This window comes from Homalodisca vitripennis, chromosome 1, assembly GCF_021130785.1.
Source record: "Homalodisca vitripennis isolate AUS2020 chromosome 1, UT_GWSS_2.1, whole genome shotgun sequence".
NCBI lineage: Eukaryota > Metazoa > Arthropoda > Insecta > Hemiptera > Cicadellidae > Homalodisca > Homalodisca vitripennis.
The window spans coordinates 54,909,768-55,031,663 of NC_060207.1; the positions used below are offsets into that span (position 1 = coordinate 54,909,768).

At 33.4% G+C, this 121,896-nt stretch overlaps 3 protein-coding genes across 5 annotated transcripts; 2 read left to right on the plus strand and 1 right to left on the minus strand.

Moving 5' to 3' along the window:
- Positions 1-605: 605 nt before the first annotated feature.
- Positions 606-33,136, plus strand: LOC124361594 (deformed epidermal autoregulatory factor 1). Of its 3 annotated transcripts, none has more exons than XM_046815623.1 (10): positions 606-1,033; positions 5,083-5,193; positions 9,174-9,305; positions 12,247-12,392; positions 12,737-12,836; positions 21,028-21,181; positions 21,321-21,526; positions 24,331-24,494; positions 27,364-27,451; positions 29,321-33,136. In XM_046815623.1, the coding sequence occupies exons 1-10, from the start codon at positions 803-805 to the stop codon at positions 29,507-29,509; spliced, it is 1,521 nt and encodes a 506-aa protein (XP_046671579.1). In that variant the 5' UTR covers positions 606-802; the 3' UTR covers positions 29,510-33,136. The 3 variants fall into 3 exon arrangements, with proteins under 3 accessions (XP_046671579.1, XP_046671580.1, XP_046671581.1); XM_046815624.1 differs by having other exon boundaries at positions 607-1,033; positions 12,737-12,842; positions 21,043-21,181; XM_046815625.1 differs by having other exon boundaries at positions 607-1,033; positions 21,043-21,181.
- An 11,643-nt stretch (positions 33,137-44,779) lies between these two features.
- LOC124361631 lies at positions 44,780-49,926 on the minus strand. Its single transcript, XM_046815626.1, has 3 exons — positions 49,720-49,926; positions 46,536-46,647; positions 44,780-45,015 (listed from the first exon to the last, which is right to left on the minus strand). Exons 1-3 carry the CDS (start codon positions 49,776-49,778, stop codon positions 44,854-44,856), a joined length of 333 nt encoding a protein of 110 aa, XP_046671582.1. The 5' UTR covers positions 49,779-49,926; the 3' UTR covers positions 44,780-44,853.
- A 19,682-nt stretch (positions 49,927-69,608) lies between these two features.
- On the plus strand, positions 69,609-119,067 carry LOC124361647 (adiponectin receptor protein-like). The gene is given in 9 exon segments (XM_046815627.1): positions 69,609-69,931; positions 90,110-90,263; positions 90,782-90,886; positions 103,461-103,676; positions 103,678-103,735; positions 109,625-109,805; positions 112,088-112,275; positions 114,352-114,545; positions 117,859-119,067. Coding segments are annotated over 9 exon segments (1,230 nt in total). The 5' UTR covers positions 69,609-69,929; the 3' UTR covers positions 117,991-119,067.
- Positions 119,068-121,896: the final 2,829 nt, after the last annotated feature.

The window sequence follows — 121,896 nt, forward strand, 5'->3', positions numbered from 1 at the left end:
AACTAGATAAAGAGATTGAAAGTCGCTAATTTTAAGTTTATGTTTGGCACAAAAGAAAAAGTTTTGGACATAAATAAGTTTTTTTTATTTATAATTTCTTATGAAACTTTTCGATTCTCCTTGAGGCGTTCAGAATACTTTATTCAAAATATACAAGAAATGTTTGCGTTGATGAAAAGTTACTGCCAGATATGATGAAAGCAGTGCAGTTGTATGTCCAATAATTATTGTTGCTGGCCATATTCCTTTTACTTTTGTTTCATTAAATAACAACGCATTTCCAGAAGACAACCCATTCGGAAATAGGTGCCTTCTTTTTCTGAAGAAAGCAGCAATTTCTCTTACTAAGCCACATCTTATTTTTGCAATAATCTAGTGTTACCCTAGGCAGTAACAATAGCCTGGATGAAGCGGCAAAACATTAATCTGATTCATGATATTATATTGTATTCATCTAATATTTATTAACTAAATATTATGTCTGTTGCATTACCAGTTTAGAATGATTTGACACATTAGTTAGAATATTATTGATTACTGATAGAGAATTTTTAAAATTGACATGGAGGGGTGCTGCGCCAAGCGGCGACGAGATAAGGCTGTAGCTGTAGACTAGACAAGAACCGAGAGGAGCAGCCATTATTGGAAGATTACTACTGTTATTCTATTGAACGTGGGTGAGAGTAAAATTATTTGCTTGACGCCAGTTAGTCTTTTTTATGTAATACTAAATGTTGTGTTTTAGTATTAAAAACGTTTACATATGCATGAAATTATACTTCGCGCCTTTTTGTTAAAATAAATGGATGATCAAACTTCGGAACAAGTCGTAATACCGGACATGGCCGAACCATTGACGAACGAATCCGAGAGTAATGGAAATTTATCTTCGGACGAACATAAAACAGTTTCGGTAGCGGCTGTTGAGTCTGTTTCAGTGTCTTCTGCTGTCCCGGTTTCTTTACCTGTTGGATCATTAATAAATGTTTCAGCTGGCACAACATTTAACGTCATCACTCCAGACCAACTTCAGGTAAGAATTGCCTTCAGTTTAATCGATTTTCCAGTTGCTACCAATTCCACGCCTATTAATACTGAGGTAGATAATATATGTTGTATGGCTCCTGATTAGCCTAGTACATCTTTTAGATTGAAAATTTATTATTTTGTTTTTTAATTGGTTGTTTTTATCAGTTTATTATAAAATATCTCCCATCTCGATAGCCTTAGAATTATAGGCTTAATATAAACAAGTTGGATGGGCCAATTATTTCTGATTATTTTTCAAAGTCCTCACTCAATTGGTTATCCCTGCAAACAATTCATTAATATATTAACTTATGTGTTGAATATTCTCACTGGATATAAAACTTACGACTAAATTAGTGGTATGTCTAGGCTTAGCATTCTGAGATAGGTTGTTAGGTATTACCAGTAGTTTAAGTACTAGCCTACACTCATCTGGTTGTTTTATCAAATGGATTGATTGTTTAATCCGAATGAAGTATTCTATATTACACTTTATTTAACTTAACATATGATTTCAACTTATTAATATATAGAATCATTTGGTAATAGCAATCGAATAAGAAGTGTAGGCCACTTTTTAAAGTACTACGGGTAGGGTCCAATAAGCGGACCCGGTTTTTTATATCGAAATTGGCAAACGATATTACTTAATCATAACCATCGATATAATCAATCGATACTGATGAATTATTTTTAACAACTTAAATAATCTATATGAACAGCTGTAAACACTTTCAAATAATACAATTAAGGTAGTATTTTAAATTTCACGTAACATTGTGTATTAAAATGGCCGTCAATCTTAGGAAGCTTCACCAAATTGCTTTAAAAGACGATAAAATATGTTTTTTTATGGCTTCAGGATGTTGGGTTAGTACCTAAGAATCCATTATGTGATATTGTAACAAATGTAACTGTCAGAGGAGCTAACATGGTCGTCTTCAGATGCAAAAAAAGAAGGTAATGGTGGACACAACTTTAGTAAAAACGTTTTCGTTCTGTTTCATTTAGTTAAAGTTATGAGTTTCCCTGATTTTGGTTATGTTCATTTATTATTTGTTATCATTAAATTCACATTTTAATTTAAACATATGATTGTTATTACTTTTATATCGATTGATAGTCTATGATTCGATATGCGAATATTAGGTATCGATGATTATATTCTTCGATATAAAAAACCGGGTCCGCTTATTGGACCGTACCCAGTACTACTTCCAGTATACATGCGATTGCGCCTTTTTCACTTCTGTATAGTAAAACAACAGTGCAATACGTGCTTACATTTCATTATAAGACCTGAGATTGACTCCCTTCCCACATACTGGTAGCTACTCTCAACATATGAAAAATAATACAACTCATCGCTTATTTCCAATAGAAGGGTAGGGTACGATAAGCGGACCTGGTTTTTTATATCAAAATTGGCAAACGATGTTACTTAATCATAACCATCGATATAATCAATCGATACTGATTAATTGTTTTGAATTATTAATTTAAATAGTCTATAATAGTCAATAGCTGTAAACACTTTAAAATAATAGGCTACACGTAAATTAATATTTCAATTTTACATAAGTAATTTTAATTATAAAAAATGGCAGTTAATTTTAGAAAACTACACGACATTGCTTTGAAAGATGATAAGACATAAATAAAATATATATTGTTTTTGTGGCTTCAACCTGTTGGACTCGTACCAAAAACCCCATTATGTGAAATTTGTGGGAACGAAACAACTGTAACTGTGAGAGGAGCAAATATGGCCGTCTTCAGTTTTCCTAATTTTTGTTATAATAATTTGTTTGATCACTGTAAATATTAAATTCATATTTTAATTTAAAACATATGATTGTAATTGAGGACTACAGATACTTTTATATCGGTTAATAGTCTAGGATTTGAGATGTGAATATTAGGTATCAAAGACTACATTCTTCGATATAAAAAACCGGGTCTGCTTATCGTACCCTACCCCAATAGAATTCAGTGAGTATAATTTGAAAATAAAAATATTAAGTTTTGTAACGAATGTTACTAGCCTATTCAATGTTGTTAACAACTAGGCTTATAAATAGACAACTTGGGCATTGTATTTGCTTATGTAATGTGTTTATATTGGGTGGGTTAGTAACTTAATCTAATTTATCAACCATAAATCAATATTTAGGCTGTTTTTAATTTTTATTTTTATTTCTCTAAAAATAGGCTTTGAACAGTTTGATTTAAGTTAATACTAAAAAACTAATAGTTGAAACATAACCTATTATTAGAGGGTTTTAGTGTTTAACTCAGTCTGGGAGGCTTTCATGAATAGGCTACAATGCTAGTTGTAACATTTCTTAACTAAAACTTAGCCTGGGTAGACTTTAATAAGCGGCCTACTCTCGTTATTCGATTTCTCTTATCGAATGGTTTGATTGTTTTTATCTGAAGGATAATAGGATATTACAGTTTATTTAACTTAGCATATGATTTCAACTTATTAGTTATAGTAATTTTAATGTAAACAATAACGAACAAGAAGTAACTTATATTTTGAGACTTTGGAAAATGGCGATGAATAGGAGGAAAATATGTCAGATATTTCTCACAAGTGACAAGATTTGTTTACGTAGTTTCAACATGTGGTTTTGGCTGCTGTTAACAAAATGGGCAGAATTCTCTCCTTCAGTACACAAAAGCGGTTACTTATTGATATCAAGCTGGGCAAATTATAAATATTGTAAGGTTTCTTTGATATCTATGTCTAGACCATGGTTGGTTTTGTTGTTTTGTAATGTTATTATAAAATTTATGTATTTAAAAGTGCAATGTATTATTATTGTGTATGATTTTCACATATACCGAAGTTGGATAATATATCGAATTGTTCAATAACAGCAATCGAATAACGAGTTTAGGCCGCTTATAAAAGTCTTCCCCTTAGCCTACATTTCACCTCATTTCTACATTCATAAAGAATTTTGTAGAATTAGTCCAACTCCTCATGTACACTTGCCACATGAGTTATCAATTTTCAATGCCACAGTATTCATCAATTATACAACGAATTTTGAAAAAGGTTTCTTTTTACCAATACAAGAGAAATGTTTATATATAAACATACTTCTGAAAATAATTTATTTCCGAATTAAGTTATAAGTATAATAAAAAGAAGAAACTTGTGATGCATAGTAAAGCCCCAGCACATTTTAGTCTCATGGTTTGTGGTGTACTACTTGTATCTAACCTACCTTGACATACTAATGTAGGTAGAGTTCAATATCCTTAAATGTTCTCGTTATTTGACTGTGGTGGGCGCAAGTAGATACTATTCCACTGCTCTTGAGGGAACATGTCTTGTTCCGCAGTCAATTTTTTTCTAGATTGTACTTATCAGTTTTTTTTTAGTAACATGCATTTTATAACATGCATCTCATGTGATACTTAATAGTAGCAGTTCAATAATATGTGCCAAATCATTTCAGCTGTAACTTTTTGGGTAAATTGTAAAAAAATATTGTAGGACTCTTCTCAGCAAATAGAGCTTTTGTTCTGTCAGCTTTACCAATGTCATATAAATTGCCTATTAAAAACCTAAAAATTCATAATAGATTGGGCCGAAACCCCTCACAATACTGTTAACATTTAGAAAACAAACAGAATTGAATTGGAAGGATATTTACTAAATTTGATTATATCAAGTCGCTGACTGTACAATTACAGACAGTTAACCATTGTAAGAATGTTGAACATATGATAAAATAGAATTTTGTGAAAAAGCAGAGATGGTGGTTTCTCAATGTTTAGCCTGAGTTATATTCAGTTTTGAGAGATATATGAGGGTTACAAATGTTGAGATATTCTTCATAGTTTTCTTAATGATTGTGTAAAACAATTTAATTTTTGACTCCATAAACTTCAAACCTCATTTTAAGAAAATTTAAACAGATTTTTCACTTTAATTTGTAATTTCTTCCAACAAATTTAGAAAAATTCTCTTTCATATTTTTTTCTCAGCCTAATTTTAAAATGACAATTTATACATTATTACTTTTATATTCACAGCTTTCTGGATCAACTCACTTCAAGCCTCTTCTGTGTGTTGACAATGCTTGCCTCTGTGACGGTCGACAAGACAAGGATTCAGATTCTCTGCGATCTTGGGTTAGGACAGAGGTACATACCATAGGCATAGATTCATAATAACTTCCACAACAATATTAACTATAATGTTCTTTTATTGTTAGTTCAGAAATATATTGTGGATCAAGTAATGATAGTGGAAGAAATATTGTCAGATATTCAGTCTTGCAAAAGAAGTCAAACTCAAAAATGTATAAAAAAGCCTGAAACAAAATTGCAAAAACCTTCTATATCTATAATATAGGCTAAAACATTTTAATACTGTTTCCAATACTAATTTGTTCTTTGAAGCAAATAAACCAAATTCTATATGTTGTGTGTGTTACACCCGTGTAACATTCGTTTTTAACCAGATTATTTCATGTTTTGAGGACATGTTCCCTCTAGTTCGCTATTCACACTATCAATGCATGGCAGGGTATTGGCTGGAACTAAAATCATCATTCGTTCCGAGTAAGAGAGCCAGTGCGGCGGATGTGTCACAGGCATTAGAACTCTATTCTATAAACTAGCTTTTCTATTCTTTTGGCACATCACAGTGATGGATCTTGATTAGTTGGGGTCCTCAGGTCTTTCAACACCTACTGAACTTTCATATTCACCTGTATCAAGTGCAGATGAGAATTCACAACACTTGTAGCAAGAGTGATAGTGAATCAGACTAGGATGATGACGGGGAGGTAATTGTGAATCCGACTTTAAACAACTCCACAACCGGTCTTCGGGATATTACCTTTACAAAAGGTCTTTTGTGCCCAATTCCAGAACAAAAACCAATTTATCTCTTCAGTTTACTCCTCGATAAAGTGTTGGAGAATATTGTTAAATTTACCAATAAAAAGGTTGAAACAGAGTTTCTGGAAAGGGGTTCCAATGAAAATGCAAGAATTAATTCCTGAAAAGATGCTACTGTTAATGGGCAAGTTTTTTTTAGACTCCTTGCTTTACACAGGCACAATAAAACTAAACAGAATCAATGACTATTGGAAGACACAATGGCTCTTTTCACTACCCTCATTCAAACAACACATGAGCAGGGACAGATTCCTCGTAATCTTACGTTGTTTGTCCCTATCAAATGACTCACACATTGATGATGAAAAAATTATGGCTATTTAAAGTCAGAAATGTTGTAGGATATTTCAACATAAAGATGAATTCTGTCTATTATCCCGGGAAGGAGTTGTCTCTAGACGAGGACATGATCTTTTGGCAGGGCAGTCTTCAATTCCAGCAAGACACAAGTACAGCATTAAACTATATAGTTTAGCTGAGCCTGAGGGTCTAGTATTAATGTATAAATGATCCTACTTTGGGTAAAGGTCATGCTAGTAAATTTGTCTTAGATCTCATACAGGGTAAACTTTTAGCATCAGTGCTCCTTGCTATTGTACTGGAACATTGAGAGTAAATCGCAAGGACAATCCGTCAGATGTAGTTAATGGCAAACTAAAAAAGGATGAAACCATCGCCTGCTACAGTAATGGAGTTATGATTGGAGCATGGAAGGGAAAAAAAGGTGTTGTACATTTCAATATAATTTCAAAATAATATGGCTATTCATATAAACAAACATGGTGTAGAAAGAATATAACCTCTACCCATCATACAGTACAATGGTCACATGAAGATGATTGATCGATCAGATCAACTTCTGACCTGTCGTTACAGGAATGTTACAGGATGTTACAGGAAGACTGTCAGATGATATATGAATGAATACACACTAGCTATGATCATGTACAATAGTAACATATGTGAGCCGGGAGAAGGAAGGTGTCATTGTATGATTTCCGCTTGGCTGTGTTGGAGAAACTTCTTTCTCGGCTAGAGAACCCTGAGTGGACACCTGATTGCATCGGGCAGGGGAGACATGACATTGTGATTTGTGAGGAACGAGACAGCAAAGGTAGAATGAAACGTAAAAGGTGTAGAGTGTGCCACTCCAGAAAAAATTGTGAAAATGACCCCATACCATTGCCGTCTAAGGTAGAATGAAACGTAAAAGGTGTAGAGTGTGTCACTCTAGAAAAATTGTGAAAATGACCCCATACCATTGCCGTCTGTGCCCTACTAATTGTTTTGAATATTACTATGACAACCTGTAATGAGAAAATCAGTGGAAGGTGTATATCTGTAAATACAATAATATAGGCTAGTTTTATTGTGTAGAATATTTATAAAATGCATAACGGTATAAAAAGCATTGTGTATGTGACACAGGTATAATGTAAAAGTGATATTTTGGTGAGAATGTAACACATGTGTTACATAATAGTGAAATTTAGGTACAAATGTGACATGGATGTAACATTGAGGTATGAATTGAAATGAAAATAAAAATAATCTTTATTCATACGTTGCATATTCATATACAAAGAATGGTGTCAATGTTAGAAATTGTAAATCTAATAAAACATTCTAATAAAAGTTAAGCATAGTAGTGTTTTTACATTTAAAATGTACAAGTTATACAACAAATTTCACCTGGTTCAGATGTAATATAAAAATATAAGGCAAAAAGAAATACATTGATGAGTATTATTGATGATATATTATGATTATTAAAATTTAACATTCTTTTTAAATTAAAATAAGCTGTTACTTACCTAAAATTTAAATAATAAAGTTGCTACAATAAATAAAAGGTGCAACACTTAAAATTATTATAAAATTGGTTATATTATGATAATTAAAATTTAACATTCTTTTAAAATTAAAATAAGATAAGTTACTTACCTACAATTTAAATAAAAACATTACATGCAATAAATAAATGATAAAACACTTAAAATTATAAAAATATAAATAAGTGTATTTGTATCTGTGTGCTTGTGTTATATCAGTGTATCATACAAAATTATGTCAAATCTGGTGGGATGAAGACATTGATTCCAACTTTACTAGTACCCTCATTTTCAGTCTTTTCACAACCACTGGTATGTAAAACGTCAATAAAATTGTTTAGCACCTAGGAACCCAACCATGTCGTAGGGCAGCAGTGAATGTTTCAATAATGTTGCACTTGACCATATCTTATTTTAAAGACTTATTATAAACAAAATATAAGATCTTAAAATGAAATAACATATATTTTTAAGATCAATTAATTATTGGCCACTTGCCATTAAGAATCATCCAAAATCTGACTTCTGGCAGTCCCAGAGTAACAATAATTGTTAATTTATTTATATTAAATGATTGTATGATTTTATAACATTTATTGAAAAACAAAATTATATCAGGATTTAAGCATATGAGAGCTAAAAAAGATTTCTTGAATTTTTTTTACTTTAAAAATATAAAACAATGTTTTTCTAGAAACTAGTTTTTAAAATACACATTTTTAAGTAAACATAATTTTTTATTTTAGATTTAGTGGTAAATCAGTGAGTTGTGACAAAAATTTCTATACAATATTTGATTCCCTAAAATCTGACAAACAGCAATCAATTCTGTTTATAATTCAAATTTAACATTCTCATGTTTTTCATCTCCTAGAGACCTTTAAGATGATATGCAACTTGAGGCATGTTTATGTTTCACATTTTCACCAACTCCTAGTAAACTGTTAAAGATGAAAATTCACTGATGAAATACAAAACTCTACTGTTTAGGTTTTATAAATAAACTTTCAAAGCAAATATACAGCATGTAAAATTTCACTTTAATAAGTTAAACATTCTAATAAAAGTTAGTTAGCATAGTAGTGTTTTTACATTTAAAATGTACAAGTTATACAACAAATTTCACCTGGTTCAGATGTAATATAAAAATATAAGGCAAAAAGAAATACATTGATGAGTATTCATGTATGTACAAACAGTTGATACATGAAACAACATGTTGCAAACATGAAAATATTTATTGTAATGCATTCATAAACAACAGACTGACCATTGACGTTTTTGTATTTAATTACCATGAATAATATTACATTGAGAGAAGCCTCTACCAATCTATTTCATTTTTATTTTTCTTCTTACGTGACAAATATTTGTTTCTTTTGACAGAACGGAACACTAAAGGCCACTCACATAGTGATACAGGATGGTTCTGCTGATGAGTCCTCAACTGCCTCCCACAACTGTACCTCCTCATGGACTGAGTATGCTGGGATGCCAGTGCTACCTGTCCGCTGCAAGGTAGGCTTATTGTACAATATCTATTTTAATATTTTGTGAATTAATTCCTAATAGATTTATTATTCTTTATATATGATAACATATTACGTAGGCAAGTAATAGATAAGGAAGTTGTACATATTTCTGTCCTACAAAAAAACCCCGGGCCAACACTTTGGTTACCAATAATATCACAAAAAGTATGTGGGGTCCAGTAACTTTGGTTGTCTACCTTTCACATCCAGTGAGGATACTCAAAAGCCCAGAATCTCATGTTGTATTTGTTCACTTGTTCATTTGTATACAGTTTAATTAGACTTCTTTTTACTTCCATAAAAAAATCTATTAATGCTTGTTTTACAGTCATAATTATGTTTTTCTTTTATATCTTCAATAACTTATTTGTTATTTGTTTTGCTCAATTAGATACTTAAAATATATTTAACTAGACAAAATAATCACATCATGTCTTGGAGATAAACAAGGTAGGACTAAGGTTACATAGGGTGCAAAATCTCAAGACTATAGCTTATTACGTTTTCAAGATGTCCTCCGGTCATATAGATAAATATGCATCATACAGAAAAGAAACTTTTAAATATCCAGGTATACAAAAACAAAAGTGTGTCAATCTACTAAGTCCAAATTTCATGGTTGGACATACATCATCATTCACAGACTTATTCTTGTAATTGTAGACATGAAGTTTCGTGAAAAATTTAGAGCCTATAGATGATCTTTATCGAGATATTCCTCATCCAGAATTTGCTGCTTCGCTTTAGAGTAGTGGGCTGGCACCTCATCATGCATAAACAATATTTCTTAGATAGTTTGTTCAGTAATATTCAGCAATAACATAGGCAAGTAATAGATAAGGAAGTTGTACATATTTATGTCCTCCAAAAAAAAACCTGGCCAACATGTTGGTTACCAATAATATCACAAAAAGTAATGGTCCAGTATTCACTTCTCCATTACTCTGGAAGGTTGCTTTGTTGCACCATAAAACCTTGAAAAAAATTCATCTTCGTGCATTTTATGACAGGCCCACAAACAAAAGTTTATTTTTAGAAGGTGGTCATCTCCATGCAGATCTTGATGTAGTGAAATCCAGTATGGATGCATTTTATTCTCCCTAAGGATCCTGACTACTGATCATTTGCTAATGCCTGCAACAGTAGCAACTCTTCTGGATGAGTCACGTGGATTGAGCTGAATCGCAACCAAAATGTCTGTTACTTTATCATTCCTTACAGGCCTAGTGAACTGTTTCCTTTTGTTGTGATCTGGTTGTACTTTTCGAATTTCATGGACATGACTAGCAAGTCTGTGGAACAAATTTTTGTGAATGTTCACAGTACTGGTAACGTTGAGTGTATGGAGCAAAAGAAAAGCAGCTGTGTAGTTCTGTAAACATTCACCTAACACCATCAATATCGAGAAAGCTTCCTCGTTGGTAAATTGGCATATTTGATAGACAGTAAACGTCTTCACTGAAACACCACAAAACTGACTGACTAACTAAAAGAAATAAAATCCTTTGAAGAAATAAACATGATCATCTTTTATGATTTTTCCCAAACTTATTAAAAAAGGTTCAGTAGTTTTTGGAGGTATGCTTGTCCATACTAGTAGAAAGTAACTGAATATATAAACACATGTTTAGATTAATTAAAAACAGTTTAAAACATAGCTGGCATTGCTGTTTGGTTTGTTATCAAACAAATCCATTATAGGTCACTAATAAATAAATCGTAATTAATGTTTAAAATTTGATAGAAATTCACACTTTTAGTGTGCAGTACCTCACATTTATGGAAAGTGTTTTAAAAATAAGTGGTAGACATTTTTGAATACTTTAAGGCAAAGGTAGAGAAATATAACAAACTGTGTACTAAATACAATATAACATCGTGAAAATTTATATTTTTGGTCCCATTTCTTAACCATACCAAACTTTAAAATACAACAAATTTTAGTTTTTAAAAGAGATTGATAGGTGTCATGCTTCTTTTAGGGTTTATGAGTTTGAAATATATGTAAACTGTTTAAAAAAAAATTATAAATGTGCTGAAAAGTGACAACTGTAACATATTTTTAAAGAGTACATCTTTGGTAAACTGGGATAAAAAGTTTGATTTGCTCAAATTTTTAACAAGGTAACTTTAATGTAATAAAACACTATGGAACCATACAATTTTGACATTTTGGACCACCCTGTATACAAGAAGTGAAATAAATTAAAACCTTTTTCAAAATGACCAGTGACTAAGAGATCTTAAAAATGAGATACAGCTCAACCTACTTTTACATTGGAAAAATCTTTCAAAAATAACCCCTACCCCCCAAAAAGTGCCATTTTGGATATTTTCTCGAATGATTTGGGGTAAAAAATGGGGGTTTTCATCTAAGTGAAGAAGGTAGGCTTCTCGGTTCAGCCACTATACATCGTACACGGGTGGTCTGCCCCATCCTGTATAACTAGCTGATTACCTATCTATGCTTTGCTATAGGACCAAAACTTAACTCTAAGATTATTAAAAAACTTACTTTTATAAATATTAAACTTTTTTATACCATGCTTGTTTTAATTTTTCGTAAACAGGGATATATACAGGTAGTCACAAAGAAACTGAACATTTTTATATCAAATATGTTAAGTTATCATTAGTGTAACTTGATTTATAAATTTTAGTAAAGTATTACTGAGTTCCCTATATTACTTTAGGGTTGGGAACATAAATACTTAAACTTAAAATATTTTATGACAGAACAGTTTTTGCATGGTACTGACAAGATTATAAATTACATTATTAAATCAGACTATCACTGGTAATATAATCCAGCTATTTAGAGGATGGATTCTGAGGATAATTTGAGGGTGTGTTTTGAAAAAGGTTTTCATATGTCATCTGACGTTCTTTAAAGGACTCTTAGGTTATGAAGGGATTTAATGTTGCAGACAACAAATGCTGAACTACACAAGAACCGGTTTGGATCAGGAGGCAGAGGCCGTTGTATCAAATTGCTTGACAATTGGTACACTCCTAGCGAGTTTGAGGCATTCTGCGGCCGTGCCTCCAGCAAGGACTGGAAGAGAAGTATCAGGTACATAACTTTAGTTTTCACTGTAGAGTTTTCTTTTACCTTTCTTTCTTTGTATTAAAAAATAATTACTTATGATGTAAATCATTTAAAAATTGGATTTTTACTAGGGTTATTAAGAATTTATATTACACCATACAAATTTAAAAATTAACTGTATTTTTAATTGGTTTATTTATTTTTTATTTGGTTCTAAAATAGATTCTCTCTAATAGTGTGAAGTGCTCAGTGCAGAGAAAACTCCTTACAACAATTATACTGAGTAAGCTTACGTTAAGTTTAGTATTTTTGGTATGAGATCTAACTTTAATGTTCATTAAGTGTACAATATTTGAATCGATGTTCAGGTTTGGTGGGCGAAGCCTGCAGGCACTGATCGACGAAGGTATTCTTACCCCCCATGCCACCAGCTGTACGTGCTCGGCCTGCTGCGATGACGACTCTGCTGTAAGTGTATGTTTCTTGCACAATTTTTTATTAGTATAAGCTACAATTAGTATACATTAGTTATTTTGCCCTCAACAAGCTAAATAATCAATTTGATGAGTAAAAGTTGAGTCTTAAAAAGGCTATTTTTTGCTAATCAAAAGAGCATGCTGGGAAGCTGCCACCCGTGCATTTGAGTCTCCGTTTTTAAGATGGGGTTAAGTTAAAACTGCATTGTAAATAGGAACTCACCTCAAATCCCTAAATGCTTTTCTGCATAAATTTAGTTTTAGTGTCTTAGTGCTAATTAATTGTTAAAAATACAATTATTTGTTAAAAGTAATTGTTTATATTTTATATTCAATATACATTTTTCCATAAAAATTGTGTATAAATATCACCACAAAAGTCACTTGTGGCTCTTAAAAATATGCCATGCCACAGTGGCAGAGGTAGCTGAGTAACTTACATGCACATGTTTAAAATTTTGTTCATGAAATTGAATTTTTTAACAGTGTTTACCCTCTAACTGGCAACTGCCTTATTTACAGGAGTTTGGTCATCCCCGTACTGGTACTGGTATAAGCAGTTGCTTTGGAAATCGTTATTTTTTTCTTTATTTTCTATATTCTGTTCACACTTGAGTATTAATCGACCTATCAATTGAAGACATGTTTTATTATTCAATAAATAAAACTTTATTCCTCTTTATATTGTTAGAAAGAATGTCTTGTGTGACCAACTATTTCGACTGTGGCCAGCTGACTTAGCCAACTGTTTTATTAGTTACGTCTGGTGTCGTGTTTTGTTGATGTCTGGATAGTTGATTTATTTTTAGTTCATGCTTTTTTTTAATTATTATTAATATGGCTGGTGAAGACGGATTTAATTTTAGGAACATATCCAGTGATTTGGTAGAACTATTCAAAGCTGAATTGGAACCAGCTTTTTTTATCGGGCTTTTTTTATTCAAGATTTAATCTGTTGTGAATAACAAAAATATAGTAAAAATAATGTGAGTATCACTATTCTCTGAGTTTTTCTGAAAACAATAATATATAAGGTTAAACAATCATTGTAGGTTGAATTTCCAGTGTTGTAAAGAATTTGTACGAAAAGGCTAAAAATACAATGTTAGTACATTCAACACAAAAATTGCTAAAAAGAGTAAAATTTTATTGAGTAAAAGGGCTAAAGCTATATAAAAATTTATTGATAAGTATAAACTTATTATAAAAATTATTGAGCTTCTTTTGCATATTTTGGAATTTGTATAAACCTTTCACACATATATGATAAGATAGGGAAACTGATAAAAATTTCAAAGAATACATAGCAATACATTTTTAAACACAAAATTTATTTGAAAGTTAGAAAATAATAATAAAAATAATTTATCATGAAAACATTAATGTATAATAATTTGTATATTTGAGAGAAATTAAGTTTTGAGAGCTATGTAACAGTTTAATGAAAAGCTAACAAAAAGCTAAAAAGAGAGAGCAAGTATAGGAGCAGACACCACCAGTTGCAGGGATAAGTAACATCTAGAACAGACTAAAATGGTTTTGATTCATCACTAGTGCCATTTAGAGAACATAAGATGATATGTTTTACACTAATCTCCATATCTTTTAGCATGGGTGTCATATAAGTGTCTGTTGCAAGATACTGAAATCAAATTTTTATTGACATTAATCTTACTTAATTTTACATAAACTCTTGATTGTATATAATCAGCTTAATTTCATATACGAGGCATGTTTTCTTCAGTAAGTACCGTTTTGAAATTCCAGTGCAGCGGTCAGTGTTCTGGACTTGCATACTATCTACCTTCATCTGCTAGCAAACTACAAACACAGTCACAACAAAAATGGATCTTTACATCAATTAATGCATATTAAAAATGCCCCATCATTTGAAAATTCTGCTGACTGTGAAGTATGTGTAAGGGAAAAGGACAGTTCGTCCCCGCGCTTAGTCCTAAAAGGACCTTTGCACCTCCCTTACTTTAATTTTGTGTCCTCAAATTCCAAGGCTTTTGCAAAAACCGATCAGATTTGAGGACTCCTGTCCTCTGATGTCCTTGGGGCTGAGGAGATATGCTCCCAGGAATCTTTTCCGAGTGTCTAAGATGGCAGGACAATCTAACCAAATATGCTCTGCTGATTCCTCCTCTTCTCCACAGAGTTTACATTCGTCAGTCTGGCTAAGGCCCACCCTCATGAGATGTTTCCTTAGGGGGCCATGTCCTGTCAACATCCCTAATGTCAGTCTTATATCCTCCTTATAAGAGAGCTGTCCACCCTTTAACGTAAGGAGAGATAAAAATTTTGTATAGTCTTAATACTGAGGCTCTACTCAAATTAACGTTTCTTATCCTCTTTTCCCAATCTTTGACCAGAGCTTTGCTGTTGGAGAAGGATATCCCGCAACCTGGCTATTATAGTTTCGTAAATCCAACATTTCATTTTGGGTTTCAATTGCCATGTAAATCCAAATAGTCTCTTACAGGCCCCAAGGGCCATTGTCGCTTTGGATATTCTGTTTTCAATATGTGAGTTCCAAGTGAGCTTCTCATCCAGGATTATACCCAGGTATTTCACTTCTTTTGTTTGGTTTATACTGATTTCTTCCAGGTTGTATAAGCTGAAACTTTCTTGTCCTGGTAAAGGTTATCATATTTGTTTTAGATGGGTTGATCCGTAGACCTTCCCCATAACACCAGTTGCTTATGAGGTTTAGTTCTTCTTGAATTAGGTATTCCAGGGTGCCTTTGATTTTTCCTTTGACCATAAGCAATAGGTCGTCCGCATAACATAGTAGCCTTGTTCCCCTCTTCTCTGCTTTCCCCTCTCCTCTACCACCATCGCCCACAGGAGAGGAGACAGAACTCCTCCCTGGGGGCAGCCTTTCTGGGCCGTGATTGCGGCAGATTCATCTCCGTACTTTGCCTTTACTTGTCTTCTTTTTAGGAGGGCTACTATTCATTTGACTACATCTGAGGGAATTCCAAAATGTTCCATAGCAGTCTCCATGGATTGATATGCAACTCGGTTGAAAGCTCCTTCAATGTCCATAAAAACGCTGACTAGGGCTTCCTTTTCGTTGAAGGTGTTCTCCATTGCTTCCACTAAGCTGTGGAGAGCGGTCGTAGTTGATTTACCTTCTATATAAGCATGTTGAGTGGGACTAAGTTGGTGGACTGGTAAAATTTCATCCCTAATGTGTCTGTTTATTATTTTTTCCATAGTTTTCACCATGAAGGAGGTTAAGCTTATGGGTCTGTACGAGTTGGGTTGAGTTGGATCCCTGTCTTTTTTCCACACGAACACCACCAGTGCTGTCCTCCAGTTTTTTTGTATATATCCTAAGGCGTAACTGCTTCTGAACAGAATGATAAGGGTATTTAATAAGATGTCCAGCCCCTCTTGAAGAAGGGCTGGAAAAACTCCATCTGCCCTAGGAGATTTAAATGGCTTGAATGATCTTATTGCCCATTTAATTCTTTCGTGTGTGAGTAGTCTTTTAGACCGCTGTCTAGCTTTCGCAATTTCTCGACTGAATCTCCCCTCGACTAGAGAATAAATATCCTCATTTTGAGTCAAGAAAACACCGAAAAGTGCGTCTCCAGAAGCAGTTCTAAGGTCTCCTTCCTATTCCCTGTGAGGTCACCGCCTTTACTAAGGACCCCATAGGGTTAGTGTGATCAGTTTGGAGAGTTTTTTTAAGCCTGGCAGCCTCTGGTAGGCTGTTTATGTTTTAGCAAAAATTCCTCCAGGTTCTTCTTTTTTCTTTCTCAGTTCTCTGTCATATTCGTTTTGGGCTTGTAGATAGGAGATCCAATCGTCTGTCCTTTTTGCCCATTTTAGTAATTTCCTAGTTTTAATTCTTAGTGTCTCTAACCTACCAGTCCACCACGGCACGTCTTTCTTCAGCCTGTTTTGTCTGGGAGGGCAGTTTTCTCGTAGGCCTTTGATATAGCTTGTTCTACTAATTGTGCAGACCTTTCTAAGTCAAATTCATTTTTCTGGAAGGGTTCTATTTCTTCCAACTCTTCGGCTAGAGACACTCTGTATTCCCTCCTGTTAGTAGATTTAAGAACCCTGTGGGTCATGTTTTTCCCCCCTATCTCCTCTATGTCAAACCTAATAGGGCAGTGGTCCAGTAGTGAGGCCTCCTCTGAGACGTACCATTTTACAATGTTTATGTTTTTGAGACCTGTGGATAGGGTTATGTCTAGGACTTCTTGTCTAGTTCTGGTAATAAAGGTAGGACTGGACCCTCTATTTTCCAAAACTAAATCATTACAGAACATAAACTGTAGAAGTTCCTCATCTCTTGGGTTTATGTTTGTGCTTCCCCAGTAGGTTCCTGGATGTGCCAATGGCGCAGTGTAGTGGGTACGGCGGTTATCGCAAGATAACTAGATCAAGTAACGTCAAGCGTTGGTCACCTGCTTGGATAGGTGACCACTGAGCGATCCTGTCCTTGCAAGCAGCCCCGCCATTGGTGGTGGTTCGGAAGTCACCTTTAAGCCGTTGGTCCCCAGGTTAAGTGTTAGAGAGGCCTTCTTAACCCTAACTTCGCCTGGTAAAATAAGACATTCTTTACTTTTTTTTTAGGTATGGTGAGCATTGCAGTCACAGCCAAAAATGAGGGCTGAACCTCTATCTCTGCAGCTCTGCAATAGTCTTTCTATTTCTTTTGGTGGGCAACTTATTAACGGGTTGGGGAAGTAGGCTAAGTCTATGGTAACCTCTTTCACCCCTTGCTGTGATGCCACTTTCACAGTAGCCACCTTCACAAGATCTCTTGTTGTCAGATCTGTAATAGGAAAGGCTGTTATATTTTTTGAAATTAGAATACATGTTCTGGTATTTTCAATTGATCGATCATATATTACCAACTTGAGTCGTCAATCCTCTGATGCAACCTCTGTTGATCCAAGGTGGATAACTCGTGTTAGTTTAACCATAGGTTGTCCTTTCAACTCGTATGGCAGTACAGATGGCCGCTCTAATTTCATTAACAGTTCGGCAGCTATATTAGTTGTTTGTCTCCCCAGATCAGAATTATATTTAAATTTCCTCTGCGTTATTTATAGTAATTTAAAATGTTTAAAGAAAGAAATGTAAAATAATTAAAAATTTATTTGTAATGAATCTTTCTAATACAAAGATAAACATACGTTAGGGAAATTTAACTCTTATACGTATATTGTTGACAAATATATTGAAATACAATTTTATAAAGTAGCCCTTTGCAGTTATGATATACTCAGACATGATTACATTTTTCTTAGTATTTAAATTTTTTTTACAGAATAAAACTTTTTTGGAATAAAAAATACATACCTACATGTAGTCAAGAATAGTTGGCACATGTCTTGCAGTAAAATTTTCTAGGTTTCTGTCCATTTATTTATTTTAACGGTACAACACCAATTTAAAAAATATTACTAGTATATCTGAATGAAACCAACAATAGATAATAAGTATACAATAAAAGGAAACAAAAAACAAACAAATCAATGTCAAGGTATTTTAACAGATATGAACTAATTGTAAAACAGAGACTACTTAGCTCATGCACCATGTATCACTTCGTCTCTCATGAAACCAATAGCATCTGTCTGGAAAGAAGAATTCCCGAAGGAATTGACGGAGGAAGAAACCGCTTTGCCAGTCCTCAGGAGTCTGGATATGCGGATATATTGTGGTTTTGAGTATAATTAGTTGGCTGGAAACGCCTACTAAAAACTGACTTTGAGCGAGTCCCTCTCGGCACAGTGAAAGTCACAGCTCCCAGCAGGTCAGGACAGTCTATATCGCCGTTGACCAGCCCTCGCAGAAAGTCCGCCGCAAAAAGAGTGGTTGGATGTTGAACAGTCCTCCACGGTGTGGATTGGGGTCTCCATGTACTGATACCCAAGCCTTGTTCCCAGAGCTCTGATGAAGCGGACTTGCACTCTGTTGAGCATTTCAATGTGAAAGGCTTGATGAGGTGACCAAACAAGACAGCAGTACTCCAGCAAAGGACTGTCTGTACATGTTTGGTCCATTCTATCACTTCAGTGTATAGGCCCAGTACATGTCATTTGTCTTGTTTGCACAGTTAATTTTTCGAGAAGAATTATAGGCAAGTTTAAAATGTACTGCTTTACTTAAAAATTAATTTAAAATAAAGCTGCTCAATAAGTTTCAGCACTCACCATTCATTATAAAACAAAGGAAATATTAAAAAATAACTGCTATATTTAGTGGCCAGTGGTGCTGGCCTTATGAACTATGGACGCATTTTATCTTGTGAAAAAAATCTCAGCTGGACATAACGAGCTGAGATAACATTATGGCAAAAATTCATCCGCCCTTCCGACAAAATGGTGGCAGCCTTCAATTAAGCAAAATTATAAATATTGGCAGATGAATTGTCTGTTTAAATCTTGGGAGTCGAAACTAATTCTAAAAAGTTTTTCTGACTATTGTAGAATCCAGGAGATGACATCTGCCTTTACCTCATCATCGGAAGTGTAATCATTGCCCTTGAGGCTCTCTTGAATAGAAATTCATATCACAAGATTGGAGAAGTAAGAAAAATGTGGAATCAAAGACTCATCAGTAGTGTGAAAATTGTGCCGACAAGCACTGTCATGTCGTCAACGAGAAAATATTACTAGCGCATATATATAAAAAATAGACCTTGTCATAAATGGCCTTTAAAGGACAATTAATTTCAGCAGGAGTAACTTTTTCACCAATTAAAAAATTGATAACACACTTCCTCTGGACTTCTAAAAGATTAGTGTGTACCACCGTATGGTGCAGGGCGTCGTGAATAAGTTAATTAAATCTCCTGCTGTGAAATGCGATCATTCAAATGCAAGAACAGGAAACCAGTTGATAACATCACGAAATCTGTTAAATTTATGTTGATAATTTAGAGATGGAATGTTTAGAAAGTGGTGGAGTGTTTACAATAATGTAATGAAGGTTGCACAAATGAAGGTGTGAGACATGGACTTTTCTTATTATGTGTATGAAATGGTAACCTAACACTAACACTCTGTAAGGCTGAGAACTTGGACATTCAGTATACAAGCCCTTCATTGATATTATTTCTTTATCTGTATTATTTTTTGTCTCTTTGTGCATTAACCCTATAAATGCTGGTGATATTCACCTGCAGTGCTACGGTTTTAGGAGTTTTACAAGCTTATGTTAAAAGTAAATAATACTTACTTACTGCCGTGGCTCCTGGTACCCAAGGTGGTACTTTGCCTCGCCAACACACTGCCTCCAGATCTCTCTATCCATTGCCTCTTCCTCCCTTCTTCCCAGTTTTCTTATGTCTCTTCTGATCTGGTCTCGCCATCTCAACTTGGGCCTTCCTGGTGGTCTTCTGCCCTCCGGATTGTTTACAAGGACGTTCTTGACTAAGGAGTTGTCCTCCTTCCTTAGTAAATGGCCAGCCCATCTCATTCTCATCTCAAAAGTAAATAATAAGTACATAAATATTAACAGAGTGCAACATATATATTGTTTTCTGCTAAAACCACTCAAAAAATGAAAATAACAGTTACAATTACTTACCATAGCTGTATGCTAATAAAAAGTTAATATATTTGTTGTAAACAAATTTTTTACCTTAACACAGCATAGTACTGTACTAAACTCTCAAATAAAAATCCAAAATGTACAAAATAGTGTCAAATTTACTACAAATGAAAAAATATATCCAATTTGCAAATTTAATTTTTAGAAAAAAAAAACGCAGGACCAAAATATGTGTTCTTTTTGCCCACCAAAAAGCCATAAAAATCTGGTAGATTCAAATTATTACTTCATCAGATGAGTTTTATAGTAACTAAATAGAGTCCTTGTTGGTATTTTACATATTGCTGACCTGTATTATAATTTAAAAAGCTAAAAATATTAAGTTATCGACAACAGCAAAATAACTCATGTAAAGAGTAACTCACATAATAAATAACGATTCCAGCTGCAAAGCTAAAATCATTTGTAGTGACAGTATTTAGGTAAAAACACAGATGGCATGTGTATAAGTTAATAGTGCTGTTTTCTTAGTTTATTACCCTATAATTGTGGTGAAATGTTGTCTTTATTTTTCTTTGGTCAGTTGTTGGCTATGCACTGAATGAATTTGCAATGCTGTTTTTCTGTGTAATGTAGATAGGATTATTCCTATCAAGATGATGATGTTGCAGACCGGGCCAGTGAGACTGTTTACACCTTACAAGAGACGGAAACGGAAGGACACTTTGGATGGTGAAGGAGGGCTGCCGAGAAAACTCAAGCCTCACGCTGGAGACAGTAATGGAGAGGAGAGCTGCGATTCAACTGGAGGTATTACTTTGTCGTATGTTTCAGTAGAAATGTAATGTAAGTGACAATTAATTCTCGTAAGAGATAAATGAATCTGTGCTCTTTTGATTAGAGACTGGTAGTATTATCTGTAGGATTTTACTAAACAACTGTTTTTCAGAGATCCTGGGCATCAAGGAGTCGTGGAACTCGGCACAGTTTGTGACGGAGGCTATGGTGAGTGAAGTGGACGGCAGTCCTCCAGCCTCGACTGTGGCTACCAGCTCTGTGACTGCTGCCACAGCCACTACCTCACCCAGTAACACCACACACACCGAGTTCGTCCCCACTTCCTCAGTTGCTGATCTTTTTAAAAAACTAGATGAGGTGCGGTTAATATAAAACATTTATTTTGTAAAAAGTATTATTGCTTCATGATCTATATAGTCAATGCCTAGAGCTAAATTAACATTAGTATTAAAAAGTCTTGAGATTCTTGAATCTTAGGAACTTGTTCAACAATGTTTGAAAATAGATTTGATTTTTTGGTCTCAAGGATCAATTTTGAGATACAATTCTGGTTAAAAAAAAATTAAATGTATTACAAGAAAATTCACTGGATTTCAATTTTTACTTCTATTTGCTTCAGTTTTTGACTATGTTCTGTATTTTTATGTTAAAGTAGTTGCAAAGCTGATTACTTGTCAGCAGTACAGTATCTTGTTTTGCACATTAGATTTATGATTTTTTGTAAATGCAATCAATTTTAACTGTGATCTAAAAATAAATATAAAAAAACCAAAGATATACATATAATTGTTGTTAATTTTTTTAAATTTTACCTCCCTTTTCTAAGAATGTATCACAAAAGATTAAAGAGGATTTAATATTTTTTTTTATTTTAATTGATCTCACCCTTTTGGGATGCAGTCCCTAAAATTTATAATGTGCAAAAAAATTGGCTTTATTGACCTAGTATTATTTTCAAATTTCAATTTTCCTCTTTTTTGCAACTGTTCCAACGTAAGCAGTGGGAGGGGCCCAAATCACACTTTACAGGGTGGGTGAAAAGTCCATACCCTCTACTTGTTAAATGAAAAAGAGTTGGAGAGTCGATCCTCTGGCTCTAAGTCGTGGGAGCAACCACTTGTTAGCATTCTCAGATAAGTTTCCTGAGTTACAGACCCATAAACAAAAAAGGGCCAAACCAATGTTTACCTATCACAACTTTCTAAATCATCACATGTAGTGAATTGACCTCAATTTCCTCTTAAAAGTGTGGATTTTCTTTTGCCCAAAAATAGATGTTTCGATTATGGGTGCTTCAGTAAACTGTACATTCATTAGAGAACGAGATGTTACATTTATTTGTTTCTGTACGAAAGTGCTGGAGCATCAATCGACATGCTTTGACATGTTTCTCCAAATCACTTAATTCATTAAATGATACCCGACAGTAGCATTTTATTTTTATGCCCTTTCGAACATGATCTCTCTTTGTCAACCTTGGAATGTTCAACTCAGCTGAACATGATTTCATTAGAGATAGCTGCGCTGAATTGACTCCACAGCAGCACAAGTCGATATGAGTGCTTGGCCTCCCGCCACGTGACCCTAGCAAGAACACTTCCTGTTTTTCGATTTTATGACAGTCTCCCAAAATGCACAAAAAGTCATTCATTAGTTCATTCTTAGTTTTTCTACTTCATAAACTCAAACACACGCCACTAGATACTCCTGAATAGTTACCACAGTTGTATTTACTATTGTTCACTCTAAGACTTGACAGACTGTGCAGCTTGACCTTGGCTGTAACTGTCGACGTCCCCCCACCCCACCTTTAATCGGCCTAACATTTCTGCCCTTCACCAATATTAAGGCCGGTATCGACAGTGCGAGGCTGCTCGCTGCGAATGCCTCGTCGCGAATGCTCGGCTTTGCCTCGGACTGTGGATACCGGGGTTGCTCGCTATGAGGCGTTCGCGTTGCACAATGTGAGGCGAGCCGTGTGCTTGTCGGTTTTAGAGCAGTGCTCAAAGGTGCCTCGCTCCGAGCTGCGCGTCAAGTGGATACATGCGCTGTCTGCCTCGCACCGTACAAGACACAATTCTGCACTGCAAACCAACAAACCTGCACAACGAAACTGTCATCATGGATAATAATGAAATGATCAGACAATTAGGCTCTAGCAATGTAATAAAATGTTCAAAATCTTGTTTGGACATTCGCAAGAAATTTGGCACGTCTTCTTCGAACCTCACGTCTTCTAGGAGTCTGTTCCCATATTCGAACCGATTTCGATAAATCTTTTGACCCACCTTCGGGGTTTACATCGCTTTTCCTGTTGTTTTTTTCCTAATAATCGTCGCCATCACAATAAAATCAGCGGCAGCAACCTGCGCATTTCTAGAAAAAATAAACATATTGTCCTGACTGTCTTCACTACGAATGCGGGTGGTTCGCGTGCTCGCAGTGAGCATTCGTGGTTACAAACTAGCTGCTAGCTGAAGAGCTCACCCTGAGGCAGATGGCACGAGGCATTCGCAGCGAGCAGCCTCGCACTGTCGATACCGGCCTTTACTCTCAACCACCACTTGATACTTACAAAACTTGTGATTCGCTGGAAAATGCTTACATCAGTGAGTATGGAGTTTTCGCCCAGTCTGTATTTATGTATAGTATATTTATTATTACACTGAAAATATGGATGTTTTTAGACACTTATAGTGTAACATTGTGCTTAGTTAATACTGCGATACTGATATTTAATATAATCAGACGAGGTGCTATAGACATAAAGTTCAGTCACAATATGTAACATGGGAAACAGCCAGCTCTCATGTGGCCTGCAAGTTGTTTCTTTTTTTTAATTTCCAGTCTTTTGATATCAGATTCTTTTGTTACAACCTTTCTTACAACTTGCAACTATAATAACATGTTTTCTGATCACAGTCAGTGTGTTAAAAAGATGCTTTTATATCGGTATATAAGAGCAGATTACCTTTTACAGTGTACTCATAAAAAATTTAATTTATAAATTTGTTTACCCAAAAACGTTGTTTTTTAACACCAAAGTTTTTGTTAGATATATATGTTTGTTGCTAATTTTGTCAACAATATCATGTGATCGGAGTGTAAATTTCAGTTTTTAGAGAGAGCCTCTCTGTAATATGTGTCTGTGTCACCCCTAGATTGCCACACGGCTGGTGAAGACATCATATACACTGAGAAGAACCCTGGAGGAGACCAAGGATCAGTGGAGGGTAGAGAAGGAACAATTGAAGGAGCAAGCCAAGAGAGATAAGGAGCAGGCAGTGTTGGCAGCTCGAGTGGAGGCACAAGTAGCATGTTCCAGGTAGTACAACCATGTCAAATCAAATCAAATCAAATCATTTTTATTGCGAAGACAATATTTTACAATTGCATAGCGTCAATTTATTATATTCTAAAATTTTACACATACAAACCTCAACATTCTCATTTAGACATACAGTATTATAATTAACTTCTTTTATTTCTTGCCAATGTAACCCACTTTATAACCAGGGAGTTGTCATTCCAATTAAGGTGTTTCCCAGTCAAATTCCAAAAACTCAGTAAGTATTATAAAATGCTTCTCACACCAAAATGTGTTTAAGGTGAGTTAAAAATGTCTTCAGAGTTGGGGCATTTTTTTATTGAGTTTGTCAGTCTGTTGAGAAAATTAATACCTGCCTACGAGGGCAAGTGTTCATAAACTACATTCTGTGTCATCCCGTACGGTAGTTATCTATACCTCATGTCTCGTGCATGTGTATGTCTTGGCCTCTGGATAAGGCGTATTTGAACATACAAAACAAAGTTGTTTCCAAAATGTAGAGACAGGGCAGAGTCAACAGCTGCAATTCCTTGAAAGCTAGCCTGCAAGACTCTAAAATTAATTTTTGCGATGATTCGAATAACTTTTTTTTGGCGTATGAAAGCTCTCTGATACTGATAGTTCGCACAAGTCCCCCAGAGTACCAAACCATAGGACAGATCAAGCTGTAATATAATCAGTACCTGACTCTGGCAGTATTTTGCTAAAGACCTCAGAACAAATATTCCTGAGGAAAATTTGGCGCAAACGTGATCACTGTGCTCATTCCAAGTCAACCCTCGATCAAGGTGTATTTCTAGGATTTTTGAAGAGCAGACTTCTTCCAGTGTGGAGTCAGATAAAAAAACTGCAGGCCGACACTGGTTTTCTCAGCATACAAAAAAAATTCAAAACATTGGACTTTGATGGATTTGCTGTGAGATTGAGGCTGTTGAAGTATTGGACACAGTTTTTAGTGTTAACAAAAGCCTGTTGTTCCAAAACTTGGCTTGATATTTTGCTGAAAGAGAGTTGTATCATCAGTATACTGCACAAGTTTTCTGTACAGAAGTGATGATCCTATGTCCTTGACATAAAGCAGGAAAAGCACCGGACTAATTATGGATGCCTGAAGGGCACCCTAATTCAGTTTTACTGGTTTGGACAATTGATTTGAAATTTGGCCAACTTGGGATCTGTGGTTTAAAAATGAGCTAATTCATTCAAGGTGTACGCCGTGAAACTCAAGTTTGTCGAGCAGTGTCTTGTGGTCAACGTAGTCAAATGCTTTGGACAGGTTTAGAAACATATTCATCGTGTGGTTCCTATTTTCTAGCCCCTCTGCAATCATAACAACAAGACTAACCACTGTGTTGGTTGTCGATTTCCCCTTTTTGAAACCGAACTGTTCATTTGAGAGCTGATTGTGTCTGTCCAGAAAGTAAAGCATTCTTATAAGAAAATGCTTTTCTCTTTTTCAAAGATTTTGCTCAATACGGGCAAAATCAAGACAGGCTGGTAATTGTTGATAGACGATGGGTCATCTTTTTTAAAGTTGGAATGACTTTTGCAATATTCAGGAGAGAGGGGAAAACTTCTGTTTGGAATGAAGTATTTATTAATTGAGTTAATGTACTCAATAAGTGCTTAAAGCAACTTTTTATAAGCCATGTTGACATAAAATTTAAATCGTTTGATTTTTTGGCAGGGAGCTGTTGAATAATTGGTTTAATCTCATCCTCACCAACACCATAGATGCTGCATGCAACACCATAAAATTTCAGTTTAAAACATTTGATTCATTATACTATAATAATATTTCCCAGGGACTGTATTGCTACAGTAAAATTTATGCACTTTTTCTGCAGTATACCAATTAGGTTTATTAATATTTTTGTATATTTTTGTAATAAAATAATCCTTCCTGCTCAGTCGGAAGAAGTAAAAGTTAAAACACAGGGACACTTTTTTTTGCTTCAAATTGAGTTTTCCAATCAATTTTGCTCAGAAAATATATGATATTCAATTGATATCTCATTTTCTGATTTTTGTGGACTTGTACCCTTTTGCGTGGCACCTCCTCAATTAAATTATTTAGTTATTAGTTATTTAATCAAACTATTTTTATAAGATTATAAAATATAACATAATTTGAACCTAACATGTTATTGTGCTAATCAGTTACAACAATACCAGTAACAGTTATTGTTAGACGACAGTTAAATAATTTATATATTTTTCTAAACAGCTGGTTCCAACACTGTGCAGTGAAATGGTTTACCAACCATCTGAATAGTAGAGTAAAAATATCCTTTAACCATTACTAAAAATGGGTCTTTGTATTAAAAATTGTGACTCGAACCTCTTATTTGCTTGTCTAGAAAAATGTTTCATTATAATTTTAAAAAGTAGACAAAATTTCATGTAAAAAATCGTTTCATTATTAGTTCTTATAAGAGCTTTGACAGTTTGAAAAATGTTGACAAAAAACTGTTTTTTGAGTGCAGTGAGTGATCGATACGACCAATAATTAACTTAACTGTATTAATTTGTTGGTCTCGTTATTACACACAACTTTGTCCATTTAATATTTTCTGTATCTCTTATAGTTTCCAAGATCCAGTCAGTATGCATAAAATTTGGAATACCCGGTATAACGCTGGTTATGGAAACAATAACTGTCCCAAACAAGTTAAAAATTGGTACAAAACTTGACCTATTGAATGCCTTGACTAAGTTTGTTTGTCACCTTGGTATGAAAATTCTGCTCATGAAAGCCATCAATCTTTTTAAAAACTCACAACTACGTTATTTATGAACCTTGAGAAAACTATATTGAAGGGGATCAAAGAAAGAAACATGATTAAAATTTGTGATTTTTTTGTAGAGCTGTATTTGACTCGACTGTCCATGTAGTAGACCCTGTCAACACATTGGGACTGCAACCAACTTCTGACTCTAATGATTCCAAAAAGGTAAATAAATGTTTATTTTTGTGTGTGTTATTCTCTGTTTGTTTTCAAAGTAATTTATTTTAGATGAGTAACTCTATTGTGGAGGTCTAAAATATGTTTTGTTGGCTCCAAGACTTTGATTTTTCAAGCACTTTTTTAGAAAGTGCTAAAATGATTGCTATATCTTAGAAAGAGAACTCAGTGTAATATTCAAGCATATTAAAAGATTTCTTTCTTTCGCTTTTAAATGAGTCATTACTATTAATTACAGGGTAGCTATCCAACCGGGAAAACCAGATATAACCTAGGAATTTCCCTGTAGAACCAGGAAAACTCAACAATACATTTTCTGTCTTTGAGCATATATATTTTTCAAAGCTCTAAAGTTTTCCTCGTTTTTAATTGGTTTACAATTTTGAAATTCACCATAATCTTTATGGCTCCTAAGATCAATATTTTGTATACCTCACAAAGTAATAGTATCTATTATTAGAGATATTCTTTTCATATTATTTTCGGTTGAATTATTTTTGTCTATTCAGATTTATCAATTGGTTTTATTTGGCTGACCATTACTTTTAAAGTTAGCCACACTTACCCATGAATCGTCATGATAATGTGAGTTTGCATTTTTTTCAAACTTCTAATGCTTTCTTCCAGTTACAAAGACCTTCATCAACAAGTTGGTCAGTATGTTGAGCATTACTCTTACCCACTTCTTTTTTTGGTAAAAGCATACAAGATACGCAATATGCAGAGACTTCAATTCCTGAATACAAAAGCCAAGAATATTTCTTCAGCCCAAAAAAAGCTACGCAGCTGGTGATACGCTGCACGGCCTTGACGTTTTTGTTGCTAGGTTATTATGTAGGCTAGTTGTTTATAATTGATTGTTATGATGTGAAATGAGCGATCCTCGTTGTTCAAATTATATATCTGAACTATTGGATGATGAAAATATTAGTTTTGGTGATGAAAGTAACACATCTGCAAATAAAGTGCATGCTGATATTTCTCAGTCAGATAGTCTGGATGAGTAAAAAGCAGTGGAATGTGAGTTTGGTTGTGAAAATTGATAGTGACAGTGAAAACAATTCATTATTATCTATATTCCTCTTGTCTGAAGAATTCATCAAACACCACTATTGATATGCACACTGCCAAAAAAGTAGTACATAATATGCATTTTTACCAAAATAATTTTGTGTTGTAAGTAAGTGTACATTGTTCACTACAAAACTGTGTATATTTTGTACATTTATATCTTACCATCTCAAGTCATGTGAAAGTTATATAGAAACATAGAAAACAAAAAATTTACATAACACATTTTTCAATTTATGTACAAATAAAAAAAACAATACTCTAGTAAGTGCATATTTGTATTTTTTTCACCTGGTTTCTAACAAAAAAGTTATATATAACACTTACAATAGCATTAAGCACATATTTTTTAAAATATCTGTATAATATGCTGTGCAAAGGCAAAAACAAGTGTATCATACTGAGAGTTTCTTATTATCAGTTGGAGGGTTAGAAATGTAGCATAAACATTTCATAGCACACTGAATCAGAGACCATGTGCAACACTATTGAAGGGTTAACATTTAAATTTGAATTCAAGACGAAATAACTTATACATTAAAAAAATGTAAAAGATTTTTGAATTCCTATTTAGCCTGGAAAGAGTTAAATTAGAATTGAACATGACCTGTATTACATTTAGAGTTTTACTCCGTCCTTATGGACCAAATCTTTTGAAAGAAGAATCACCAGTTGCATGAAAAATTAGTTTTTAAAGTGTAATGTGGATGTACAGGATCGCCATTGTATAAGTTAGACTATAAAAGTAGAAGAACCCAGCTTATACAAGTGTACACTGTGTTTCAGTGTGCCAATTGTAACAGAGATGCGTTTGCCGAGTGTTCTCTCTGCCGCCGCACGCCTTACTGCTCGACGTTCTGTCAGCGTAAGGATTGGGCCAGCCACCAGGTAGAGTGTGTGCAGACCGCCAGCGACCAGGGTTCTATCATGCTTATCGTAGAGAGCACAGACCAGGTCTTGCCGCAACCAGAGTAGACTGTTGTTATTAGTAATTTATTTATTCCTATTTCAGTTGGGCAGGAAAATTGTGAAAATTGTTAAGTGAGGACGGCCAACTAAACCAAATTCCAAGTACCTGATACATTTCTAGCCATGGACAAGTGGAATAAGAGATTCATTTTCCGTTCTCTGATAACTTTGGTTAGTTGTGGAACATTTTAAGTTGACAATGTGACATAATGAATCAATCACAAAGACTGTTGCAATGCTACAAGCTGCTTATGACACATTAAAAATCAGCAGAGCAGAATCGTCTAAAGATTAATTCAGTATTATTTAGCTCCATACTTGGGGTTGCTACATTTTCATCATTAGATTAATTGATTACTATGTTGCATTACTAATGTTGATAACATTCCATTTCCACTCCATTTATTTTTACTTCTTCCTGTTAATTCGCAAAACAAATTATTCAATAATTTTAGAGTACACAAAAAAGACTAGATGCATTGGCTACAAAATAAAGTAAATTTGAATTATTTTGTATTTGGTTTTGGTTAATATTCAGTGTTTATCATTAAGTTATGGGAGTGTGGTTGCAATACATATAAATTCATCATTATATTATGTAGTGTAGTCACTTGTTCCAAAAGGGTTTCACATAGCAAATCTTGATTGTTCAAAGCTGAAAGTATTCTTGAAGTTTAAAATAAAAATAAAAATTTGTAAACAAATTTTTAATCCTGCCCAGCTATAATTCTTATAATTAGACATCTAGTGGTGTATCTATAAAATAATTGAAGTGGTGCTCGCATAATATATTTTTGTGAACTTGTTTTGATTATAGAGAGTTTATAACTTTTTTATTTATCTTCTAACTTACTGGTTTGAAATAATAACCCTATAATATTTCATAAAGAATTCATTTTTTTATTATTAATGATGTGATGTTTAAGAGTATGACATTTTTATTTATTGCGAAAATTAACTTTTGTTCAACTTTGTAGATGCGTAATTTGAAAGAATAACAAACAGGATTTTGGAAATTTTCCATTATACATTACAAAAATATATAACACTACGTTCTCCACCCTCTTCCTCAGTTGTCACAAAGTTAAGGATACACTAAATTTGTTTAAACAATCCAAGTGTGACAATGAACGTTTATATTTTTGAGTTAGATGGAGGTGAGTTAATCACCATACTTTAATTTTTTTTATAATCAAACACTTGATGGTAAATCGACAGCTGATGAATGAGTTTAGCTAAGCTTCCTAAGCTATATTTTGTCTGGTAGTGTTCGACTACAACATATTATGACATCATTAAATAAGTATGTTGTAATCAGAATGTTAAAAAATTATCAAAGTTAACAGAAAAGTTATGTTTAATGTTCATAATTTTTATTTAAATTCCAATGACACATTTAGTTAAAACCTTAAAATACCTAAGGGCATGATAAGATACACAAGGTTTTACTCTATAAAAGTGGTAAGGTTTACGTCAAGTTCTAAAAAAATTCCATTGACACTCTGATACTAAAAAACTCATGTGTATTCTTAGCCTTATAGTATAGACATAGAATAGTGTAGTATTATTGAAACTACTATTTTGGGATTAAACAAAATTAACCCATTGACTGACTACCAATTAAAACTCCAATATTTTTACCCTCAGTACCAAATTAATTTTTCATTTTGCAATAAAAATCTTATGTGCGTGTTTAGGGTCAATTAAAAATATGAAACAACCATATAACATGATGAAATTATATATATTATTATCTTATATTTTAAATATTTAGTTGCTTAGCAATGATTATATTTATATCAGATCTACTTCTAAAAATAAAATTATGTGGATAATAAGCTTGCCTTGGCCGTTCTCAAGTTAGAAGGTTAGGTCATTTTACATATTAAAATTTCTTTGTCGCTACTTTCACTAAAGATTTCCTCATCAAAGTTGTGTATGTACTTTCATTGAGTATGTTCTCCACAAAATTACTAAAACTCTCAGAAAAAAAACTATATCATTTACTGTGACGTCATTTGAGACAGAAACTAATTAAAACAAATTATCAACGGATAAACAAAAAAAATGTTATGATATAATAGTATAAACAAATGCTGAAATAATCGCTATCGGAATATTTTTCGACTCAAAAACTAACTGTAATGTGCATTGCCAATATACGTCATTGGTAGCCAATGGGGGTTAAACGTCTGTAGTACTTTCAGTAAAAATCTAATTTGCTCTCAAGATGAAATTAATACTTATTTCTCTCTATGTGCATTGCCAATATACGTCATTGGTAGCCAATGGGGGTTAAACGTCTGTAGTACTTTCAGTAAAAATCTAATTTGCTCTCAAGATGAAATTAATACTTATTTCTCTCTAGATTAATGAATATTTTAAGAAATTCATTTGTATTTTAATGTATAATATGTAAATAGTTATTATACAATTGCTAATAATGGTTTATTTATAAGTATTCAATTCTATTTAAAACTTGTTACTAAATTTATTTAGACCTATCTATCTCTTTATTAATAGTAAACTGTATACACTCTGTCCTGCATATAGGTCTAGACTACTGTTAATATTATTTTAAGAAGTATTAAAAGAAACCTGTTTTATATAGACAAATTAGGAGAATTAACAATTTTGTGATTGCAACAAATTGAATGTAAGATAAAACAAGCTTCTTCTTATTTTATTCCTCTTCTTCACTATTTGGTGGACCTTAAACTTTTACAAGTAAAATGTTTTGTAATAATAATCATAATTAATCTTCAATCATCAGTTCAATGATTTACAATTGGAAATAAATATCCTCTCATCTCTCAATTCACCCTTTAACTTACTCATTATTTAGCTTATTAGTGAATAACTGAAAAATGTAACCAGATTTCCAAATAAACAAGGATTTTCAAAAATTACATTCTTTTTATACATATACACACAAATACAAATATACTTCAAAGAATTTAATACAAAATTATTTAAATTGATTAATTAGTTGTTATATTTGTCAATCAAATTATGACTAGTTTAAATCAAAACAAGTATATGTATGAAAAGAAATATGTAATTACTGAAATATCTGATCTGATACCATATTTTACCATTATCTTAATAGTATTTAAGTTACAGCTGTTCAAATCTTGGCATTCTTTTTCAGAGTGCTCTATACGTATAGCCTAGCTTAAAAACTGTATGATATAAATAAAAGTTTTGTTTTATATGTTGCCTATTAGTCAATATTACATATCACAAATGAAAAAATTTCATTTTTAAGACATTGATCAAATAAAAAAATCCCACCATTAATAGAATAAAGAGTAGGATTTTCTAAATTTTTTTAAGTATGTAGTCACATGGAGTCTGTTACGGTTTAACCATTTCATTTGTCTTGATGATGCATTCATTGGTACTTAAATTGCTAAAGGTCCACTGTAATGAGGAATAAAGAATTAATTCTCTACAACACATCACTTTGCACTATTGTTATGTCTATAATATATTTTTTCATAATACTTTGTCTGTTTTATACAAGTATTCCCAGGTTGTATTATTATTATTTAATATAGAGTTACCATAAACTCCCTGTGTTATTTCCCACCCTACTGTAATTGTGTACAATAAACTTTGTGTTTAATATGATTTGGTTTACACTACTAATTTACCCCCATCCCACACCTCAGCATCAGTAAGAAAACACTAATCATTAATTAACCATTTTACTGTATACATAATATTGTAGTCTAGGTTTCCAAATAGAACAAGTTCTACTTATAGACTAATTAAAGAGGTTTAAATTGGACATATGTTGGAACCAACTCACAGAGAGCTGGATTTTCCCTCTTGTGAGAGGTGTAGTTTCCCAAAAGTCTCCAATTCTCTCTGTTGTGCTTTCCTCCTACCACAAGAATTTGAACATCAATATACAGGACTCAACTGTAACACCTAAAGTAGTAAAGAAAACTCTAATAAACATTTTTATTTTGTTTGTCTAAAATATGTCTACAAACTCCTAGTTTTGTGGTAATTTGCAGTGATAAAACAAATTGTAGTTTCAGTGGTAATTTTTTAAACAAAAACCCTCTGCAAATATTAATGGAGATGAATGTTGAAATTATGCTTCAAATATAAGTTGTAACACCGCACCATCCACTGAGCAAATAGCTTATTCAACATCATGTGATTGAAACAAATATGGAAAAGTGAATTTTAACTTGTTGCTAGGCTATTAAGATGTCTAGTCATAGTCATCAATCTTTACATGTTCGTTAAGAACAGTAATTGCAATATGCATATACAATATTAGTAAAAACATTGTTGACATATATATTCTTCTGTAACACTAAAGAGCTTTTGTTTTAGTTTTATCATTATAAACAAAAAATTGTTACATAAAATCAAGGTTTATGAAATATTTTAACAAGCTTTTAAAATGATTTTCTAGAGATCCTAGGGCTAAAACAAATGATAAACGCTGAATAAAAACATATAAATGTTCATGACAGCTGTTAAACCAAGGCAAAGAATTCTGCCATGTCACATGCAGGGCAGTCTGCAAGCCAGTCTCATAGGTTCTTCTTCAGCTTATTGCCATTAAAACAGCTAAGTGACTCTGGAAGAGTATTGTAGCGTTTGTGTCCAATGCAGGATGGTTTATTTTCATACAATGCTGTGCAATGAAGGGGTAGGATGTATTGTGATGTCTGGTATTGTGAATATGTACACTGCTTACTGTAAGAAGCTCCATCTCATCGGATATGCAGAACAACAGCTAGTATATAGAGTGCAATGACCATTAGTATCCTGAGAGGTTTAAATGACTACAGCTGTCCATTGGAACAATATCTGTCAGCACTTCTACGGCTCTCTTTTGAAGGACAAGATTTCACTGCAGACTACCTTTAGTCGTACCTCCCCAAACTACTAGGCCATATCTAAGATGTGACTCCACAAGTGAGTAATAGACTGTCTTTGTTGGATTTAGAACGCCAATCCATTTAATTCTTCTCAAAACGTACTTTTGGATATGCATTGTTTATGTGGTCAGTCACAATAAAATTAGTGTTTATTGAAACATCCAGAAATTTTCATGATTTGTCTAGTAATGCCAAAACATTTTTGTTTTTAACTAAGTAATTTTGTAAGCAGTAATGAACAGTTTTGTTTTGTTTTTTTTTTGCTAGGCTGGTGCTATTGTGTAGTATTTGGGGATATTCATCGTTAAATAGAACAGTACTTTAATCTCAATACATAAGAGATTCAATTTCCAATATTCAGGGAAACCTGGGAAGTCATTTGTGTCAAGAATGAATTGGACCCAAGAACTGAACCAACCATGCCTCTTGTTACTGGCAGTGGATTTAATCTATGAGTTAGGAAAGTTCTGTTTGCTGTTTTCTATTTCTACAGTTTGTAAGCAGTTCTATAAGTAGCTTTTTACCCATTTGATTACTTTTCCAAGAGATGCTAGTTTCTTCACTATTGATTTATGGCCAAGGCAGTCAAAGGCCTTGTTGTAGTCCAACAGTAAGGCTAATATATAGTTTTGGTATTCCAAATGGCCAATCACATATTCCACAAGGCGTTTTATTGTACTAATTGTAGACCTTTGGTGAATCCATGTTGGTTACTTAAAAGAAGCTAGTTATTGGATGATGTGTCTTGTAAGAGCTACTTTTTCAGATACTTAGAGAAGGTTAATGGCAATGATATTGGGCGATAGTTCTCAATTTTGACTGTGCTACTGTGTGTTTTTGTCCTTTGAGTAGATTTTCATAAATTTTAAATCTGTAGTAAAGATACCAAAATCAAAGGATTTGTTGATATTGTTTGTCAGTGGTGAGCCTAACTGTTGTGCACAATGTTTTCAACTCCTGCTGGAACTTCATCAAGGACAGCTGATAATTTTGTATAAGAGTTGTATAGTTTTTACCACTTGTAACGTAGTAGGGTTAAAAATGAACAATTTAGTTATTTCATCTGAATTTGAATTACAGTACATGGAAAGAATTTTATTTTGTTTTAGATGTTTGTTTTTCAGCAATTTCTGTAAGAACGTTATTGGAATAGTTAGCAATCTTCTTAGGGTCTTGTAGAAATTCTCCTTGAATTTAAATCTGAAGTGGGCATTTGCTGTTATCTTTCTGTGTTAATTATATTCCACAGTGCTATCTGTTTGTTTTCCGCAGAGACTTTAAACTGGAATGTTCTGCTTCGTTTTAGGTCTCTTAATCTGAGGTCATAGATTTGTTTTCTTGCTACCCATGTTGATTTTATATTGCTCTGATTATGTGAATTTATATTCACTGAATGCATCTTTTAATTTATTTGACTCTTGATTGTAAATAACTTGGTTTTTGTGAACATGGGCTTTTGTTCTCAGGAGGGCAGGCATGATTTAGAGCAGTAGCACACACACGTATATATCTGTAAAATAAATATTTTATAACCAAAGTGTTTAAGGTTGATTATTATATAGAAAGCATAAATATATTACTTATGAATATATATACTCGAAATCTAGTATTGTCTGTTCCTTGAAAGCTTCTGTAAACATCATTGAGCTCAGAGAAAGTATCAGCCAAGTAAGCCAGCCTACAAAGACATAGTTTATCATTGAAATGATCTCGAAGCTCAAAATTTTTATCTGATAAGAAAATTAATATCTCATGTCATATTTCAAAAACTCAAGCCAAAACTTTAACTCTTGGCAGCCATCTGATTTCTGTGTGAAGCAGAAGTTATTTATGAAGAGTGTCCATTTCTTCACATAAACTGTGAAAAAGATGTGAATATAAAGTTCTACTCTTAATAAAGTTCACCGTCTTTACAAAGTAATGCAGGACAGTTTTCAACTCTGCTGGATATCTTTTTGTCACAAGATTTTTTTCTATGAAGGTGTGTGTTGCAAGGGGAGCCTCCTTTTTTATTTTGGCAACCACTCCACTTTGTGCTCTTGCTCCATCTGTGCAAATAAATATCAATTATACATATATATATATATATATATATATATATATATATATATATATATATACATTTTCTGCAGTAAATTTCATGTTTCCATGAAGTGGGTTAATTTTTACAAATATATCCTCACCAGGTGTGTGAGCTGGTAAAGGCTAACAGAACAGTGTGTCCTCTCCAATTTTACTTTCATCTTCATATATAATGTATATAAAAGCTGAGACATGTTAATTCTATAGTTTCATCTGTTTGAATTGCAAAGTACTTGCTTTTGTTCACTTTATTCACTAAAGTTTCTTTTACATTTAACGCCTTGTATGATATTCTTCTTGTAACCCTACTAAGGAAATCACATCAAGGTATTTCCCTTCCCTATCTCCAGTAACTATGGAGACGTCTTTAGCTGCTGGTAAAAGTAAAGTCTCTCCAATAGTACAGGGCTTCAGCTCTCCAAGCAATCCTGAGGCTCACCTTGAATGAAGGCCCAGTAGCTCTGGTGCACTTATCTGTTTTTGTCCAATAACTAATAGTAAACACTTTATAATTAATAACAAATAACTGTACTTTATTTAAAAGCAAAACACACAAACAACAACCGGTCATCACAGATGTATCATTTGTAGGTTAAGGTTAACAAAATACAGTTGACAGTGACATACTAAGCACAACTGCGTAATCCATTTGTAGTGTTGACACTTTAGTTTTTAATATTTCCTTTCACAATTAAATTTCTCTTTTTCACCACACTCCAAAATGGCTTGTCTACAACAGTGCTTGTACCACCAGCCATAACTTAGCGTACCACAGTTTGGGAACCACTGGTCTAGAGTTCTACTTACAATCAGATTAAAAGCATTATAAACTTTAGCATTGTTGGTACTGTGCACTTTAATCCAGTTTTTATCAGCAAGTATAGATTTAAGTAAGTAATAAAGGTTTTAGAAGTTCAAACATCTTTGTAGTTTATTCTTTTATGAGGTATTTTGTGGATCAATGTCTATCTTACAAACTTGTCCTTATGGTCTGATAGCCCCTCTTCAATAATGCTGAACTATATTTTCAGGAATATTTGTACGTATTCAGTCTATTGACATTTCTGATGTTAGTAATACAAGTAGCTGGCAGGGTTAATTACTTTATACAATGTGAGAGCAGCAGTTTTTCCAAGAGTTTTGCATGTATTTGGAGAGAGTTTATATCTCCAATTATAATTTATATAATCTAAGATGTATGAGATTGAGTATAATACCATTTTGAATTAACTTACAGGGGAACAGTATATGCCCAATAGGTGTAGGAAATTATTTCTTTCGTTAATTTTAACTAATGCTGCTTCACAAGTGAGCTCAGAACAAAACCCTAAATTATGCCTCTGCATTCATTTGTAATGTCTCTTGTATAAATGGCAACACCTCGCTCAGTTTATGGTAGTCTCTACTAAATAAGTAAGCTAGAAGAGTACGAGTATATCCATCAAGTTTTGTATTCTCTACAGCATTATGGTCAAGACCATGTATAATAAGTACTAAAAACATAAGTTTTAATGTGTTTGTAACATGATTTAGTCTGTCTATTTTTTTTATACCACATATGTTTTGGTGTACAGTTTGATTATTTTTGGTATCATTGTGCAGAGTAATTAGGTTGTTTTTGGTCTTGATTTGTGTTGTGTGGGGTCTAAAAAATTACATAATTTCCTTCATTTATGGGTTCCTGTAAATTCATGTTTGTATTGTTGGTGGTCCTTTCCTGTATATTTTTGCTCATTTCTTTACCAAGCTTTATGTAAAGTCTTGAAGGTTCCTCTTCTTTATATACAGTATAAAGAAGAGGAACATATCCACATATGTTCTTTTCCGTAGCATATCCACTAGCAGTAAGGTGGGGAGTTAAATATGCTCTTCTTTTTATGTCAGTGACCATATTTTTTCAGTTATACCTTTTCTGATTGTTTACAAGTTAAAGACTACAAGTTTTTTATTTTGTTGAATTATCAGGTTTTCTAAGTTATTTAAAGACTTTTTTGAGCTCTCCCTTAACTTTGCTAATAATCATTCTTTGATGATAGTGTTTCGATAGAGGATATGCAATACTAAGGGTGCACTGGTAAAAATGGTACAGTTTCTGATAGTTCAGCTGTTTTTAGCATATTAGGGTTATGTGTTTCAGTTCCTGTTCTGTTTATGTAAGGTATCTGTTTCTGATCACTAACCATCAGAAGTTTTTTAGCCTTTTTTTACTAAATGCAAACAGTATTTTACCAGTATAGACCGGACCATCAATGCCTCAACCACAATCATGTCTGATAGCTTCCCCCAATTTTGAAATGACTTGTGGACTTTATCAGAAAAGAATGTATGGTATGGCAGATATTCTTAGGGTCATATAAGGCAGGATAACTTCCTTAGACAATAGGTAAAATGTATAGCTCCCTTTTTGGTTGGGTAGAGTAAAAAGCCACAATCTTTAAAATGGTTCTAGATGAACGATGCCTTTCCACATCCAGGAACACCCTGTACAAGGGTGATCTTAGTGTCACTTGGATTAAAACGTTCAATGTCTACATCTTTTACACTGGAATAGAGTTGTAAGCCATTCATGATTTGTGTTTCATCAGATACTAAAATGGGGTGATTCATTAGGGTCATGTTGTGGGCTAATGCATATTTATGAATTCGACAAAGCAAGCTCCATCAAAGCCACAGTGATACTGTTTAGTAGTTTCCAATGATAAATTCTCCAGGCTGAATGTTAATTACTGCATAGTTTTCCTTTGATTTCATTATTATGATATTTTTGGGGGGGATATCTGGTTTGGCTTACTAAGGTTGAGCTCTCGATAATATTTAGTTACACGGCAATATTCCTTCTTTGGCTCGCCATAGCTTAATTTGCTCAGACATTGGTGCTTGCTTGAAATTGCAAACTATTTTACTGGACTATATAGTGGGGAACTTGGTTTAGACTTGTTCTCCTGCATTTATTATAGATGCATTACTCGTAAATTGTAGTATAGTATGTACATCTCTCTCTGTTGCACTATTGTTTTGAAGTGACTTCAAAATATTTTCTAGATTTACAGAGAAAGGAGTTGCAAATTTGATGCAGTCATTTGCTAGTTCAAAATTTTAAAAAGGCACTCTCTCCAGTTTTTTTAAAGAAAAATTATAACAATATGAGACTTTTCTATTTCATCCTTGGTAGTGATGAATTTGTTACAAGACAATTCATCCATTTTAATTCTTGCTAATTTTTCACTATATTTTCCTGAAAGAATACATTTTTCTTTATCCTTGTCACAGAGATTTATGCTGCAAGCATTAATCCAGCACAAACACCATCAGATGATACAATAAATGCTTTTTTTACTACTGTAAAATTTTTAGGTATCTATATCGATAGTACTTTGACTTGGAATCCCCATATTGAGTACATATCCAAAAGGTTGTCTAGGGTAATTTTTCTACTCAGGCGATTATTGTCGTGTGTGCCTGAAAACTATGTACAATCAGCTTATTATGCATTTTTTCAATCAGTTTTAAGATATGGTTTAATAATCTGGGGAAACAGCAGTAAGATTGAAGACATTCTAATTCTGCAAAAGAAAGCTGTGCGAGTGATAGCGAGGGCCCATTCTCTGGACCACTGCAAGCCTCTGTTCATTGAACTTAAATTACAAACTGTGATAAATCTCTACATCTTTGATTTAGTTACCTATTTACTCAAAAATTTTCAAACTCTCACTCTAAGAAGTAAAATACACAGCTACTATACTAGAAATAGAACTAATATTGCCATAGATCATGTTAGATTAGCCAAATCTCAAAACAGCCACATTATAATTTCTCAAAAAATCTTCAACAAAGTAAAACATTTGGCAGATAAGTATCCCACAAAAATATTTCAAAACAAACTGTACCACTGGCTTTTGAACAATCCTTTCTATACCCTATCAGAGTTTTTTAACTACAAGGATATTAAATTTTAGTTTGTTAATAATGTATACAGGATCCACTGTACAGCTCGCTAAATCTGTTATACTACAATTGAAAACATATATTTGTAAACAACAATGAGATTTCAGTAAATTGTCCAATTTTAATCTAGAAACTGTCCTTTTTTTTATTCAGTACTGTAAATTTCATCTGTAGAATCTTATATTGTAACCTGTTATCCTAAGATTTCAAATTGTTGTGCTAGTATTGTAGTAATTCACGTGCAATCAGTTAAAATATTTTTTAATTTAATATCTGTTAAACTTTTATAAATTCTTTTGTTGTTCAATTATTTTAAAATCTCCTTTTGTTAAACTATTATCTTTCATTATGATATTGATATTCAAAGAATAATTTTAAACTGTTATGATATTTTAAAAACTGAATAGTTTGGTTTTATTGCTTGTTTCTGACCATGTCATCTAGACAATATTACTGACTTTGTCAATGCATGTCATATGTAAAAAGGCAAATAAAGATTGATTGAAGTCAAGTTAATATTGAGTAGTTAATACAGATGTCTCGTTGGGAGAAAATGAGAATACTTTTAAGTTTTGTATTGTCCAATGAACTTAAATGTGACAAGCTTCCACTACTTGAGTTGACTGCCATGTTTCTTATGATTTTTTCATAACCTATCTTGTTTCTGTTACTTCAGAATCACTGAGATAGGCCTTGGATACTGACTTGATGTATACCCCATCATAGTCTTCTGTCCTTAGTACATCATTTGAAATCCCCACTTTTTATACCTAACTTTACATTTTGAGAGAGTTGTAGGTCTGATGATGGGAGAGGTTGATCTTTAGATGTTTCTTGATTGGTCTTTGAGTGTTGATAATTTTTAACAGAGCTGTACAACTTCAGAAAAAGATTATTGTCAGTTTTGATAGTCCTTTTTATTGAGTTTTATGTTACCAGAGCTGAGCTGGAAGTAGTGTATATCTTTGTTCACATCACATTGCACTGCTTTATGTTCTCTGCATAACCAGCGTAAGTTAGATTTGGTAAGGTGTATAAGTGTTATTTTAATACTCTTTGTAACAACAGTTGCTTTAGGATATAAAGTTTTTTACTGATACAATATTGTTGTATAAAGTACCTATGACATCATCAGGAGACTGTACTGTCATCAGAATGTATATACCAAAATGAATGAAAAGAACATAAGTAGGCTAAGTTACATTCAATACTTTAAAAACACTATGAGTAATGTTCCTCTCCCAAGGTACTGTGGATTCATAGTAGGGTAATTACAGGTGTTTAATCGCAAAATCTCCAAAGACTATGTTTGGGGTAGCAGAGATTGGTAAGTTACTACCAGCTAGTGTGGTTCCCATGTTCCATGTTCTTGTAGTATGTGATGCTTCTCTCTTTCAAGGATTTATTTTCAGTTAGTAGCATTTTGCTTTCAGCCTTTAATTCTTTGAAATCATTTATTAGTGAGGAAATTGTTGCTTCTGCAGTCCTATATTTTTTAGTTTTGGAATTTACTGATTTGTTTGTTTTGTAAGTCTAGGCTATTTATCAAAATTGTCTACCTCAGTCTTGTTTCTCCCTCACCTCCATTTTAACAAATGTGCAGACATTTAGAAAATGAATTGTAACTCTTTTATTGTATTGGCTGAAATATCCCTACAAAGGAGATAATATTTTTTTAAGACCTCATAGAGTTTTTGGTAATCACAGTGCTGAAACAAAATAACTAGTTTTACTGGATTATGAATTCACCTTCTGACGTTCCTTAATTTTGGAATGTTATTACATACTTTGTCAACACACTGACATCCACGCGTTAGCATTTTGTTTTAGATTAAAATAAAAACACACAGTACATGACACACTTTGATTACACTTAAATAAACATTTACGAAAACCACAAATTGCTATTACGCGATCGCCACGTGTTCTTTGACCGTTTCCTTATTTGTTCATTTGTAATATCATATATAGTTATAACACTATGATAGTGTGATGTTAGAGATGTCACGTAGATCGTACAAACTTCTTTTTGTCCATGATTTGTAGGATATGGCACAACTTCATCAAAAAACAGCAGTTAAATATAAACCCAGAAGCTGAATCCTATCTTAAAAACTAATCAAAAACACATGTAAAAAATGTAGAAAATATTGTTCTTTCTTAAATGTGATCAAATAGTAACCTCTAAATAAAGCTTGTTATTTTAGGTTTTTGAGACTGACAACAAAGTCATGTCTAAAAATATTTAAATCTGGCTAAAATGTGACTTATCATATAGTTAACATTTCAGATTTCATATACGAGTACAATGTTAGCTCAGGAACAAATTGGAACTGTCAGATTAACATTGGACAACAAAGGAAATGAAAAAGAAATACAGTTTTATGGTCAATGCCAACTAAAATCCTGATAATCTTTCATTATTAGTTTCATGCTAGCATTTAACATAGTCATTTTTTAAAATCAAATTTCAGAGGACAACAGAATTTTGGACATTTTCCACAGTTACATGTTAGAAGACTAGAACACTATGTTTCAAGGATTGTAATAGATCTCTTCTTCGGATGTCAAACACCTTATTTCATACATAGACTGTGAAAAAAAGAAAAGGTCTATGGTGAATACCAGAAAAACCTGCTGCTCTATATTATTTCTATTATTTTTAGTTTAATGCAAGATGGGGTGTGGAAATCATTGCTTCTGCAATCTGGATTAATGTATTCATATATGTGCAATGGACAATGTGCCATACAACAATGTACCTTGAAAGTGTATACAATAGGTCTACTATGAAAGTGAAGTAAAACTAATTATTATATAATTTTATTTAAAAAAGAAATAGAATATGAAGAAATTAATATTGAAGTGATGTGTGATGCAGAGAGGCCACCAGTTGATGATGTGGGTTAGTGACAAGCCTACTCTGCCTTGACTAGAAAACTCTGACATTCTGATAAGTTTTTTGACAAATATTAGTCAATTGGCTAGAGTGGAATACTCTATATTACCATATTCACAGAAGGTATAATACCAGACATATTCATATAGTAAAAGAACATTATATTTTCATAATCCCAAGAAATGGTGAACAAATTTGTCTCAGTGGTGGTGTGATTTTTGTATTTCAGACTGTCTTATTTTATTATCATATGTATAATATAAAATAATTATATTATATACCATTTATTCAAGAATGTTCAAAGAACATATCCCTAACAAATAATAGGCATTTTGAATTTAGTCACCGCATGCTTTCAAACATTTAAAAAATAACAAAAATCATTCAAACTTTTTGATTTGTACAGAAGTTGTACTGTATTTTTGATAAGAAGAAAACCAAATATACAAAAGAGAGGGCATTTAATTTTGAATAAAACCAAAGAGAGTAAAAGGATTTAAGGTTTTTTTATTTATGGTAAAATTAAATAAAAGCCAGTACAAATTGTCAAAATTGCAACTTACCGCAAAATTAAACCTACAATGTTCACTTAGTTAGATTATTCAGTCTTGTAATGAATTTTTCAGCTAATTTCATTTTAAGCTTATAATAGTACAAAATAAATGTACTAAAAAAACAGTCCTCGAATATCACTAGACTAATCGTAAAAGTTATGATTCATTGTCATAATAAACTATAAAAGCTAACCAAAACACACAATCACAACACAAAAAAAACAGTCCTCGAATATCACTAGACTGATCGTGAAAGTTATGATTCATTGTCATAATAAACTATAAAAGCTAACCAAAACACACATTCACAACACATAAAAAACAGTCCTCGAATATCACTAGACTGATCGTGAAAGTTATGATTCATTTGTCATAATAAACTATAAAAGCTAACCAAAACACACATTCACAACACATAAAAAACAGTCCTCGAATATCACTAGACTGATCGTGAAAGTTATGATTCATTGTCATAATAAACTATAAAAGCTAACCAAAACACACATTCACAACACCAAAACATACAATTACTACTCGTTATACTTGTAAATATGAAACAACAATATCTGATTGGTAAAATAAAAACAGATGTGTAAACGAGTTGATTCGTCGCAATTGGTGCAGTATATGAGAATATAAGATTAAAAAATGTATAGATGTGTAACAGAACATGAAAATGGTTATAAAGTTTATTTTTTTAAGTAAATTGAACATTTCTCTTTGTATTTGTATCAATACTGATACATTTTCATTGTATTTAAAAAATGTAGGCTGTATTGAGAGACTTGATAATGGGTGCTGCCATTATCAATATGCTGCGAATACAAATAAAACGCCCGATATCGGATTATTACCAGTTGCAGGGTTGAGAGAGGTAAAAAAAAAACTATTTAATACGAACAGAGCTTTTAAATATAAAGCATATTACTAACAATTCACTTTTAGTTTAGACACTACAAAATATTATTTGATCACATCCCAATCCTCCGCAATCCTCAGGAGTTTCAGTTGATCAACAAGTTTCGTTGACTTGGAAGAGAATTTTTCATCTCTCAGCGTGACTTTTTTGACAAGTGGTTTAACTTGCTCTTTTTTCAATTCCTTTGTGAGTACCTGAGACTGTTCCTGAAAAAAAGTGCAATCACATGTTAATGAGAACTTCATATTTTCCCAAAGGTGGCAGGCACCTTTTACAGATCTTTTGAAAAATCACTGCTCATCTTTCAAACTAGGCATTTGAGAAACACCAGTCTTTAAAAATAAATGTAGTTACAAACAATAAAATATTTTAAATAAATGTCCTAGTAATTGACTAATTATTTCAGATTTATGAGACTGGAACCAATGTCAGTAAGGATGTATTAAGACTTGTAGTATCAACTAATGCAGTGACAAGAACTCCACTTCAATAAATCTCAGAAATATAAGAAAGAATAAGTCCTCCATTATATAGCCCATTCTCACGCAATGTAAATATTGTTTCACTAAATCTAAAATATAAAAAAATCTTTTAAAAAATTAACCAAAAATTTCAATTTATAAATTTTTACTACTTATTAGAATTTGGTTTCTATTGAATTAATTTTTTTAAGCAACAAACATTTTTACAAAAAAAATAAAAACTGCAAAGTAAAGGGCCAAAATATACTTTCAAAAATGTATTTATTTGGACGTATATTTGTTGAAAAGTACAACATTTACAATATCTTTTATCTTCATTATGTTTCAGCGATAAAATTAAAACAGATATTTGATTACCTAGAGTTTCACACACATTTCAACTATTCATAAAACCTTAAAATTTTTCAAGTCACTACTCTGTAAAATCTACATAACATTTATTTATGACGTTAAACAATATTAAATCTAACAGGTGCAAATAGTATTGACAACAGCACAATAACAATTGACAAATCAACATGGCAACCAGCTGTTGTGTACCAGCTAATTCAATTCAATGATTTTGCTCATTCTCACGCAATACTGTGCTGTGCTGTATTCATATGATTTTTACAAATTTCAGACCTTGATGAAGCAAAAATATTAATGAAATTTGCAAGGCATTAAACATTTTTGGGTTTTATAAAACATTACATTTTCAAGTAATTATAGAATGAATAATTATTTACTTTCAGTTTTTGAGATAATGATTCTAAAAGCCAACAATACACTATTTCTAATAAAAACTATAATTTGTGGAATGTAAACTCTCAATAGGAAATTTTGGCAAACAATATTGAAGTAATTTTTGTATGTAAGAAAATTAAGCAACAAAAAAAAAAAAAAAAAAATATATATATATATATATATATATATATATATACAGGTATATACATAAATGCAAATATCCAAATTTATAACTTTCTCATGAAGTAACTATACAATGTTTTAAGATAAAACTATGAAAATTTTTTACAATTAATGTAAATTTTTATCTAAATAAAGTAATGTGTAGAGTTAATGTGAGATTTTATATTTCAACATAGTTAATGTGCCAAACATGGCTTAAAGACAGTTGCATGATTAAACTGTTAACTAAAGTTGGTTCATCACAATATGGTAAATATTTGATATTTAATGTTTCTATGTAACATTTGTATGTAATTAACTGATGCTATTAATTATTGGTTTATTTTTATAATTACCAATGTCAAATAAGGGTATCGAAGATATAACATATTTTCCTCTTCTATTTTAAAATCATTGCGCAAGTCGTTCAATGCTAATGGAGTGACTCTCTTGACCATCCGCACTTTTCTGTTAACATAATCATACAGAACATATAAAAATAACATTATCAATTTATAAACATTGGCATACCATAGTTAAAAAATGTGTTTTAACTCTCATGATACTCCTTGAAGTAAAATTTTCTATGAGATAGGAACTGGTATTTTAAAAAAAGCAAGGAAGGATAACTCTTTCCCTAGTTAGTCAATAATTCTGCACATAGGCAACAAAAAAGTAAAACAAATGTTTCTGTCTGAAACAAAAGAATACATGTTCCTTAACCCTTTTGATCTCATCATCATATCATATGGACATAAAAAGACTATGTAAACGATCAATATCAGATTATACAATATCTGCATAAAATCTAAGCAGCGTATAAATATACAGACATTTAAAAATAATTGTTTTCAAATATAAAAATTAATGGAAACTTTCATTTACTTACAGAATCATACAGAATTGAAATTCTAATACAGTTGTGAACTGAACTTTATAGCCAACATTTTTTTAGTAATTATACACAAAGTATAATCAGTGCCATAGCAACTTGCCAAGTAAATTAGCTGAAAATGTCAAATTATCAGTTACTGTAATGTGAGTATTAAATTGTTAAAGTTTAACTTTTTTACTTGCAATTTTTAGTTTATTTGTTGTATTATTCCCTACTACATGTTTTTTTTTCTTTCATATCAGTGATTTTTTTTTAAATGGTCGCAGCAATGTTTATGACGATAGTCTTAGCGGTCAACCTAACCTATGATTGAAATTTGATGTTGAAAATCAATATAGTAGGTTCCAAAAATCCTTAAGGAAGATCACAAAAAACAAAGACCTGTTGTATCGTTAACTTTCCTTGATGAATACGACAAACATGGTAACGAACTTCTCGATCGTATCATTACTAGTGATGAAACATGGGTGAAGAATGTCAATTGTGAAACAAAAATGCAGTCTTTGGAATAGGGCGACACACATTCTCCAAAAAACCAAGAAAACATCTCCAAACCCTATCAGCGAGAGAGATTATGGCAACTGTTTTTTGAGATGCTAAGGGTGTGATTCTGGTTGGTTTCCTTGGACGAAGATCAACAATCAACGCAGAGAGGTACTGTGAAATATTGCAGAAGCTACGGTGAGCGATACAAAACAAGTGTAGGTTAAAATTGAGCAAAAATATTTTTTTTCCAAGCAATGCACGTCCCCATACAGCCAATCGTATATGACAAGTCTTGGATGATTTTGATTGGAAAGTGTTTCATCATCCGCCTTATAGCCAGATCTGGCACCAAGCAACTACCACCTCTTTCCAGCGATGAAGACCTGGCTCGCAACGCAGCGCTTCAACAGTGACGCTGAACTTCATGCTGGCATTAATCTGTGGTTAAGATCTCAGGAGGCAGATTTCTACAAAGCTGGAATAGAAAAACTTGTACCACGTTTTGATAAATGCCTCAATTTGAACAGGGATTACGTTGAAAAGAAGTCTAAGAGTGTAGCTTTTAAATGTATGTAATAAAATGTTTCTATTTCAGTTAGTTAACTTTTGTTAAAAACGTCTGTTACTTTCTGGATAGCCCTCGTATTTCTTCTTTCTTGACAAGGAAACGGATTATACCTCTAATATTCATTTTTCAAAATATGTACATATCCTAAATCGTAAGGACTTGGTTTGAAGTAGGTCGTTGTAAACTTGATGTACTAACCTCTGTTGGTTAGTACCTCATACTCTATTGGTTTTATCAACCTTAAACATGTTTCTTTTACAAACTTTGTCACATGATTTAGAAATGCATGGACACCTGAAGTGTTGTGTCCCCAAATAGTCACTAGTATGCAAATGGAACGATTGCATACCTGACTGTTTTCATTTTTATAACAGAACTAGATGCACAGTTACTTTGTTATTGACCCAGTGGAATTTATTTTAAAGTTGTCCTGAAACCTTTGAATTTCATGCTATGCCGTAAAAGTAAAGTTTTCTAAGCAAAGTCACCAAAGACCATGCATTCGTTTTCATAAAGTTTTACTTTCTTCCCTCATACACTTGAGTTTGAATTTTGGAGACACAGTTGTAACTTTAATGATTCAAAGTACTACTTTTACATTTTGATGGTAAAAGTAAACACATACAAAATGTATACCAGAAGAACCAGAAATGTTGCAATGCCTCATTGATGAGGACCACAGAGCTTTTTGATTTTTTGGGAAGGAGGTTAAAATGCTTTTTGCACACAATGAGAGGCTCAATAGTGCCGGACTCCTGCAGGCTAATTGTCCCACAGACTACTGGTTACAACACCCCCCTCCCCCCATCACTATGGACACTAGCCTGGAACTATTACTTTACACATTATTTTAGGCTAGGCCTGTGAAGTTATGCCACAAGGGCTTTCCTCGTCAGGGGAATTGGAGAGTTGAGGTCGACCTTTTACGCCTTAGTACAGACTGGACATAGTGCTTCACACAGTTCCAAGTATCCTTTCCCTGGAGCATAGCTCCAACGATGTTCTCGGGAGTGACAGTGAAGCCAATCCACACATGCACATACCACCTCGCATTCAAAAAATGTATAATGCACACCGAGTCTAATGTCAGGACAGAACATTATGTGAAATTTGTGGGAAAGAAACAACTGTAACTGTGAGAGGAGCAAATATGGTCGTCTTCAGTTTTCCTAATTTTGCTTATAATAATTTGTTTCATCACTGTAATAATATTTATTTATTTATTTGTATCAACGGTTACACCATTTCCATTCAATGACAAATTATAGACTCAAAAATACTTGACTACTTACTTATTAATTATATTATATAAAAGAGAACTTATCAAGATAGTCTAAATAAGTGACAGACACATTGATAAGAATATAAAAAACAACTAAAATCCATAACAATAACGAGTAAATTAAATAATAACAAAAAGCAACTAACAATTGGAAATATTAAATCCATATTTTAATTTAAAACTATAGATACTTTTATATCGATTGATAGTCTAGGATTTGAGATGCATCAAGATCAAAACCGGGTCCGCTTATCGTACCCTACCCTTAGCTATCTAACCTCTCTATTGTAGGTTGGTTTGAAAACTTACCCTTTGAAACGAGCACCTGGAATCTTAAACCCCCTAAGTAAAAAGCTGGACAACCTCATGATCTATTGTGTATTAATATTAATGAAACCCCATGGAAAATATCAATATAAGTTACAAAAACATTCACCACCTCAAAACTCAATGAAAATCTTGGACACTACTCAACCCAAGTAGCCTCAAAGTACACACAAACACATTATTTTCATTTTTGTTTGTTTTTTTTTCTTTGCCTAAAAGGCGGTCTGGTTTAAATAACCATGAGACCTCGATGTACACTATTGTCCATTTGTTCATCATAGTTTTGATTGTTGTAATACATACACCTAATCATCATCCATTCACATATATACACACATCACAGATATTATTTACAAAAAAAATATAACAGCACAAAGGTAAAAAATGGATTTTGTCTTCTCTGCCAGGGGCCAATCAAGCAGTATCCTCCTAACCCGAAAGGGTGGGCCACAGATAGAAGAACCCTGGGATTGGTTTCACATATATGTTTTAAAAAGTGTTAGTATTGTTTATATTTTGTATAGTCTTTTATTGATAGAAAATAAAAATTTATTTATTTCTATATAAATTTGGTGGCCTCCATGCTCATAATTTCTCTTAACCTGTAGAAAAATTTTGACTGAGTGTTTTGTTCTTTTTTAACCATTTCTCTCTTTCACAATAATATTTCGGACATTTCATTAAAATGTGTTCTAGCGTTTCATCTGAACCTAATGTACAATTTAGGCATAGTGGAGTGAAATAACATTTAATTCTATGTAAGCAGGTGTTTATATTCGCATGGCCTAACCTAATTCTAACTATATTTACAATTTCATTTCTAGTATAGTTTGTTGCCTTAAACCATGGTTCCCTTGAAAAGGCTTTTTTGACACTTATGTACCATTGTGCTTTGTTACTTGTATTAAGACTATTTGTCATTGTCCTTATATTCCTTGTATTCTGATACGATTTGAAATCTGCCATGGTTGTGTAAAATTCTCTAACATTATTTACATTGTCAGTTGAGGACTTGGCTAATTTATCAACAACTACATTACCTCTTATTCCCATATGTCCTAGGACCCACTGTATACTGTACGTTTTCGTGTTATTGTCTAGTATTTCTTTAATTATGTTTAATATTATGTCATTATCTTTTACCATGCCAAACTTTGTATTTTCAATAGCTTTGATAACGGATTGGCAGTCAGAGCATATAACTACCTCAGTGTTTTTCAATGAATGGGTGTGCTGTACAGCTTTAGATAGCGTATAATTCAGCTGTGTAGCTTGAAGTAATATTGTTAAGTTTAAAATTTAGTCTGGTGTCAGTACATGGAATATAAATCGCAGCTCCTGTGCCATTATCTGTTTTAGACCCATATGTATAAATAATAAATTTTTCTTTGTAGGTTATGTTTACCATTTCTTGCCATTCATTTTGTAATAAGACATTATTAACGTTTTTATCTACTTTTCTATTATTTACTAGAATATTGCAGTTTACATTAAAGTTAATTAGCTCTAAGGGTAGTATTAATTCATGTGCAGCTGTAAATTTGACATAATGGTTTTCAATTGTGTTGATGTGCTGTGCTTTGTTAATTAATTGTTAAAATGTACAATGGTTTTTTTTCTTTTTTCTCCAGTAAGGGTGATTATCTATTATCATATGGAGATAACTTAAGTTTTCATATCCTGGATGGTTGGGGTGAGTCATAATGTTATAAACAATTCTCTCTGCAAGTGTTATTCTTCTTATGTTTAAGGGAATTACCGCACATTCCGCTTGGAGTCCTATAACTGGAGACGTCCTAAAAGCTCTTGTGGCTATTCTTAGAGCTTGGTTTTGTACTACTTCTAGTTTATTGAGTATGTTCCTTGGGGCATGGCCATATAAAAAAATATAAAAAAACAATAGTCAAGCTTAGCTCTAATTAGGCCTTTGTATATCGCAAGTATGAAGTGGGGATTTGCTCCATTTCTGTTACATGCTAACATCTTTAAAATATTAATATCTTTCAGACATTGTGTATGCAATTGTTCAATGTGCGGTTTAAATGATAATTTACTATCTAAGGTAACACCTAGAATTTTTACCTTATCGGCTACTGTGATCATTTCTACTGTGAGGTTATGTGAAACCTTTCAAATTCGATTATCATATAAATCTTTATACTTATGTGATGAACTTATGTGATGGTTGATTGTTGAAGATGGCGGAGGATGATGTGGATGAAATTTGTCCGTGCTGTGATAAGTTAGTAAAATGAAGGTGATAAAGGGCTTCAATGTGAAGCTTTCTGTAATAAATGGCATCATAGCCATTGCGTTGAAATTTCCAATGATGAATATGCTAATATTGAGCAATTAGGCTCTAAAGTAAAGTGGTATTGTGAACCTTGTAGTCAGAAGTTGCAACGAATGTTAGCTAAAGGTAGGCCTATCTGAATGTGATGATTTTATTGGACTAAATAATTCAGTAAAGAAGTTAATTGAGTTGACTCAAAATGTTACAAAAGGATAATATTGATGTAACTGAGAAACTCATTAAAAATGGAAAATGAAAATGTGAGGTTAAGTAATGACTTGGCAGTCTTCAAAAAATCAAGTAAAAGCTGAGCATTCGAAGTTGAATTTAGAAAATAAGTTAGTAAGCTCAGGTGAGCAAATTATTACTAAGGTCTTACCCGTTAATGTGACTACTAATAGCTCTCTAGTACAACAGGCAAGAAGGCCTATTCCAGATAACCAAAGTAACTCACCTAATGGTCAACTAGATCATGTTAAAGATAAGCCTAAGCCTCCCAGTCATAGTGAACGAGTATTTACTAATTCTAATAAGGAATGGACTCAAGTGAACTATAGTAGAGGTAAGCCTAGGCAAAGAGGATCATGGCTTAGGCGAGGTCAATCTAATTCAAGATCTTATTACAATGATCAGGTAAGGGAATCCAATCCTAACAACAATCATAGAACTAGGTCTAGTTTAGACAATAAGTTAACTGATGTTGATTCTAATTCTAGTCCACAACCTGTATCTGAAAGACCTAAGTATAGTGAAGTTGTCAGAACAACTAAAAGTATTGCATGGTACTAAGGAAGTAAATGTTGATGCTGGGTTAAAACCTGCCAAAAAGATGTTTTGGATGTTTCTGTCTGGACTTGACCCTGGGGTTTGTAGAACATGAAGTAGTAGCCTATCTCAAGAACATAGGCCTAGATGAATCTGGTCAATATAAATGTGAAAAGTTGAATACTAGATATAACTCATACAGTTCTTTTAAAATTGGAGTGCCTTTGGAGATGGGGGAAGAATTAATGCATCCAAATTTGTGGCCCAAGGGATGTATTGTAGCTAAGTATAGGGCACCCCCGATACAAGAAGCAAGAAAATGGTGTAGATAATGATCATTTTTTAAAACATAAGCAGGCAAGTCACGACAGGCCTCTTAGTGAAAACACCAGATGACTCAGTGCAGTGCAGTTTACTAACAGCACATTGGAATGTGCAGGGAATTATAGGGAAAACTGATGAACTTATAAGCTTATGTGTAACTCACAATATTGATATTATTGGGATATGCGAGCACTGGGTCGTCAACTATAATCTTTAGTGATATTAACCTTCCTGGCTACAAACTTGCCAGTGTATTTCAAAGGGCCTTGCGGCTCAAGAGGAGGAACAGCTATTTTTACCAAAGCAACAATAGAAGTTGATGACCTAGCCTATCTTGTGGAACTGTCGATTCCGTCAATATGTGAAGTGGCCGCAATATTTGTAAAACATGTAAATTTATTCTTCATTGAGATATATCGTGTTCCTGATGATAATAATTTTAACCATTTTGTTGAATGTTTATTTAATATTTTGTGTACTGTAGTTGATAAAAATAAAGTGAATGCGTCAATAATGTTAGGTTTTGATGCCAATGTGGATTTTATGGTCGATAGTGTTAAGCGATGTATTTTTGTCAATTTGCTGATGAGCTTTAATTTAAATTATACAGTGTGTGAAATAACTAGGCCTAATGTATTAAATTTTGGTAATGGGTCTTGTATCGATAATATAGCAACTTCTGTGCACTTTGACAGAATAAATTCAGCTTGGGTGGAAACCAATGTTGGTATCTGATCATAATGCTGTGGTTGTGAAAGCTGATGTTACTTTAATAATAAATGGATCTCTAAATAAAAACTGATTATTGTTATGTAGATAAAAAAAAAATTGTAAAGGGCCTATTAATGACATTAATGTATTGTATTTCACTAGTCTGTTGAGCAAAGTGAATTGGCTGTGTTTGTATAGTCTTAGTTCTATAAATGAGAAGTTTGAATATTTTTTTGAAAAGTTTTTTGGAAATTGTTAACTTAGCTATCCCTATTAAAGTAGTAAGTAATAAATCATGGAATAAATGTAAGCCTCAGTGGTATAGCAATGAACTTTTAAGTCTGAAGGAGCGTTGTATTGCGTCTTACAATAACTTTAAAATGTTTGGTCTGGTATCTGATAAAAATACATATCTGGGTCTTAAAAAAAGTTACAAAGACAAAGTTAGGTTAGCTAAGCTTGCCTACAACTGTGAAAGAGTGATGGAGGCTAATAGTAAACCTAAAGTTATTTGGTCTATTATTAAGGAAAATCTAAATAATAATGATTTACCACCTGTAAATAAGGAGTTCTCAAAATTGTCCTCTGAGAATTTTAATATTTCTTTTGTAAATAATGTGATATCTCTTGTTAATAATGTTCCTAAGTCCAATAATGATGTGCAATATTATTTAGATAAAATAAGTAGGCCTCCTGCCACCTCTATGTTTAATGTTAAAAATGTCTTAGTAGAACAGGTTTACAGTGCAATTTTTTACTTTGAGTAATAGTAAAAGCTTAGATGTTTATGGTCTTAATTCAGATGTTTTAAAAATTAGCTGCACCATATATTGTGGAAGTTTTAGCCTACCTGTTTAATTTATGTATTGACAACAGTGTTTTTCCTCAGTGTTTAAAGTATACCAAAGTTGTGCCTTTGTACAAAAAAGGAAAAAAAATCTGATTATGATAATTACCGTCCTGTCTCCATTATTACTATTGTATCAAAAGTTTTTGAGGTGATGTTAAATAGACAAGTAGTTGATTATTTTGAGAGTAATTGTTTATTTCTTGATAATCAATATGGTTTTAGGACCAACAAAAGTACAATTTCTGCCATCACTGATTTTATGAAAAAATGTATTTATTAGTCTAGATGATAAAAATAGTGTCTTAGGCAGATTTTACGATATGTCAAAGGCTTTTGACACTATTTCACATTGTGTACTGGTAGATAAGCTAGAATATTACGGTTTTGATGTAAGAGCAGTTAAACTTTTTTAGATCCTATTTATCTGATAGGCTTCAAACTGTGTATTGTAATGGCAAATTTTCTTCTTATCTACCTGTGATGACAGGTGTACCGCAAGGTTCAATTCTAGGGCCCACAATGTTTATAATCTATGTTAATGACCTATCCGCTGCAATTATAAACAATCTTGTAACTACTTTTATGTACGCCGATGATTTGGCCCTTCAGATCTCTTGTTGTAACCATAATCTAGTCAATAGTCTTTCCGATGAATGTAATTTAGTCATTGAAGATTGGACTTCAGCTAACATACTTTGTTTGAATAGAGATAAAACTCAAAATCTGAATTTTAGTTTAAGTAACTGTCAAAATGTGCAAAATGTAAAGTTTTTAGGTGTTATTGTCCAGTCTAATTTAAAATGGGAATGCTCCATGTTTGATTCTTTGTGTAGTAAAGTTTCTAAAGGTATTTTTATGCTTAGGAGGTTAAAACTTATTGTGAATCTACAAGTATTATTATTAGTTTATTTTTCTCATATTCAGAGCCACTTGTCTTATGCTACAGTTGTGTGGGGGAAATGATAGTCACGCCAACAAGTTATTGATTTTACAAAAAGAGGGCAATAAGGGTTATATGTAACGTTCGTGTGAAAACACATTGTAAAACCTTTATTTAGAAAATTAAGAATACTTACTGTACCTTCTTTATTTATACTGCAGTGTTTAATGTATGTAAAAATGTATTCCCATAGTCTGCTTACAAATAGTCATGTTCATGAGCATAACACAAGATACAATAGCCATTTCAGAATTAGTCAATGTAATTTCCAAAGAACAATCAATAGCCCTTTTTGAAAATAGGAATCAAGTTGTTTAATTTACTACCTGAGCGCTTGAAAAGTTTATCTGTTTCATGTTTTAAAAGAGAGATTAAATCCTTTTTATTAGATATTAGTATTTACTCTGTAAATGAAATTCATTGATCACTGTAAGCCCTTAAAATAGTCCTGAATTAATTGTACATGAATATCTTACTTAAGTAAAAGCTTTGCAATGTATTGTATTGTGACGATGTCATACATTTCTGTATAATGTGTTGTGGCAATAAAGCATTTTGATTTTGATTTGATTTGATTTGATTTGTCTGTTTACGTAAAAATTGATTCCGAAGTTTAAAGATCTTTTCCGTGTAAATATTGCAACTATACTTTTACTGGGATTAACTTCCAGATTTAACTTTTGAAGTTCCTTACTTAAATTATCCAGTGAATCTTGCATGGTAGGTTGTATTTCGACACAGTCCTTGCTGGATATATAAAGTGCAAGATCGTCCTCATATTGTAATGATTGTACTTGTCTGGGCAGACATTGATTAATATCAGCTATATATATATATATATATATATATATATATATATATATATATATATATATATATATATATATATGGCAAAAAGTAAAGGACTCATTACACTGCCTTGCGGTATTCCTTTACATGAGCTACTATTATTTGGTGGTGAGGAAATACTATAGTAAGTTCCCTATCAATGAGCCATTTGTGACAATGCATAATAAACTTAGCTGGTATGCCTTTGATATACATTTTAGTCCATAATGTAGGCAGATAAACATTATCATATGCACTAGTAATGTCTAAAGATGTTAAAATAGTAGTTTCATTGTATGTCAGAGCAGTTTGTAAATTAGATATTAGTTTAATCATGTAATCGGCACAACCCAATTTATTCCTAAATGCATATTGGGTTTCAGGGATGATTTTAAGACTGTCAACAAGTCATATCAGTCTATTTTTAACCATTATGTTCATTATCTTAATAAAACATGATATCAAAGATATAGGTCTGTATGAGTCCTCTTTTTCCTTATCCCTCCCCGGTTTTAAAATTGCTACAACTCTAATTTGTTTCCAGCTTTCCGGCATTCTAATCTCATTGTTCCAAATGCCATTGTAAATATTTAGTAAAAAATTTATGGCTTTAGGTGGCAATTTTTTAATCATTGAATATGTTATGCCACCTAGGCCTGGGGATGTATCTGATTTTCTTGATTTTATGGCTTTATAAAGTTCTGTCATGTTAAAATTAGTTTCTAAATCATGTTTACCATAATTCAATATTGTTGGTGCTTTCAATTCCGTGTAATGGGGTACATAATCAGAAATTATATCTGCATGAATTTATTTGTAAGGTCATAGTCATCGGACATATTAGATTTATTTTCAGTGTTATAAGGGTTTTTTTAGCTTTTTAATAATGTTCCATGCATAAGATGTTGAGGCCTTGCCCCCTATTTTTTGACATAAGTTCTACCAACCTTCTTTTTTTGCAGAATTTATAACTTCTTTGGCTCTATATGCCGCTTGTTGATATATGTGGTAGTTAGTAGGGGTCATATTTAATTTAAAAGTTTTAAAAGCTAAACGTCTATGAGCTATTGCTTTAGAACATTGTTCCGTCCACCAGGGTTTTGGCTGGAACCCTGCCCTGCCTGACTGAAGTTTGGTTTTTGGGATGGCTGTTTCTGTTGATTGACGTATTATTTTTACCAAGAAATCATATTGCATTTCTATAGGTATGTTATCTAATTTTTCTAAATTATGTTCAACAGTTTTGGTATAAATCTCCCAATTTGCTTTTTTCATATTAAGACCTGGATTAATATTTATCATGTGAGTTGTATCAAGGAATTCGAACTGCATAAGAATTGGGTAGTGGTCACTGCCCATTGGATCATTTGAAATATTCCAGTTTAAAAGGTGCGCATAAAGGTTTGGTGTGGAAAATGTTAAATCAATCACAGATTGTCTGCGATATATATTTGGAATAGTTGTATATGAATTATTATTCAACAAAATATATTTGGAGTGTGAATACGCTTTAAAAATATCATTTCCGCGAGAGTTTGCCTCTTGGCAAAACCAGTATGGGTGGTGTGCATTCATATCACCACATATTAATGCATATCCCTCATCATTACAAAATAGTTTGCTGTTCCAGAAATTGGAGTTAACTTTACCATCTGTGCAGTAAATGTTATGTATATAAATTGATTTATTGCAACTTTTAATTTTAATAGCCATGTATTGCATATAATTATTGTTAAAATCTGCTATATATTCAAAGGATAATGTTTTGTGTATTATGATGGCCACTCCACCATAGCCATCATACTCGTATCTATCCACCTTAATAATATCATAGTTATTATCTGTTAGTTTGATATTATCATGAAGCCATGTTTCTTGGATTATACCTATACTTATATTATTTTTACTAAAATAATGTGTTATCTCTGACCATTTGGGCCTTAAAGATCTACAATTCCACTGGAAAATATTTAGCTTAGGTGACATTTTGTTTTTTTATTAGGTATTATATTATTACTGTTTGTATCAGAAGTCATATTACCGTTATTTTGGATGCTAATGTTTTTACTGTTAGAATCAGCGCATATGAATGTTGCAAGAAAGTCATCCATTTGTTTTTTGGATGTGACATTGGTATTTTTAAGTTTGTTTCTTATTTAATTTACTTTAGCATTTAAGAGTGTTTTATAATGTTCCCTGTCAGCTTGTGTTACTACTGGTGGGTTATTTTTAGGCTCTGGATTAATTGTCCTAGTTTCTGACTGGTGTATATTCGATCGATTAGGCCTTGTACCAGTTTGGGTAGGTTGAACTGTTTTAATATGTTTGGTGTAACTATGTGAACTGGGTTTTCTGTAAGTTGAGAAAGTTTGTGGGCTAGTTATGGAAGACGGTTCAGTGACTGAGCTAAGTGGAGAAAATCTATTAGATATGGAAGTCAGGTTACTACGTAGTGTGGTTTCAGGTAAATCTGGGTACTCTGTGAGATTGGTCGAGTCGAAAGATCTAGCTGCTTCAGCAAATGTTTGGGGTCTTCTTAGTGTGCCCTTAATTCTCTTATATGTTATAGGGTAAAAGAGGCTAGCTGTAAAGTAGTCCTCTTTCATTAGGCTCATTCTTTCCTTGATATGTTTTTGTCGCGTGTATTCAGGGCATACCTTTGAATTACTACTGTGTGTGCCAAAACAATGGACATACTTGCGCGGAATTTCACAGCTTGTGGAGTGGTATTGTTCACCACAGTCTCTACATAGTCTGTTATTGCGACAAGGGGAATTAGCTACATGACCATAGGCAAAACACCGGTAGCATTGCTTGACAGGAATTATGTAAGGTTCTACTTTTACTCTAACGTAGTTAAGTGTAATATACTCTGGCAGGATATCAAAATCAAAGGTGATATTGACAAAGTGAGTAGGCTGAAGCTCTTGATTGACGCGTCGTTTTATGCGTATAACTTCAAGAATTGTAGTAAACATTCAGATTCAGTAAGGATCTCAGTTTCACTGATACCCTAATGGAAGGGACAAATACATTAAATTGAGTAAGCTGTTGTGATTGTATCAAGTTATTAGCGGATTGAAATGTTTTGCAAAAAACTGAAATGTTACGCCCAGATTTTTTTATGTAGTCAATGTCTTTGTGGTGTGTTTTTATTATCTTCCCTACTTGGAAAGGATTTAATTTACTTTTGTTCTTGTCCTGGACAATTACTTCAAAAGGCCCTTTATTTTCCTGTTTATATAGTCTTAGTTGATTTGGTTTTTTATGGTTAGGTGGGAGGGATTCTGTGTTTTGTGAAGTTGGGTCACTACTGCTTGATATTTCTATTTCAGAATGTAATTGTTCAAATTTACGTTTAGCATTTGTTTGGGTTTCCATTTCCATGTCATTAGTTAGGGACAAGATTGATTCCACTGCTTTTTGTATTTCATCATTCGTGATCATTGCGAGCACGTTGTCGGCCAGACCCGACGAAATGCCAGACCAGCCAAAGCAAGTTAGTGTTAGTAGTTAAATTATCAGAGTACAAAAGGTTATTTAACAGTTTAGGACACAAACAAAATTAACTACGATATCAAATATAGTAACCAAGGATTAGCAATAACAATTACATATTATAGCCACCCAAACCAGTTAGTCAGGACGAAATTTTACCTATGATGATCTTAAGACACTATAGAAAACTTCAACTGCTTATCACTGCCGAAGTAAGAATGTCAAATAGTTTTACACTACGCAAATGAAAGTTATCGTTCTGAAAAACTCAATGTTGCAAAATGTCCTGCTGCATATCAGTTCGTAAGTTTCGTTGACATCTTGACGGTTGTAATATCCAATAATATGATATCAAATCCTATTACAAATAAAAGTTTTGAAAGCCAAAAGCATAACCTCAATGACCACAGATGTGGAATTAATCTCTAAAGTTGTGTAATGTGGTTTAAAGAGCCAGTGAATCATTTTGTTATTTATGTTTTTTTTTTCTGATTTGCCAATGAACACGAAGTGACAGGTTACAGTAAAGAAAAGACGTTTTACAGATTATAGTGTTTGCCTAAGCATTAATATGTATCAAATAATCTAATAACACAAATTTCACAACAAGGAACAATCTCTAAATGTCTGGATAAGAGTCTTAAAATACTAAACAGACAAAATCTAAAATTGGGTTCAAAACATTATTACAATAGACTTGTGTGGTGTACATATCTGAATCTAATATAAATAGTCAGCTATCTAAAATATATTTGTAAAGATAGGAATGTTGATTATCGATCTGGCCGTTGGCGGTTATATGTATGTGACGTAATATGAGACCATACTGTTTGAATAAATCCTATTGGCTACTGAGGTCACGCCACTTCTCCCCGCCAACGTTCCTTACTGTTCCAGCAGCGAGTGTTCTGCCCAGTCCAGTTTTACCCACGGTCCATGAAACCCGCGTCCTCCCGACCAAGATGTAGTACAATAGTTTTCCTGAAATTGGTGTAATTTTATTACCCAGTATTATTACCACCGCCACGAACATCACAAATGGCGACGAGGATTTGTGGAAATTAGTGCGAAATTCCGAGTGTACATCGCCGCTGGACATCAACAGTGAACACCACGTGCGCGAACAACACGAGGACAGTTTTGATCGAGTGAACAATCACAAAATGGCAAGTGAACATCACGAAGATTAACAGTACGAATTTTCTTTAGTTTCAAACCAATTAGTGTGGGAGGAAGTGTAGTGTGCAACCAAATTATTTTAGCTACGAGTTGATGTGGCAAGTACAATTAGACGAACTACCGTTTCCTGTAACTAATATAATGGCGCAAATAGGCGTTATCGGGGAATATGACGGTCAGTTGAAACCTGGGCGTCATACATCGAACGTTTTGAGCTGTTTGTGGACTGTAATAGCATTGACGCGGGTAAAAGGTCAGTACGCTTTTAACTGTGATAGGAGAGTAAAAACGTATAGTTTGTTGAGAGACCTGTGCACTCCTAATAAACCGTCGGAAAAGACATTAATGAACTGGTGCAACTTGTGCAAAAACATTTATTCCCGACTCCTAGCTTCAATCGCGGAGCGATATCGTTTTAGTAAGCGAGTACAGTTGGAAGGCGAGTCGGTTGCCGAGTATATTGCAAATTTGAAAAAAATGACAACCCATTGTGACTTTGGCGCGTCGCTAAATGATTACTTGAGAGACAGACTGGTGAGAGTGGCATCAGAAGTGAAAGTGCCAAACAAAAACTTTTATCGAAAGCCTCGTTAACGTTCGAGCAAGCGACCAAAATAGTGCTTCAATGGAGCAAGCAGAAAAATCGGCGGCAGCTCTATCAGTCGGGAAGACCCGAGCGGATCCATCAGTTGAGCAGCGTGGTGGCCCAGGAGGGGGAGATTCGGAAATGGCGCACCGCATTCCCAGACGCATTCCCAGACAGCACGGAGCGACAACGCTGGAGCGGCCTGGAAGGGAGCAGGGGGAACAGCCAAGGTCAGCGGCGGCACGTCACCAGGGCCTTCTGGATGGCAGCGGCGATCTCCGCCAGGTGGCAGTGGCAGTGCGCAATGTTTATGTTTGTGGCCTCACAGGGCATTTCCGTTCACAGTGCAGGTTATTAGGTGTGAAGTGTCATTTTCTGTGGTAAACAAAACCACATAGCAAAAAGTGTGTCGTTCTAAGTTAGCTGGTCGGCAAGGTACAAATGTAAATAGAGATAAGACTAATTTTAGAGATAGTAAAAGCACTGGGAATTCCAAAAATTATCGCAAACATAACTACCTAGAAGGTGTTGATGACAGTAATCAGGTGTCAGGGGGACACTGAGCAATTTTGTGGAGGATGTAGCCAATTTATTTAGAATGAATGAAAAGGTGACTGACAGGGTCAAGGTAGACCCAATTCAGCTTGATTTAATTGTTAATGGTAAAAGCTTAACGTTTGAGGTTGATACAGGGGCTTCTGTGAGTGTTTGCAGTGAGGAATATTACAATTCTCATTTCCAGATGTGTAAATTAGAACCTAGTAAGTTGACACTCAGCTCTTATACCGATCAACCTATCACACCTGTAGGCCAAGATCAAAGTGAAGTTAATTATAACAAAGTAAACAAAGTAATGGACTTGTATGTCATCAAGTCCCGGTGCTCATCCACTTATAGGTAGGGAATGGTTTAAGTGCTCTAGGGGTTGAAATTTCGTTTAAAAATAATGACAGGTTATTTGAGATAAGTAAAACCGATGCCGATAGTTGTCTTGAACTTAAGAACAAGGTTGTTCAAAGAATATTTCCTAAGGTATTCAGTGACGAGATAGGTTGTTTTAAAGGCGAGCCTGTAAAGTTAACAGTAAAAGAAAACACGGTTCCTAAATATTTCAAACCTAGGCCAATACCTTTTTCCCTGAAAGCCAAGGTTGAAAACGAACTAGCTAGGCTAGTAGATGAGAAAGTGTTAATACCTGTAAGTAGCTCAGATTGGGGTACGCCCATAGTTTCCTGTATTAAAGAAATGTGGTTCAGTCAGGATTTGCGGTGACTTTAAAGTAACCTTGAACCCTTGTTTAGAAGTAGAAAAATTTCCGTTACCAAGAATAGATGAGTTGTTCGCAAACCTGCAAAAGGGCGAGAAGTTTAGTAAGATCGATTTGTGTCAAGCATATACCCAATTAGAGTTAGATCCAGAGTCTCAGAAACTGTGTACCATAAGTACACACAAAGGTTTATTTTGTTATTCCCGTGTTCCTTTTTGGCATAACGTCAGCAAGTGCTATTTTTCAAAAGAAAATAGAGCAGACTCTCCAGGGTATAGATCAAATTGCAGTATTTTTTAGATGATATTCTAATAACCGCTGAAAATGATAAGGCTCATTATGAGAAGTTAAGAGAAGTGTGTAAGAGGTTAAATGAGAAAGGCTTAACTGTCAAAAAGAGTAAATGTACTTTCTTTGCTTAATCAAGTAGAGTATTTGGGGTTTGTCATTGACAAACACGGTTTGCACACCGATCCCAAGAAAGTTAGAAGCAATCAAGAACGCACCTATCCCAAAGAATGTCACAGAAATTAAATCGCTAATTGGGCTAATTAACTATTATTCTAAATTTCTTCCAAATTTATCAAGCATTTTAAGGCCCATTGTACAATTTTATTAAAGAAAGACGTTCCATTTGATTTCAACAGGCAATGTTTTCAGGCATTTGATAGAGTAAAAGAACTGCTAAGTAGTGAGACTATCTTAGCGCACTATGACGGCAAAACTTCCGTTGAAGCTGGCGGTAGACGCGAGTTCTTTTGGACTAGGTGCGGTCCTGAGTGTTGTCACACCAGAGGGTATTGAAAAACCATTAGCATACCAGTCTAGAACGCTAACTAATGCTGAAAAGAACTACTCCCAGATCGATCGAGAGGCTCTAGCAATTGTCTGGGGCGTGAAGAAATTTAACCAATATCTGTATGGTAGGGAATTTACTTTATGTACGGACCACAAACCGCTTCTATCAATATTTGGTCCTCATAAGGGTTTGTCAGTGTTTAGCGCCAGCAGATTGCAGCGCTATAGTTTATTTTTGTCAGGGTACAAGTTCAATATAGAATATATAAAATCAGCTGATCACGGTTAATGCCGACGCGTTCAGCAGGTTACCACTGACAATGAAAGAGCCGGAAGTGAGCGGCGACGACCACTGGAAGGGCAGTTATTTGCATTGTCTTTTGGAAAGCTCTGTGCCTTTAAACTTTTGAAAATGTACAAACAGAAACGCTAAAAGATCCAATTTTATGCAAAGTTATTGGTTATGTAAGGCACGGGTGGCCCAATAGCATCCCTGGGGATGACAAGGAGTTGTTGCCATATTTTGCAAGGAGGGAGGGAAGAGTTGTCTATAGTAAATAATATATTGGTTTGGGGTTACAAAGTAGTCGTGCCTAGCAAAATGAGAAAATATGTGCTGGACGAGCTTCACTCATCCCACACGGGTATAGTCAAAAATGAAATCGATAGCTCGTAGTTATGTTTGGTGGCCTAATATTGATGATCAAATTGTGTCCTTGGCAAATAATTGTTCTTCCTGTTTAATGGAGAGAAATAACCCTAGCAAGTGTCAGCTGCATACGTGGCATTATCCCTCAAGTCCATGGCAAAGGCTTCACATGGATTATTTAGGTCCGATTAATGGAAAAATGTATCTACTAATTGTTGATGCGCACAGCAAGTGGGCTGGAAGTGTTTCCTGTAGCTTCCACTTCAGCCAATGTAGCCATAAATCATTTAAGAGATTTGTTCAGTAGGTTTGGTCTGCCAGAGACTGTCCACAGTGACAATGGTCCACCATTTTCCCTCATTCGAATTTCATAATTTTATGTCAAACAATGGTATCAGACATACTTTGAGTCCTCCATACCATCCCATGAGTAACGGTTTTGGCAGAGAACTCTGTGAAATATGCTAAGAATAAGATCAAATGTGCTTTACGTGATAAGAAAGATGTAAATATAGCTTTTAAGTAGAATATTGTTTGATTATCGAAATGCTGTTCATGCTTACCACCAATGAGACCCCAGCAAAGTTGATTGTTTAATAGGCAATTAAGAACTAGGTTAGATTTATTAAGGCCTAACCTGTCAATGACAGTTAGTAAAAGACAAGACAAGCAAAAGGAGTATTTCTCTGGAACTAAAATTAGACTATTTTATCCTGGTCAAAATGTAATTGTTAGGGACTATCGCACCCGTGACAATATGGGTGAGTGCCACGGTAATTAAGCAGATCAGCAATGTTATATACGAAGTTGAATTGACGTCTGGCATTGTGGTTCAGACGGCATATTGATCAGATTGTAGTCGTGCAGGGAGAGCCAGCTGATGTAAACAAACAGGTTAGAATCAGCTGACGCTTTCGATGACAGTTCCTCTTCCCCCCCGGTCATGACGCCGGTGGGGCGAGCGAGAACCAATAGCAGTGAGTCCCCACTCTCCGCCGAGCGGTCGTGTGGCTCGCTCCCCTCCCCTCTCAGTGTCGTGCCGTTCTAACGGTAAACAAACAGCTGATCGTGGCAACACGTCACCGGCTGCGACGGCAGCTGTCATGCCCGCGCCAGCTGTTCCCAAACAACAACAATGATAGACGCTATCCTGTGCGGATTAGAAATCCCGTGGATAGGCTGAACTTGTAAATTATATTGTTTTGTTCTATTTTAGTTTGTTTCATTATATTGTTTTATTTGTCTTAGTTGTGATAACCAAAAGCGTTCATACCATTTTACTTTAATTGTAGTTTAAGGAAAATTTATTGATGTTACTGTATTAATGTTGTTTAATTGAATTTCAACAATGTTTTTTTTGTTAAACTATGTAGTGTGTTATTTTGCAGTGTGTTTTTCAACTTTGGAAGGGAGGAAATGTGGTGTACATATCTGAATCTAATATAAATAGTCAGCTATCTAAAATAATATTTGTAAAGATAGGAATGTTGATTATCGATCTGGCCGTTGGCGGTTATATGTATGTGAACGTAATATGAGACCATACTGTTTGAATAAATCCTATTGGCTACTGAGGTCACGCCAACTTCTCCCCGCCAACGTTCCTTACCGTTCCAGCAAGCGAGTGTTCTGCCCAGTCCAGTTTTACCCACGGTCCATGAAACCCGCGTCCTCCCGACCAAGATGTAGTACAATAGTTTTCCTGAATTGGGTGTAATTTTTAATTACCCAGTATTATTACCACCGGCCACGAACATCACAACTTGTAAGCTGAAAATGACCTTTCCACGTGCGCACGTACATCAATACCAATAATTAACGGTAATCGGAGTTTGTACGAATTTGGCCTTTGAATGAAAGGTGTCAAGCGACAAAGAAAAACTAAAATAATTTGAGTATAATATACTTGTCTTCCTTAATTCAAAAATACAATGTAATGCTTCATGTAAACAGAGCTTATCTGTCAACGCACAATTGCTTGCTAAATTGTAAGATATCTATTACCTAATAAATTAATAATAAAAATGAAGCGTTTTACTAAAATTTTAATATATAACACGCATAATGATAATAAAAGTTAAATGCATTCAAAATGTTAATAAATGGTACTCATATTTAAAATGAAATAGTAAACAAATCAATAATTTAATCATTTTAATTTTAAATTAAAACTCCCCTTATTAGTAAGATTAACAAACTATTACCCGTGGTATTTACATACAAAAAACTGGTAATTTATTAACCATACGAAAATCTCACATACACAATATAAGGTAGAAGAGCACCACACAACGCGTCGTGTAACAGGCTTAATCGTGATAGCATACGAAATTTCAAGTCATAGGTCATTTCATTGTTTAAATGTTCAGCAGACAGACTGAATATCAAAGAAACTAAATTGTTAAACTTTCCTTCCGGCAGAAAAAAAGAAAATATTTCAGTTTACCAAGTGATAGGTTTTAATAACTGTTGGCCAAATCCTACGTTTGGGCATTCACAATTGCAAAACTCACTCTTGTCTATGTAGAAGTTACATTTTATTCCAAATTTAGTCTAAAGAAGAAATTGTTCTTGTAATATCTAAATAATACAAATTTATACATCAAATTATGGTGTTGTATCTATAGAGATAGTTAGGCTATATGTGTTACTACGTATCATGTTAAAATCGTTTCAGTGTTAAAATCATGAGTTTGTAGTATTAACTCAATTCGTTTACAAATTACCATCATGGCTACATGAATCACTGATTTGAGAAACCACATTATTATCCAAAAAGTACAATTATTTTGGGAAACTAATTAAAACTAATTTGTACTTAAACTAAATATGTTATTGTGATTTATAACATTCTAACTTTTAGTCAGACACATTTTTAAGCATATACAAGCATATTAAGTTATATGATATATTGTCTATTATGTGTTATGTAAATAAAATTTTAAAAATGGATACGTCGTTTCTCTAACACTTATTTTTTGGAAAACGAAGTAGCACAATATTTTAAGAAATTATTTATTTTAATGATATTAGTAGGCATTAAATAAAACTTGGAATTAATAAAAAAATGCTTCAATATTAAAGAGATTTTGTGTTTTAATGTATCGTTTTAAACTTCTATGATGTTCTCATCTTCATCTACGGATTCACACGTTGGCCATTCAAAAACCTATTCTCAAAAGTCTTTAACGTCTCCATCGTGTGGAAGCACATTAGCTAACTTCTTGAGACCTTGTTTCTTTACATTCCTAATGGGTATTTTACCTTGAGGGTAAGCCATGTCCCTAGGTGGTAGTGATGGCATGGTGACAGTGGTTGACAGATTAAACTAGTATTCCTGTATGCCGTCAATAAATTCTCGAGCTACAACATGGACTATTTAAGTTGTGGCGAACGAGTAATGGTGAAACTTACTGACATAAAACTGTATCTTTTGTTCTTTTCTTATATTTCTATCAACAGAGTCTTCAGATAGGACAATTTTGTTGTAAAGGTTTCTCCACCAGTTCTTAAAATGTAGTAGATCTTCTTTTTGCGGTTCGGTTATCGTAAACTCATGTTTGTCGCTAGAAGTGATTATCTGTTCTAAATAGTCATGAAGGGTGTAAGATTGGTCAATACTTTTAACTTTCCTTTTTATCATTCTGAAATCACGGTCACGTGGTAGGTAAGAGTGACCTCTTACAGGAATTTGATCAAATCTAATCGTGTCAACCATATCCAGCAACAGTCTGATGACAGTGTTGTTTTTAACCTGACCTCCACATCCATCAGAAAAGACATAACAAATTCTTTACCTTATCCGGGAGTGATTTAATATGTTCGTAAAAGAAAGTTGCAACATTATTGGGTTCTTTCTTTGTAATGCCTTTGTAATACAAATTAATATTTGAATGGTAAGTTTTTAAAATTGTGAACTGACAGTAAGTTTACTGTCAATTGTCTGAGACAGAACACTGCTTGGACGGGAATGTTAGGCAAATGTAAATTTTGCATAATATGCAAAATTTACATATTATTATTACAAAATTATATTATAATCTAATCAGATTCCAGCTGAATCCGGTCGTTTTACATATCTCAGTAACTTCTTCAGGCCTACCAAAAGCATAGCCATACTGTCTGTAGGTTTTGTAGAAAAAGCTGTATTTTACTTCATCATTTGGTTCAGGGTATTTACTTGCAAACATTTTGTACATAAGTTTCAAATTAAGTTTTTCACTTAAAAATTTAGAAGAGTGGTTAGTTTACTTTGTTTCCTTGACTGGGAAACATTCAATATGCTTACAAATATTCTTGACAAGTACCTCTGGCTTAGTGTCACCAAGACAGTTTCCCCCCTTAAACCAGGGTGATTTATGATTATGTGGGTGAATTCCCCTAAAATAAGAAGGTATACAAGCGTTTGACTCGTTTTCGGTTACACAATAAATGCTTTTTTACAAACAGAAAATGATCATGAGCTACAGTTTACACGGTAAGTATAAGAAAATTACTTATGTTTTGGATTGGCATCAATAACTATCTCGTGTACGGTTATAAGGTTTTGCAAGTATATGTACTGCTCATTTTTAGTATTGTATCTATAAAAATTTGGATTACATTCATTTCTCATTTCTTCACCCACTCTTTGAAAACAATACATCTGGCAAACGCAATCTTCTCCTTTCTTATTTAGCACTATATCTTTACCTTTCCAGTTCGCATACGCCTTCACTCGTGCTTTTTTGACAATTTCAGCATGGTACATTTGAGATTTTAATCCTTTTCTTCTTTTCAATGGGATAACAGGTTCATCTGACATTTGAACGAAAATAACTCAAACATTGTAAACGAACGACTTTACATTAGTAGCACATGCCAAATATATCATCAAATCAGTTACATCGACCAACAGAGTTCACGTATCACAGCTTTCTTATTTATCCATTCAAAATAAAAAAAAAACTTTGATAAGGCTTAATATCTGCATAGACAGATGTCAGTTGTATTTTTGAATAAATTATAGTAATGCAAGCACTAAATTATTACTTGTGAAACAATTTTTATTCTTTTGATTTAATTTGTTTGTCTTTGCTTTGAAGTCTTTAAAAGTGAAAGCAGTTGTCGGTGTATTTAAACAGCTGTTAACACGTTAAACCATATGAGCATACTGTAAGCTTGTTTTTGTTCTTATACAATTTTGTGTTATCTCTGTTGTCTGTTCTGCTGTCTAAAGTCGAAGTGCAAGAGAAGAGTGTATCGTTGCTTGTATAATTTATTAAAAATCAAGAAGAAATTCTCGTTGTCCTTTAGAAATTTTTGTGTTTAATTTGTAAAGGTTTAATTTACTGTGACATACAAACGATTAATAAATACTGATTTTTGATTTAGGCTGTTGTATCTGTAATCCAAATACTGTCCATTGGAGTATTTAGCTTTTAATTTTGTTTTTGTTTAACAACCAGTAATCTTTATAATAACACTAGGAAGTGTTTCTGGTTAACTGAGTACTTATCTGATGAATGTAAGTATAGTTCATATGTTCATAGATTTATGTTTTAAAGTAAGATTTAGTCTAATTATACTTTTTGATTATAGTATAGCCTAGAATATCTTTTCAGCCATATAACATTCTAATAGTATAATTGTAGGTTAATAATACTGAAAATGTAAAAGCTGTTTGTAATCCAATCAAGTAATTTACTGGCTATTTAATTTTTACTAAGCATGATTCCTGTAAACAAGTTCGGGATAAAGCCTACATTTTGAGATTTTTAATAAGATTTCTTCCTCATGTGGTGCTTGCATAATGCAGATCTCAAGATGTAATCCCAAACCTTTGTAATGAAATCAAGCAAAGTAGAAATTAAATTGCCAGTAAAATTATTGGGTAATTTTTGCGTCTGCAGTATAATAAGTGTCCAACACTTGAATGATTGATAATAATGAGTCATTGATAATCATGAGTAAAGAATCCTCGATATAACTAACTACTTAAACTAAATTACATTATATCCTAGGTATTTCAAATTCCAGTCCAAAAAAATAATATGCTATGGTGAATAAAAAAGACAGCCAATTCCAATTTTGTAACCTCCTTTTTCGTCTAGATATGTATATACCATCATATCGAATGAATCTAGGGTAGGGTACGATAAGCGGACCCCCCGGTTTTTTATATCGAAATTAGCAAACGATATTACTTAACCATAAAAATCGATATAATCCATCGATACTGATTAATTATTTTGAACAGTTAACTTAAATAATCTATATCAACAGCTGTAAACACTTTCAAATAATACACGTAAGGTAATATTCCAATTTTACATAAGTAACATTTTATCACTAAAAATGGCAGTCAATTTTAGACAAATGCACGACATTGCTTTGAAAAATGATAAGACATATTTTACGTGGTTTCAGCATGTTGGACTCATACCGAAAACCCCATTATGAGAAAATTGTGTGAAAGAAACAACTGTAACTGTGAGAGGAGCAAATATGGTTGTCTTCAGTTTTCCTAATTTTTATTATAATAATTTGTTTTATCACTATAAATATCAAATTAATATTTTAATATAAAACATATGATTGTTATTGAGGACTATAATTTTATATCGATTGATGGTCTAGGATTTGAGATACGAATATTAGGTATCGATGATTACATTTTTCGATATAAAAAACCGGGTCCGCTTATCGTACCCTACCCTGAATCTATTCCACACATATGTTTGTTGTAATCTCCAACCATTGCAGATTTTTTGTCTGTAGTTACTCTAACGTATGCTTTCTTTTTGTATGTTCCACTTCATTTCCTTTAGTTTGAAAAAACAAGAATGACTGGTTTTTTTGTGACTTCTTTTGTCTGTACGCTAATGTTAAAATTTAATGTTACACAGTAAACCATTTGTCTGATCTGTAACTGAACTTTGATAGCATCGGGAAGCTCTTTTTTGTTGTATATTGATTGTACAAATAGGGAAAGTTTCATTTTTATAAAGCATTCTTACCAAAGGAAAGAAATTATAAATAAAAATGTTGTAGCTCTTTTTTGGACAGTTGCACATTGTAGGAAAGACCAAATTGTTTAATTTCTTCTCTCTTTTCCTGGTCACTTTTCCCTTTTAATAAAACAGGCCTAAGCAGTAGTTTGAAACTGGACTCAGAGTTCGATCGGCTAACGGTGGTGTCGTTTGTTGGGTAGATACTGCATAAGAGCTGTTTGGAACTAAGTTCCTATCATTGATTCGTCTACAGACAGCTGTTGGTATCCTACATATAATCTTTGAAAGAGTGAACTACAGTGGTCTATTAATTATAGGCTGGAATTTTTGTGTAGCATCATAATCAGGTTTGTTATATTTTTGAAACTTAATATTGGCAATAACATGAAAGAATTGTAAGATAGCATGAAATCTATTACGTGTAAACATATTTCAAAAACCATGGTCTAAATAGGATTTGTTTTATATCCAGTAAGAAGCTATTGTTGGTTTTTTGATAAGACCCATGTTGAGAATAACAGCAATGAATGTTTTTATGTTGTGAATAGGTGACAGGAAGCCACCCTTGCAAGCGACTATGAGCTAATATATTTTCTCCTTTGATAGCGATGTTTGATTACCATTCAGTGACCAACATGGAAATAAGAGTGTGCATAAAAAATAAATTAAATTAGTCTAGATGCAATAGGAGATGCTGTCATGGGAGGGGTGTGTTAAAGGCCAAGAATCTCATGATACAAAAAATCATAAATAAAATTGGTGTCACCTTCATTGATTGTCTGTTAAATTTTTATTAGTTTCATCATTGTCTGATTCGGACGTGCTGTCACTAGACGTTAAAAATAATAATAGGATTTGAGATACGAATATTAGGTATCGATGATTACATTTTTCGATATAAAAAACCGGGTCCGCTTATCGTACCCTACCCTGAATCTATTCCACACATATGTTTGTTGTAATCTCCAACCATTGCAGATTTTTTGTCTGTAGTTACTCTAACGTATGCTTTCTTTTTGTATGTTCCACTTCATTTCCTTTAGTTTGAAAAAACAAGAATGACTGGTTTTTTTGTGACTTCTTTTGTCTGTACGCTAATGTTAAAATTTAATGTTACACAGTAAACCATTTGTCTGATCTGTAACTGAACTTTGATAGCATCGGGAAGCTCTTTTTTGTTGTATATTGATTGTACAAATAGGGAAAGTTTCATTTTTATAAAGCATTCTTACCAAAGGAAAGAAATTATAAATAAAAATGTTGTAGCTCTTTTTTGGACAGTTGCACATTGTAGGAAAGACCAAATTGTTTAATTTCTTCTCTCTTTTCCTGGTCACTTTTCCCTTTTAATAAAAACAGGCCTAAGCAGTAGTTTGAAACTGGACTCAGAGTTCGATCGGCTAACGGTGGTGTCGTTTGTTGGGTAGATACTGCATAAGAGCTGTTTGGAACTAAGTTCCTATCATTGATTCGTCTACAGACAGCTGTTGGTATCCTACATATAATCTTTGAAAGAGTGAACTACAGTGGTCTATTAATTATAGGCTGGAATTTTTGTGTAGCATCATAGTCAGGTTTGTTATATTTTTGAAACTTAATATTGGCAATAACATGAAAGAATTGTAAGATAGCATGAAATCTATTACGTGTAAACATATTTCAAAACCATGGTCTAAATAGGATTTGTTTTATATCCAGTAAGAAGCTATTGTTGGTTTTTTGATAAGACCCATGTTGAGAATAACAGCAAATGAATGTTTTTATGTTGTGAATAGGTGACAGGAAGCCACCCTTGCAAGCGACTATGAGCTAATATATTTTCTCCTTTGATAGCGATGTTTGATTACCATTCAGTGACCAACATGGAAATAAGAGTGTGCATAAAAAATAAATTAAATTAGTCTAGATGCAATAGGAGATGCTGTCATGGGAGGGGTGTGTTAAAGGCCAAGAATCTCATGATACAAAAAATCATAAATAAAATTGGTGTCACCTTCATTGATTGTCTGTTAAATTTTATTAGTTTCATCATTGTCTGATTCGGACGTGCTGTCACTAGACGTTAAAAATAATAATATCAATTTCAAGTAAGCAGTTAAAAGATCATAACCTCAAAACACGAGGTTAACTTAAGAATGTGACAGATCAGACACGCAGCGAGTTTGTTTACACGCCAAATCACCAGATGCCGGCTGACCATTGCCAGCTGTTGTTGCAACTCTTCTTTTGTGTTTTGTTTGTACCGTAACAAATATATTTTTACAAAATACTACACGAAATACGTGTTGTATTTATATTGTGAAATAAAATATGTTTTTAAACAATAGGGGATGTAAAACAAATGAATTAAATTTACGGTAACAATCGGCGGTGACCCGTCGCCTGACACTTTCTGCATAGTTAGAGGGTGACGACGGATCGGCGGCCTGGCATTGACCGCACAGTTACAGTACCGCGATCTTTCGTCGCTGAGGTATCCAAAGGATTAAAAGATAAGACATGTTCTTCGTGGCTTTAAGATGTTAGACTAGTACTGAAAATCCCTTTATGTGAAATTTGTGGGAAAGAAACAAATGCAATTGTGAGAGGAGCTAATATGGTCATGTTCATATGTAAATAAGAAGGTAATGGTGGACATAATTTCAGAAAAATGTAATGAAGAACAGGTTCTTCACAGGTTGGAGTATGCAACATTGTGAGTTTGATGTACTTTTTTCCAGAAATCAGACAAACTATGATTATTTTAATTCTTGAGTGCAGTTTGGATTTACACAGACCATCAAGAAGTACGATATCTGATTGGCTGTCTTTTGTAGGAAGGTTTGTTTTGTATGGATTGATGAACAAGCTTGGAGGTCCTGGAGTGGTGGTGGAAATAGATGAATACAAAATAGGAAAACAAAAATATAACAAAGGGAGATTGGTAGAAGAAACATGGATATTAGGTTTAATTGAAACCATACCAGGACAAAAACGTGGTGGTAGACATAGAATTGAGGTTTGCCCTCTTTCCTCTTGTGTTAAGCCTTGAACAACCAGAGTTACAGACATATGGAAAGTGTATTTTGGATTGAGTGAATGTGTTTTTGTCCATTTTACCGTCAATCATAGAAAAAACTTTTTAGACCTAGCAACTGGTACCAACATTCAGACAGTTGAAAGCTTGTGGAGGGCCGTAAAATGCAGTTTGAAAAATGGCATATCAGCCAAACTGTTCGCAAATGTCTGTGAATATTTATGCAGAAGAGAGGTACAGTTTTCTGAAGAGAATTGTTGAACCATTTCTTAAAAGCAGTTGAAAATTGCGTCCCAGGAGAAACCATATAGATAGTTCAATAAGTTTCCATTTCCTATTCTAAATATTGTTATGTAATTATTTCTTTTTCTATTTCAAATGTTTGTTATCTTTTCTTAATTATTTATGAGTTTTCCTATTTTTGGTTCTAATTTATTATGTGTTTGATCATTCTGGTTCATTTATAAAAAACTACCATGTATTTATGATAGTATCACTGTAAATATTAATTCATATTTTAATTTCAAACATATGATTGTTATGGAGGACTATAGATACTTTAATATTAATTGATGGCCTAGTATTTGATATACGAATATTAGGTATCGATAATTATATTAATCGATATAAAAAACCGGGTCTGTTTACTGTATTACCCATAGAAATATTACATTATGGAATGTTACTATGTGAAATGAGTAGGTTTGGGTTAGCTTATCATAAATATGTTTTTTTTTTTCCCCCCCTTGGGGCGGCCTACTGCCATGCACTTAAGCCTCAAGGGCTTTTTGCGCACCCCGGAAAGACACCATGAGGCATACCAGTCTACAATTTCAGCAGTTTCACAAACTGCAGAAAACAACCGATCAAGTCCTCCTGGGAAAATTCACCACCCCTGTCCAAACTACCAAAGATGGCATACCGCTCACTAGTAGTACCTAAGTTAAACATAACCTTTACAAGTGCTCATATGATCTGTGCTTGAATTTGTTGGGTACTATCATGAGGGATGTTTTTCTTATTTTGCCAGCAGTGCAGGGTGGCTCTATCAAAGCCCACACTAATGTCCAGGGATATTTCTAATTGGTATTTTCCCTACCTCAAATCATGTCCTAGATTGTACCATGTAATCTGATGTCGTAGAAGTTGGCCGTTTTGGGACATGATCTGAATAGGGAAAATACCGATCAGAAATGCCCTTGACCATTAGTATGGGCTTCGGTGGCGCCCTACTAGCAAAATTAGAAAAACATCCTCAAGATAGTACTCAATTCAAGCGAAGATCGGGTAAGCACTTGTAAAGGTTATCTTTAACTTCATATATTTATAATATGTACGTATATATAGCCTCTTAACAAATAATAGATAAGGACTTTGTAGTACCCAATAATTTGGTGAATAGTGAAAATTCGAGTTAACCTGTTAATAATTTTATTAGTTTAACAGTCTGTGTAACATTGTAGTGAGTTAGTTAAATTTGTATATTAACATGTTACCACGGGTAACAGCCTACTGGAACGTAATATCTCAACACGTTTTTTGGCAATAGGTTATTAACAAACAACAGTATTTCCCGTTTCTAGCGGCCATTACTCAAATACCATATACATGACTGTTTGAATTCGTTTGGAACAATAATGTCGAATTGAATTAGGTCTACCACCTGCATTTGAAGGTAATTTAAAGAGTTTTTCATTACTTTTTTCTGTTTGTAATCATTTTAGCCACAGTTTCTATCTTCATATGAAATTATTAATTGTTTTTCGTTTTCTATTGCGTAACTACTGTGGTCATCTCTCTGTTGCTTTTTCTGGATGCAGTTAGTTTTGGTTGCATAGTCATTTAAAGAAATAAGACTCTTTTTCTTTAGTGATGTTAGTGAATGATGTTTTTTTTGTATATTCAATGTAAGTTAAAAATTAGTGTTGTGAGTGCCCTTTAAAGTATACTACCATTATTGTGTCAGAATGGACAGAAAAGACAGCGTGTTAGAATCCAGTTCACCTTCCTCTTATTGCAGTCTCTGGTGGAAGGTGAACTGCACCCAACTACTCACAGGGTAACTGGAACTAAACTCAACTTTCTTTCAAATTAAATCAACCTCTCCTACCATAGCTACGTTATGTGACATTGTGTTGTTTTAATTTTCTTCGTAGTGGGAATTTCAATTTTTTGTGTACCTACTTCTATAGAGTTGGCCATCATTGACTATTGCCCTGTTACTTAGAATAATATGGTTAGGTTAGTTAGTAACATTTTTAGCTCTCAGTCATTAGTGATCAGCTGTTTGAAATTATATATATTTTACTGATCAGTGCTGTCTCAGGGGATGTTTTTCATTCATCACAATTAATGTGGAGCAGTACCCTTATTGCCGAAGCCTGTGCTGATGGCTGGATTAATTACTGCAGCCTATTAAACTATTGAAGTTTCATTTATACGATTTTTTTAATTTTCAGCTCTACGAAACTTAATTTTTGTTGTTGTTTTAAAATTAAGCATTTTCGTTATGTAAAAACAATAAATATTTATATTTTTGTATATTTTACTAGCACAAAACTAAGTTAGGTAGGTGTATGTAATATTTAATAGTGAGTATGATAGTTACTAAGTTTACAATGAAAGGTATGGTTTGCATGTATATGCAATCAGTTTCTGAATTTTGCCACATGGGAGGTTGAACTTACTAGAGTTAGGTCATATCACTGTCAAAGTCAGAGGTTAGTTCTGAAGTGATGTGTCTATAATGTGATTGATAACCATTCACCGATTACTACTGATAAACCTGTGTAAAAGTCCATGGTCGTATCTGGCATGCATTATAATTGTGATTACTGTTAACACATGATGTGCTGATTTCAAGTCTAGATTGAAAAACAATGTCAATTGAACTTAAGTTTCAAAATTCAGAAAAATAACAATGTTTTCAATTATAAAGGCTTGATTTTATTGTGCATAAATTGCTAGGACGGTCAGACTAGATTAAAGTGTAATGTATCACTCACTACCATGCTTTACATCTTGGTTGTTTCCTTTACATTTAAAACAGTGCTTGTTAAAACAAATTGCTGCTGTTGGAATTAATCAAGTCATTAAAATTTTTAAATAAATTTAACTAACCAATTATTAACACGTTAAATAGTCTCAGAAATAACAATGTAACGAATAATGTGATTGTAACCTCTCAAACAAGTTATAACATACACATAGTAACTGCACTTGATTATCCATAGTTAAAAAATTGTTTTAGCAATTTTTATGCCTTTTAGTTATTAATCTGTAAAGGTATGAGAAGTATTTTAAATGTATTTTAAATTATGTATCCCAAAGAATAAAATAACATGTGTAGCCAACCTTTTATAATTTTCTCAAAACCAAGCCATAGTATTCACTATTTATTTTCAAAATATAATAATAATAATAATAAATAATGATAGTAATGATTTATTTCCCTCTAAATAATTATACAATTATTACAGTTTGCAAATATGGAAAAATATTAGCCTTCCTTAACCAGGTATGAAGGCCAGCAATATAGCCTTCATTTCTGCTAATTTGGTCTTCATTTTAGTTAATATGGTACTTTGGTATTATCCAGAAGCCACTACATGATTATAAAAACATACTCTGACTTACTGTGAAAATTACATGCCATTATGAAAATTGGTTCTTGTTTTATGCCTTTCAAAAGGAAGTGATGTTAGTATTAAGGAGGCTACTCTGCCCCTAACAACTACTTGTTATTATGTGATAGAAGTAGTTTTAGATTAGGTTTTGAGCGCTCACGTGATCTGAGTTTAAATTTGAGTATTATTTTGAGGGATGTTTTTAGTTTATCATCAAAAGAGTGTGCCACTGAAGTCCACACTGATGGCCAGAGGCATTTCCGATCCAGGGAAAGTACCGATCAGAAATGCCCCTGGCCATCAGTGCAGTCTCTGGTGACACCACCTGCACTTCTGGTGAAAAAAAGAAACACATCCCTCGAGGAGGCTTTTAAAGTCAAATGAAATCTAGAGAACATACTACTGTTTAAAAACCAGTAATAAATAATTTGATGTCGCATATATTTAATTAGTATGAACTAAAATAATATTAAAACATAATTTTCAATCTCAGCGGTGGGTTTTCTGGACGTTTGTAATATGTTAAATCCTAGCATCCAATTTTCCAGACGTTCAGAAAAATTACTGTATTTAAAAATATGTATTAACTCGGAATATTTATATAAATGATATAGAAACGTTCAGAATGACATTTTCTATTATAAAAACGTTGATATGTTACGCTATGTTTTATTGTACTACAACAACTTAGTTAATTCATTGTCTTTGTGTTGCGTCATTAACTGTGTTGACTTTGGTCAGCTTTATTTGTTTGTGTTTCATTTCAGCTTGTTGTTGAGAGGTTATTCATTTTTTGTGAGTGATATGATTGTTTTTGTGTGGTGAAAGGAATTATAATGAAACGCTTTAGGTTACCAATTAGTGATAATACAATGGTGAGACTGACAAATCAGACGATTTGTTTGAAGATAGTGGTAGTTCTTCCGATATCATGGACAATTCAGATGTTGATCCTCATTGGAATCCAGATCAGCCTAGACAACGCCCAAGTAGGCAAGATATGCCAATCCCTAACTCTAATTCAAGTGACTCAGATAATGATGTACAGTGGTCCAGTGTAAATAAAGTTAATGATCCAGGGTGTATCCCTAACTTTAGTTTTCAGGAAATACCTGGAGTCAAACATTGCTCACCTTGCAACTCAAATGCAATTTCATATTTCAAACTCTTTTTTACCTTATCATAGCTTCAAAGAATTATCAAGTACACTAACCTATATGCTAAAAATATATTATTTGCCAAAATCCAACACAAACCAAACATTCCAAATTCAAAACCCTGAGTAAAAATTAGAGTTGATGAAATTCAGACCTTTATTACTGTTCTAATCAACATGGGTGTCACATGAAAACCAACTGTTGCTAGCTACTGGTGGACAAATCCAAATCCTAACCAAAGCACACCATGGTTTGGTAAACATTGTACGAGAAATGGGTTTCAGGATATCTTAAGTTATTTTCACTTGGTTGACACTTCAAATTTGCCCAAACCTAGAGAGCCTAATTATGACCCATGTTCAAGATTTCAACCCCTGATAGACCACATGAATAGTTTCAAGACACCATTTTACACCTGGTAAATATTTGTCTATTGACAAGAGTATTGTTCCCACAAAATCCCATAACTCTAGATGCAGTACATTCTGAGTAAGCACCACAGAGTGGGAGTGAAACTATGGATGATTTGCGATGCGCTTACACATTATTGTCTAAGTTTTTAGTTTATGAAGTAGCTAAAGACTCTGTGAAAATGGCCTAGGCTACACAGTTGTGATGAAGCTCTTAGAACTAGGAAACTACTTGAATAAAGGAATATCATATTTTTGTCGATAATGATAATTTTGTTACATCTATCAAACTTGCTAAAGACTTGTATGCCAAGAGCACTTTTATTACTGGGACTACCCGGTATAATAGAAAAGTTATTCCTGATGGACTAAAAACATCCTATGAGGTAGGAGAGAAAAAAAATACTACAGACAAAATAATATGCTAATGCAAGGTTATAGACAGAGTAAAAAAATCTGTCCTCTTGCTTTCCACCAATGTAAAGGCAGAATGTGAACGTAGGTCATAGAAGAGGGGTAACCACAAAAGTATAACAAAAACAAAACACAGATAACCCTGTAAGTAGACTTCAATACATATGAAATTGGTTGATGAATTATCAGTTGAATGGGCATATGTGAAAGAAGTAGGCCTAGGTACTACTCAAAATCAAGACAGTAATGCAAACAATGGTGGTACCAAAACATTTTTTGAATAATACCAGACAATAAAGAAAAGACTGCTGTTTTGCAGTGCAGAAAGTATAAAAAAGTGGAGGGGGAAAAGTGTACTTTTATGTGTGTTAACTGGAAATAAAGCTTGCACATTAAATGTTATCCATTTCACAGATGCTTGTAAATAAAAAATGTTTTTTATTTACTCGGATGGTAATTTTAAGTTTTCATTTTGTTAGAATTAGGGGTTTTTTTTTAAAATATGAAGTAGTTTATTTTATGCCTATTGACATTCAATTTGTATGGTTAGAAGTATAGTATGTTATGTGGAAGTGGAATATGATATGCCATATTGTTGTTATAACTAGTGAAAATAAACCCAAACTAGAGTTCTTTTTAAGCCAGAATGTTTTTATTTCTCAACATATCAGTGTGTAGTATGGATTTTTTGGTGATTGTTAAATGTGTGTAGTATGGATTTTTTGGTGATTGTTAAATGTTGCTTTGTCAAGTGTCATCAATTTTGATCAAATAATTTTTTATGCCCATCCACAACGCAACAAAATAAAATTATCAAAATATTTTTTACATATTATAAAAAGGTTATTGTAAATATATGCATGTTCTTTTATATTTTATTTTATAGTATATCTAATTTATTTAGGAAGCTAATAACACTCAAACTAATAAATTTGCTTTGCAAATAAATTTTGTATGGGTTTTATAGTAACACACGATAAAATTGACTAAACGAGCCTGAGATTTTTAGGTATGTCATTAGGATAAGGCTGCACAGTAGCAGTAAAAAAGCATTTCTCAGTTTTGTTCATATGAGTAAACTTTAATAATTGGTTTGTTTTAACAATTTTTTATGTATTTTGAAATTGTTTAGTATTATCGGCAATTAAGTTTTTAGTAGTAAATTGTTTGGCCAGATTGATAACTGAAGGACAAATAATGCTGTAATTAAAAAAATTAGGTATTATTGTTTTATACTGTGACAGATTGGCACTATAAAGCCCAAGAACGCCAAGGTGCCCTGAGGAGATGAGTTGCCAGTGAGTATGGTTGTTGGTGAACTCTGTGTATTTCTATTCTTGGTGTGAGACTGCCAAAAGAAATTTGGCAGTGAATTGCACCTTGAAAACTTCCCAAAATATTTTTGTTAAACGTAAAATATATTTTAAAACATCACACACAAAACCTAACTAGGCGATATTTTAATTATTATATTTTATTTTAGGAATACCAAATGAAGAAATAATGGTGATTATGAATTAACTTTCAACAAATCGGTATGACAATTGAAAAGCACTAAATATCCCACTTCAATAAAATAATATATCTTTAAATAGATAATAATAATTTTAATAAATAAAATTGATATTATACAACTAAGAATTCCATATTTTTTAAATTATATACAACTATTTTAGACAAATTGTACATTTGTATGAAATAATGTCAAATTAAAGTATAACCGTATAATATTTCTTCACAATATGTCTAGGCATGTTTCTATTTTGGTCATTTGTGTTTATTTATAAGCCAATATACAATAATGAACTAATGAGCCAGCTATCTGAGATTATTGGCAGACATGAATCACACATATTGACAAGGCGTCTATTTCTACATATCAACTCTCCAGAAGTTATATATAACATGCTAAGTGAACATAAAAGTGATAAAATGTGATCTACAAAGAGCAATGTTGGAAACCATAGATTTATGTAAGCTTTTTGTAATCATTACTATTCTTTAATTTACATGTTTAATATATTCATAATTTATAAATAATAAATATGATTTAATTTTTTATTCAAAATCTTATTAAAATATTTAATTACAGTGCCAAAGGTAACACACAATTCAAACATAGTTTTGTTACAGTAATAGCTTCCAGAAAGCTATCCATTGAAATGGTTAGATTCAACATTTTTATTACAGGACTGTATTCAGTGACATTGAAGGAGGAGCATGACTGCTGTGTCTGCATATACAATATTTGTCTAGCTGTATACAATACATGTAGTTAACACCCTAACTGGATTACAGCACTGTAGTGGACAGATTACCGTTATAATTATGTTGATGTTCCAAGATGAGTGACTATGAGAATGCTGTACTCAGTGACATGAAGGAGGAGCATGACTGCTGTGTCAGCATATACAATATTTGTCTAGCTGTATACAATACATGTAGTTAACACCCTAACTGGATTACAGGACTGTAGTGGACAGATTACCGTTATAATTATGTTGATGTTCCAAGATGAGTGACTATGAGAATGCTGTACTCAGTGACATGAAGGAGGAGCATGACTGCTGTGTCAGCATATACAATATTTGTCTAGCTGTATACAATACGTGTAGTTAACACCCTAACTGGATTACAGGACTGTAGTGGACAGTTTTACCGTTATAATTATGTTGATGTTCCAAGGATGAGTGACTATGAGAATGCTGTACTCAGTGACATGAAGGAGGAGCATGACTGCTGTGTCAGCATATACAATATTTGTCTAGCTATATACAATACATGTAGTTAACACCCTAACTGGATTACAGGACTGTAGTGGACAGTTTACCGTTATAATTATGTTGATGTTCCAGGATGAGTGACTATGAGAATGCTGTACTCAGTGACATGAAGGAGGAGCATGACTGCTGTGTCAGCATATACAATATTTGTCTAGCTGTATACAATACATGTAGTTAACACCCTAACTGGATTACAGGACTGTAGTGGACAGTTTACCGTTATAATTATGTTGATGTTCCTGGATGAGTGACTATGAGAATGCTGTACTCAGTGACATGAAGGAGGAGCATGACTGCTGTGTCAGCATATACAATATTTGTCTAGCTATATACAATACATGTAGTTAACACCCTAACTGGATTACAGGACTGTAGTGGACAGTTTATACCTAACTGTGATTCCAGGACTGATGAGTGACTATGTACTCAGTGACATTACTGCTGTGTAGCATATACAATATTTGTCTATGTTGACTGTAGTGGACAGTTTACCGTTATGTTGATGTTCCAGGATGAGTGACTATGAGAATGCTGTACTCAGTGACATGAAGGAGGAGCATGACTGCTGTGTCAGCATATACAATATTTGTCTAGCTATATACAATACATGTAGTTAACACCCTAACTGGATTACAGGACTGTAGTGGACAGTTTACCGTTATAATTATGTTGATTTTCCAGGATGAGTGACTATGAGAATGCTGTACTCAGTGACATGAAGGAGGAGCATGACTGCTGTGTCAGCATATACAATATATGTCTAGCTGTATACAATACATGTAGTTAACATCCTAACTGGATTACAGGACTGTAGTGGACAGTTTACCGTTATAATTATGTTGATGTTCCAAGATGAGTGACTATGAGAATGCTGTACTCAGTGACATGAAGGAGGAGCATGACTGCTGTGTCAGCATATACAATATTTGTCTAGCTGTATACAATACATGTAGTTAACACCCTAACTGGATTACAGGACTGTAGTGGACAGTTTACCGTTATAATTATGTTGATGTTCCATGGTGAGTGACTATGAGAATGCTGTACTCAGTGACATGAAGGAGGAGCATGACTGCTGTGTCAGCATATACAATATTTGTCTATCTATATACAATACATGTAGTTAACACCCTAACTGGATTACAGGACTGTAGAGGACAGTTTATCGTTATAATTATGTTGATTTTCCTGGATGAGTGACTATGAGAATGCTGTACTCAGTGACATGAAGGAGGAGCATGACTGCTGTGTCAGCATATACAATATTTGTCTAGCTATATACAATACATGTAGTTAACACCCTAACTGGATTACAGGACTGTAGTGGACTGTTTACCGTTATAATTATGTTGATGTTCCAAGATGAGTGACTCGGTGGCGTAACTAACGCCAATGCAACCAATGCGGTGCATTGGGGCGCAGGCCCTAGAAGGGCGCAAAAGTGTTTTTTTTTAATTGAAGCTAAATTTGTGGGTAACAAAACATTTGACCACCGAGTTGTATTCGTTATTCTAACAGTACAATAGTATGAACTTTTAATACACTATTTAAAAATATTCTCATGATGAGTATATTTGAAATGAAATATGATAACTAGTCCACTCAAGTCTAGGTTATCTGCGATGTTACTATGCCGGACTGATACGTTCAGTTTGAATGTTGGGACACTACTGAGCCGCGCGCTGTCCCCACAACTCAGTTTTACTCCGTAACTGCTGCGCATCTCAAGGTCATGCGGCATGTAGTAGGCCGCCGCCCCTCCCCTCTCGTGTGCCGGGTGCCTGGGCGAGTCCAAGTCTCGGCGGGGGAGGGGTGGCCGCTGCGCACTCACAGACTAGTCACCCTGTCCTGTCAGTCGGTCCTTGTTAGTACGATTGTGCGGTTCAGTAGTGTGAGTTTTATTACAAAACAATTTTGTCTGTGTATTTGTTATACAATTTAAATCAGTGGACCGTTTTTACCGTATAAATTTGTGCGTTTTTAATGGATTTCGTTATGATTGTTTGTGATTGAACGAAATGGACGGAAACAAAAGACCTAGTGGTGCCGAGTTCCGAAAAAGGAAAAAACAAGAAGAAGAAAAAGTGAAGAAACTACCAAAGATTGACACGTTTTTTAAAAAACGGGATTTTGCTGATACCTCTCAAAGTCAATCAGGTGACGATGGTGTTGGTGAGAATGAATGTGGGCTTGGGGGTAAAATATCCACGTCAGAAGATATCGTCGAATTGAATGTTCTTGCCGATAACCAAACTTCAGAAGTCCACCAAAATGTGAGTAAGTCTGCTGATTTAAATATTACATATACTGCTCCTTCTACATCAGCAACTGGCGGAAGTATTTCAGTACAAGAAAATACTGATGTCTTTGGTATAATCTGCAATGATGGTGGAGTAGAGAGTACAGACATAGCTCTTTTCTCAGAAGATATTAACAATGATGAATTGAAATCTCGGATTTTGAACTCCGAACCGTGTAGACCTCAAGGGCCATTCCCTAAAGACATTAAAACAAATAGATCCTTTTCGAAAGATTATTATTTTTCCGAAACGAAAACTGGTCAAAAAATTGAGCGCTTTTGGCTTTGTTACTCTCCGTCTTTAAATGGCGTGTATTGTGAACCATGTTGGCTGTTTGCTAACAGACTTGATAAAAACTTTAACAATGCATGGTCTACTGGGAAAATTAATGATTGGAGAAATCTGTCAACAAAAATTAAAGACCACGAATTGAGTAAGTGCCATATTAATGCATGTATCGCATATGGAATAAGAAAAAATAATAGAGATATCAAAACTCTTTTCTATGACAAAGAAGATAAACTGGTTGAAGTAATAAAGAGAATTTTGGATGTTATCATAACAATGTCAACCTGTAATCTAGCTCTTAGAGGTCATCGATCTGAGAGCATAAAAAATGTTAAGAGTGAGTCAGGAAATTTTCTGAATATTATTGATCTCCTTTCTAGATACGACCCTATTTTAAAGAATCACCTGGAAAACGAAGATAGTAGGGTAAAATACTTAAGCCCTTCAATTCAAAACGAGCTTATTCATTTGACATCTCATCAGATTTTGAGTGAAATATTGACTGATGTTCAACAGTCTCCATTTTTTTCTCTCATTTTAGATACTACACAAGACATTTCGAAAATTGATCAGTTATCAATAATCTTAAGATATGTTTTATACAAACCAGACCTAAATCAGCTTGAGATAATGGAATCCTTTTTAGGCTTTGTGCAAGTACTAGACCAGTCAGCCGAAGGACTAGAGGATCTTGTAGTTAAATTTATAGAAGAAAAGAAAATATCTTTTGATAAGTGCCGAGGTCAAGGATATGATGGCGCTTCTGTCATGAATGGAATTTACACAGGACTGCAGACCAGAATAAAATCAAAGTCTCCTAACGCTGAGTATGTCCATTGTGCTAGTCACAATTTAAATTTAGTTTTAAACGACAGTGTGAAATCGATTTCAGAGATTTCATCATTCTATGATACAATAAACAGTATTTATGTATTTTTCGGCCAAAGCCTACCAAGATGGCAATGTTTAAAAGAGTTGACCGACTCCTGTGTTATCAAGTTAACCTTGAAAAAACTCTGTCCTACTAGGTGGTCGTCAAGGTACGACGCTTTACTATCAATCAATGTAAATTTTGTCGCTGTGCTGAAGTGTCTATCGAAAATAATTTTAACTTCAAGCAAGAACAATGAAGTCGCAGAAGCAACTGGTCTTATAAAGGAAATGTCTTCTTTTGAGTTTGTTTTGATGTTAGTGTTTCAAAGTCGAATTTTAGAAAGAATCCAGATCACGTCGAAAACCCTACAGAGGTCCGACGTTAATCTAGACGATGCAAAGAATCTCCTTCAGAAGTGTTTAAATACTGTGAGCCAACTGCGAGGAGAATTCGACGATGTCCTAGATCAAGCCAGGAGGTTAGCTGCTAAGTGGAATATTGATTCGTCAATGACCTCCAAACGTAAAAGAAAAGTAAAGACTTTTTTTGACGAACTTTCTAGTGACTATGAGTTTAGTGATCCTGTGCATTGCTTTAAAGTTAGGGTATTTGTGAGAGCTGTTGATATTTTAATTTCACAGTTAAATGAAAGGTTTAAATCTATGTTATGTATAACTGACACGTTCAGTTTTTTAAACCCAGATAATTTGTTACGGTTTTCTGACGAACAACTCGTACAGTCAGCCTCTGACTTTTGTAAAAAATATGAATCTGATGTGACTCATGCTTTAGTTAACGAAGTCATTTGCTTTAGAAATATAGTCAAAGACGACATCAGAAGTAATAAAATAAGCAAAATCAGCCAGCTGGCTGATTATCTATTGATTGAAAATAAGTTTATTTCATCAAGTGTGCCAAACGTATGTACTGCATTCATAATGTTTCTTACATTACCCGTGACTGTGGCAAGTAGTGAAAGGTCTTTTTCCAAACTAAAAATAATTAAGAACTACTTAAGAAATTCTATGTCCAATACTAGACTGTGTGACCTTAGTGTAATTAGTATTGAACATGAGAGAGCTCGGTCTTTAGATGTAAAAAGGTTAGCTAGACGGTTCCTAGAAACAAAGAGCCGTAGGGGCTTTGTCAGGGAGTGGGAGTAGGAATTAAAACCCTCAATTAAAATGTCTATGTTTCATGTTTAGCATAAAATTAACATTAAGATAATGTTGGAGCTTCTTACATCATTTATATGTCACTGAATAAATGTAAAATAAATGTAAAAAGTAAAAAGAAGTAGTCTTATTTTATCGTCCTAAAAAGTACAATAATTAATTGAAAGTATGTAATGTGATCCTAGTCTTGTAGTTAGCCCTAATTGAAATGTTTGTACATAATCTTTGACAATCAAAACATGTAAATGTAAACAAAAGATTCATCATTGGTGTTAACATTTACCAGGTGTTTTGCCAAATTTAACATTAGTGTTTACGTTTACCAATTACCAGGTGATTGAATGATTGATTTAAATTTTACTAAGTTTGAAACTAATATGACCAAGAAATACAAACAGTAAAAAGTCATAACATCATAAGTTTTAATAATCCATTGATTATAAAACATTAAAAAATTAGAAATACCGTCATTTTTGACAGGATGATAACCTAAATAACCTAGTATATCATATATCTTTCTCTAATTGGATAGAGATTGTACAATGCCGTATGTAGCGAAGCAGTATCCAGGAAGACTTGCATTGGGGCGCAATCAAACTAGTTACGCCACTGGAGTGACTATGAGAATGCTGTACTCAGTGACATGAAGGAGGAGCATGACTGCTGTGTCAGCATATACAATATTTGTCTAGCTATATACAATACATGTAGTTAACACCCTAACTGGATTACAGGACTATAGTGGACAGTTTACCGTTATAATTATGTTGATTTTCCAGGATGAGTGACTATGAGAATGCTGTACTCAGTGACATGAAGGAGGAGCATGACTGCTGTGTCAGCATATACAATATTTGTCTAGCTATATACAATACATGTAGTTAACACCCTAACTGGATTACAGGACTGTAGTGGACAGTTTACCGTTATAATTATGTTGATTTTCCAGGATGAGTGACTATGAGAATGCCGTACTCAGTGACATGAAGGAGGAGCAAGACTGCTGTGTCAGCATATACAATATTTGTCTAGCTGTATACAATACATGTAGTTAACACCCTAACTGGATTACAGGACTGTAGTGGACAGTTTACCGTTATAATTATGTTGATGTTCCAAGATGAGTGACTATGAGAATGCTATACTCAGTGACATGAAGGAGGAGCATGACTGCTGTGTCAGCATATACAATATTTGTCTAGCTGTATACAATACATGTAGTTAACACCCTAACTGGATTACAGGACTGTAGTGGACAGTTTACCGTTATAATTATGTTGATGTTCCATGGTGAGTGACTATGAGAATGCTGTACTCAGTGACATGAAGGAGGAGCATGACTGCTGTGTCAGCATATACAATATTTGTCTATCTATATGCAATACATGTAGTTAACACCCTAACTGGATTACAGGACTGTAGAGGACAGTTTATCGTTATAATTATGTTGATTTTCCTGGATGAGTGACTATGAGAATGCTGTACTCAGTGACATGAAGGAGGAGCATGACTGCTGTGTCAGCATATACAATATTTGTCTAGCTATATACAATGCATGTAGTTAATACCCTAACTGGATTACAGGACTGTAGTGGACTGTTTACCGTTATAATTATGTTGATGTTCCAAGATGAGTGACTATGAGAATGCTGTACTCAGTGACATGAAGGAGGAACATGACTGCTGTGTCAGCATATACAATATTTGTCTAGCTATATACAATACATGTAGTTAACACCCTAACTGGATTACAGGACTGTAGTGGACAGTTTACCGTTATAATTATGTTGATTTTCCAGGATGAGTGACTATGAGAATGCTGTACTCAGTGACATGAAGGAGGAGCATGACTGCTGTGTCAGCATATACAATATTTGTCTAGCTATATACAATACATGTAGTTAACACCCTAACTGGATTACAGGACTGTAGTGGACAGTTTACCGTTATAATTATGTTGATTTTCCAGGATGAGTGACTATGAGAATGCCGTACTCAGTGACATGAAGGAGGAGCAAGACTGCTGTGTCTGCATATACAATATTTGTCTAGCTGTATACAATACATGTAGTTAATACCCTAACTGGATTACAGGACTGTAGTGGACAGTTTACCGTTATAATTATGTTGATGTTCCATGGTGAGTGACTATGAGAATGCTGTACTCAGTGACATGAAGGAGGAGCATGACTGCTGTGTCAGCATATACAATATTTGTCTATCTATATGCAATACATGTAGTTAACACCCTAACTGGATTACAGGACTGTAGAGGACAGTTTATCGTTATAATTATGTTGATTTTCCTGGATGAGTGACTATGAGAATGCTGTACTCAGTGACATGAAGGAGGAGCATGACTGCTGTGTCAGCATATACAATATTTGTCTAGCTATATACAATACATGTAGTTAACACCCTAACTGGATTACAGGACTGTAGTGGACTGTTTACCGTTATAATTATGTTGATGTTCCAAGATGAGTGACTATGAGAATGCTGTACTCAGTGACATGAAGGAGGAGCATGACTGCTGTGTCAGCATATACAATATTTGTCTAGCTATATACAATACATGTAGTTAACACCCTAACTGGATTACAGGACTGTAGTGGACAGTTTACCGTTATAATTATGTTGATTTTCCAGGATGAGTGACTATGAAGATGCCATTGAGAGCCTGGACGACGTGGCCGGTGCAGTAGCTAATGGCACAAGGTTGAGGCACCGGCCCTCCACACTAAACTGGGATCTAGACCAGATCTCCCTCAGCTCTGAGGTTCCCGGTCTGCATGAGGTCAAGGTACAGTGCGAGTTCTTTTTGTATAACTGGAGAACTGTAGGATATCAGAGGCCTCTCCCAGAACATTGACAGCAGGGAGACTTTGTACATGAGAGTAAACATGTAATAATTGTAGCTGAAATGCTTTAAATTTTTGCACATAAATTCATGTAGCTCTAAAATTAGGGCAAGAAAGGCTAACACTTTCTATGATGATTCTGTATAACGACTGCAATGATAAGAACTAAATCCAGATAGTTGAAACTAGCCACATGTGGTCAGTTTTATAGATCTAATCATGATTATAATGTTGGCTGTGGTATTATAACCTTTAAATAGTCTTCATTTAGTTTTGTTCTAAATGTATTATGTTGCTTTGATTGTAGAGCATATACTAAAATATGTAACAATACATTACAGGGGAAGAGTGTTTTTAGAAAATCCCTCATAAACAGAATCATACTCTTAAATAATTTAGATTTTAAATGGGCTTTGCATAGAAATGTTTCTTAATTCCATGTGGTTAATGTTATTGCCAGGATCTGCTAGAGTCGGATGTGTCAAGTGCCCTGTCTGAGGATGAGCTGGCCGGGGGCTGTCCGTTACCCAGCACGCCTGTCGACCCCAGACTCCTTGAAACTGAGGTTTGTTCATATTCTGTAGTGTTGAGAGTTAGTTTTTGATTTTCAGGATCGCAATGACGCAATGGACTGTTATGTGTCCAACAGGTATAACAAAAAATTATTAAAACAACATTTTGAGTCAGTAGTCAAAGATTAAGCTGTGATAAATAGGAAAGGGATCTAGGAAACAAGAGTGTGGAGATATGTAGTGAAAGAGATTTCCTTCTGACACAATACTGTCAGAAAGATACTAAAAATGTTACGCTGTAAAAGAACAGCCATTACAACTGGAAATAAGAACATATAAAATTACTAGCAGTTACCCGCGCCTTCACATGTAATTTCGTAGATTTTGCAGTATAAGCACTTCTGGTTTGAGTGAATTATATTTCTGATGCCAATGTTGAGTTTGCCTTGTTGCCACGATCAAGAAAATTTGTCAAAAAGTTATTAATAATAATATTTATTATATATTAATATTTATTACATATTAATATTTATTATATATTTATATTAATGGATATTCATTGTCTTTTACATTTAATACTTAATAATTGGTAAAAAAGTAGTGCTAAAAGTAGATTAACACATTCACTGCATATGACAAAATTACCAGTGACAGAAATTGCGGGAAATTTTTGTTTGTTTTTTACTTACCCAAAATGGAGTCAGGATAGCCGAAAGGGTTGTCCAAGGTATCCCGGAAGCTTCGTTGGCCGGAACGGGTGACGTCATGTCCGTGCCGAGTCTGCTCGTCATCCGCACCAGGTGCCGGTCCCCGTGTTGTATGTGCTTGCAGCGCACTAGGTTTCGGCACAAACACTTGCGAATTACACGTATATAGTACATGAATGACACGTAGATAGTACATCACTTACACGTATATATTACATATTAGTTTGAAAAATATACAACATCAAAAACAGTTAACACTCCCCCCTCCCCGAGTAAAAATTAGAAAAAACTATATACATCCCCACCCACCACCAAAGACTAAAAACTACTTATTTGTCCTTGTGATACTTATCAAAGCAACTGAGTTCACACAGACCTGGTTCGTCAGGGCACACTGCCATATTTGTGGCGCTTGCCCTTTACGTACTGGCGGAAGACTAGTCTGCCACACCACAGTACCATCTCTTCGTCGATTGTCAGGTCACGGTCGGGATAATAGATATGTCGCATCTTATTATTGAAATAATCAACAATATTTTGAATTTTAAAAGACTGGTCGTTAGCAGGTTCGGGGTGATCAGGGGTATCAACTCTTGAATAATGCAGACCTCTCAAAATGCCAAGAAATCGATCTCGAGACATGTACTCCTTGTACATAGTAAAGTTCAACAACCAATGAGTTTTCCAATAGTCGTTCAATCGATTCATTCTGACGTTGCCAGTCAACAGTAGAAGACCTAAGAATGTTTTTAGTTCGGCCATCACTAAGTCCTTCCATTTGGTTATGCGAGATGTGGGAGTAGTGGTGGGGCCACAAAATAGTTCCAGGGCATACAGGTTGCTTTGTTTAATGATATTCTCTAAAAACACGGTGTCAAGAAGGAGATTGAACCAGTCAATTGGTTTATTGTCACCTGGAATGAGAACGAACAAGCCAGGTTGACCAGTGAACGGCAGGTCACGTAAACCAGCTATGTCGTTGGCCATGTCGGCCCACTTGGGGTGGGGGACGCCACCGTCACCGTCCCTAGAACTGTTCGAACTCGACTCATTGTCTTCATCAGATGAAAAATTATCGTTAATAACATTATTATCTTCCTCCATTATAATACACACTTACACAGTCAACAGACACTATAATGCACTCACACAATATCGCAAAGCATACACAACAAAAGAAAATGGCGAACTGGCGACGAATCTCACCAACTGACTCACTGAAACAGGCACACCTCGCTATGAGTGTTACAGCCTTCCCAAGCAACTGCTCAGCTCACACTGAGGCAATATGAAAGCAGCTATTGTATGCCGAGTTTGCCTGTCCACCGCCCGGCGTACCATTTTCGCATGACGAGAATGCTCGTCACTTGCAATGAATGTGTTAACTATGACACTACGCTTTTATTTCTTTATAAACTACAAAATATTGATAATACTTTAGAACATTTAGAGCTGGAATTAGTACATTAGTTGAAAAGCACAGTCCATGTGCTCATTGACCGTAGTTCTTGCCAGCTGCTTCAAAGGGAGTCTGGTGGCAAATTCTGACCATCTTATGTTTTGGGGCATTTTGTAAGAAACATGAGTACTTACCTAATCGCTGAAATCGAAAACAGCGTTAAAAATATTTGTACTCATTATAAATGAAAACTATGTAAAATTTCAGCGCAATCGGTTGAATAGTTTGTACGTGAAAGCAAAATAAACAAACAAAGGCACTTTCACATTTATAATTAATAATATTTTAGGATTAGGATTTGTATGTACAGTTTAGAGTAGTTGTAACAAAAATATAATCTGTTGTGACACTTAATATGTAAGATATGACAATAAACCAAGTTAATTTTACAAACACACAATAATTCTAATAAAAACTTACTTCATGATGATCACTACTGCTCATATTTATAAACTGAATTATGGACAATTTTTAATACTCAGTAGGCTGAGGTGTCCTGTGAACCACAACACAATTATCAAAAGATTCATCCTACACATACATGTACTGTATTGTAAAGTGATCTAACACAAACTTAAAGTTCAAGCAGAAATGTATATTAAAGATAAATATACATCATAACTTAATGCATTCAGTAGTATTTGGCTATTTAATATACATAGCTGTGGCGCTTTGAAAACTTTTATCTTTTATCTTCTAAATTTAATTTGTAACTGCTTAAATTTGTAAATCCAAACCATTCTTGAAATCCACCTTGAAGACACACAAAAAATTTCATTAAAATCGGTCAAGCCGTTTAGCGGGAGTTCAATGACATACACATGCATACTCTGCGTATAAGTGCTGTACTGGTCCTTGTGGGATTAACCCATTGAGGTAGTAGTTGTTAAAGCCTCTGAAAGCCTTTTGGCAGCAATTAGTTTTGGTTTAAATGTAAGAGTTTTGATTTAATATAAAAACATTTTGTTGTTTTTAGTAGAAGAATTAAATTTGAAACATTGTTAAAAATAAATGTCATCTATATTATTACATTACATTTAAATTTAATAAGGTTATGCATATAAACAATATGTTTACAACAAATTAATCAAAATAAAAAATTATAACTTAACAATTTTCAAGTATGTATTTAGTTTATCGATAATGTTTTTGTAACACAGAGAACAATAATTAAGTAGGTACATGAAAATTATAACAAAAAGTCATCAAACTCTAAAAGTACACACATAGTACTATTTAAATGTTTCACTGTGTTTTGTCTTTTATAATTTTCTAAAAAAGGGTAATGAACACATTTTGCCAAGAACAAAGGTACATTGGCTCTTGGTATTGATCACATATCTATCATTATCACTCAAATTATATTCACATTCACTCTACAAATGTTATTATCTGCAGAATCAAGTTATTTTTCATGATCCATCATTATATCTGAGGTAAAGAAACTATCAGACAGTGGATTTTACAGCTGAGCTGCTGGTGATAAGTTAAACACATAATTAAAATCAGATTAGTTAGTTCTTATAATATCTAAAAAGGAATATCACAACGATAGATAACTAGTGGAAATATGGTGAACTAAATGAACAGGGTAATGTTAAATGCAGACCATGTAACTAGAGCATGACTCGGTATTTAGTCCTGGTTGAGCGGCAAGTGACCAGTACGTGTGTTTTACCCTAACGGTTTAAACAAAAAAATGTTAGAGCTGCTAATATACAGAATAAGACAAAAGTCTAGATAAATCCCTATAAAAATTGATTATTGCAAGAAATTATAATGGCATATGGTGTGAGGTGGAGGCACAAATTGTAGGATCTGTAGTGATGGCAGTGGCCATTTTGAAATCCACCATCTTGGATGTAAGTAGAATTTTTCAAATAGAAAGGGGATGATATTGCACATCATTATTGAACTGCCTCGTACTCAGGAATACAAATGTGAAATATGTTTTCAGGCATCCTTATTGTGTACGAATTATGACTAACTTGTATAGTATTAGTTTCAATTAAACATTTTTAGCTGAATATGGCTGAGAGGTCAAAATATCTTGAGATCTGAGTTGTGTTAGAAGTGTTTTGACATTGGATATATTGGAAAACTTAGAAGATGGTCATAACACTTACATTGTATAATTCCAAAAACTAATAATAACATTATTGGCTAAGCATTAGCGAAGCGTATCACTGCTTGAAATTTTTTTTCTGTCTGTCCGTCTGCTTATGACTTAATATTTTGTATGAATTTTTATGTACAAGGATAAATCAAATATAAATGGTAATGTTTCTTTTCTTTTTAGAATGCAAGTCCTAGCTAGATAATGTTGTGTGGAGTAGATGTTTGGTTTATGATGAGTGGGGGAACTGTTCTTGTTAGTGTTCAAGCTGGGCATTCCATCAGTACAGCCATAACCAAGCAAGAAATCCCTTCGTCTGTTGCACAACAGATTATCATACAGTTTTTAACCAATGAAGGCGTTAAACCGTCGGAAATTTAAACTTGTTTGCTGGCACAGTTTGGAGATAGTAAACTGTCTCAGTATTGTGTGTTTACATAGGTGAGAGAATTTTAAGGGTGGATGAGAACGGGTTAAAAATGAGTCATGATCGTAGCCCATGTGGGGAAGAAATTTCATCAGAAGTGCAAATCAGCTATTGAAGTGTTCAATCCAATCACTGATCAACTCAGTTTCAGAAAAACTTTTGTTGGACAATGGGTTCCAAGGTTGTTGACTAAAAATAAAAAAAATATCAGGTCTGAGATCGCTAGGAAGCTTCTGGATAATCTCAGCAAGAAGGGGTGGTGTTTTTAAAGCGCGTTGTTACATTTGATGAGACGTGTGTACTCACTACACTCCCAAGTCAAAAATGGCAAGTAAGGAGTGGTGGAGAAATATGAAGGTTGCTCTGTGAAAGCCAAAATTGTCTCGGTGCTGCAAAAGTTCTTGTAAAGATTTTTTTGGACTCTAGGGGAATTTTATTGGTCAGTTTCAGTTGCTACAGTCAGTGAAAGCTGCCTATCAAAATAAAAAACAGACATGCACATCAAAGGTGTCATTCTCCTCCATGACAATGCCAGAGCTCACACCACAGCTTTGACAAGGGATACACTGAAAGAAATAGGCTGGAAGAGTACCCTCTTTATGCCCTGACTTGTCCCCCTATGACTATTTTTGGTTCGTACTATGAAGGAATCACTAGGAGGAAACAATTTGAGGGCAGTGAAAAAGTTGAGGAGCATGTGTGCAGTTGGCTTACAACTTGCCCTCAACCTTTTTATGACCAGGAGTAAAACTTCCAAATCGGTGGCAAAACTGTGTAGATCATGTAGGAGACTATATTGAAAAATGTTAAAACTATAAATAAATGTATAAGGTTATCAAATGAAGGCAAAATATTGCCATTTATATTTTATTTACCCTTGTATATGGGCAACACTGAGTTCGATGATGATGTATGTCACATCATAAAATGTTGGCTGCGCATTTGCTAGTATTTTTACATTATTCTTATGAGTAATCATGATGGCAATGAAAAAAATAGTAGAACCAATAAATTTGTTTTCAAACTAAGTAATCATATGACATTTTAACATGTGACTTATTAGCACTTGTAGCCTAAGTATCCACAACACTTACATCACGTTTTGTTTACTAGGTGTGTAGACTTTTATTATTTAAACACTACTAAAAAACTTAAATTAATGAATACAAATTTTAATCTATCATTTGGAAAGATATCTCAAGAAAGGTTTTATCTGTAACTTCATAGTCAAGAATGAGATAGGATGGTGCATGTCCAACCATGGAATTTGGATTGATATAAGCTATAGATATTAAAATTTGCACATGTTTTGGCATACTTCTACCTTGATTATAATAGAGACTCTCTTCTTTTGGCACAGAAAAACCTCTCTAGCTCCGCTGGAGCTACCCCAGAGAAGGGTACCATATGTAAGGTGGGAATGAAAGAGGGCAAAATAAGCCTTTAAAACCAAACCAGGAATAGTACAGGATGTCAGTATAATTCTTGATTCTTGAAATTATGGATAGAAAAATGAGCCAACCAAATCAAGGTAATTAAATAGTACATTTGAAAAGAAGATAATTATCAACCAAATTTCCCAGTTTAAAAACTGTGTCATTATATTTTGATAATTTATTTCATAGATTCAGATCAAATTGTCGTGAATCAGGATTTTCCCTTGTTATGGGGGGAAATGGGGTGGGGATATAGTTCAATGTGCTTTAATAGGATCATATCAACAACCTAGCAACCACTATTAACTCAGAGATTATTGAGTTTCAAGAAATTCAAATCTTTGTCATTTGGAACAATTTAGTCTGAGTTAAAAAAGTTAAAATAATCAGAGAGGATGAAATAGGATTAGTATTAAAATGCTGAATGCATCTTGTCAGTTTGGCATCACTGACAATTGTTATTCAATAGCTCTCAGTATTCTGCCCACACTTGGCACACTTTCTCACAAAGCAGTTGTATAATGTATGGTCAGCAGTTTGTTTGTACAACATTCTTTAAAGACTGTGTGAGCATTCTTATATACTTGATATAGTCTTCGACAGGACCAAATTTGCAACTGAACATCAAATTAAATATTCTTAAATAAATATGTAAATATTCATTATTTACAATTCATGGATAGTTGTAGAATTAATTGGTGTTAATGAAACTTGCTATAATTTATAAAACTATTAAATACTACAATAATTATAGTCAGTGTTAGTCTTGTTGTATTGTGACAATCATGAGTTATCTAAGCAAACTAGCATGCAAAATGATAAGTTCTTCCATAAACAGATCCGAATCCATGTGTCCAGTTACTTTTGGAGACATAACCAGACAAAATGAGGTTTAATGACTAGGAAAATGGTCCAAAAGAAATTAAACCTATATGAAAAGGAATATTAATCAACTTTTATGATTTTGGATTGCTAAATTAAACAAGGACAATGACATAAAAAATGTAATCTTCACAAAAAAGTTGTGGCATTTAATTCTATTTCTAAAAATTATGATGCTGTGGACAATTTTTTTTGCGTAACCTGTACATGTAAAAATGATAATGGCAAATTTTTCCTGTTTCTAAACCAATAGATTTTACTAACTTCAAATTCAAATTCAAATCTTTATTTGGCATTAGGCTATATTACAAGCAATAGACAATGTCATACTAATATTAAATATACTATGCAGTATACAAATTGTCATTACTACAATAATGATAAAAATCTTCAATAGAATATGGTGCAATCCTCAGCAAAAAACTTGTAATTATTGTTTTGAATACATTAATACTTAATTTTTTTTACATATTGAGGTAAACTATTATACAATTTAATTTGCATATATTTATGACTGTTTATCACTTTTTGGAGTCTGGTACTTGGTAAATTAAGATTATCACAGTTCCTAGTATAGTGGCTATGATACACATTGCGCTCAACAAAATCAGATCAATGTTTTTTAACATATAATAAATTACACAATATATACAAGCTAGGCACAGTTAAAATCTTAAAACTAATAAAATAGGGCTTAAAACTTTCTATCTGACTTATACAAGCCATAACTCGAATTATCCTTTTTTGGCATAAAAATACATCGTTAGCTCCAGGACTATTTCCCCATAGCAATATGCCATAGTTCTAGTGACAATTAAAAAATGCAAAATAGGCCATACACAAACAATCAGATTCAACATTATACTTAAGCTTAAAAAATAAGTATAACACTCTTGACAGTTTAGTAATTAGCTGCTCAGTATGATAATGCCAACTAAGTTTTGAGTCTAGATGAATACTGAGCAACTTGACATGCTGATTGATTAACTATTCATCTACTTTCCTTAGTGTAAAGATGATTTGTTCTGTCTTATCATCATTAAGACGTATTAACTCATTTGCTGAGAACCAGTCACCAGCCTTTTCCACTAATAGAGCAGATTCATGTTTCACATAATCCAGAGAGTAACCTTTAATCAGTGATGATGTATCATCTGCAAAGAGGACAGACTCATGGGGGAGGTTGGATGGAAGATCATTAATCATAATGACAAATAGGAGTGGCCCCAAAACAGACCCTTGGGGAACACCTCTAACTACTTCCCGCATACCAGACACCTGATCCCCCATTACAACCACCTGTTTTCTGTTCACAAGGTACGAACGTATAAGGTTTAATTCTTTGCCCATTACACCATACTTAGAGAGCTTTTTAAGCAGTATTTTGTGCGATATAATATCAAAAGCTTTTCTTAACCCTTTGCGGTCGGTCGTCGACTATAGGTCGACCGCGGCAGTTTCGCTGAACGCTCGCAGGTCGACAATAGGTCGACCGGATAATGTCACTGCTTGTTTGTCCATTTCTAACCTATTGCTGTTCGGTATTTGCGTTATTCGGTACTTTGGACTTCTATTTTGGTTACGTGAATGCTACGTCGATCTTTATTCACGATATAGGAGGCATTGGAAGTGAAAATAGAAGACCAATACAACTGACGTCTGCACTTGCGCCGTGTTTACAAATATGGCTGGTCCAAGTACAAGTTTTACTGACGATGACGAAATATTAGATGAATTAGATGATTGTGATAGTATTTTCAGTGAAATTAGTATCCAAAATGAAAAACAGATTATTAAAGAAGACCGTGATAGTGATTGTTAGTTGAATCATAGTGAAAATTCTTCTGAAAACATTATGGTAAATGACGGTAACCTAGTCGCCGGTAACCTAGACGACGAAAGTGATGTGTTTAGATTGGAAACTTTAGGTAATGGTGGGGAAGAATTTGATCAATTCGTGGATAATGTGATAGAAGTAGGACAAGGAGATGCAAATAATAGAGTTAGGCCTAGGCTACAAACTAGTAGACTAAGAGGAAGAGCTAGACATGTTACCCAAAGTAGGCCTAGGGCTGGACTAAGGCAAAATTATAATATATATAATGTATTATATATAATATTATATAATGAATAACATGAATCTGATGAGATCCTAGTGCCTTTTCACCTGTATTCATGTAATTTTGGTTTATTACATATGTATAAAAAAATAAAAATTATGTTTTTATATTTTTATACTTCTTTTTTATATTTTTTAAATGTTACTTAAAGTTATAAAAAAATACTATAAAATAATGTAAACATTCTTTTTAGGTTATTTACATTGATATATAAAGAGAAAAACATAAAAAAGTTGCAGAAAAAGGGATTTAAAACTTGCATTTGTGTATTGTCAAAGAACTGTAAACTAACAGAAATTAAATACGACCTGAGGACAGTCGAAGCAATTTTTATTGAGACCTCAAAGGGTTAAATCTAACAGAGTCAAAGCCAAGAAAGAATTTTTTTTCAAATGCCTTAAGAACTTCAAGTAACAACCTTTTCAACTGCATGAATGGTAGACTTACCAGCTAAAAAACCAAATTGTGCATTCAAAAGTAATTATTTTTTACAAAACAAGAATATAGTCGTCTTTTGATAAAGTGCTCAATAATTTTAGAAAAAATTGGTACCAGAGCAATTGGTCTAAAATTAGCAAGTTCATCTACATTCTTCTTCTTTTGAACTGGGATAACTTTAGTAACTTTTAAACTTTTAGGAAATATTCCTTGTTGTAAAATTGTATTTATTAGATACGTAACAGGAGATACAATTGCTGGCATTATACACTTTATCATCTTGTTTGAGAGACCATAGTAGTCCTGACTAATAGAACCTTTCAAGTTAGAAGTTATATGTAACACCTCTGCCTCTGACACTGGATCCCAGGCCTGTCTAGCATATGGATTAGATTTTGTTTCGTTGACATTATTCATATAGTCAATATGAGTATGCTTCACAGAACTGCCACTACCGCTTGGACCATCCTTTGCAATAGATCACCTACACTAACAAAGAAGTCATTAAATTTATCTGGTGAAATTGAAGAAGGTTGCTGTTTCTTTACACGAACTTCGTCTTTAATTACCTTCCAAGCAGTTTGACACTTTTTTGTTGCATTATTGATCAGGTTTTCATTATACTTATACTTAGCCATCTTGATAAGATTTCTATAAGTTGCCCTACAATTTAAATAACTATTTTTGTCTCTAGTATTCTAAAAATACTTATATCTAATGTACAAATTTATCATAGTATTCCTAACCCTATTTAGTTCAGGTTTAGACCATTTATTATTTGTTTTCTTGCTTCTACCATAAATTAAATTTACTTTTTTATTTTTTACAGGACAATAAATATTAAAATTAGTAACAACATCCATAAAATGATCAAAGGTAACACCAGCATCTTCAACCTCAAACAATCTGAGCCAGTTCAAATTATTTAAACTACTGACAAATTGATCAATATTGCCTTTTCTCATCAGCCTAAAGCGAATTCTTTTTGGGACATGCTCAGGCTGTCTTACAACTATGGCATCTGTATTTAACCAGATAAAATCATGGTCAGATACTTTAAAGCTGCCTATGTTGGACTGTAATCTAATATTAGTTGCCAGATTATCAAGGCAGTCAAACCCCCCCTAGGATTGTCAGTTTGTTACCCCTAGTAGGAGTAAAATTTGTTAAGTGGAGGTCAAAAGACTTAAGCAAGTTGTTAAGCATTCTACTCTCCTTTGAATCACTTAATGTACATACATTAAAATCAGACTCTAAAATTACTTTAACATGGTCAGAATTATCCAGAACTTAACTTAAAAAAATTTCAAGTACCTCTAAAAACATTGATAATTTAGAACTTGGTGTTCTGTACAGTGATATTAAAATTACTGGTTCTTTACTTTCTAATTTTATAGTAGCAACTTCAAAAACACCAGGTTTACAAAACTCATCAACATTTAATTCCGCAACACAAATGTCTTCCTTAACCAGCACGTTAGCGCCACCATAGTGTTGTTGTCGGCAGTAGGTAGCAGCCCACTTGTAGCCTTGAGGGATGTACAGGGGTACCTTGTGTGGAGATAGCCTGTGCTCATTGACAAGGGCAACATCAAAGTCATGTTCATGTAGAAGGAGAGTAAAGTCTTCAAGCTTGTTGCGAATAGATTGCAAGTTAATATGCACAACCTTAAACCCAGCATTAGGAACAGTTGGGTTAGGAACACAACTTCTATCCTATCACTCATGAAGAAGTCCGTCCATCTGTCTTTCTGTCTGCACAATATCTCAAAAATGAACTGACCTAGAGACTTGAAATTTTGCATGAAACTTAATTTGTATATTAGCAACAAAGAATTAATTGGTGGCTGAATTCATTCACTTCATGGGATTTGGCTAGGCGTTAGCAGATATTTTTGCATTGGTCTTATGGGTTTAACCACAATGGCAATGAGAAAATATGGATTTTGAGTTTAGCTCCAGTTCACCTTCCTTTTATTGCAGTATCTGGTATCTGTCGCTGTCTCAGACTTGACTTCAGGAATCTGAAGTCATCCGTCTGAAGACATCCAAAAAGATGGGCGACGAAGAAATTGAAAAAGAACTTAAACATCGTTTTAACATCAGAGACACCCTGATGTACAAAATACAATAATATAGAATAATCTAGGTGAAGAAACAGTCTCATCAGATACACAATTTTATTGTTACAGCACGATTTCAGATTCCAGGAGTCAAATATGAGACAGTATCAGATACCAGACGCTGTAATAACAGGAAGATGAACTGGAGCTAAACTCAATATTCAAATTGAATCAACCCTTCGTAATATAGCTTTGTTAAATGAGCAAAATAAATTCTGCAAAATAGCAGAATAAATAAATTTGTTGATAATCAAGCACATTCCTATAAGATTTTAACATGTGTAAATTATTCATACATTACAAGAAAAATAATAGAGTGGAAATTCCATCGTAAAAGTTGTTGACAAGATCTGATTGCAGCATCCCCTTGTGTTGTAGTACACTCCCTGCTTCACCGAACTTTTTACTATTCAAATATTGCTATGAAACCTAAGTTAATGAACAAAAATGTAAATCATATGGATCATCAAGTTATCTTGTTAAAAATCATTTGCAAACTTTAAATTTTGTACGAAATTTTATTTTTACATTAACAATAATAAGTTCTATGATAGTGTAGTCTAACCACATAATTTGACTGATCTTCCATAAAGCGTATCCTTCAGTAGGTGCACACATCGAGAATGAAATGATCTATAAGAAATTTTACATGCAACCTTAGCAAAGCCAGTTAAGCGACACATGGTGTGCTTTACACCTACCTAGATATATTATTATTGTATTATAATGATTTCATTTGCATTTTTAGGTAGAAATATGTATTTATTTAACATTATTTATAATTTTGGGAGGGAATGACATGGACCAGAGTATACAGACTGATATTGTAGCTAAACAAGCAGAGGATTTTTGTACAAGGTGTCAAAGGTGTCTTTATTCATCTATAAACTTGTCTGATAGACTAAAATGTGTCTTCCAGGCGACAGTAGAGGTGCTAAAGGCCCAAATGGGAGGAGATGACATGGACCTGAGTACATTGGCTCATAATGCAGCTGAGCAGGCAGAAGAATTTGTGCGCAAAGTCTGGGAGGCATCCTGGTCCGTATGTCACTTCCGCAGTTTACCGAGGTGGCTACAGGACAACGACTACCTACACGCTGGCCACCGTCCTCCTCTCCCCTCCTTCTCTGCATGTTTTCCGCTCGATATTCCGCATTCACTCTGAAACTGGAAATATATGGACACACTTGCTCGGTTTGTACTCATGTATAATTAGTCTGTAATTCCTAGAAGATTTATTCTTATTGAAGTCTTTATAATGTTTTATATTGTAAGTAAAAACATAAACAGTAAGGTATACTTTGAGTTAATGTTTATCTTACTGTCAAAAGTATTGTAAGTTTTTTGAGATATAGAACATGTATTATTTTCCTCTCAACCGTATTGTAGCTCACTAATGCTCACACTGATGAGTGGGTCATACTCATTGAACTCTCGAAAGTCAAGTATCCAAACTGTCTTGATCAATCTTGGAATAAATTTAGGTCTTGTCGAGTATTTAGTCAGACAGCTATAATGTTCATACTAAAAGGATATATTCCTTAAGAACTTAGAAGCTACTACTAATGGCTTGTAGTATATTTAGGTTTAGAAACCAGATCACATTCCTGAGTGAACCTCTCATACTACGTGTCCTGTGATATTTTCATTATGCTGTGGTCCTCTTGGAAGAACAAGTAAAGCACAATTTGATAAATTGAAAGAGCTTAATTGTGAGGTTTATAATTTGCATTATTCTAAAAAGCTTTAGAAACCTTCAAGCCATATGAGAATGACATTTCCTCAACATAGCTCCATTGCAACGTGTTTGTAAATCCGGTCCCTGTTGCTGACAATGGAATTATTTAGAGTGAGCCAAAAGTCCCACTATACTGGATTATTTCCTCGGGAATAAAATTTAGAGAAAAAAGTTTAAAATTAAAATTTTATCGTTTGAAAAACTCTATCCATTTTGTAAAATGGGGTTTTTATTCTCATGGGGACCCAAGTTTTATTGGTTTTGGTATTTAAAATGGGGACCCATATTTTTTACCATGGATTTTTGTTCTATATAAAAAAACTGAAATTTTGTGTGTTTAATTCTGATTATTTCTAAAAACATAACATAGAAAAACTTAGAGTACAATAATTGTTTTTACAAGTACCAGCGTTTTGAAGAGTGAATAATCAAATGAAAAGTAGACTAAATGTGGAAGTGTAACTATTGTTTTATTTAGAATTTAGATTTACAGAAAAATGTGTTTCTGTAGAAAAAACAGACACTAAACAGTCTCACAGAGAAATATTGTATAATATTGAAGAATAAAAGTTTGTAAACATTATTTTTTACATTCTAAATCTTTATACTTATCAACAAAATAATTATATTCTATCTCTTGCTTTATAGTGAACTATGATGTCCTAACTTATAATTCCAGGAACATTCTGAATTAAATATTTAAAATTTAAAAATTAAAATTAAAATATTTATAAAGAGAATAAAAAGAACATATAACAATGTTACGTATAATCAAATTCTTGATGCTAGAGCTAAGTAATGTTAAGTTTTTTTTTAATGTTACAGGTTTAGTAAGGGATACTCACCCTTCCCACCATAGCAACATTGTGTGTAATATGTGTTTAAAATTTAACTGTTTCCAGACATCATTTAATTTTTCTGGCATTCAAATTCAGCAAATTACCTTTTTTTTGTATAATCTTGTATAATTTTGTTTCATGTATAGACATTATAGTTAAGGTGAGTCTATTTTATTATACTGAATTCAATCTTATAGAATTCAAAGATGCTATTCATTTTGCAGGATATTAAAACTTTTCAGGTATTATAAATTTTCTTCTGGTTGTTTTCTTGAAGTTTATCTACAGTTGAATTGTGTCAACGACTTCTTCAAGATTTCTACTCATTATGCAATTTGCTGTTATCGTCCATCGGTTTAAAAACACAAACCCGACACACATAAAAGTAAAATCAATCATTTGTACCCATATGGTGGGCACAAAATATTATTCCCAACTCACTCTCAATATGTCCAGTTGAAATTTGACCTATGATTTCACTGCTTTTCCTATCTTTACGATCATGTGGAATGTAGAATTTATGTTGTCATTGGTACAGTAGAGAGATCTCTCATGTTCTAACGTTGACAGCATTGTACTGATAATTGCTTAGTGTATTTTTATATCAGTTTAAAGCGTTTGATTGTGTAAATCATAACATTTTGTTAAATCAGTTAAACATGGATTCTGTGTTCAAAGCATCCCTTAAGAATTTTAAAGTCAAAATTAAGCACTAGAAAGATAACGGATTTAACAAATTTTGCCAAGAATCTATCCTTGAATAAATTCTTGTTATATGTAAATGCTATGATCGTTGTGTGGATAATGATAAATAATTAAGATATAGGTCAGGATAACTAACTACAATAGTGTTATAGTTAAAAAGTTAATCGTTGTGTTGTATTTTCTTAAACTTTAAATTTGTGAACAAATTTTAAAAAATCTAAATGTCAAACTTAGTGTGACATAGCTAAATCACTGTTTTGCTACTTAGGGGAACTCAACCCAAATTTATGTTGTCAGACTCATATTTCAATTTGTTCCTGACATTGTTTTTGTAGGTTCCTACATTTACATTTATTTCTTTATGGAGTTACTATTCAATAAATAATTCCCTTTGAAATTATTTTCAGTACATATTACATTTTTCTGTTGGAAAACATTATTATGTTAGCTAGTTATGTTTCTAAAAAAATGTGTTGATTGAGCTTTATGGGTGCTTTGTCCTGTGTATATATTATCTTCATCGGGACTGCAAGACAAATTCAACTATGGCACCAGAAATTTCATATGAAAAGGGCTACAAGTAAACCGAAGTAGACTTTCGACACCTATGTATTTGTATTTTCTTGATCAGGACAAGGAAAACCCAGCTATGGTGTCAGAAATACTGTATAATTAATTTGAACCAGAAATGCTCCTACATGTGCAAAGCATTAAATAAGAGCCAGGTTAAACTCTGATCCTCTTAACCATGAACACTGCAGTTATACATAGTTGATGTATACTTACATGATAAGTGTTTTAAGTGTTATAAAGACTGTGATTTAAAAAATTACGTTTGTAGCCGCGGATAACAGCTAGTATTACAATAAATTAACAGATTCAACTAATCAATAACCAGAATATAAGAATGTGTTAAGGACCTTGTTTTAAGCTGTTTCTAAAATGAAGTACTCAAATGACATCCTTTCAAGGAGATACTGCATTAATCCTACTCATTATCCAAGTAAAAGTGGTGGGGAGTTATCTTCGAGTATGACATCTAATTCACCAACTTTCTGGTTGTCTTGTTGTTTTGTCCATGTAGAACACTTTTGAAGGATAAGAAGGTTATGCCATTAGGTATTCTGCTATCTGGATCGTACATGTTTAGCAAAGCCTTGCAATAGCCTCCAGCGTTGTAGGTGACTTGATGTGTCCATGTGATGGGGTTGTCACAGTTCTAAGTCCAGATTTAGGTTTGATGTTTGTTTTTATTGGTCTCAATTGCTCTAATTGCCAATAATTGCTTTGTGTGCATTGTTACACTCAACAGTTAATCCATCCTCCAAATGAAATGATAAAGAAGTCTAATGGTCTAAGAAGTCTAATAAGGTAATGAAGTCAACAAATGAAATTATATAAGAAGTGTACTGTATGGAAATAATTTGCTGGATCTATTTGCATTTTAAATAATGTAATTGTTACAAGAGGTGGAACATCCTGATTGCCATTTTAGTGTTGTTTATTTATATACCAGCTTGATGTTCATGTTTTGTTTGTTCTTACCATTTTTCATCAATATTTTCTTCAACGTCCTATTGTTTTCTTTGTATGAAACAGCTCAAAATTCATTTTACGAGGTCTGTCCAAAAAGTATCCGACCGCCGACCAGTAGGTGGCCGCGGCGTAACTGACCGGCTCATACCGGTTATTTGAGGGGAGGGGCGAGCCTACTCCTTCCCATATTAGGCATTGAATACGATCCGGTCACTCAGTGAGTCACAGCGCTCTGTTCCGTACAGTACTGCCATGTGTGTGCGTCGCATTTCAATATGACTGAACGTGTTGAGGAGCGCATTTGCATTAAATTTTGCCAAAAACTTGGCCATTCAGCATCAGAGACGATTACTATGATACGGAAAGTTTATGGTGAGGTGTCTATGGGCGATACACAAATAAAAGATTGGTTTAAAAATGGCCGCCTATCAGTGGAGAGTAATGACCGATCTTGCAGGCCTTCAACGGCCATAAACACTGAAAATGTGAATGTGTTCATGCAGCAATTAATGAAAACCGTCGATTGACTGTCCGAGAGCTGGAAGAAGATTTAGGAATACCAATCGTCAGTTAGTAACATTTTACACAAAGATTTAAAAATGAACCGTGTTTCGGTAAAATTTGTTCCTTGGCTGCTGACAGAAGACCAAAAGAACTGTTGACTTGAAATCGCACAGGACAATCTGGATTTGATAAAAAGTGACCCAGGGCTATTTAATAAAGTTATTACTGGTGATGAGTCATGGGTTTATGGCTACGACCCTGAAACAAAGGCTCAATCTTCATAGTGGAAAACTCGTGAAGCGCAACGGCCGAAAAAAGCAAGACAAAGTCGAAGCAATGTCAAGACAATGCTGACAGTTTTTTTTACCAGGACGGCGTTGTTCATCACGAATATGCTCCAAGAGGCCAGACAGTGAATAAAGAGTATTATCTTGAGTTCCTAAGGCGGCTACGAGATGCAGTGCGAAGGAAACGACCTGAACTGTGGACAAGCCGTGACTGGATCCTGCACCACGACAATGCGCCAACTCATTCCTCAAATCTTATTGAGCGTTTTTGGTCAAACACGACAGCCTCCCTACAGTCCTGACATAGCTCCTTGTGACTTCTGGCTATTTCCGAAATTAAAAATTCCTTTGAAAGGAAAAAGATTTGACGATGTTGAACAAATAAAACAAAATGCGATGGAGGACCTGTTAGCCATTCCGCAAAATGAATTTAAGGAGTGTTTCCGGAAGTGGGAGGAGCGTTAGAATAAGGTAGTGGCTTGTGGAGGGGAGTACTTTGAAGGGGACCAGATTGCTGTTGCTGCCGAGTAACGTCAGTTCATGTCAGACGTTAAGGTCGGATACTTTTTGGACACACCTCATACAATCCCTGTGCATTAGTCATTGCACTATTATTCATTATATACGAGTTAACTGTTTTAGTAAACCTGTTTGTGATGAACATCACTTTCACTGTCTGAAAAGTTTTCTAATGTTTGACGAACGACTTCACTCTCACTTTGTATACTTTACTCATTGCTAGATTATATATTACATAAATCATTCTATATAGACAACAAATTTGAAATTCAAATGAGAAGAAATTGTCTTTATCGAGATAATGAGTTATCAAAGCGATGTTTGAACCCCAAAAGGACAAACAGAAAACAATATCAGATGACAAACTATTGTTCTGTGTAATCACAGCAGCTGCCAAAAACTTCACACACTATCCAGAAATAAACTTTTATACTGAGTAAAAAAGATAAGCACTTGAAACTGACCCAAGTGTTGAGATGAAACTTAAATGCAATACAGTAAGGAACACATTTTACTCGTAGAAGCACCTGCTCAGGATATCCTGCTCAACTCTGAGTTAATCTCTATGAAGTTTGCGAGAATCCAAGCCTGCTGATCAGAACAGTTGATTTATTGTTGCTGAAATCAGAAACAAAAAGGCACAACTACAGTAGACTTAGGACTTAGGTTTGTGAAAAACAAAGCCACTTAGGGGTTCTTAGTAATAAGTTAAACATTATGAAGTAGTGAACAGAATAAAAAAAAGCTTGTACACACATAATGGAGTTTTAATTACTGACTGTGTATGTTGGGCAAGTTTTCACCAAGATGTAACTGGGATTATGAAACTATTATGCAAAATTGATTTATGCTGTTTTATAATATACAAACTTTATAGTAAGTTATAAAACTTATCTAATTGTTAGTAAGCTAAATTAAATTAAGAGAGAATGACAGAAACCTGTGCTTGTTTTAGGCTGTGTGGCATTTATTGGTGTGGCTATCTACTTTCTATCAAGGCCCTCTATAGAAGTGAACCTACAGGAAAAGCTTGTGTTTGCTGCATACTTCGCCGGAGCAATTGTTTGCCTCGGCTTCTCATTTGCTTTTCACACAGTCCACTGCCATTCGCAGAGTGTTGGCAAGCTGTTCAGCAAGTGAGTAATGTTCCTCATTAAAGTAATTTCATCATAGTCTGATGTGATTTTTTTATTTCAAAAACTTTGTCAAGCAGATTTTAAAGCTGCTGAATTACTTTTGTTACCAGCTAAAGAAGCTGGTTTAGGAAATACTGTACTACAATTCCATTCACACTACTAATATCATCTTACCAAAATAGGAATGTCAATGATGTAGATGCCTGAGATGTTTTCTTACTTTGAAACAAAAAAAGTTTTCATTAATAATTTTAAGAGCCGGCTTTAGTGAAATGAAAATGAGTCTTAAGTTTTAATACTCATAAAAACTATGTTAAACTTTAAAAAAACGTACACTCTTATTTTAGTTTGTTGAATTATGAGATGTGTTATTTTGAAAATATGACTAATACGTATCCTAACATTTTTTACTTTTTCATGTAAATGGTTTACTTTTTAAATATTTACACTATAAAGCTCAAAAAAGTTTCAGATTTTTTTCTCAACAACAAACTAACCTTTCAAGCCAGCTGTTTTTTACAGTGTATTGCATCCGTAGTATTGCCGTAGTAGTATTTTGCAATTTTTATTAAAATTTGTAGTTTGTAATGTAAAACATAGTAAGTTAGATATAAATACTTATATAATTCTTTTAGTGTATTATTATAAAATGACAGTCAAAAACAGAAGATCTTTATTATATTAAGATGTTTATAAATTTAACTATGATACTCAAGGCAACACAGGTTCTAAATAAAGCCTTTGTGAGATTGAATTAGTATTGTTTGTGTCTCAAGATTGGGTAATTTCTTAAAGGCCTCATACAAAGTTTACCAAAAATTGCTTCACGATAGGTAATATTTACACAATTGTGATTATTCTAAATAGTAATTCTGGAACCAAAATAAAAGAATTAGTGAGAATTTTATTGAAATTGTGATATAATGTAATAAATAAGGATTATTTTATCAAAACAAATCAAAAGGTAAATTAAATTTTGTTTTCTTTGTTAAGGGTACTCTGAATCGCATTTAATCATAATTTTAGCTATATTACACATTACACAATTATTTGTTTGAAGTTTATTTTTGACGATGGATGGATTGTGAAGGAAACAGGATTTTCCGTACATTTGCCTATTTGGGGGATCGAACTGCTCTCAACGAAATTGTCTAATCAATGTTTGAGTGTCACTAGTGGTATGGGGCTGAGCATTGTCATGGAGCAACACAATTCTGTTACTGAGAATTCCACTTCGTTTGTTTTGAATTTTCCGCCTTAGTTTTCTTAGGGTTTCACAATACCTTGCCGCATTAATGGTTTTACCTCTTGGGAGAAAAACAATCAGCAAAACACCTTTCCGATCCCAAAAGAACAGTGCACACAATTGCGTGTGTTGCCAATCCATTGCCTGCTATTCAGATTCCGGTGTGACATGACGGACCCAAGTTTCATCACCCATCATAATTTTGTTTAAAAAATCCTCACCATCAACACTGTACTGTGTGAAAAAAAAATCTAAGCACTTCCAAGTCTCTTGGTTTTGTGCATGTCAGCGAGCAATTTTGGAACCCATCGGGAACACAGCTTGCGATAACCTAAGCGGTCCGTAACAATTTTTTATAAAAGAGTGTGTGAAATTTGTTGGAAATCGTCAGATGCTGTTGTTATAGTAAAATGTCTTGATTTTTTTGTAAACTGCCCTTACGAGAATCATTGGTGACGAGAGGAGGCCGACCACTCCGATAAATTTCAGCGGGTTTCACATTCCTTGCCTTCAAATATCTTATTACAGAACGAATCGGTGGGATCACTAATTGTCTTAAACATTTAAAACATTCTGAGAAAACTAAAAACACAACATAGAACAACTAAAATAGTGTGAGTCGATAGCCAGTGAACAAGGTCGACTAGTGCAATGTGCGGAACACCGATTGCAGCGCTAAGACTGCAGTAGAATGAAATGGTACTTACTTTCTGAAAACGCCTCATAACTTGGTATTCTTAGGCTTGCCTCTCCCCCAAATAAATGAATTAAATACAGTTCAGATGAAAGTATTTGGTTTCTTTGTTGATTTTACTGAACCGACTTTGACCGCCGAAATCATTGTCTCATACCGAAATTTCGTTTACCGCAGACATCTAACCCGCAATGCTGGACTGCAGTCATGTAACATGTTCTACTCTATTTTCTATCCAATAATAGAATATATCCTGCTTTTATAAGACAGATTAGTGGCTAATAAATGCTATGACATTATATTTTTAATCATTAGATGAAGACTAGTTTTTCATCCCAACAGGTTGGATTATTGTGGTATTGCCTTACTGATCACTGGATCATTTGTGCCGTGGCTGTACTATGGTTTCTACTGCCACTTTCAGTCCAAGGTGATCTACCTGAGCGTAGTGATAACACTAGGGCTCAGCGCAATGATCGTCTCACTGTGGGACAGGTTCAGTGAGCCAGCCTTCAGGCCCATAAGAGCAGGTCAGTTCTATAACCTATTGTTATTTTCTTTGTTGTAATTTATACCATGACATTATTGAATATGCTTTGTCATACCATTATGGCAAAAATAATTAGATTTTTGGTTATCCCATGTGTTAATTGTTGTTGTTATATGTAATTGGTATTTCATAGTGTCCTAGTCCTATTTATAATTTTAATTGTACTTTGTAAATTGTGTTATATTGTCTTTACAATGTTTTATTAGAAGGAAATGTCTTTTTACCTAAATTTTATTATTTTTTGTATTCTAAGATTGAATAATTAATTACAATATGTTACTTTAATTCCATTCTACTTGTTACAAGACGCTTTGTAATTATTAGAAACATCATAAAATTTGGCATTTATATGTAGATTACCTATGTTACTTTCACATTTTACAATTATTTAAGTTTGATAGTATTTTTGTATCATTAATATTGGTAACTTGTTATAAATAAGTAAAACGTGATATATTTTTTATATTTTATCAACAACAATAACAAATCTGGCAGAATGAGTGGAAACTAAAACTGGAATTATTTTTAAAAGCTGTATTTCATTTTTTTAAATATAAAAACCTTATTTTCTTTCAAGTACTCTCCAAACGGTGCTTCCACTGTTCGAAATATTTTTTGTACGTATCTTCAGCAATGGCTAACAGGCCCTTGTTCACTTTTTTCTTGATGTTGTCTATTTTGTTGAATCTGAGTCCTTTCATATTCCTCTTCATGTGTTGAGTTAGGTCAGGTGTGTAAGGTGAGTGGGAAATAGAACCATGCCTTTTTTTGTCAAAAAATGGTTAACAGAGATGCAGGTGCATTGTCATGATGGAAAAATCAATCTCCAATCTGCCACAAATAATTTGACAAAAACTGCTGTGCAATCTTCTTAAAAGTTCCAAATAAAAAGCTTGATTAATGGTCTGGCCTGGAGGAATAAACTCTAAATGAAGTATCCCACTCACATAAAAAAGCAAAGAGCATTGTCTTGATGTTGACGACCTTTTTTTGCACTCATTTTCATTAATGACCTTCAACAGGAAATTGGGATTGGTTTCAAGTTGTACTTTCAAATCACAACATGTTTCATCTTTTTCATGTTTTCATGTTTCATCACATCTTTTTATTTTCAGTCAATACACAAGACATAAACTTGGCACAGACCCTTCTTATTCTAAAATCATCAGATAAAATACACTGAACCGAGCTCCAAGATAACCCAATAATCTATGATATTTATCAGTGGTCTGCCGATGGTCTGAAAGCACAATTTCTACAATTTTTAGAACATTTTGATCTGTTTAGGCAGTTAATGGACGTCCAGCACAAGGCTTATCATCAGTGGACATGTTACCATTTTTAAATCGAGAAAACCACTCATACACTTGAGTTTTTGCCATACTGGCATCTTTTTAAGCTGTGTTCAATATTAAAACAGTTTTAACGCATTTTACCGAGTAAGAAACAAAATTTCACAGCTGCACATTGTTCACTTGAACTTGCCATATTTTTATTTGTAAATTTGGTATAAAACTATATTAATTTACCAGCTAATTCTCAAAATTTGTATATTTTTAGAGTATTCCTTCTTTGTAGCGTTTTTCTACAAATAACCACCAGAAGGATGGTTATCTCCAAATTATAATAAATGCTTATATTCCATATGAAAAATATCATTTTCAGTCAGTTTTGATGTTTGATTGATTTATTAGATCATTAAACATTTACATGCAATAGATCAAGTCAAATATAAAACAATTAAATAAATACAGTACTATATATTATTATGTAATAAAAGAGTTTTAAATAAAATACTATTTACATCAGTATTGTAAAATTCATGCAGTTAATATAAGGGTCTGTTAAATAACCTATTTCTTAAATAGTGCTTTAAATCTGCCAAGTGGCAAATCATGTGACTTCCTAGAGAGTTTGTTAAATAAGGTCTGACACATAGGAAGACTTGAACCTAGTTAACCTAATATAATATAGTTCATGAATATAGTGGGAAAATGCAACCTTTCAACAAAGGTATACAACTAAAGATAATTTAGACCTACTTGATTATTTGCAGGAGTGTTCACTGTTTTCGGGCTGAGCGGAGTGGTGCCTGCAATTCACTATGCTATCAGTGAGGGCTGGGTAAACGCCATCAGTCATGCGTCCCTCGGTTGGCTCATCCTCATGGGGCTGTTGTACATTTTAGGGGCTGCACTATACGCTTGGCGAGTACCCGAACGTTTCTTCCCCGGCAGGTGTGATATTTGGGTAAGTGTGTGTAATGTTGGTAAGTCATTCCTGATCTTGTTATTTCCCAATTGGTGTTAAGAGGTCTGTGTACATTTCTTGCCATACCTTTCAATTTCAACAGATATTACGGGATTACTATAAACACTCCATGTATGGATTACTTATGGGGATTACTTTTGTATATACTAAAATAGAAATGATTGAGTTTTTGTCAAAGTCTATATTAACACTTTGAGTGCCACGGGTACTTTCCGAAGGCATATGCATAAAGTGCCACGCTGTTTTTAGCATATTTGTAAGCTTTTGGGAAAAAAGCTGTTGTAAAATAACTACCAAACAGATTTCCATAATTTTGTTGTTGTTTTTTTTCTTATTAAATGCAGAATATGATACATATCGTTACAAATAAAATTTGATTTAAAAAAATAAAAAATTTCAATATTTATAAAAAAAGTTTTTTACTTTTGTATAAAAAGTTAAGTTTCGACCTAATTTGTGTGTATACGGTATTTTTAAGATTTTTTTCTTTATACCATGATAAAGGCCATATGATTATAAATAAAACCCATGTGTAATATCTTAATATAAAATTTTAAAAACATGGCATTATATGTATTAACAAAATGCTGCCCGGTACCGACATTTTATAAACTGTACTCCATTTGTCAGAGTTTAGAAATTACTTAGTAATAATGATGTAGTTTTCCCAATAAATCTAATAAAACATTAATACAACACAAATAATTATGATTAGTAAATTTAGAAACTAATACTTGCTAACATATTTACATAAAAGTTTACATTTACTAAATAATAACCCTAATAATATTTACACTGAAAATTCACGTTTTTCGCTTGAACACAACTCAAATCATACATTACTTTTGTAAAAAAATACAGTAAAATACTATATAAGTTACTATTTTATTTTGTATTAACTCAAATGCTTGGTTATCGGCACATAAACAACAAGAAAGGCCGTTACGCAACACGGTACTCGTCTGCTACGTCGCGTGACTGTAAGACAGAATCATCGTACAGGTACTTATCACAATCACAGCCCACTATTTTTGGACGAGTTTTTCCTTATCAGAGATCAAAATAAACTTCATTATACTTCCTTCTTCCATAATGAATAGAAAAATACTCGATGAGTCATACTTCTTATCTCCAAATCGTCTCCAAATAGACACACGAATGACCTGACATTTCCGAATAATGAAACGTTGTTCTTATAGTTTTTGATTTAATTGATTGTCGTAATAACTTTTACATTCCAAAATAGGTTAAATAAAGTCAGTTGTTTTTAACAATGTAATTTATTTTGTCCCCCGATAAGGAAAACTCGTCCAAAAATAGTGGCTTCTTGATAAGTACCCAAACAACATAAGTTTCACAGATAAAATAGTAGAGAAACAACATAAAACTCGTATTTATTGATAGTTTGGAACCTATTGAATACAGCCGTCTGATTATTTGGCCCAAATAATCTTGTACTATATATAAAATACTATCGAAATACGAAACGTCAAAATTGGAGACGCTGGCACTTTATGCACTTTTCGTAGCGTCAAAATTAGCGACGCTGTGGCACTCAAAGGGTTAAAGAAATATACATCTCATAGTTAACAATACTGTATACAATAATTCTGAAAATTTTGTAGAAAAATTCTATTGATTTATTTTAATTTATTACAAGACTTCCCAGAATGCATTAAAAACATTGTAAGGCCGGCAATACACGTAGAGGTATACCGCAGAGGTTTGCCTGTCTTGTTTATCTATATGCAATGAAACTTCAGAGGGGAACAAACCTCCGGAATTGAGTCAGGTGAAATGGACAAGTCATATTATCTACTGCTGAGGTGACCAGGAGATTATCTACCAGTGGGTCAGTGGTATTGTCAGTTGTAACTAGACAAGCACAGAGAGGGGGTGCTTTATGTGGTTCCTCTGTTTTAATTGTTTTACACGTTAATGGTTTGCTTTTGATTTTTTTATGTGTTTTTGTTTCGCTTCAGTTTAGTCTATTTGTGTATGTTTATTCGTTTTAAGTATTAAACATGTCATTGCGGAAAGACAATATAGTTTTGAAAAACAATCTGAACCTTGTCTGTACTTCCTCTTTCCTCATATCTTATATAACAAATTGAGTGAGTGTACCAATTTCTTTTTAATAACCAATCTATACATTATGGAATTTTTCTTTTAATCTTAACACTAGTAGCTATCACCAATCGAAATTTCCACGTCTACTCGCTGCCTACAATCGCTGCCTGGCACAAAATTTATGGTATCCAAGCTTCCTTATAACAATTTCATTAAGTAAACTTCATGAAATTTGTGGGAAATGTTCCTATAGTTCAGTTATTGTGAGATGGCGATTTTCAGAAACTTTGTCATTGACTTTCAACATCAAATCCTCAGTTGCTAGGCTAGGCCGACTGTTACGACTATGGTCATGAACATTGGCCATTTTCCAAGTCAATACTGCATTCTCAAGTCTTACTCTGCATTCACTCATTATTACATTTCCATAAACTTCACACAGTTGGTGATAGATTTCAATTGGTTTGTTTTTTTGTTAACAAAAACCTTATCAATGAACGCACTTTACAAGTGGTGGAATTTTCAATCGCAGCACACATTTTAATTAATCACAGTAAGAAAAGTAAAAGAGATACAGACTGTGTGCGACTACAGCTGGATGTGTACTGAACGCCAGTGTGTTTTGACACCAAGATGGCGGCTGTATTCCGCCCACTGCTGCTCCATTCAAAAACATTTGTTACTTTCTGGATAGCCCTCATATTAAAAAAAAACTGAATTTGTTACTTGGCTGAATGTTAGTGAAGCGGGTTGACAAATTTTTATTCTGTCTATCAGCATAATATCTTGAGAACTAAGTGAGCATGGTGAAATTTTACATGTAATTTAATGTTTGCATAAGCAACATCATCACTCAGTGGCAGAATTTCTTTTCCGTCCGCAGGATGTATTTAGAATGTCATGGCTGTAGACTTGAAATTATACATGCAATTTCAGAGAAGTCTGTTTCGTGACACATGATCTAGCATACACCATGTTTTAGTAAGCCCAGTCTTTTCCCTCAAATTAATTTAAAATTGTAAGTTATAATCTTAAGATTATTTTATCTTTAAAAGAAAGAAATATTATTGACTGCAATGTTAACATTTGAGAGGTATGAAAGGTTGTAAGCTACTGTTGTTCATATGTTATAAAAGTCCTAGGAATATCATTATGTATGTTATGATTACAAAATACTGTTATGTTCTTTTACACTGTTGTCTCAAGTGGCGTTTGTTGACAGTTCCAGAGCCACCAAATCTTCCACGTGCTGGTGATAGCTGCGGCGTTTGTACACTTTCACGGCATCACAGAGATGGCCATGCATCGGATGTCGATTGGAGAGTGTCTCCCACAGAACCCCATCTCTCTCTGACACACGATCCGCTACATGTAGGCTAATTCACGTCACTTTAAATTACAAACAAAAATTCACCTGTTTTGTTCAATTTTTCCTGTATTAGCAAGTTTTAAAATCAATATAATGTATATTGTCAAATGTCACCAAGAAAATTGTCTCACTAGTCCTTTACACTGATTTAACATTACCACTAATATGCTTTAAAACTTTAAACACAAATATTTCTTTAAATGCAACAAATTGTTACAATCATTATTTCACAGTAGTAATGTCAGAACAGAGTTGTCACGTCTTGTAGTTCAGTAGTCTTTATGCACCAATTAATATTATATTATTTTTATTCAGTGCAAATTTTCTAAATTACATAATGGTCTACTCTATTTTTATTATTAAAAACAACGTATATCTCAAAATAATTCAATAAACTTTTGTATTAAGGATGTTTTAAATAAATTTGACTTTTTTTTATTTGGTATAACCTAACATTTCATTACATTAAATATTTCTTTCGTACAATATTTATTACTAATCTGTTTTTTGATTAGAGATTTGCAAAAATGTTATATATTTTTGTATTGAAGATTTAGTTAGGTTTTTAATTTCAGTCGTATATTTGGCAGTTTATTATACAATGAAATTGCAATACGGTACCGGCATAAATTTGTTTTGTGAAGAAGTAACCCTAGAAGTGGCAAAGCACTTAAAGTAGGTATAAAAGTACTTAAAGAAGAAATGCAAAATTGTAATTCTAGATAATAAAAGACGACATGTCATAAACAATATACATTTACCCTAATTACCAATAGTTACCTAAATTTATATGGCAAATCCTTATTGTATAAATTTTCTTACATATATTATTTACTTTTAAATATTATTCACTACACTTTCTTTCAAACTATACATTTTTATGTTATAGGTCGTATTTGAAAAGCAGTTCTTATTAAGTTGTTAAGCATTTTAGTTCTGTATTATTTTCCTGTTAATAAAGTATACTTTTTTGTACAAATTAAAATAAACAAGGAGAGCTGTTTGGACTGCTGTTAAGATTGCTAATTGTTAAAAAATAAAATGTCGTATTTATCCTTAAAACATGTGTGTTTATTATAAGCCACGGGTCACAGACAATGTGTACATATATTCATAAAGGTCAGATTGATTAAATGTAGTATTTTTATTTGAATTCAGTGATAAATATAAATAAAAAAAACAGTAATGTTTTATATCACTGTATTCATACACTCATAAACTTTCATTTTATATAAAAATCATAATTTACAAATGTTTCCAAATTGCTAAAAACCATGATGCAAAAATATGGTTAAAATTAACTGATAGTGACTTCTTAGAACAAATCTCTAAAAAAAGGATAGGGTGATTTGTATTTGTCCAATGACTTCCAATTCTTCATTACTAGATAATTAGAGCATTGGCCATGCAGCACCAACACATACCATCAACCAAGAACAACAGCATCACAAAACAAATTTTATTCTGCAGCCATAACGACACAGAATACAATGATACCAACTTTAAGCATCATAAGTGAAATACTTCACTCAAAAAAAACTTTATAACAGTGAACTATATGGAATTGACTACTAGAATGGTCGCAACGAGTAATAGTAATTTTCTTCCAAAGTTTATAATATTTTGTAAACTTCTAATAAATAAAAAAAAAGAGTTATGCTGTAATATCCAGCGTATCTTACTGTGTTTATTAGTATATAATAACGTATAGTTAGTCATGAATACCTAAGTTAAATATGTATTTTACAAAACCCTTGTTCCAACAGCTTGAAACAATCATTTTGCTACTAGGAGACTGTTTCCAAAAAGCTTGAAATGAGTCTTTTGCCACATCTAGGGTTAATTACTAGTAATTCTTAATAAACATTTTCAAGCACCAAAATTTATTTTGAGATTAAATTATTAATAATAAAAATAATTTACTACTATGCTTGAAATATTCTGAAAATATAATAAGTCATGTATTTATGTTGAAATTCTAACATTGTAAATCATTTGTACAAAAAAGCTGGAATTACAAATTAGTGGATTTTGTACAAAAGCTCAAAAATTATTAGAAAAGGTTAAAAAAAACTTTCAAGTAAAAGTGCTGAAACCATATATACTTTTTGTTAAGTACAAAGTTGTGCTTCTTTAGTGTATTTTGAATTTATATAAACCTTTCACACATACATAAGATAAAGGAAAGTTGTAAAAAATTCAACAAAACTCTTACAAGCACTATCAAACACTGTTTTTTTTTGTACATAAGAAACTATTAATAAAAATAATGTAATATTATTTCTTAAAAGATTATGAAAACAATTATATATTTATCAGATTTTGAGAGTAATAATATAGCAGTTTAATGAAAAGCTCACAACCGGCTGAAAAAAGCATGCCAGTACAGGAGCAGACAATGCCAGTTCAAGGTTAACTCCTTGGATACTGGCCGAAAATTATAGACTGACCAGGCAAAAAATATGGGTTCTTTTAAGGCGTGGTTTCTATAACATCTCTAACTGTCTAGTGCTTATGGCAACAATTGTAATTTATGTGTATTTTTTTAATAATATTCTCTTTCATTCAAAATCTGTGTAAAATGTATATATTTGATTTAATAATATTTTACTGTACAATCATAACATAAAAAGAGAACAATATTTTATTTTTACAGTGGACTTCAGTTACTGTTATTTTATCTACAATACTGCTATATGGCTGTGTAATTTTAATTACAGTCTGTTATGTAAAATTCTTTAGCATGTAATTTTTAGAATAATTCTATCTCCGTAGTCAAATAACATTTGTATTTAATATTTTGTTTTATTTAGTACCAAAACCACTATCTTTACAAAAATTTGTTTCTGGTTTGTATAAATACTAACTTATTAAACTCTCTGTGCCACAGTTAAAAGATATCAGTTAGTTCGGGAGGTTTTACATTAGTTTGGGCCGTGCTCACAGAGAGCCCCAGCACTATAGGGTTAATAAGTTTTTTTGTGTAATAGTTGAATTAATTTGCTGTTCTGTCTCTGAAAAGTTTTCTGGTTTTCGTTAATATCTCTGAAACTGAAAATGTTTATTTAAAAAGTTTAAACACATTTCAGTAAACAACTTAGCTAGTTATGAAATGGAAAGTCTCAGTTCTTACCACTTCTGAAAATAAATTATACTCTGCATAGTTATACAATTTTTATGATTTTAAAATAATACAAAGTGATATGCCAGACAGATAATTTGGAAACAGAAAAAAACAAAAGTGCACTTTTTTGTTTGTTTTGTTTTTCACGCATCAATTACCCAACTGATTTATACTAAAATTTTATATGGACATTCTTAGGGTCCCTGGTATGAATAGACCTATGCTTATTTTGAAAATCCCCACAGTCTATGCCCCACTGGTCTCTAAATTAGCGAAAAATCCCATCTTTGTCTCTAAATTAGCAAAATATAATTGAAAGAGCTTGTTAAAAGTAATCAAAAGTTCTGTGTAAAGACTGTTTGATGACAGCACAACCACATGTTTAATTATAAGTAGTGGTATAACAGACAAAGTTACCATCTACCTATTACTATGAATATAAAGACCCACCTTAATTGTCTTTTGAGAGAAGTAGGCTTCTCAGACCTGTGTAGTAAATTAAAATGGCCATAAATATACACTGATTTACATATTTTCTTGATAGTGGCAACAAGCTAAACTTAACATTAGTGTCGGAAAAATAATTCACTCGAACCAGAAGTGCTCATACACATACAAAGCCTACGAAAATAAGTGGGAAGCCGTATGTAACTGCTACTTAAATAATATAGTGCTTTCCTGTCAATGCCACGTTAAGTTTTGTACAAAGTACTCTGATCTATAGCAGTTAATTGAGCGTTATGATGATGGTGTAGAGTGCACTACCA

Coding starts and splice junctions, on each gene's coding strand:
- LOC124361594 (XM_046815623.1), top strand. CDS start 803: ATGGATGATCAAACTTCGGAACAAGTCGTAATACCGGACATGGCCGAA. Junction 5,194..9,173: donor GATCTTGGGTTAGGACAGAG/GTACATACCATA, acceptor TTCTTTTGACAG/AACGGAACACTAAAGGCCAC. Junction 12,837..21,027: donor GCTGCGATGACGACTCTGCT/GTAAGTGTATGT, acceptor ATTCCTATCAAG/ATGATGATGTTGCAGACCGG.
- LOC124361631 (XM_046815626.1), bottom strand. CDS start 49,778: ATGAGGTTGTCCAGCTTTTTACTTAGGGGGTTTAAGATTCCAGGTGCT. Junction 46,648..49,719: donor CCAGGTGCTCGTTTCAAAGG/GTAAGTTTTCAA, acceptor TTATGTTAACAG/AAAAGTGCGGATGGTCAAGA. Junction 45,016..46,535: donor GATACCCTTATTTGACATTG/GTAATTATAAAA, acceptor ACTTTTTTTCAG/GAACAGTCTCAGGTACTCAC.